At 36.6% G+C, this 144179-nt stretch overlaps 6 protein-coding genes and 2 long non-coding RNA genes across 21 annotated transcripts; 4 read left to right on the forward strand and 4 right to left on the reverse strand.

The window, feature by feature from the left end:
• Window positions 1–15259: 15259 nt before the first annotated feature.
• On the reverse strand, window positions 15260–15729 carry LOC126713828 (uncharacterized). The gene is made up of 2 exons (XR_007651445.1): window positions 15685–15729; window positions 15260–15584 (listed from the first exon to the last, which is right to left on the reverse strand). It is a non-coding gene; the product is annotated as an uncharacterized LOC126713828 (long non-coding RNA).
• Window positions 15730–15732: 3 nt separating this feature from the next.
• LOC126713829 (uncharacterized) lies at window positions 15733–17525 on the reverse strand. Its single transcript, XR_007651446.1, has 3 exons — window positions 17339–17525; window positions 17138–17238; window positions 15733–15791 (listed from the first exon to the last, which is right to left on the reverse strand). It is a non-coding gene; the product is annotated as an uncharacterized LOC126713829 (long non-coding RNA).
• Window positions 17526–18955: 1430 nt separating this feature from the next.
• Window positions 18956–28852, forward strand: LOC126713830 (elongation factor Ts, mitochondrial). 3 transcript variants are annotated; one of them, XM_050413706.1, is made up of 8 exons: window positions 18956–19529; window positions 19621–19722; window positions 20979–21153; window positions 21498–21682; window positions 24014–24139; window positions 25576–25664; window positions 26767–26818; window positions 28374–28852. In XM_050413706.1, the coding sequence occupies exons 1-7, from the start codon at window positions 19122–19124 to the stop codon at window positions 26810–26812; spliced, it is 1131 nt and encodes a 376-aa protein (XP_050269663.1). In that variant the 5' UTR covers window positions 18956–19121; the 3' UTR covers window positions 26813–26818; window positions 28374–28852. The 3 variants fall into 3 exon arrangements, with proteins under 3 accessions (XP_050269663.1, XP_050269664.1, XP_050269662.1); XM_050413707.1 differs by having other exon boundaries at window positions 28383–28852; XM_050413705.1 differs by lacking the exon at window positions 28374–28852 and having other exon boundaries at window positions 26767–27189.
• Window positions 28853–30231: 1379 nt separating this feature from the next.
• On the forward strand, window positions 30232–31400 carry LOC126713831 (uncharacterized). Its single transcript, XM_050413708.1, has one exon. The coding sequence runs from the start codon at window positions 30514–30516 to the stop codon at window positions 31072–31074; it is 561 nt and encodes a 186-aa protein (XP_050269665.1). The 5' UTR covers window positions 30232–30513; the 3' UTR covers window positions 31075–31400.
• Window positions 31401–46466: 15066 nt separating this feature from the next.
• LOC126713832 (DNA ligase 6) lies at window positions 46467–82850 on the forward strand. 10 transcript variants are annotated; one of them, XM_050413709.1, is made up of 19 exons: window positions 46476–49041; window positions 49157–49274; window positions 49408–49489; window positions 52569–52671; window positions 52776–52872; window positions 55030–55132; window positions 57491–57619; window positions 68825–68872; window positions 70628–70725; window positions 70840–70905; window positions 71539–71698; window positions 72850–72957; window positions 78500–78549; window positions 79591–79625; window positions 79743–79804; window positions 80167–80328; window positions 80425–80513; window positions 81224–81323; window positions 82360–82850. In XM_050413709.1, exons 1-19 carry the CDS (start codon window positions 46662–46664, stop codon window positions 82666–82668), a joined length of 4299 nt encoding a protein of 1432 aa, XP_050269666.1. In that variant the 5' UTR covers window positions 46476–46661; the 3' UTR covers window positions 82669–82850. The 10 variants fall into 10 exon arrangements, 4 of the variants coding, with proteins under 4 accessions (XP_050269669.1, XP_050269668.1, XP_050269667.1 ...); XR_007651448.1 differs by lacking the exons at window positions 80425–80513; window positions 81224–81323; window positions 82360–82850 and adding exons at window positions 78737–78804; window positions 78977–79007 and having other exon boundaries at window positions 46468–49041; window positions 80167–80306; XM_050413710.1 differs by lacking the exon at window positions 72850–72957 and having other exon boundaries at window positions 46475–49041.
• A 15088-nt stretch (window positions 82851–97938) lies between these two features.
• Window positions 97939–111453, reverse strand: LOC126713834 (uncharacterized). 2 transcript variants are annotated; one of them, XM_050413714.1, is made up of 7 exons: window positions 111270–111453; window positions 110208–110475; window positions 109789–109839; window positions 99963–100210; window positions 98614–98739; window positions 98458–98514; window positions 97939–98376 (listed from the first exon to the last, which is right to left on the reverse strand). In XM_050413714.1, exons 2-7 carry the CDS (start codon window positions 110338–110340, stop codon window positions 98287–98289), a joined length of 705 nt encoding a protein of 234 aa, XP_050269671.1. In that variant the 5' UTR covers window positions 110341–110475; window positions 111270–111453; the 3' UTR covers window positions 97939–98286. The 2 variants fall into 2 exon arrangements, with proteins under 2 accessions (XP_050269671.1, XP_050269670.1); XM_050413713.1 differs by having other exon boundaries at window positions 97939–98370; window positions 110287–110475; window positions 111270–111449.
• Window positions 111454–132877: 21424 nt separating this feature from the next.
• On the reverse strand, window positions 132878–137459 carry LOC126713835 (protein DETOXIFICATION 7). 2 transcript variants are annotated; one of them, XM_050413715.1, is made up of 7 exons: window positions 137136–137436; window positions 135197–135741; window positions 135033–135119; window positions 134889–134945; window positions 134566–134804; window positions 134022–134227; window positions 132878–133638 (listed from the first exon to the last, which is right to left on the reverse strand). In XM_050413715.1, the coding sequence occupies exons 1-7, from the start codon at window positions 137355–137357 to the stop codon at window positions 133555–133557; spliced, it is 1440 nt and encodes a 479-aa protein (XP_050269672.1). In that variant the 5' UTR covers window positions 137358–137436; the 3' UTR covers window positions 132878–133554. The 2 variants fall into 2 exon arrangements, with proteins under 2 accessions (XP_050269672.1, XP_050269673.1); XM_050413716.1 differs by lacking the exon at window positions 132878–133638 and having other exon boundaries at window positions 134134–134282; window positions 137136–137459.
• Window positions 137460–143078: 5619 nt separating this feature from the next.
• Window positions 143079–143930, forward strand: LOC126699796 (uncharacterized). Its single transcript, XM_050397769.1, has one exon. It carries the CDS (start codon window positions 143079–143081, stop codon window positions 143928–143930), a length of 852 nt encoding a protein of 283 aa, XP_050253726.1.
• The last annotated feature ends 249 nt before the right edge of the window (window positions 143931–144179 follow it).

Here is a 144179-nt window from a genome sequence, read left to right on the forward strand (position 1 = left end):
CTATCCTTAGTGAAACACATAGACCAGGGGGTTCTTAAAGCTAGCTTTGCAGCTTCATGGGCTGCTGAGTTGCATGCTCTTCTAACCCAAACAAAAGAAACGGAAGAAAAGACCCTACTACTAAGTTGTAAGTAATAATGTTATTTTCATAGGAGTTATGGGCTACATATAGTACATTATTGACAACTATTCCAAAGGCAATATAGAAAAGATAAAATATACATATAAGAAAAATTGTAAGTGTCTACAAATAAAGGGTAGTAAAATTTTTTTTTTGACCAATGCAAACTTGGGTTACCCAAGTTTAAAGAGTCACTTGACTGTGTAAAATTATTTATAGATAAAAGCCAATATCTTCTCTAACATGACCAGAGTTTGCTGGAAGTTCTCTTGTGAGCAATTGTTCTAAAAAAAGAGAGGAAATATTTTGCATTTTTCACAACAAATAAATAATTGAATCATTGAACTAACATTTTTTTTTTCAATTTAAATTTAAAAACAAAAATACTTATCTGAACTTGTAATATCTTTTAATGCCTTCCTTTTATGCTTCTCCATGTTGCTTTTTATTCTTGCATTTGCGACTCCTTTTGGTCGCACACATGGGGGATTTAATATAGGCAAATTATTAAGTGAGCAATTTGTCTTCTCAACATCACCAAAGATGGTATTATCAACAAAACTATTTTCTCTTTCACCATCATTTCTTGCCACACTTAACACCTCCGTATCTTTCTTAACTAATTCTATCATCTCTCTAATTTTTCTTTTGCACATTTTAGTATGTCAGGTTGTTGCTGCACTTCTTGTGAAAATTTCATAAATTGAGCACATTAATTCATTACGACATGATGTCATTGACAACTCATCATTTGCATCGGTTGATTTTGCATGATCACATACAACACTATATTTCTTTGCATCTTTTGTCCATCGTTTCAAAATATACTGAACAGGAAGCTCTGTTACATTTTTTACAATAAGTATTCGCAAAGCATGTCAATATAGTAACCCCAATGTTTCAAACATTTTATGGCTACATGTTATAACATTATTTGAGGGGTTAAAGTGGACAACATGAACCCTCCGACCACCTCTTCAATGACTTCATAGGTGGAAGACACTTCATCAAAATTAACATCTTGATGTGTGACCCCCAAGGTAGAAGTAATTTTCAACTCAAATCTTTTAAACATTGTACTAGTATAAATAGATGATACATATTGCAAAAGTCCACAATTTTGGAATATTTGAAAAGATGTACCTTGTTTGCAACGAAAATCTTCTTCTAACTCTTCCATGCGCATATTTTTTGAAACTTTCTCATACTTATGTACAAATTCTGTTAGCCTCATTGTTTTGCATGCCATATGTTGAAAAACATTATTTGTACTCTCCTGGATGAAGCTTTCATTCGGCAAGAGAAAATGTTATGACTAAAAACTGAACACCACCTTTCACAATTTTCATATAAGGTGCTAAGCCACTTATTGCCCACAAAATTGTAATCTCTAAGCAAGGCATCCCAACAAGACTCAAACTCTATTTCTGTCTCACAATTATAAAGAATCTTATTAAATCTACTCTTAAATTCAGGATTCCCATAATGCCTTGGTAAATTTTCTGCAACATTTTTTGAGATATGCAATAAGCATAGGCGATGGCAAGTATCAAGAAGCACAACTCTTATGACATTCTTCATTGCTTGACATTGGTCAGTAAAAATTGTCTTTGGTTTTTGATTTCCCATTGATTCCAAGAATGTTTCAAACAACCAAGTAAACGAAGCAGTTGTTTCATCTAATAGAAATGCACAACCAAAAAGTACATTCTTCCAATGATGGTTGACACCTACAAATGAGGCACATATCATATTATACTTGTTAGTTCGATATGTAGTGTCAAAGCATATTACATCTCCAAAAAAGTTATAATCAATCTTGATCTACCATCTCTCCAAAAGAAATTTGTCATTCAATTTTCTTGATCAACTTGAATTGCATAAAAAAAAAGGATAATTACACATAACCCACCTGTGGTTAGGGCGAAAATCACTTTGCCTACCCGTGGTTTGAAAAGTATCACTTAACCCACCTGTGGTATGTTTCCGTCAATCTCCGTAACCCACCTCAAGCCCAGCCGTTACAAAAACACCTCTTAACACCAAAACACAACATAACGCGAATCAAAACACCCAAAACTCAGAAACTTTTCAAGAGAGAGACTTGTGGTGAGATCAACGTGTTCTTTGTGGTTTTTATATCTCTTTTTCAGCATCACTCACCCGCAAATCCCTACTCTCTTTCAGTTTCATGGGGTTTTCTCACAGACCCATTTCGCATTCCACTCGAATTCCCACAAACCCAGTTCAAATTAGTGGGTTTCGTACTTGTTCTTCGTGCCACTCTTACTCTCACCCGTTGAGTTCTAGCCATGGAGCCGAGTTTAAGAATTTGGGCCGTTTTGAAATACGATTTGGGCAACTGGGTTTTGATCATTTTCTAGTTTCTACAGTTTCGAATGGTGGGTCGGGTGGCTATGGGCAACTGGGTTTTTTTTTTTTTTTTAAATTCGAGGAGTTAGCCAAAGGGTTGAGGGAGGCAATGGGGAAAACTTCTATCTTTCTTTTCTCTCTATTGTGAACCCATAACCACTGGCCACCGTGATTTCTGCAAAAAAATAAAAAATAATAAAGCACACCCAAATGCAAAAACCAACAAAACCCACAAATGGTGACACAAAACCACCAAATGGAGAGCCACAACTCATTAATGGCGAGAAAATTTGTAACCACTTATGGAGAGCCAGAACCACCGTGATGAGATGAAACCACCGGGCCAGGACAGGCTGAAAAAGAGATATAAAAACCACGAAGAACACGTTGATCTCACCATAAGTCTCTCTCTTGAAAAGTTTCTGAGTTTTGGGTGTTTTGATTCGCGTTATGTTGTGTTTTGGTGTTAAGAGGTGTTTTTGTAACGGCTGGGCTTGAGGTGGGTTACGGAGATTGACGGAAACATACCACAGGTGGGTTAAGTGATACTTTTCAAACCACGGGTAGGCAAAGTGATTTTCGCCCTACCCACAGGTGGGTTATGTGTAATTATCCCTAAAAAAAACATAGAATCTTCTGCTTGCTTCTGTTTAAAATGGTTTACTAAACTTTGAGCATCTCCAGCCTCAACATTGATTAACTTCTGCTTGTTCACCACATTATAGCAATCTCATTTTATACACCCAACATTTTCAAATCCCCCAGCTTTCTCCACTAAATAGGAATATGTATTTACTGTTCTTATGCCCACTTCTTTGAAAGTTCTTATTACACCTAACTGAGCATCGGTTATTTTTCGATTTAACCTTAAAAAGGTTTTTCTTCAAGCTTTGCAAGCTCATGATTATGATTAAAATTGAAATGAGTAACCTTCTACTCACCATTTGTCACTGTAAACCGGATACTAGCTTCACAACCAATCATAGTTTGTAAACTTTTGAATTTCTTATCATCCAAATGGTCACCATCTCATGGAAATCCTTCTTACGAACACACATACTCTCGTTGTTTTACACCATTTTTTGCATATCTAAGTTTTTCTTTTCGAACACTAAACCCAATTCGTATAGCATAATCATTAGACAATTTATATGCTTCCTCCTTACTGTGCACCACCATTCCAAGCAAACTTTCAACATCTTGTAGTTCTTCATCGACTCTAATATCTATAATTAAAAACATCATGAAACACATTTCTAAGGAAACTCAAATCAAAAGGATAATAAAAAAAAATGATTAGAATGGTGTGTGCGTATAAACTATTAACTATAAGAAAAAAAATTTGAACTATTTTTACATTTTGGACTTAAGGTTTGTTTAGAACTTGTGCTCTGTTTCAAGACCAAAGAAATAGAGAGGCATTTAATAAACCCAAAAACAAAAAGTAGGCAAGGGTATTGAATGGGTTCTAACAATTCACACTACAAACTCATAAAAATTTAATTTTTAATATCCATAAACTAGATAAAAAGAAAACAACACATAAAAATTTCATTATTTTAATTCTTTCTCATCTTGTGTTTTTATCAAACACGTAGAAGACACCATATTTATAAACTACATAAAAACAAAACAAAGCTAAGAGAATGATACATTGAAGAGTGAAATGAGTCTTTGTAACATACATACCTTGATCAATCTTGGTTAGTTGTAATGGTGGTGTGTGGATTCTAGCAACCACTTCAGCCATAGTTTATAGTCAATAGTACTCACTATTCATCCAAAGGAGAAGAAAGAAAGCCCAGCATAAGATTGTTTGAAAGACTCGTCCAATGATGCTGGAAGGGAGAGGGAAAAGGATTGAGCGGGTAAAATAAAATTTTGGGTTTCAAAAATTGGATGAGAAGTGGCTAACATAGTTGGGGTTAGAAGTGTACAAATGATTTTGGGTTAACACGGTGAGAAGGTTTGGGTTGCTGAGTTTGTTTTAGTTTTAACCTTGGTTTTAGTTGCTAACAATAGTTAAGTGAATGGGTTAAATCTGGTTGGGTCTATTAGTTTTAACCTTGCTGATGTGGAGCTGAGTCAAGAAAAATGGATAGGTGTCATTTTGCTATTGGGTGGCAGGAGTTGGGAGGACCACATCAGTGGTCCTCCAGGAGGTTCCAATAATTTCTCCTATATAAGTGTTGAGTCGGTTCAAAATTTTAAGGAGCAAAGTCCACTACCCACTCAAACACAAAATAGATGTGGTGTATTGTGAAGATCCACTCAAATATACGAACTCACAAAAAGGAAGACATCCACACACAAGACACCTTTAAAATCTACTACTTATAATCAAAAGATTGGACTTTTAAGTTAGAAGTATAAATGTGATGAGGTAGCTAAAATCTGATTAATGCATGGCTTTGGGACGAGGGGTATTTTTTTTTTTTTGGGAGAAATTGGGACTAGGTTTTATAATAGGTTTAGGGGCATGTTTAATATTCAAGTTTTAATAAGAATCAAAGTTTTTGGTTGTTGGATTTTTAGAAGAATGACTACCTAATGTGGCAAAGGTGATGTATCGAAACATTACAAACCAACGGACTAATATTCAAGTTGAAATGAAATCAATTTCAAATCTCGTGCTTGCCACTCATCATTTGTCTATGATATTATTTGTTGAGGTACAAATTTTCAGGCCCTAATCTCACTTAACCCATTCACTAAAAAATAATACCCACATAAGCCCATTAACTATTTTGAGCCCACATAAATAACCACCACAAATACTTCCCACATATTACCTAAATATTCTCCACATTATTACCCAACTTGGGCTCCCACAAATACTCTCTATACAAACCCCATAAATTATTTTGGGCCCACATAAATACTTATGATACCATTACCATATTGGGCCACAAAATTATACCATCTCTGTAAAAAGCCCAAACTCATTTACCTTGTGGGCAAAACCCAAAAAGCCCAACAAAACCCTCTACAAAGCCCGTTGCTACACGGCACCCTAAATTTCGTTGCTATACGGCAACTCTAAAGCCCGTTGCTACACGACACCCTTACAAAGCCCGTTGCTACACGGCACCTCTAAAGCCCGTTGTTACACAACATCCTAAAGCCCGTTGCTACACAGCACCTCTAAAAGCCTGTTGCTACACGGCATCTCTAAAGCCCGTTGCTACACGGCAATAATTTTTGCAAAATCTTACAAAGCCTAAATATTATTTTGACACCTATTTTACAAAGCCCGTATATTATTTTGGTACCTATTTTACAAAGCCCAAATATTATTTTGGCACCTATTTTACAAAGCCCAAATATTGTTTTGGTACTTATCTTACAAAGCTCAATACTATTTTGGCATCTATTTTACATAAACTAAAGCCCCTAACTCATGGGAAATATAATTACTCACCCTTCAAAAAATATTTCTCTTACAAAATTTATAAAAGCCATGTATATCACCCATGGCAAAAACTATTCATTTTGAAGGGATGACCAAGCCCAAAGAAGCTCAACTACAAAGCTCAGCTGAGCTAGCCAACTCACATACAAATCCCAGCAATTAAAGCTCACGTAAGTTGGCCAGTCAAGTCTCAGCACAACCTGATAGCTGGAGCCTATTGCCATCAGTTCTAGCTTGTCCAATCAGATTAGAAGATGACACGTGTCTAGTAGGGGTTAAACCCTTCCTTGCCAAGCTAATTTCCATCATTTCTCATTTGACACAAAGTTGAGATGACATGACATAAAGCTGAAAAGTTTCAGCTAGCTGTCTCTCCTTTCTTCTCCAACCTATTTGGTCAAGGACCAAGGGTATCCATGACCAGGCCATGAAAGCTTCTGGAACAACTTGAAATCAGTTCATTATCATGCCAAAAATGTGTACTCTCTGGTTCATGGACCAAGCACATGAACCCCAAATGGGGAAACTTAAGGAAATGTGGTTTGGAGGGCACCAAAGGGATCTCCAGCAGAGTTCCCAGCAAAGGGCTTCGAGATTGACACCTGGCTTAAGGGTGATATAATCTGCCCTAGGAAGTTCTAATTCTAGCAGTAGCAAAACTAAGATCATTAGCCTAATACCAGCTCTAATCCCATTAGCTGAGGACAATCAACATTTAATACCAAGTTAAAACTCAAGCTGTTATTACCCAAAACAACAAGAACATTCTAAAAGCTGAGCTTACCACTCTTAGCCAAAATCCTAGGAATGATTCTCTAAGGATTTTTGAAGATTGGTGCTGATTTAGCAAATATTATTTGCTAATCACCCCCTAAAACTCAATTATAAATAGAAGATCTCTATCAACACTCCAACACAGACCAATAGAGAAGAACTCTCTCAAAAGCTTTTCTATTCTCCTCAATCTAATTTTCTAAAAGCTCTTAGTGAGGCTCTAAGTCTTTGAGTCCTTAGTTTCAAGCTTAGAAACTAAGCTCTTCAGCCCATAGCTCCCAAATACCTCTCATACCTCTACTTGTAAGCTTTTATCTATCTCCAGCAAAAAGCTCCAGCAGCTTTACTAAACACTCTCACACACTACTCATACTACTCAAAATGACCCTCTCTACTCACCACATATATTATATCCATGAGCATGCCCTGGCATCATAATGATCTTATTGCGCTAACTGGAATTTCTCTCTCTCCCTTCATCTCACACTAAGTTTCCTCATTACTTACTATAATGGAACCTATGATATTTGTTTCTTCATTTACTATTGAAGGTTATGATGTAACTGTTACCATAGAGTTTTTTTCCTCATATTGTCATATTAGAAGACTCTTCTCCAGAGCCAATGGATGATGAGTTTGAAGATGTAGATGCTTTCCTTAATTTGTGAAATAGTTAACAGCTAGAGGTTTATGCTGTTTTGTCTCATTTTACCCCTGGAATATTTTACCGCTGGAATATTTTACTTCTGGGTTATTTCTTTATCACAGTATGCTTTTTATTATGCTAATGTGTCTGCTGTAGGAAATGTTTTTGGGCCATTTCATAACCCTTGTCAGTCCTATCCTAGGCCCAGGGTATAAAAAGAAGGCGAACTCTTCGAAAAACTTCATCGATAGCCTTTAGGCCATGCTTCAAGCCCATCGTCGAGTTTCAGTTTAGGCCCTGAACCCAATATAAATCTCATTTGTCGGAAGGAAAACTTTTTCGCCCCTAACACTATCTGATGATGTGTGAAATCAGTAAGCTAAATGATTCGAACTTCAATGATGATTGGATGACCTGGAAAGAAAGAAAGAGATTATCGAAGGTGACTGGGGTGAACTGGCCAAGGACCTTCTAACGGTTAAGTCAGATTTCTCTCTAGAACTCAAGTATAGTGAGTGGATGAATAGTAGAACATACATTAGGCTAGTGAGATTGGGTCCCATTTATAGAGAGTTTGGAGTGGGTCTACTTGTTAGACTCCACTAACATCATGGGAGATGTGTGGGCTTAGTGGGAAGAGTGGAGCAAATTTCAGGGAATTCACCCCATGTCTCAAAATAGTGGATCGTGGTTCGATCATTTTGTGTTTGTAGAAAATACTCTGAAATTCAATAAGGTTGTGTTTGGATGGCAACATTTGGATTTGGACTTGAAATCCATTGATTTAAAATATCTTGATTTGAAATCTTTTAATTTTAAAATTCCTTGTTTGGGTCTTTTTAAACAAAGAAGGATTTGAAATTCATCATTTCAAATTCCATTGTTTGGATACCTAAATTTGGATTTGGATTTAAGATCAATAAAATATATTTTTTAATTATTATTTTTCTTAGTCCTTCTACATTTTAATTTTAGTAACATTTTTAATAAATACATGAGGTAATATTAATAATTCAATTGACAAGATAATAACTAAATATCTTTAGTCATAAACAACTAAAAAAATATCTTACCAATTATTGACAGCTAAAATTTTTATATCAACTAGAGAGAAAACCCATATGCATGGATTTTTTCATAAAATTCAAAATCTCAAACTAAAAAATTATTCTAAAGTTCATAACAAATAAACAATTATATATCAAGAGAGACAGATTAAATACCCAAAATATGTGTATTTTCTTCCCATTTCTATTATGCTTTTCAAATAATGCAAAATTCAAAATAAGAAAATTACAATATATAAATATAAATATAAAGTCTCAAATTAATAACACGACGATGCCGAGATTGATATTCCTCAAACATTTCTTTTGCCAAAGCATCTCGAAAGGCTGTCCACTCATCAGTAACTCTAACAAATGTGATGTTTTCTTCTGATATCTCATTTTCATTTAGTGAAACATCTTCTAATTAAAGATCCACAACTCTCAACAACTTATCCTCATTCATTTCATCCCGTATAAAGTTATGAAGAATGCAACATACATTAATAATCCTAATTTGAGTCTTCATTTCATAAAAATTAGCTATGCGTAATATTGCCCACCTTTTCTTCAATAACCCAAAAGCTTGTTCAATTGTACCTCTTGCAAATGAGTGTCGAAGATTAAATAGCTCCATACAATCTGTTAGTGTATTTCCTCTCCACAAATTTAGATGATATCGAGTTCCTCTATAAGAACTAAAAACCTAGGACAATTTGTGTACCCAGAATCCACAAAATAATACGTATTTGATGGTATTTCTATGCAATAGCATTGACTCAAAGCATCACGCAACACTCGAGAATCCGATGTAGATCCCTCCCAACCAGGTAATACATATATGAACTTCAAATTAGCATCACAAGCTCCTAAAACATTTGTACTGAGTCCACCTTTCCTATTTTGATATCTACCTTGATCTTCTATGGGAACAGTTAATGGGACATGAGTACCATCAAGAGCTCCAAGTGCTCCCTTGAACCACTTCCATCTATCATCTCCTTCGTGAAGAACTACATGATCTTTTTTGATATACTTCTTGCCTATCTTAAGAATAGCTTTGAACACAGAACGAAATTGTCTACTTATAGTTTCCCTAGAACGATAAAAACATTTTAAATTGTTCTATTCTTGAGGTCATGAGCAAGAATATGTAAAAACAATGCTACAACTTCCCTTACCGTAACATTTCTTGTGACAACTAATCCACCCTCACCACACAAAATGTTACATAACTTGTTAAACCCATGTGTGTTTATACGTAATTCTTATATGCATTTAGATTCCTGAGCTAGAGATCCCATCCAAAGTCTCCTCTGATAAATCCCCGTTTCAATGTCACTTCTTAATGGTTCTCTCACAAAGTACTTCCTACGCGAGCATATTCCAACAAGCATAACAAAAAACTCCACTAGCAAAGGCAAAAATCTCATTGCCTCTTCCTCATATGCTTCCATCTCCTCTCTTTTACATTTTCGTTGAATGGATATATCTCTTCCATCATTGGTCATTTTTGTCTTTGTCCATTTTTTAAAATACAAACAATAAGAATCTATGACTAAAAAAAAAGGTTATCAAAGAAAATCCATGAAATCACACCAAACAAATCAATGCAATTGCAACTACAAATATGAATAATAAATAATTAACACAACTAAAGGTAAGCAGCCTAGTGATGATGTTGCCAGTGATAAATAATCACACCATACAGTAAAATAAAAAGAAAATGTTAGTGGGAAATTTGGAAATGCATTTGTATTGATTTCTTTAGTGATGCACTTCTAATGACATGAATAGCACCCAGTAAGTCTCTTTCACATTCACAATGCATACACTGGCATTCACAAACACCTGTCTCTCTTTTCTATCTGCAGGATTGAGTCACAATATAGACCCACGGTGAAAAACTTACAGAAGATGTTGGTTGGTTCTATATAAATGAACATTACTCATATCATAAAATGTAGTTTATGTAGGCAATGCAATTTTTTAAGCCTCACGAAGGATAGCGGGAGCAAATTACAGCTTTCATAATCCCCACATGAATTTGTAATTGATAATGAAAATATTGTTGCTTCTCTTTTTAACATACTGTTCCATCTCATAATCTAATCTATCAAATATAGCTTATTTGAATTATGCATCCACAAGGCTTGCCCTGAATGACAAATTGCAATATAGATATTGCTTATGACAAGCAAAATGGTGATAAAGATGAAAAATGGGATATTTCTTGCCAACATAGAAAATTCTGAATTTCATTCCAACAACTATTTAAAATTATAGAGTTCAATTTTGCTGGTTCCTGTCTCTACTCTCTACTTATAGTTAGATGTTGTTTTAAGAGATTCAGAAACCCTATCGGCCAATCTCATTCCACATCTAATAAACCATGTTATAATTGTTTGATGTCAACGAAACAGAAGATTTTAAATAAATTAAAAAAAAAAAAAACCTTTCTATATCAATTATTTGATATTGATTAGCCCCATTGCCTTTATAATTGTTGATGCTGGTAAGAATATTGATCAATTTGACCCAAACCTCAATAATGACCTTCAAATTCTTCCAATCTAAATTATTCTTCACATCCATAATATTGTCATTCCTTAAAAAGTGGTTTTGGTTTTAATTTTTAAGGGAAGAGAAAGTAATGGATATGATTCTTGATCCTACATCAATGTTATAGAAGACTCCAATAATCTTTACAGTTCACAATATAAATTTTATGTCTCATATGCACGCATATAACCCATTTTTAGTCCTTCATTTAAACCATAACTCAGCTTACACAATGAATATATCATTGAAACTTAATGTTGAGGTTTATGCCTTAAAATCCAATTTATTGGCATGTTATAAATAATTAAATTGTTTAATTATATGAGATTATTTATAAATGAACTAATAGGACATTATCATAGTCCTTGAGATGCATTGTATGTGATTTATGTGATTTAGTCATAGAAGATATAAATCACAAGTTTCTTGTAAACTCAAAACGTAGTTCATAGTCGGTGATGAAATTGGGCGTTTCATTTGCGATGACTATAACACATCAACTAAGATGGTTTGTCTTGATCATGGAAGAGGAGACTTCTAGTTGATGTGTTGGGTAACCACACGTAGTGTTAAGGGAACACATATTCTCAAGATGGAATCCATAATCTCTTTTTATAGAGACATGAAATATCCCCTTGAGATAAGTTTAATGAGAACTGGTTATCAGGGCACCCACTTTAGTAAAGAGTTTCTAAAGTTTATATTTATTGAAATCGATTTCAATAAATGTGAATAACTAAAAGATTAAATCGGGTACTCAAGGATAAAATAGTTGTTTACAAAGTGACAATTCCTTATGACTTTTTTCACTATGGATATTTTATGGAGGGGTCAAATGATATCTTTGGAGTCTTGGGATATAATTTATTAATAAGGCCTAGATTGCAACTATATTTATATAGTGGTATTAAGTATAATTAATAGTAACTTTAGAATTGTCAAGAGTTGACAGATAAGCCCAAGACCCATTAGAGCTAGAGTTTTATTTGTTCATTTTGGTTTCATCTCAAGCCACAAACTAAAACCCAATTGGGCAAATCCAAAAGGATAACCCAATTAGATAATCAGTTTTTATTTAATAAGAGTTATTAAATAAAGGAACTACCAAGGTAGTTAGAATGTGCATATGATGAAAAGAAAAGAAAACAATTTTTTTTCTATAATGAGAAGAAGAAGAACTTTCTTTAGAATCAATTTACATAAAGATTGATTGAGCGACCACTCTTCTCGGGCATCATGTGGAATTGGGATGTTGATTAGAGATATTCTCAAGTCTTTTTTTTTTTTGAATTTCACTGCATTAAGGTACGCTTTCTATTATTTATTCTAGAATTCAAGGTTACATGTTATCTCTCATGAATGAAGTAGATTCGTGTTTGTTGCTTTTGCTGTGTGTTTTGCATGAGATGCAAAACCAAATTTTCCAACAATTAACAACTATGTAGAATATAGCTTATTTGTAATTGAGAAATAGTTTTGGCCAAAAAGAAAATGTTAGTGGGAAATTTGGAAATGCATTTGTTTTGACTTCTTTAGTGATGCACTTCTACCCCCAACAAGCTTAGCTCATATTGGATTTATAAGGACAAGTATTAGTGCGACAATTAACAAGCTTACAAATCCTTCACTGGCTGCAAAAATTCCTACACTGCCATTTCAATTTCCTTTTCTTCTCTAATGAAAGGTCAAGTATATGATTATGGGATTGGTGTCATCTAATCTAATGTACCTTGCCTCCTCACCTACCACTGCATGATGCTTTTACCAAAGCAACATCTCAGTTGTACAGCATCACTGAAAAAATTCAACAAATAGCTACAAGAACTGTTTACACACACAATGAGTCTTGAAAAAAATGGACCAAAAGCTTATAACAATTCACATGCTCTATTTATGTATATCAATTCATAGAAGTATTTCATCAAACATATAATTTGCATTACAAACCCACAAACGAAAATAGAAATAGAAAATAAAGACAAACTCAAAACAAATCATTGAGAATACTATGAAACAAAACCCACAAACAAATCAAACGAATCCCAAACAAAACCCACACACAAATCAAAGGAAACCCAAACAAACCCACCCAAAAAAAAAAAAAATGAAACCCACAGAAAACCCCAGAGCCTTTATGATTCAGATTTAGTAGAAAGAGAGAAATAGAGAGGATAAAGAGGAAGAAAAGAGTTGAGAGAGACAAACCTTGCTGCAAGAAAGAGAGAAAGAAGTATTGAGAATAGAGGAAGAGAGAGTGTGATAGTTCTGGAGCCGATGAAGCACTGAGAACAGAGGGCAAGTGTGAGGTGAGGGATTTCTAAATTCTTGGGTTTGTGAGGGGATTTCAAATCCATGGATTTGGACCCTTGAAATACAAGATGGATTTGGGCCAAATCCAAATCCAACTCTTTTAACTTATCCAAACAATGGATTTGGATTTGGGCCCACACAAATCCAAATCCAAATTCATGTCCGTCATCCAAACAAACCATAAGTGTTAATTGGTTGTCTATACCTTCCTGTGGTATGGAGACCGATATCTCTTTGGACGAACAGCATCTCCTTGGACGACCTATTTTCATGCTTATGGTGCATCTTGCTATTTTCTCCCTTCTCAAGATTATTTCGGGTGTTGTTGGGCTTGGACGACCCTTATGGATGAATGAGACTTGTTATAAATCACCATCACTATTGATATAAAATTTCCAAAGACTTCCAATTTATAGGTACCAAAATCCATGGTTGCCTACAGTCCAGCTATACAAGCTTCATATTCTATCATATAATTGGTGCAGTCAAAATGGAGCTTGATTGCTAATGTGGCACCGAAGACGCACTTGTTAGTATTTAACCTTGGCTAGAACTTCCTAAGACATTGCAACAACTTACATAGGTTTATCAAATGATTTTCCAAATTATGAGATTTAGCAATTATGCTGTCAATGTAAACTTTCATCTCCTAGTACAACATTTCATGGAATAGAGTGACCACGGCTTTGTCATTTTTCAAACGGAAAGTCACAGCTTCGTACATGAAAGTATTCTAGTGTGTGATAAACGTAAGGGTCATCAAATAGCCCATGACCCACAGCCCAACCCAAAAACCCGACTGCCCACCGAGCTAATGGGCGGCCCGACCCGTTATTATTGAGGCTCAAGGGTAGCCCACTAGCCCAGTGGGTCAGGCCATGGGCTAGTTTTTATGCCCATGGGTACCCGGTGGGCTAGCCCAATAGCCCAACCCGTTGCCCAGCCTTGGCCTAACCCGTTGGCCCAACCCAATAACTCATAATTTATAACAAAAATATATAGGAAGTGCATGAAGGATTGATCCTGAGATATTATAGAGGAATTTCCTAAAAAAACTCCCTCAACCACTAAGATACTCAAAATAATTGTGCTAAACTTAGTTTACTAAATATATATTTTTCTAGTAGTCTAGCAAATTTGAATTAACCATTTAACATTTTTTTTTATTAAAGATAAAATAAAAAACTATTTAAAGCCTTAAAAAAAAAATTAAATAGGTTTCCACTAACAAAACAAAAAATTAAATAGATTTGACTATAAAAAAATTTGTAATTAAGTATTAAATTCTTTAATTCTTTCCTTTAAAAAAATAGATTGATTATTCCCTTATAAAAAAATTGATTCTTTCCTTATAAAAATAATAAAATAATATGCTAACACAAGCCCATGGGTAGCCTATTAGACCCAACCCAATAGCCCACCTCGCTAAAGACCAAATGGGCATTGCCCATGGGTAGGGATGGCAACGGGTCGGGTTCGGGCTGGGTTTTTGCATACCCGGGCCCGACCCGCGGGCCAAGACCCTAAACCCAGGCCCGGCCCGAATAATAATCGGGTTTTTTTTCCGGGGCCCAGACCCGCCCCGCCGGGCCCCGCGGGCCTCGTTTAACCTGTTGGGCCCAAATCTGGCCCAACTAATTTTTTTTTTTTAAAGCCCATTGAGCTGTTTTTTGCCAAATTGAAGCCCATTCATTGGGCAGCCAATTTAAGCCCATTCAAGTCATTATTAGGTAGCCAATTCAAGCCCATTCAAGGCATTATTAGGCAGCCCATTCAAGCCCATTCATTGGGCAGCCAATTTAAGCCCATTCAAGGCATTATTAGGCAGCCAATCCAATTCAAGCCCATTCAAGGCATTATTAGGCAGCCAATTCAAGCCCATTCATTGGGCAGCCAATAAATCATAACTATAAATCAATAAATTACCAAACATCAATACATCTATAAATCAATAAATCATAACTAAAATCACCAACTAAACATAAAAATGAAATAAATCCAATAAGTCCAAGAACTAAGTATCAAAAGTCCAACAAGTTCAAGAAATTCAAAAATAAAAAGTTACAAAACAAATCCTACAAGTGTAAGAAATTACAAAATGTCTTATCCTCCACAAACCAACAAATTAAAAAGGCTAAAAAATTACAAAATGCTAAAAAGACTTAAAATAATTACAAACCAACAAATTAATCCAACAAGTTTAAGAAATTAAAATGGCTACTAAATTATTACAAAATGTCTAATCATCCATAATTGTGACACAACTCCCATCCTCTTCATTAGGCTCCCCATCATCAAGAATTGTTTGAACGGTACAATCTCCGGACATAGTTGAAGAACCTACAATAACAATGAATTAAAGAATGAAATATCAAATTGTAACTAGCAAATATAAAACTACAATTTTAATTTTATAAATAGAAATTAGACAATTACTAACCGTTGATTTCACTCCATAACCAATTCTGAGCACACATCATTGCGAGGAAGAACCACTTGGCGAGGAAGAACCAGATTTGTTTGTGTCTTCCATCTCCATTTTAGGATCTGCATTCCCAACAAACACAAAAAACAAACAATTTCTTCCATTAAACAATCGAGATCATAGTAATAAGCAACAATTGCAACACATTTGAGAAGCAAATCGAAACTTAATACCAGCAAAGCAAAAGGTAGTAACCTCAGTTTCCTTGGAAAATAAATTTGGGATCCAACAACCATTAAAAGTTAAAATGGTCTCTTCTACTATTTTGATAAAAACCAGATTGCCCATCAATCATTTAATGCTAATCAATATAACCAATATAAATCCGACAAGATTCAATCTTTTGTGTTTCGTAAATCCGGTTCATACTAAGTAGAAATTTGCATCCAGGTAAAGACAGAACCAATATAACCAATGCAAGCAAAGAAGCAAAAAGTGAAATAAACAGAACCAACATATACACAGACAACATGTGAGGCAAAATGATGGTCAAACTTAGAAGCAAGTTCTAGCTATTAATTACAGGGAAAAAGTTAGGTACCGTCTTAGGTATTGGCGAATGAATCATATGGTTGAAGTAAACTATTGTTGGGAAAATATAACAGTGTTTAATTTCACTTCATTGGTCAATTAATACAGCCACGTAGTTAAAAAATTCAATTGAGGAACTTGAGTTGAGTTACAACACTTGTAGAATAGGTTTTGGCCTGAATCGTATTGTATGCTACAAGCATGAAAGGATAGGCCAAAACCTATCATCTAACTCATGAAGTTAATAGAAAATCAGCCACTCTTGTTCAGAATCTCTTTCAGTTTACAGTTAAGTCACCCCAGGCAATCTGATTCTATATTAGCAGAAACTTTTCATAAATTGCCGGAATGCACCACATTTGAATTCTCAATTGCCTCCAAAGTCCTTTGATCCACCAGTGAGTTGAAAAAATCATGGTTGTTCTCATTTTGTCTTTTGATTCTAACAAACTAACCATATTTTCTCCATCATTTCTGTTTTTTCTTTCCTCCTTCCACATTTTAATAGTTCATCCACATAGCATCTAAGAAAATAACTATATTGATATAACATGCATTTTCTATCACTTTCTGTGATCATTTTATTCTATCAGAAAATAACATTCATTTCTTTACATTATTATCATTGAAGCAAATGAAACTTACAATCCAGTTGCCTCATGTACTAATCATCAGCAAGCGAGTAGCATAAGCAAGGCAGATCTTCAATAATTTACTTCTATAAAACTAATTTAGACCCTGAAATATAAATTCTTATTTCATGATGATGGGCAAAAGTAAGAGCATCATACCATCAACCCTCGGTTTCGTGAGTGAGGAAGATCTTGAATATATTTTTCAAAAGAATGTAAATCCAGATGTGAAGAAAATTAATTACCTTTATTATATTAGTGAGGTGGTCCGTTAAGTGGATTCGTTGAGATTGACAAGGGTATCAGCTTCCAAGAATCGACTCAGATGCTTATCATCCAAATGTTCCTGAGAACAGAACAATAATCAATCGTTTAAGAACAGAACAATACCCTTTCAGGTCTCTTAAAAAAAAAAAAAAAAAAAGAGTCCAGGAGGTGACACAAACCTGGAGATGAGCTGCGGAGTGAGGGAGTGAGGGAGAGCTGCGTGCTGCATGCTGCGTGAGGGAGTGAGGGAGAGCTGTGCGTGACTGGAGATGGGTGACTGGAGATGGGCGACGGAGTGAGGGAGAGCTGCCAGTCGGAGTGAGGGAGTGAGGGAGAGCTGCGTGAGGGAGTGAAGGAGAGCTGCGTGAGGGAGTGAGGGAGTGAGGGAGAGCTGCGTGAGGGAGGGCTGCGTGAGGGAGGGTTGGAGGCTAAGTGAGTGATTTCAGATTTGGGGATTTAGGTTAGAATTATAGGTTTATATATATAAAGGGCATTTTAGTAATTTAGGGTACCGGGTTTTAAACGGGGCGGGTTTCGGGTCGGGTTTCGGGTTTTTTCAATAAAACCCGGACCCGACCCGGACCCGCTTCGGGTTTTTTTTTTTTAAATCCATACCCGACCCTATCCTTAATCGGACCGGGTAAAACCCGGCCCATTAGGGTCGGGCCGGACCGGGTACCCGCGGGTCGGGCCGAAATTGTCATCCCTACCCATGGGCAGGGTCATGGGCTGAAGTTTTCTCTTTTGGCCCAGCCCGACCTGACCCGTTAACTAGTTAATAGCCCATTATGCCCAACCCATTGTGCCCATGGACCAAGTAAAAATGGGCCGGGCCAGCTCGACCCGGCCCATTGACAACCCTTAATAAACGTCCTTTTTGTCTTGTCTTTTTTTTTTTTTTTTTTTTTTTTTTTGATATAAGATAGAATTTTACTCTAACTTAATCTAAGTGTATATGTGTGTGAAACTCCCTCTTGGAGACTTAAACCCCGGCCCTTGCTCCCTACACCCCATAAGCACTTATACTTGTGGACTGACCATCGCACCAAGGGTGTGCGGTGGTTGTCTTGTCTTTCTTAACTATTTTGATTTGGTTATATCTCGCAATATCCTCCATAAATAGAACATTGTATTAATAGCTATATTATCAACTAATGTATTAATGTGAGGAAGAGAGTAATTATTTTTAGGACTGACCGATTAAAATCTTGTTAGTTTGATCACATCTTAACCTAAATCCCATTCTTTGCAGAGAACTTACCTCCCAAGGACTTCCCATCTCTTTAGAAGTGTGTAAGTGTTCATAAAAAAAAGAAAGTATAAATGTTTATTCTACTCTATTGTTTTTTTTTTTCTTTTTTTTTTTTACTATTTCTATCTAGTCTTTTTTATTTTCATAACAACCCCCCAAAAAAGAGTTTCCGCCTTTTCTTCCAATGAATAAAAGAAAGGTTAGAATACAATTATACATTTTAAATTTGGTTGAAATTTATTTAAGATTTTAACTTTAATTTCATTCCATTAAGTTTTTAAAATTTTAAATTTATTAAATTTAAGCCTTATGCTAATTCCACTTAAAAATTTCCATTAAGTATACTATTAATTAGTAAAAAAAAATTCTAACATGAGAAAAAAAAAAAACTTAAAAAACTCGTTTTTTTTTTTTTTTTTTTTTTTTTTTTTTTTTTTTGATGCGAAAAAAACTCGTTAAGAGTACTAAAATAATTTTAGTCAAATTTAATTGGGGAAATTTGCATTTTAAATATATTTTTAAAGCGTTTATTTGTCAAAGGAAAAAGAAATTAAAAAAGAAAAAAGGACGTTTCTTTCTCAGTCACAACAAAGAACAAACTGGGCAAAATCAGTGGTCCTTCAAGCAGCGACGCCGCACTCAGTAGTCAGAAGTCGGTACACTCTCAGCCACAGCGTCAGCGTCAGCGCACTTTCAATTTCTGACAAGTCATGGCTTTCTCCGCCGTAACAAAACGCTCTCGCTCTATCGGAGCCATCCTCTTCAACGCTAGGCTCTTCCCAAATTCCACTTGTAGAAGTAGAAGTAGAAGATTCACCACCGAAACTTCTTCAGCTTCGAATCAAACGAATCTGATAAAGCAATTGAGGGAACGAACGAGCGCGCCCATAAAGGACGTGAAGGCCGCACTGTTGGAATCCAATTGGGACATCGAGGCTGCCCAGACTGAGCTCAGGAAGAGAGGCAAAGTACTGGCGTCCAAGAAGTCCGCTCGTACGGCCACCGAGGGTTTTCTCGCTCTCGCTCTCTCTCACACTCCCACTCATAATAGGGCTGCTCTTATCGAACTCAACTGCGAGACCGATTTCGTCGCCAGGAACGATATTTTTCAGCACTTGGTTTGTGTTTTTTTTTTTCACATTTTCCGATTTTGCTTTTTACATACATTTATTTCTTCATTGCTCATGCTTCTTATTTTTATTTTTTTAGGCTTTGTCTTTGGCGAAGCAGGCTTTGCTGGTGGAAAGTGGTACTCAGGCTCAGCTGGGTTTTGGTGCTGGCGGGTTTCATGTTGGACCTGAGACTCTCGAGGTATGGATAATCTGTTGTTAGCTTTGTAATTAATAATTATTATGTTGTTAGGACTGTGATTAAGTTAGTTACACATACCAAAAATTCTTTGTTCGTGTTAATTTTTAGTTTAGTTTTGTCGACACTTTGTTTGGGAGTTCAAAAATGAGAGCTTTTTATTATTTATTTAGCTATTTTTAGCTTAAATTTTTTCAAGTAAAGCATGTCCATAAAATGGCTCTTGGATCAGTTTCAAGTAAAGCATGTCCATTTTATAAACAAGAGCCATTTTATTTATAATTGTTTCAAGTAAAGCATATGGGATATCCATAAACAATTTTGCATATATTCTAGTATTCTGCTAATTACTCGTGGATCAATTGATTAATATTCTGCTTCTTTGTTAAGATGGTACCATTTTTTTTTTTAATGTAGATTTCAAAATAACCCTAAGGAATAGTATAATTGACTGGAGACAACACTGCATGAAATGGGGGTCATTAGTTCGAACCTCCCTCCCCTTGGGGCTAAAACTTACTTATAAATTTTGGACCTATACAGCTCAGGGCTTATGTGGATTTTGGACCTTGAGAGCTCTTGTCTATTTTTCTAAATTTCTAAGTTAAATCATGTGATGAAGGAAATAAAGGCTGAGATATTTCTCTGTTGATGACCTCTACTTTGGCTAAATTGAGTCTAAAAAGGGGGGGAAGTGGGGGTGGGAGGGTTGGGGAGCCTTAGTTTCATATTGTCCATTTTGCCAACTTCGTAAATTTTAGACCTTCGTGCGACGGCTAGTGCCTTCTGCCCAAGCAATGTATTGTGGGTATGAGTTTGTGAACTGGGTATTGCTAAGTTACTCGTATTTCTTTTGATTCTTTTTATCGGTGAGTTATACATGCATCCAATGAGTTTTCAACGTATCACATTTTGCCCTGATTTTAGAAATGGAGGAAGGGCTGTATGAACTAGAGCTCATTGGCCTAATTGTGATCTGTGTTAGTAAGATATAATCATGCTTTGAGAATTTCACCTGGTAATATTGTATGGCGGTCAAGGACTTTGACAATTTTAACCAGGGCATAAAGCTGACATGAAATCTATGTACTGGTGACAATGATATTTAGTCTATGCATGGTGAAAATTTAGTTTTTTTAAGGAAATAGTGAAAACAGGTAAAAATTTTGAATTTGTTTCTGGGAAATTCTGATTTTTTTTTTTTTGGTTGAAGTTGTTAGTCTATGGTCAGTGAGTTAATTTATCTTCAATCGTATCAGGAGTTGAAGTTAAATCTTGAACATCCAAAGATTAGTGGAGAAACAACTGTTCATAATGCAATTACTGAAGTGGCTGCAATGATGGGAGAAAATGTCAAACTTAGAAGGGGATTCGTGATGTCTACATCTTCAAATAGTGTTCTCTCTACCTACCTCCATGCCAGTCCTCAACCAGGTACTGTAATGTCAAACTGCTTCTTTTTTTCTTTTTTCTTTTTTCTTTTTTTTGGGTTAGCACCCACTAGGTTTTGAGCCCACAACTTCACCCTCTACACCATTTTTCAGAGGGAGGAGAATAGAGCTCATTGGCTAGTGATTTCAAACTGTTTCCCTTCCCTTTATTGGAAGAAATTAGACTCTCTCACTCTCTCTCCCTCTCACACACACACACAGGTCCTAAAATGGAACTCCTATGTTCTGTGATACTGTTTAGATGATAAGTTGGTAACCTTAGCCGGACTAAGAGGATTGTCTCATTTGGCATGAACCATGAAGTATTAAATGTTTGACCTGGAACAGGTTTGGGTCGTATAGCTGGAGTTTTAACTCTTGAAGTAGAGGATGGAAATTCTCAACTGGATGATCTTCAGCGTGTTGGATCAGAATTGGCAATGCATATAGTAGCAGCCAAGCCATTGTTCTTGACAAAGGAACTTGTTTCTTCTGATGCATTAGAAAGTGAAAGGGAAATTCTTAAGTCTCAGGTACTCAGTGACATCGTTAAGCACTAATAATTGGCTCTATGCTAAACATGAAATGAACAGTGAAAGCTATTTGTTGATATGGTCAATAGAGTGCCTTTTAAAGCACTGAATTGTAGCATGGAATCTGTTCGTTGACTTATTCAATAAATGTCATCATTGTTGTTCTATGAGGTGCCAACTGAAATTTTTATATGAATGTGGCTTTTTTCCGCCCTCTTTGGGTGTATTAAGCTATGTTGATGGAATTGTAACTAGTGTGAGAACACATGGAAGCATCACAAGTAAGTTTCGTATTACCATAGGTTTTCATCAAAGATCATCATTAAATCTATATCTCTTTCAACTAGTGATGGATGAGCTAGCTAAAATGATTCAAGATGAAGTCTCTTAGTATATTTTTTTGAAATGATAGAGTTTTAGCGGATGAACTAGATGTGAAGTTAGAAATTTGAAGAGATGTTTTAGAATCTAAAGGCTTTCGGCTAAGTACGAATAACATAGAGTACATCAAATGGAAGTTTAGTAAAAGTAGAAACAAAGATGAAGGAGTTGTAAGACTTTATGGTTAAAAGATACCAAAGAGGGAGAGCTTTCAATATATTGGATAATTCATAAAGATAAAGAGATTGAAGAGGATGTGAATCATAGGATAAGAGTAGGATGGATGAAGTGTAGGTATCAAGAGCACTTGTAGATATGTATTTAGATAAATGAAAACTTTTATTAGATTAGTTATGCTATATGGTACCGAATGTTGGGTTGTTAAGACGCAACATGTTTGAGTGTAGCATTGTAGCTGAAATGATAATGTTAAGATAGAAATACAAGGAAAGATATTATTAAAAAAAAATTCTATTAAAGATAGGGTAAGCCCTATTGATGAAAAGATATGGGAGAGTCGCTTGGGATGGTTTGGTCATGTGCATAGGAGAATGATTAATGCACCAATGAGAAAAAGTGAGTTAATCAAGTATAGGGAATGAAAAGGTAAAGGAAGACCTAAAATAGCATTATTAGAAGTAATATAAAAGGACATATCGTTTAAGGAGATATCAGAGAGTATGACTTCGAATAGCATAAAGAATACATGTGGGCAACCCTAACTAGTCTATTGAGGATCCAAATGTCAATCCCAAAATTTTGGGACTTAGGCTTGGTTGTTATTTTTGTGTATTCATAGGTGCCAATGGGCTAAACAATGGATGGTGGCCACGTTAGTTATCCTCAATTTTTAATCATACATGCTTTTAATTTAACTTCAGGGTCTCTTGTTTTCAATCCCTTAATTTCATTGCTAAGCAATTTTTTGTGTACTTCAATGGGTGTTCTGTTACATCCAGAGGGATAATTATATGCTTTAGTTAGTGTGCTATCAATAAATACCTTCAAAATTGGAGAAATGACTAGGAGTAAGTTCTCTATTGTATTCTATGCTAGACAATTAAGGAGACATTACCTATTGAACGGACTGTGCTGAAATGAGAACATTATATGGATTACAGCAAGCTGTGATGTTTTTTGGATTATTCTTGTAGAAAATGGTGGTGATATTTTCATGATGGTGGTGTGTGCATTGAAGATTAATGGTCCCGTGAACAAAGTTGAGCCTTTGGAGAAAAATTTCTTCAGCGGAAGACATTGACTCAAAGGAGGGTCATTGATAGTAAAGGATTGATGTAACCAACTTCAAGTAGCCATGTAGTGTTGCTGTGCAAAGGCTGTTTCTAGGCTCTAGTAAATGCATGCCACTGGAAACTTGTTGTAATGAATCTCCTCTCTACTATAATATGTATGTGTGGTTGAGTAGACATACATGTGCTTGATCTCCATCACTGTTTCTAGCAACTGCATGCCACTGGAAACTTCTTGTAGTGAATTCCCCATCTCTTTACCATAATAACCTGATTTGTTTGGTATGATTTTATTAGACTGTGGTTGCTTCAAATGATCTCTGCCCAGCAATTATAGGAACTTAAAAAGTATGAACTATCAGATATCACAGGGGCCTTTTTTTTAATACAGTTTGGCCCCAAAGGGAAATTTGAACTAGGGACCTTTGCTTCATGAGTTGTGGTCTTCAGTCAATTGTGCTCCCCCTATCCCCTCCCCTCCCTCTCTTTTTTTCTTTTGTTTTCCGATAGCTTTCCTTTTTCTTTTTTTGATAAGTATTTTCAGATAGCTTTTCAATGATGATTATGATAATCTATTCTATCTCCTCAAACTATTCTGTAGTTTTCTGCTAATTTGCAACATCCTTCTAGCTACTTGTCATTGTAATGTTCATTCTGGTAGTTTTAGATTTTAAACTATTTATTTGGTTTTTCTTTACAGGCGGAAACCAGTGGGAAGCCTCAGATGGCCATAGAAAAAATGGTAGAAGGTCGACTTCGTAAATACTTTGAGGATGTTGTTCTAATGGAGCAAAAATTTGTTATGAATGATACCATAAATGTAAAGGTATGTGAGGCCAGCTTGTATTATTTGAAATTATGAAATTTGATTACTAGAAAATGGACCATAAGATGAATCTAATTTATTCTTCAGATAACATGACCAGAAAGATAACAACAGATTAATCAGTTTTGTTTGGAGAATGAGGTATCTAGCCAAAAACTAAAAATAAGAGAAGCTGGCAGAACTTTGTGTGTCAAACACTGGCCATTTTGAAGTTAAAGTGTATAACAAATGTTTTTTTTCCTTGTGGGAGGATAATATCTTTCTGTGGAGATATGTTCATTTTGGATTTCTCATTATAATGATAGATTTTATAATTTAACTCCCTTATCACTATATAAGAGTATATATAATTTAGCTCTTAAATAGTTAATTGTCAAATTACAGTGAGGTCTCTCCATTTGAGTTCATATGGAATTTTTATCACACCTGTAATTTTATAGCTGTGCATATTATCCACCGGTTTCTTTTCTTTAATTCTACGGGCAGTAATGCATGTTGCGTATCTCCATATTCAATAAAAAGGTTTTATCCGGTGCATAAGGTATCACCATATTCAATGTCTTGAAAGAATTTGGATTTGGGATGAAATAGTAATTGACACTTGACAATGACAAATGAAATAGGATGTCTAGATCTAGGTTAGTATTTGAGAAGGAGAATTTAAAGAGGCAGAGAGATTGGAAGGTAACTTCTGATGAACCTTATCATCTCTATGTAACATCCTGCATGTCCTTAAATCCTCCTACATCTTCATTGGTTTGTAGTTCTCAGAAGTGAAACTGTGAAAGTAAAAGTGGAGATATATATTATGAAAAAAATGCAACATAACAATTAACATGTCACCTGTTAACTTGCTCACTGAGGATGACGGGTTTCAATTTTAGCTGTTGTATTATGGAAAGGTCCATTTTAGTTGAAGTCCATGCCAATATATTAGCTCATCCTTGTGTATTGATGGTGGTCTGGACAGTAGATTTTGTTGTTTCAAGCTAGTTTGTGGTGTGGTGTACTTATTATGTCATCATATGTTGACTGTTATATGGATTTCTAGTATTGCTAATGAATTTCTGTTCAATCACACAAAAAGAAAAGAGAGAAGCATGAAAAGATGCTGACACCATAAGCCATATGTTACACTCGTGGGATCTATGTGTAGCATTACGACTCCATACAGTGATGAGTATAGAAGAGTCTAGACCAACTATAGCTGGCTCTGGTTGGTGTCTTCTTATAATAATCACTAGAAGACATTAAGTTTAGCTTAATATTGATTTATAGTTTCTCTTCACTTGTTTGGAGTATTAACCACTTTATCTGCCAGTATCTATAACATGCAGACATGCACAACTGCTGGCAAGTTTCATATGTGAGCATATTTGTGCCCTGTATTATTTGCTATTTTGTAGTTGACTCATGTTTTATACATTACTCTACAGACGCTGTTAAATAATCTATCCAAGGAAGTAGGCTCACCTGTGAAGATAGGGAATTTTTTCAGGATGGAAGTTGGAGAAGGAATTCAAAGGTAGAAACCATACACTTTGCTCAATGTATGTTCTTTGGTCCGAGCAATACCATTGAGCCTGTCAGTGTAACTTTTTTACTACTATTAATATTAAATGTAATGTGTGGCTTCTGAAATGGTGTTCATATGAGTTTTGCTTTGTCATCACTTGTGTAGCTTCCTTAATCTTAGATAATGTAAAATGTAATGTGTGTTTTCCATCAGTTCTTTGGCTATAGCCATGGACCTGCTCAAGATCATAGTTATCATTATGTCTGAACGTATTGAATGTTGCTCATAAGTTTACCCATATTGATGCTCATCCTACTAGGTAGAACTGGCACCATAAACGCTTCCATTTGGAGCAGAAAGAGTTCAAGCATGTTATTGCGTATCAAATGTATCCTACAGGATACGACAATGATACAGCCCATACTAGTCAATTCTCATTGTTGACTTGACATTTAAGAAAATGCTCTGACCACCATTAGTTCCTTATTCATAGCATATGCATGATCACCTCCCTCCTTTCTTATGCTATTGCATTCGTCTTCATGGCAAAGCACTTCCTTGATTTCACTGTCTTGTCCAGTGTATCTCCTTTCAGAAGCCTAGGGAAATAAAATTCTGGGATGGGGTTCATTTTTTCCATGTAATATTTGCATAGGTTTTAGCCAGTAATGACAAAATTGAGAATTACTGGAGTAGATTTAGAGACAAATGCGATGTAACATATAAAATGATATGACCCAGTTTGTGAAATGTAAGTATTGGTTTATTCATCACTGAACTTCATTTTGTTTAGTAAGTTTCTGTTGATTTTTGGGAGGCTACCTTGAATAATTTGTAGTCATTGTCATTGCTATTTACGGTTGCGTGACTACCAAAGCTTCTTATCATTTGGACATGCTTAACTAGGTCTTCAGGGCCTAATCTGCATATGTTGTCTATGATTGTCATAGTCTTTGTTGTATGCTCATTTTTCAGTTCATTTTGCTTGGTGCCTGAGGTGAGATTATGCACCTTATACCCTGCAGCAAAAATATTTTTTGCTTTACCCAGCTCATGGCCTTATTGTGTCATCCTATATTTTTTCACTAAAATTGCTACTTGTTCTACATAGGCTGGAAGAATCGACTGCATCTGAACCTGTGGCTCAGGCTGTTTAATGTAAGGTAATGCCACTCTCATCCAGCCATCCAGGGGACCCATTAAGGTAGAGGTTAATTTTGAAGATGTCACTCCAGGTCCAGGGTTGGGGATTTTGTTTTCATTTTTAGTTTTGATGGTCTTTCGCATCTTTTCTTGCACTCCCCATCTTAGTTAGTTACCATTAAAAATGAGGCTTCTTGAGGAACGGAATGGTTGAAGTGCTCCAAAGTTATTCTTTTGGGGTTATAAAATGCTACATCTTATTTTTGTTACAGAATTTTGAGACTTATCTTTCTTTTTTCACCCTACAAAGTGAAATTTAAGGATAGGTTTTTTTTTTATAAAGAATATACCAAATGCTTATTTAATGGAAGTATTTGGGTTTGCATGGTTATTCATTTGCGTTCGTATGCACTTTATGTCGAATTCAATTAGGGAGCATTAGCTACAACACCTAAGTTTTGTCCTATGAACAAATTTCAATAAATTTCTAAGACCTCTATTTTTTATATAAATCGTTACTACTTATATTTTATATATATATAAACCATTACTACTGATTAATTAAATGATAATTTTGCAACCTAATGGATATTTTTCTTTTTTGGGTTTTTATTCTTCCAGATGAAGAAAAACACGATTGTTTAGCATATTACATGGTTTTATTCAAGATCGCCTCTTGTATGATTATCCAATATTGATTCCTTCTTTTCTTTTCCTTTTACCCTTTTTGGTCCCCAGATCATAGAAGAAGCTTTATCCTCCCAAATCCCAACCTCCTCGAACCCAAAATATAATCACAGTTGCACACGCCTTAGCTTGCTTAGCAAAGGATTTGGCTGGTCCAAAACTGTGGCTGTGCAATATTTTCATCCTCAATCAATAAAATTACTATCTTTTTCTCTAAAAGAAATAAAAATATAATTGCAATGTTGAATTTACACTTAGTTTGTTTTGAAGTAAAATATTTTACATGTAAAAACATTTTCTATAAAATATTTTCAAGTGTTTTGATATGTCAAGTAAAATATTTCAAGCAAACCACCAAAACCAGTGTCTCAACCACTAGAGTCATTGGTGTTGAAGGTTGGGTGACCGAAAATGGTGGCTCTGGCGACTAGACTGCTGGTGAGTGGTTACAGCTGTTGGAGTAGCACCTCTGGTGACTAAACCGCCAGCATTGGTGACTAGAATGGCATCTCCAATGACTGAACCATTGACACCAATCGTCGGAATGGTGGCTTAAGTGATTGGACCCTGGGCATCGGTTGCTGGAGCAGCGACTCCAGCCAATGGACTATAGGCATTAGCTGTCCAACCCACTAGACTGGTGACCTAGCCACTAGATGGGGTGAGGGCAAACCACCATGTGTTTTTGTAAAATATTTGACCAAAATTCTAAAGATAAAAGCGTTTTATAACTTTTTATAAAGGATTTTACAATTAACGAAAAATAATTTACAAGTTTGACCACATTTTACATGCAAATAAACACTTGAAAATGGGAAAACATCTTTCAGAAAAATATTTTATTTCAAAACAAACAAAATAAGTCATGAATTATATATGTGTGTGTAGTTTTGGCAGGTGATAAATATTGGCGCGATGGTGAAGAATGACAAAGTATGCTTAGTGGCAGTTAGTAGAAACTACAAAGCTCTAACATTCTGCATGTAAATGACCGACTTTATCGAGACAGGAGATCCTCTTTAGGTTGAATGAACCCCATGATACTCTCGTAATTCCTATGGCAAGTGTATTAGATGGAAATATTCTTAACGCAATCAACCACCTTCAGCTCCTCACCCATGGTCCCCATTGTTCAATTGTAGCAAAACTTTAAGATACCAAGTTCTACATGAAGGGTAGAGGTTTTGTTTAGTACTCCTGTGTACTTAACGAGGCTAACATGTGATTATTTTTGAACACATATCATCTTAGACTGTTTGTCTTGCAATCCAAACCCTTCTATATATGAATTTCATTTTTTAATTTTTTAACAAGTTTTTTGTTTGTACTTTAGGCCTTCTAATGTTTTAGTGAATTCCTTTGTGTTCCTTTTTTTTTTTTTTTTTGCTGAAACTTTGTGTTCGTTTTAGAGGCTGATGAAAGAGATGACAGATTTTTTTTTCGTTAATCTAATATTATTACTTAAAAAAAAAAAAAAAACATGGTAGTACGGAAGCATAATAGTTGTCGAATACCGTGTTTTTTTTTTTTTTTTTTTTTGATGGGATGTTGAATACCGTGTTGTACCATCCCTCAAAAGCGGAGCTAATATTGTATCTTGGTGGCATAAGATAATGGTAATGGGGGCACCTAATGTAGTAGTACGGAAGCCTAACTTTATTGGAACAGATTTAAAATATTCCATGCCAGTGCAGTGCACTGATGAGATGTTGTGTTGTATGAGATGGAAAAATTAAAATTAAAATTGTTTGAGATGGAAAAGTAGTACTAGATTATCATATATTAATCCTAATTAATTAATGAATATATATATATATATATATGATTGGGAAAGATACTAGGAAATGTGGCACCAACGCTCCCGTGACGCAGTTAGCTTATAGTATATTATGAGCTGAACTTTTAGAAGAGCACAGACTAGCATAACCGACACCGCCACCACTTCCTTAAATTCTCTCAAAAAGACAAATTAGCAAAAAGTTCACGCAAACCTTACTGTTCAATTATTTATATATATATATATATATTCGTAGTTCACATGCTTTCCTGTTCTTTTTTTTTAAAAAAAAATTATTTTTTTATTTTTGGTTTCTCACCGCCAGCTTATGGAGTTTTTTTAAAGTGTTAGTGTCCGGACTTGAAGTGAGGAGCTTCTAATCAAACTCGAGATAGTCATTTTGAGACCGAGTCAACCACTTTGCCAACCCAGTGGATTGTTCTTTTTTAATTATAACTATATTGATTATTGATCATTCTTCCAAAAAAAATCCATTTTCGGTGCTGAAAGACATATATCTTAGCAAGTGATGATCCAACCATTAGTCTTTTTTTTAATTTATACATATATGAAAGTCATAAAAGTTTGTATTACTTCTATACGAAACACAACCAAGACCAATAAACACCCAAAGAAAAAGAAAGAAAGAAAAAAGGAAAACTCCCTTTACAAAGGGAAAAGGAGTGGGTCTCACACGTTAAGATAGGACAATTGTTGGAAATGATAAACCATACATGGTAAAATCAACTACCAACTGGAAATGTACCTTTCAATATGTTTCTTCAATATATAATAAATATTGTTTTGATACTTTCTCTAAATTTCCCTACGCGGACTCTCAAGAATGTCAACCCCAACTTCTTTACACAACTGGCTCATTCCTTATTAGAATCTTCTATATTCATATGTATATTTCTTGTTTAGACTTTTTCTAGCTAGCTACTGCCTTATAAAATTGACTCATTATTATTCCCCAACTACCTAGCTCTTCGTTATACCCCCGGCCAGTACTCCCAAAATTGACTCATTAATCCCAAGACAAAGTCCTCTCCAAAACCATCTCTTCTCCTTCAAACCTCTCCAACCCCAACACAAATCCACTTCGATCTCTTTCTCTTACTTGTTCATCAAACTCAAAGCCCACATACTCATATATATCTAGCTAGCTACTACGAGTTTTCTTTAAGTACCGTTTTGCTTATTTACATTTCTCTTCTTGACATATATACATTCACAAAAAAGGCATATCATATGGGAAACTACGTTTCTTGTGCTCTATCCAGCCCAGGAGGCAAGCAATCTAGAGCCACAAAAGTGATCTTCCCAAGCGGCCAAATTCAAGAATTCCATGCACCCATTAAAGCAGCTGAACTCATGCTTGAGACACCAAACTTCTTCGTTGTAAACTCAATATCTCTCCAAATTGGACGAAGGTTTTCTGCACTCAACGCCGACGAAGACCTAGAGATGGCTAACGTTTATGTCATGTTCCCCATGAAGAGACTCAACTCTATTGTCACAGCAGCTGACATGGGTGCCTTGTTCCTCACCGCCAATTCTGCAGCCAAGCGTGGTTCTGGCGAAGCCAACATAAGGACATTTCCGGAGACTAGAGATGTTCCCCAGTTGGTGGAGGGAAAAACAGCTGATGATTGGCAGGAAAATGAGACGGCGGTGGCGGTACCAAAGTTGAATTTGGATGATATTGAGGAATTTTCGTCGCCAGAGTTTATGCTTAGGTTGTCTATGTGCAGGTCAAGGAAACCATTGTTAGAGACCATAGCAGAAGAGCCAGTTATTTGTTCACGTTAAACTAGGGTGTGTTTTTTTTTTTTTTTTTTTCCGTAGTTGGGTCAAATAGTATATAGTTAGTATTACGTGCCCTTCCTGCAAGGGAAGTTTTTTAATACATTTTAAGTGGAGATTCAAATCCTAAAGGGTTTTTGTTTGAAACACTAAATGTCATTATTGGTTTTATGCAAGGAAGTTAGGAAGGTTAAAGAAAAGTGAGTAAAATTCTTTGGACATGACATGTATATGGATAGTTGGAATAAATATTTTGATGGTTAGGTCATGTTTTAAGTGAAGTCACATGTGAACAAAATATCAATTAATGGAGAAAATTTTATGTATGATTGAGATTATTGTATGTTTGGTATTTCAGATATATAGTAGGGAAATTTTAGTTGTTTTAATTATATATGATATGAATTAGTAAAATACGGTACGAGTTTAATACGACAAGAATACGGACGGGTATAGTTTGACATTTTTCAAAAAGTAAATTTTAAAAATTCAATATAAAAATACAGAAACAGAGAAGAAAAGGTATATGTATGTTATGGGTATATTATTATTATTTTTTTTTTAAATCATAACAAAAATATGTAAACATTTACCATATATATTTTTAGATAAATACAATCATCTCTGTATCATAACCTTTTAACTTCTGCCAAGTGTGACACTACTTTTGTCATATTTGGTAGTTCCCTTAGTTTTTTTTTTCTGTTTTTTTTCCTCTCAAATTTGATAGTTTTATCATCACATTAGACAGTGCCAACATTATATCTAACCATACTTTTGTCAAATTCGGTGATTCACTTTTTTTTTTCTCACATTTGATCCATCTTCACATTGGAAAGTACCAACATTACATATAATTGAACTTTTGTCATATATGGTGGTTCCTTTATTCTTTTTTTCTTACATTTGTTCTATCATCATATATATTAAGTAGTGTCGACATCACATCTGACCATACTTTTGTCATATTCGGTGGTTCACTTTTTTTTTCTCACATTTGTCAGTTCCATTGTCATATTAAATAGTTCCAACATCACATATGACAATACTTTTATCACATAGGTCAAAAAAGGCAAAAACTCTAGTCCTTTACATCCATTAAAATTGGAACCATTCAAAGAGACTAATAGATCATAAGCTCTTAGTACTGCAAACCCAAAATTACCTGGCATTGAAAGTTGCATAAGCATATTACATTGAACTATCACCAAGGTGTTTGCGTTCTCATTTCTAGAAATTTAACAAAAGCAAAAATGGTAAATCACTTTCTCCCATTTTAATTTGTTTCCACTATTTTTTGCATCTATAGCTTTCCTCCACATTCAACATTAGCTTATGCAATAATTCTTCCATTTAAATTATTTATAAAAAAAAAAAAAAAAGTTATATTATGAACTTCATAATCAAGAACTACATTTTAGAGTTATCACAATATAGAATAGGCGTAAATGCACTTTTAGTCCCTATGTTTTGGCTTTTTTTCATTTTGGTCCCTACATTTTATTTTTTCCACTTTTAGTCCCTAAACCAATTAACGCGTGTTTATTTTCGTCCTTTCCGTCAGTCAACCAACGGAAATAGCTGAGGTGGCAGCCGGAGGAATTAAAATATTATAAAAATGCCACATCACCCATGACACATCATCATATAAATTTAAAAAATTAATTTATTAATTTTAACAAAATTAAAAAACATAAAAACAAAATTTAAAACATAAAAATACATCAGATTTGAATCAAACACACAAAAAACCCAAAATTTTTCTTCAGAAACAAACACACAAAAACTCAAAATCTCTACCTCACCTCCATAAAAACCCCAAGACCCTACTACCTCCTCATCTTCTTCGACGCCACCCAGCTCCACGACAAGTCAGAGCTCCAGCTCAAAATCCTCCACATCTGCCTCGTCACTCCACAGTAGTTCTCGAAGCAATCGGAGTAGATGGACCAGGGCGTTTTTCGCGACTCGCCGAGTTGATGGCCGATTTCGTCCAGGCCAAGACCAAGCTCAACGTCCGTCTGATTCACCGGCCTCCGTTCCTCTCCACCAAGCAATTGGGCTTCATCATGGTCGCGACCCTGGTTTGGATCCCCTTCGCGATTAAGAAGATCGTGAAAGGCGAGACCTTGCTTCATGATCCCAACCTCTGGCTCGCCGGCTCGGTTTTTGTTTACTTCTTCAGCTTTCTCTTTGGATCTGGGTTTTGAGAAAGAGATGGTGGGTGCTAGGTTTGCTGGGATCTGGGATTTCTCTTTGGCTTTGATCGGTGATTGTTGGTGGGTTTGACTGGGTTTGATCGGATCTGGGTTTAGAGAAAGAGATGTTGGTGGGTGCGGGTTCGACTGGGTTCGTTGGTTGGGATTGCAGGGTTTGTTGGTTTGATCGATGATCGTTTCTAAACATTTGGGGTTTGGGGTTTGGGGTTTGCTGGAGATTTGGTTTTGGCGTTTGCTGGGAATTTCACATTTCGAAATTTCTTTTTGTTTTCTGAGTTATTAACTTGTTGTGGTATTTGAAATTTCTTTGATTATGGTTTGGTTTGGGAGTGGATGAGTTGTTGGGTTGATGTTCATGTTCTTCGAAATTTCTTTGCTCTTTGATTTGGTGATGTTCACATTTTTTTTTCCTGTAGGTTCGATGTTCATGTTCTTTTATTCTGGGTTTGCTCTTTGATTCTGGGTTTGATGTTGTTGCTGGGTTTATTTCTTGATTTAAGAAGAACATTGAAGAATAAGTTCTTATGTTCTTAGATCTCAATTATAACATTGTATTTTATGTTTTAAATTTTTTTTTTTATGTTTTTTAATTTTGTTAAAATTAATAAATTAATTTTTAAATTTATATGATGATGTGTCATGGGTGATGTGGCATTTTTATAATATTTTAATTCCTCCGGCTGCTACCTCAGCTATTTCCATTAGTTGACTGACGGAAAGGACGAAAATAAACACGCGTTAATTGGTTTAGGGACTAAAAGTGGAAAAAATAAAATGTAGGGACCAAAATGGAAAAAAGCCAAAACAGAGGGACTAAAAGTGCATTTACGCCTATAGAATATTGTACACCATCTTCTAAAAAAATTTCTCATGGGAAGAAACTACGTATGGAATAGTTCCAAACCACCGTTTTAATTGTGGCAATTTAGAGGGGAGGAAAAAAAAAATCAATGTCCAAACTTGTATATTCCGCGACAATTTTTGGAGAGTCACAAATAGATTGCACCGTGGAACAAACTGCAGGAATATGAGCCAATTCTTCATCCTACCCCTGCAAAATGATTTAGCTTCATATTAAATGTAAGTTTTGAGCAGCTAGAAAAAAAGGGAAAGAAAAAGATGCTATGCCACTTCAGCAAGACACCATCCTAATAACATTATCAATCTACTATCTATTACTTTCTCAAAAAAAAAAAAAAAAAAAAATCTACTATCTATTATTTGCATCAAGATTTGATTGAAATTTTTTCAATCTTTTACTCCATGATTAAGTAAGTTAGTTAATTGACATTGCATAAGATAGGCACACTAGCTCCACTAGGCTACTACAAAGCTTATAGAACAAAACATCAAACACATGGTGTGTATTTTTAGAACAAATCATCAAATGTTGTTCAAAACTCCCAAATGCAACAACCAAAAACAAATCACCCACAAGCCATCATATATCCACCAAATAAAGGAAGAAGAAAAAGAACTAACCTCAGGTTGCTACAGTTTATCAAACAAATAATAGGTTGCTGCAGTTTATCAAAAAAACCTCAAGTTGCATAGTTTATAAAAAAAAGCCTCAAGTTGTTGCAATTTATCAAAAAAAAAAACTCAGGTTGCTGCATTCAATGAGTAGAAGAGACTCAAGCATCTCCAAACCATGAAATATGAACCTATAACTCAATCAAATTCAAAAACTAAGCAGTAATCATATTTGTTATATTTAAAAGCCAAAACGAACAACAATACAAGACCCAGATGAAATATTCTTGACTTGGAAAACAAAAACAACCTATAGATTGTTGGAAATAAAGGAGAGATATTACCTGACTCTTCCTTGGAAATTACATAATATGATTTTATCAAAAGAGGTGGCAGAGATGAGGTGTGGATCAAATCACTATCTTAAGACAAATCATGCCGTTTAAGGTCTATTTGATGTAGTTAGACAAATAATTTCTGCACATTGTTCCTAGGATACAATAGACCAGCCACCTTTGCTGATTATCTTTGCGAGTCTACACTGCTCGTAGGATATAAGCTCTCTACAGCACTTTCTTTTCCCATAGAGTAAAAGATAAAGTATTTTGTTATGAGTAAGAAGCTATAGATGGGTTTAGAACAATAACAAAATTGATTTTTGAAAGTATATAGCTTGGTAATCCAAATAAGGTGATATCTGAAACTTTTTATCTCTTTCTATATATATAATATAATAGCCGGACATGAACTTGTCTTTTGCCAAAATCTATACGTTGAAAACAATTAAATGGAGTCATAATGCTATTGAAATTAATAGTCCATAAAGTGGCTGAAATTTGAATACCAAGCAGTTCAAAAAATTTCAGAATTTAAAATATTGCCAAAAGGTTTGACTTTCCATTTAATCAAATAGTAAATGCTAGTATATATGGTAACATATTATGACATACAGGGACGGAGTCAGGATTTTGAATTAAGGGGGGCGACTCTGACCTCTAGCTTGGCGGCTTCTTAGCTACTAAGTTTTTTTTTTTTTTTTTTTTTTTTTTTTTTTTGAGTTTTTGATGTGTGCGCTTGCTAGGTAAAGGCAAAATTATTCTATTTAAAACTTTTTAAGGGGCCAGTTGTTTGAGTAAAATTGGTTAATTGGACTTAATTTTTTTTAGCTTTGCTATTGGTGATTATTTGTTGTTGCACAAATGTTTTTGGGCTAGTATATGTTGTTTTAAATTTTAGATCTATAAATTTTTTTAATGGGCTTTAAAATGATGAAAGTACTAGAGGTATATTGTTGATATAGTGAATGATTATTGGTAAGTAAAAAAGTTATGTAAGTGATAGGCTCAAATGCGAACCAATAAGAATTTGTACCTCAACAGTTTATAAAAATGTTGTAAGTAAGTTTGTAACTGTAACGTTACTCTAAAAAGAATCAGAGATATTGTTAAAGGGGCAAAATATAATTTTAGAGAATAAAATTGCTAAATTTAATGCATATATATATACTAATATATTTAAAAAAAAAATTTAGGGGGGGCCTTTGCCCCCCCGGTCAATTAATGCCTCCATCCCTGATGACATATAATAATTCAGAAATATCTGTATAGAAATAAGTTTTTGATACTTTCCATCTATAACATTACAACATTAATATATTGAAAGAAAACGTTTTAAAGCAAAAGTTTATAAAGGAAATTAAGTATATATAATGTAATAAAACAAAATATGCTTGCAATGATGGTATTAAACATCACAGTAATGTCCAGAAAATTTCTTAACTAAAACCATTGACAACTGCTATTCAATTTCTAATTTATATTTGAATTTCAAATTTAGCAAATAAATCGATTTGTCATGAAGGGAATTATTTTCTCAGATCACTTAAATGAGCATTAAAATAGAATATGATATTTTTGTAAAAATATCCAATAATCCCCCACTTATTTTTATAAAAATAAATATGTAAATATATATAAGAAAATTTTTCTAGGTTAAGTAGAACATTATGCATAATGAGAGTGCTAATGGCTTGAACCTTCATTTAGTGTTTCAGCAATATTGTTCCAAAGTTAATAGTGAGCTAAGTTTTGAACTATAACTTTTTGTGTGGAAACAAAACATTACATCACACACATAATATTCTAGTACTCTACTATGCGCTTCTAAACTAGCACATTACGACCTTGTGCTTAACCTCAGCATTCATGAGCTATTTAGAGAACTAGCCCTATTCTCAAAGGAAGCAGCCTCACTTCCTTGCTCACTTTGGTGTGTCTATCAAGGATGTTCTTGTAACTCTAACATCCCACTCATAAGAGATATAATCCATTAAGAGTTTTTAATAAATAAAAAACCCGTCCTATATAACATTACAAGATACATGCACGCACACCATAGGAGGGACATGAGTACTACTGTACTAGTACTCATTCATATATTTAGTGCATGTTAATCAAACTACTCTATGATTCGTTTTTCCCTTTGAACCTAGTTCTTGAGATCTCCAGTCCCTAGGTAGGGTATCCTTATAGGTAGTTTATTCTTCTTTGGGCTTATGTCCTATCCCCCTCGATGCTATCCAGATCTTTTCTCTAGCTAGAGTAGTTAATGGATCCGCAATATTATCATTTGTATTAATATAATCAACATTTATGGTACCATTGCTTATGTATGATCTCACAATACTGTATTTTCTTATAATAGATATGGATTTACCATTATAGTATTTATTGTGCACTCTACCAATAGTGGTGGTACTATCACAATGAATTAAGACGGGTGGAATAGGTTTCTCCTACATGGGAATTTCAGATAATAAATCACGTAACCAACCCGCTTCTTCACTAGCTGAAGATAAGGTAATTAATTTTGCCTCCATGGTGGATTTAGCAATAATTTGTTGTTTTTTTGATTTCCAACATATTGCTCCACCACCTAATGTAAATACATAGCCAGTGGTAGACAAAGAATCACCTGATAAGGTGTTCCAACTAGCATCACTAGATCCTTCAAGAACGGATATCTTTGATATAGCAAACCATAGTACGTAGTTCTTTTTAAATATCTCATTAATTGAGTCATGGCATTCCAATGCTCAAAATTAGGTTTGCTAGTAAATCTTGCTAGAACTCCTACGGCATAAGCAATATTACATTTAGTACAATTAGTAGCATATCTAAGACTACCAATAATACTAGCATATTCTTTTTGATTGTAAATATCATTTACATCTTTAGTAGGAAATAGATGTACTTTCGAATCAAAAGGAATACTTGCAGATTTACAATCAAAGTAATTATATTTTTTCAATTTTTTTTTTTTATATAATGAGATTGATCTACAAATATGTCATTTGAAGTTCTAGAAATTTTCATACCAAGGTTCACATTAGCTTCTCCTAAATCTTTCATATGTTATTTTTAAGAAGCATTTTGGCAGCATTTATAAAGGACCAAAAATTAGTAGATCATCAACATATAAACAGATTATAACGTGAGCATCATCAAAAGTTTTGTAATATATACATTTGTCACTTTCATTTATTTTAAAACCATTAGAAAGCAAACATTGATCAAATTTCTCATGCCACTATCTAGGTGCTTGTTTTAAACTATATAAAGATTTTAACAGTTTACATACCTTATGTTCATTACCTGGCATTGTAAAACCTTCTGGTTGGTCCATATAGATTTTTTCTTCTAATTCTCCATTTAAAAATGCCGTCTTTACATCCATTCGATGTATCATTAAATTATGAATAGCTGCTATAGCAATCAGTAATCTAATGGAAGTAACTTTAGTAACAGGAGAAAAAATATCAAAAAAATCAATATCTTCTTTTTGTTTAAAACCTTTAGTTACAAGCCTTGCTTTAAATTTTTCAATAAATCCATTAGGTTTTAATTTTCTTCTAAGTACCTATTTACATCCAATTGTTTTACAACTTGGAGATAAATCTACAAGTTTCCAAGTATTTTTAGAGATAACAAAATTCATCTCATCATTGATGGCTTCTTTCCAAAAACCTGAATAAGGAGAAGATAAAGCTTCTTCTAAAGAAGTAGGGTCACCTTGTAAATTATACACATAATATTCAGGACTAAAAACCTTTTCAATTCTAGGTCTTTTATTCCTCCTAGGTTCAATCTCATATTCATTAACATCTTTTGACTTAGATGTTGAAGATTCAAATTTCTCTTATTGTTCAAAACGCCCACTTTTTTTATATTTAAATGGAAATATATTTTCATGAAAAATTGCATCTTTAGATTCAATTATTTTATTATTATCAATATAAAAAAAAAATCTATAAGTTGTGCCATATAAAGAATAACCCAAAAATACACATGTAGAAGCCTTTACCCCCAATTTAGGTCTTTTAGGGTCGGGTAGCCTCACATATGCTAAGCAACCCCAAACTTTGAAAAAAATTCAAATTTGGTTTATATTTTTTCCATAATTCAAATGGAGTTAAAAAAAAGTCTTTTTATGAGGTACTTTATTCAATACAAAATTTGTAGTGAAATCCAAATTAGTGTGAAAACACTAATGCTTGTTTAGACCCCTAAATTTAAAATTACAACTTAATTGCTTTTACTCAAACTCTAACTTATCTAAGTGTGGAACAAGAGTAAATGAAGCACAATAAACCGGTAACACTACTTTAAGCCATATTCAATCACAATGAAGAATAAAAGAAAATCTTAAAGAATAGGTAAGAGAGATGCAAACATAAGATAACACCAAGATGTGTTATCGAAGAGGAAACTAAAGAACTCGGAGAAAACCTCTCCACGACCCTCCAAGTCAAAATCGATCCACTAGTGAATAAGTTGGAGTACACAAATAACAAAAGACCCTTCAAGCCTAGTTTACCCAATGTATTTGAGCCCTCTAAGCTCCTATTACCAATGGACTTCTCGGAATCTTGTCTTCACTAGCTTTCTGGATCCCGTAATATCGCCTGATTGCATCCGCCAAGCCACACCAGCTTCTTTTGGCAAATCCCCAAAGCTTCTCAAGTTCCAGAACACTCTTTATACTCTAAATAAGTGTGAGTTGTGTTTGGGTATAAATCTCCTCTCAAGGTATAACAATGGGAGAGGGAATGAGAAGAGACTACAATGATTTCTCACCAAAGGATGAGTAGCTCTCTCTCTAAAAGATGGGTGTGTTGTGTCGTAGAAACCTATCTAGGATTTTTTCTCTAAATAGCCTCTTTTTTACTTTTGTGGGTAATAATGGTATATATAGTATGGGTGAAGGGTACGAAAGTTACACTTAAAATCCTCTAGGCAGAGAGTTTTACTGGTACCTCACAAGATGGCCTGTCTCGTGAAGTACTCGCAAAATGCAGCCTGACACTTGATTCTTCAACTTCCAACATGTGCTTCTCATATGGCCTTTTCACGAGAACCTTTACTTGCGAACTTCTTGTGAGCTAGTCATGAAATTGCACTGATCTTCATTGCAAGCTTGATTCTTCACCAACTTAATACTAAATCTAGTACAATAAAATCCCACAAAATACAAGAAAATAAATTAATGCAATTGCAAGAGTTTTTGTCATGGAAGAAAGCCAATATAAAACATAGTTGTAAATCACAACTTTACAATCTCTCCCTTTGACTATTCCGTAACAAAACATCCTATAACAGATTCTAGACTTAAACGTGAGTTTGGGAACAATGGCAAAACTCACTCACACCTAAATCTAAAACTTGTGATGAACTTGGAACACAATACCTGTATCTTGAAACACTTGCACAAAACACTTTATACCCTCAAGGTAAAGCAAGTAATAAAAGAACAAGTATAATTAGTGGCGGCGCCACGTTGGACTCAGGGTGTTCCCAGGAACACCCTGACTTGAAAAAAAAATTTATATATAATAATTAAATTTTTTTTTATTTGTTTACCTTTAAAAAAAAAAGAAAAAAAAGAAAAAAAAGAGGAACACCCTCAAGCAAAATTAGGAACACTCTCAAATTATTAAAAAAAAAAAAAAAAAAAAAATTATTTGTTATAATTTCAAACAAAATTTGTTTTTAAAAAAAGCCCAAAAAATTTTGAACTAAAATCTGAAAAATAAAATTTTGTAATAGAGCAAGCCCACAAAAAAGCCCAACGTCAATCCTAAACGTAAAGCAAACCCAATCTAAACAAAAAAACAACCCAATAGATGGTAAATAGGTAAAGCAAACCCACAAATTCTCAAAAAAAACCAAAACCCAATATATGCTGCAAATCACTAAATCAGAAACCTCAAATCACTAAATCAGATATCACTAAAGCAAACCTAAAGACAAAAACATCAATAGAGCAACACAGCCAACACTGCAACACAAGCCAACAGACAGATTGGGCATTGCCGCATCGGAGATCGATCAGCCAACACAACTCGAGATCCAGTCTAGTGCACATCGCATCAGGATTCGGGCATCGAAGATCGCTAATCAGTCACGTCGCTCGCTTCGTCACTCATCGCTCGGCTTGGTCATGTCGCTCACTTCGTCGCTTGTCGCTCGGTTCGCTCCATTGCTTGTCGCTCGGCTTGCTCCGGTGCTCCCTCAACCTCAACCTCAAGGTATTTCATAACTTCTCTCTCTTTTTCTCTCTGACTCTCTTAGTCTCTCTCTCTCTTTATCTGAAAAATGAAAATGAAAGTGAAATCTGAAATTAGATTGAAATGAAATGAATGAGTCTCTCTCTCTCTCTCTCTTTATTCTTTTAAGACTTTAACAGTTTAACTTTAATAATTTATTTGATTCTTTTGAACAACTGTGATTGGCTCAGCTTAGCTTTAACTTTATTAATATTTTGGCCCTGTTTTTGACTTTTTCTTTTTGGCTTTATCTGTTAGTGTTGGTGTGTGTTGGTGAGACTTGGTGAGATACAATTAATTGTCTTATTGTGATTTGTGATTGTGAAATTTTTTGATTGGTAGCTGGCTCTTGTGATTAGGGGGCTTGTCTCATTGTCTGTTGAGTGTTGAGTGGGGTGGGGGGTGGATGGACACATGGCACATGGGGTCGGGTGAGGAATTTGAATTAGGGGAAGTAAATGCACATGGAATGTGTGTTAGTGCAACTAATAAATAATAATTTAATTAACTATTAATTAATTAAGGGAAGTAACTAATAAACAATAATTAATAAGTTAATTAACCAATATATTATAAAAGATAAACAAATTAAATTATGTTAGACTAAAGAACAATTAATAATTTTACAATTAATGAAACAACAATATAACAAATTATAGTTTATAAAAGACAAACAAATTAATAAAACAACTAAATAACAATAATTAATAATTTTATTAATATTTTAAATGAACTTATAGTTTATTGTTTATTCTTTTGCTAGAATTATGGACAAATATTTGATAAAAAAAATCACGTACCCAAGATTCATCTCTTGTGCAAGATTCATCTTCATCTTCTTGATGATGGCTTTGAATCTTTCAACTAAAAAAAAAAATTAGGAACACCTTGGAAAAAATTCCTGGAGCCGCCACTGTATAATGTAACAAGTAAAAATGCAATCAAGTAAACATGATGTGAAACATAAGAGCAACTTGATCAAACACAAAATAGTCATTTGGAAATAACCACAATGATCGCATAGTAAAGCAAATGATTATCCGAACATGCAATCAAAAAAGCACAATAGCATAAGGATGTATGCATGTTCAACACATAAACACGATGTGATGAGAACAACAAAGTATAGATACTAAACTTAACTCAAAGCACCATATAGCAACAAGAAAACAAGCATAAAGTAAAGTAGACAAAACAAGGTTTTCTCATAAAAGATGTCTTCTCCTCATTGGTATATGCATCTCCCCTAAGACTTTCTTCCCTAAGAATGTGTACATGAAATAGAATTTCTCCCCCTGAGAAGCACAAGAGTCATATAAAAATGACAATACACTTTGGTATACTCTCTAGTATACTCTTCCCCTTTTTGTTACGAATAGACAAATGAATCAAGAGGAAGGAGAGAAAGAAAAGAAGATATGAACAAGGGTAATAATGCATGAGGAGTGCAAGATGAATGCCTTCCATATCTTTTTGGTTGATTTGTAAGCTTGATCATAATAATCATACAAATCATCAGAAAGACAATTAAGTAGATAATTTCTACAGTAAAGTTGATCCTTCTCCCATTTCTTAACATTTTATGTTGAGAAATTTCTTCATAAGTCAACTGTTCAGATTTCTTTTTCTTTTGTTTTTTCTCAGTTAACACATAAGCCACATTCAGAAGACGAAGATAAAATAAAGTCTTTTGTCTCCACCTCTTAAAGTTAACACTACGGAAGATGAATGACTTATTAAGATCACCCGCTCCAGAGAAATTAGACATAACATTACCATTTTCCAAGGATGATTTTGTGTCCTCCATACAATTTGTCTCAAATTGGTTGAAATAAATGAGAGATATTACTTGACTTTTTCTTGAAAATTGCACAATATGATTTTACCAAAGGAGCTGGCAGAAATGAGGTGTGGACCAAGTCATTATCTTGAGACAAATCGTGCCGTCTATGGTTTATCCAATGTAGCTAGACAAATAATTTCTACATGTTGTCCCCAAGATACAACAGATTAGCCACCTTTATTGATTATCCTTGCGAGCCTACACTGTTCATAGGATATAAGCTCTCTATAGCACTTTCTTTTCCTAGAAAAAAGAGTAAATGATAAAGTATTTTGTTAAGAGTAAGAAGCATTAGATGGTGAGTGTTTAGAACAATAACAAGATTGATTTTTGAAAGTATATAGCTTGGTAATCCAAATAAGGTAATATTTGAAACTTTTTATTTCTTTCTATATATATAATATAATAGCCAGACATGAACTTGTCTTTTGCCAAAATCTATACATTAAAAACAATTAAATGGAGTCATAATGCTATTGAAATTAATAACCCATAAAGTACCATCGCGCACCCTTGGTGCGGTGGTCACTCCACAAGTATAAGTGCTTATGGGGTGTGGGGGTAAGGGTTGAGGTTCAAGTCTCCAGAAGGGAGCTTCACACACATATACACTTAGATTATGCTAGAATAGAAATTCTATCTTGTATCAAAAAAAGAAAAAAAGAAGCCCATAAAGTGGCTGAAATTTGAATACCAAGCAGTTTAGAAAATTTTAGAATTTAAAATATTGCCAAAAGATTTGACTTTCCATTTAACCAAATAGTAAATGCTAGTATATATGGTAACATATTATGACATATAATAATTCAGAAATAGTTGTATAGAAATAAGTTTATGATACTTTCCATCACTTTCCATCTATAACGTTATAGCGTTAATATATTGAAAGAAAACATTTTAAAGCAAAAGTTTATAAAGGAAATTAAAAATATATATAATGTAATAAAACAAAATATGTTGGCAACGATGGTATTAAACATCACAATAATGTCTAGAAAATTTCTTAACTAAAACCATTGACAACAACTATTCAAATTCTAATATATATTTGAATTTCAAATTTAGCAAATAAATCGATTTGTCATAAAGGGAATTATTTTCTCAAATCACTTAAATGAGCATTAAAATAGAATATAATATTTTTGTAAAAATATCCAACACAGATTAGAGAGGAACCTGTTTAAAATGAAAACAAAGATGGGGTTCACTATCTCTTTCAAGGTCTATATTACTTGAATGAAAGTTAAAATGTTCTATACCTCACAACGACCACAGAGTTTTTAAGCTTTAACAAAAAAGAAATAGAGTATGCTAATTGCAAGTATACATGTTTAGTCATTCCCTCAAACACCTAGCGGGCTAGCATGCATGCCCACTAAAACATTGCAACTTAAATAACACAAAGTTATAAACTTTATAGTGTGTACGAATAAATAACATAGTAATACATACAAGTTGGACTAAAAAGAAACACAAATTCAATGGAGGATATTTGACTCCATAAAATAAAGAAGCCTACTAAATTTAAGATTTTATTCTCATAGTTTACAAACTCACTAGGGGTTTGCAAAAATAAGAAAGAACAACAACCAAAGTGATACTGACCTCTTTGTGCACCAAAACCAAATCAGTAAAAAACTACTTCTGCTCATTAGGAATTGCATTAACCAAATCTATGCATAGAAATTAACATTATAAAACAATAGTAGAAATTACTTATGAAACCACAAATGAAATTTGATATTTACAAATCTTAGTAATAAAAGTAACATGTTATAGGGTGACTTCAACTAATATAGAGGAAAAGGGTTAAAAATCAAAATCCTGATTTGAATACCAAACATAGAATACATTGGAGCCATGAAAGTTTAAGAGAAGCTGCTAGACAGAAGAACCCGTTAATTAGTGATCTCTCTCAAACTCTTTGACAAAAGAAGAACCTATATGTTTTGTTTTCTAGGTTATATACAAAAGCTAAATGATTGATAGCGGGTCTCTTATTAAAATTAAATAAACATGCTGGATTAAAACAAGCAAAATCTATGGCTAAAATTTAATGGGTAATGTACCCCCAAAAAAATGGGGTACCGTAGAATGAACCCTTAATATTATGTCACATAAGTTTTAGAGACGTTGTAATATTACACATTTTTATTTTAATATATTTTTTAAAGTTGATTTTAAATTTTATTCTATATTTAAACATTGGATGAGAATATTGTCATAATATTTTTTCTTTAATGGATAGAACAGTTTCATATAATTAAGGGTCAAAATCTCAGATTTTTTCTATAAAAAAAAAAAAAATCTTTGATTTATAAGCGGATAGGTATCAGATTTTTTTTTTAAAAATAATACCTATTTTTAAACAATTTCATTAGTTAGCACGTTTTCAAAACTATTTAGGAAACTAATATTTCGAGTGCTATAGACTTGATTTTGGTGTGTTAAATTAAGTACAATGAACTTGATTTCAATATTGTACAGCAGTTGATGCGGAAATTTTGTTCACGTAGGCATAAAACTCGAGTCTTGGACTCGAGTTTTGCCCCTAAATAAAACCTAGAGAAATGCTCTCATCTTCTCTGAAAATGCTCTCATCTTCTTTGAAAGGCAGAGCAACACCTAAAGAAAGAGGTAGAGAGATTGAATTTGAAATGGAGTTGAGATAATTATCCTCAAAAGAAGAAAAAAGCAAAGAGAGCTTGAAGAATGACGAAGAAGAAACCAAGATTTCCATAACCAAAAACCCTTGGCTCCAACTTTCCTAACCCAAATCCCCACGAACCTAGTCTCTCTAACCCAAACCCTTTGGCTCGGACTAAACCCAACGGTGGCGGCAACGAAGGTTAAGGCTCTAGAGGTTGCGTTTGCCTTTGTTTCTCTCTAGGTTGCGTGTTTCTCTCTAGATGGGCTGTGTTTGCTTATGGGTTTGGGTGGGTTGTGTTTGCTTCTGGGTGCGTGTGGTGATTTCATCTAAGGAACTCGAGTCTTATACACTCGAGTTTCACATCAAATGCTACGCTTTATTAAAGTCGAATACTCGATTTAGCATACCAAAATCGAATTTAAAAGACTTAATTTGTTATAAATAGTTTAGAAACCTTACCAACTAACGAAATTGTTTGAAAATGAGTGTTATTTTGAAAAAAAATCCGATAGGTATCTCCCAAAAAAAAATTCTCATGTTTAAAGGAAAAAGAAAAAGAAAACCATATTTGATTAATAAGTGCGTATAAATATTGCATTTGTACGAAGTACGTACGATTAAGAAACCGTCGGATTTCGGAGGTCGGAGCAACAAATTATGCTTCAATAATTCGTATAAAACATACTTTTGGCGCCTTTGAAAAGCAAGAACTCCCCAACCCCACCAACTTCTGTAAAGCCAAGCCAACACCATCAACTACTGACTCCCCATTCTCATTTCTCACCGATCATCTTCCAAATCCAAATGGCCTCTTCCTCGAAAACCCTAACCCTAGACTCCTCCCAACTCTTCCTGGCCGCTCTCCAATCCCAATCATTACCACCACCATCACCCTTCTCTCTTTCTACTCCCATTCCCTCCTCCTCCTCCTCCTATCCCCCTTCCAAACTCATCCCCAACACCCGTTTCCTCGTAGACGCCTTCCGCGGCGATTCCAGTTTCTCCGTCTCCTACTTCCTCTCCCACTTCCACTCTGATCACTACGCCGGCCTCTCCCCCACCTGGTCCAAAGGCATCATCTTCTCTTCCCCCACCACCGCCCTTCTCCTCACCCGCGTTCTCAAACTCCCCTCCCCCTTTGTCGTCCCTTTACCGCTCCGCCAAACTTTTGTCATTGACGGCTGTCAGGTCACCCTCATTGACGCCAATCACTGCCCTGGTGCCGTCCAGTTCTTCTTCAACATTCCTGGCCCCAACGGTGGCAGGTATGTTCACACCGGCGATTTTCGGTTTTCTCATTCCATGAGATTTGACTCTTTTCTAACTCAATTTATTGGTTCTGATGCTGTTTTCTTGGATACCACTTATTGTAATCCCAAATTTGTGTTTCCTTCGCAAGATGAGTCTATTGATTATGTTGTTAGTGTGATCGATAGAGTAAGAGTAGGAGTAGGAGTAGGAGGTGAGGGTGATTCATTGAGGGATGTTTTGTTTCTTGTCGCTACTTATGTTGTTGGGAAAGAGAGGATTTTGCTCGAGATTGCCCGGAGGTGTAATCGGAAGATACACGTCGACGCTAGGAAGATGGAGGTTTTGCGTGTTTTGGGGTATGGCGAGAGCGGGTTGTTTACAGAGGACGTGTGTGAAAGTGATGTTCATGTTGTTGGGTGGAATGTTTTGGGTGAGACGTGGCCGTATTTTAGGCCTAATTTCGTGAGAATGAAGGAGATCATGGATGAAAGAGGCTACTCTAAGGTTGTGGGTTTTGTTCCGACAGGGTGGACTTATGAAGTGAAGCGCAATAAGTTTGCTGTCAGAACTAAGGATTCCTTTGAGATTCATCTTGTTCCGTATAGTGAACATTCAAACTATGACGAACTTAGGGAATATGTGAAGTTATTAAAACCAAAGCGTGTCATTCCTACCGTGGGTTTGGATGTTGAAAACCTTGATAGCAAGCATGCTGATAAAATGCAAAAGCATTTTGCAGGGTTAGTTGATGAAATGGCCAATAAGCAAGAGTTCTTAAGGGGTTTTTATCGAGGGTCCTGTGAAGTGGTTGACAAGGTTGAAAGAGATGCCAGCACTAATGAGGAGCTGGACAAGGAGAATGAGATCAAGGAAACTAAGGCAAAGGGCAGTGATATTAAAGAACCTGGTACACAAGATCCAGTTGTCTTGAATGATGAGGATATATCTTCTCTTCAACAATCCAGTTCACAGGATCCAGTTATGCTGAATGATGAGGACACGGAGAAACTCGTTCAGGAACTTCGTGATTGTTTGCCCACATGGGTCACTCACAACCAGATATTAGATCTGATTAGCAGCTCAGGAAGGAATATTGTTGAAGCGGTGTCTAATTTTTATGAACGTGAAACTGAATTTCATGAGCAAGTCCTTGCTAGTACAGCTACAACATCTGTGTCCACTTCTCAAAGTAGCTCACTTAATGTCTCCGCTTCACTTTCACAAGCAGGTTTTGTTATGAGTAGTCCTATTGGAAGCATTGACAATGCTTTAAGTAAAGTCTATAAGTCAGCCAACCTGAAGCATTCTCGTAAGAGTAATATTTCCCTTGGCAAAGGTAAGGGGACTATTGACAATAAGCCAAACAAGAAAGTTAAAGTCAATTCAATTAAGAGTGGCACTTCTCCTGGAAAAAGGAAGATGAATGTTGAGAATAAGACAAACAAGAAGGTTAATTCAAAGTTGGAATCTGGTGGTTCAAAACAATCTACAATAACAAGTTTCTTCAGTAAAGTTTTGCCTGATGTTTCTGAAGGTGGTAAGGTAGGAACTTTGTTTGAGCAGAGCCCTATAGATGAAAATCTGTTGCCTGATGATTCTGCCAAATTTTACAGGGATGAAATAGACCAGTTTATTCAAATAATAAATGGCAATGAATCATCCAGAAGCTGTGCCGCCACCATTCTAGAGAAGACAAAAGGAGATATTAATAAGGCGCTGGATATTTACTTCTGTAATCATGAGGGTGACCTTGGTGACTCCAACAAATCAGTTCTGGTGCAGAGTAGTGTCAACAACTGCTCTCCTGGCCAAAAGAAGAATGTGCTAGAGAAAGAACATGTTCCTGATATCTCTTTGCAGTCAACGTTAACAAAGGATGTGGATGCAACTCCTGTATCACTACCTCCAGAAAAATACAATCCTATAGAGCATGGTTGGTTATTTTACATTTTGAAATTGTTCAAAGTATTGAGTTTTCTTGTTAATATATTTAAATTTTAAACATTTTCTTGATGGCAATCCTTCACATTGCTGAGATACATGTGCAGCATGCTGGAGGAGTGGACAACCTGCTCCATATATACATCTTGCAAGAACTTTTGATCAACTAGAGGATGAAAAAGGGAAGATAAAAGCTACTTCTATGTTGTGTAATATGTTCAGAAGGTCTGTTGCTACAGATGGCATCTTTGATATCATTTTTGTATTTTCTTCTTCCTTTTATGGTATCACAGGTTGCTTTTTTATTAGTTTTTGCTGATTGGGACATATTCTTTTCTTGCACTGGCTTTTATGACAGTTTACTGGCCTTGTCTCCTGAGGATGTGCTGCCCACTGTGTATTTGTGCACAAATAAGATTGCTGCAGACCATGAAAATATAGTGAGTCTTATCCACCCATGGTCTTTGTACTCTTTTTCCAATCAATGCTTGACTGGTGATACTGTATTCAAGTTTTATTTCCTATCCTTTGAAGCCTCAATTTTCTTTTAGTTATGAGAGATGTTTTTATTTTTATTTTTATTATTATTGTTTAATTATTTTTAAATCCAAGTTAGTATTTTGTATCACTTGGCTGCACTTGATATGACAAGACTTAATTTTGACCAATAGAATTGTGATCTTGATTTCCTCCTTTTCCCCTCCACATTCTTCATCAAATTCATGGTTTTGTTCTGACTCTAGAGTTGGAGCTGACGTTACCTTTCTTGGTCAATCATGGCAACAGAGATATATTCTATGGAACTAGTAATTGATTTTTTTTTTTTTTTAATTTTTAATTTTTTATTTATATTCTTTTCTGATTGGTAGAACTAGTAAATTTCATGAAAAAATCTATCTCCAAATTTAAGTGTAATTTAATTTACCTAGCATTATCAGTTTAAGAAGTGGAGGATTTGTCTCTAATCCTTGGTATTTCTTCCCTCCCTATGAATTATTTGGGGTTACCACTTGGTGCTTGATTTAAGTCGAAAGAGAGGCGGAGTCCTGTTGTGGAAAGAATGGAGAAAAGCCTTGTGGGGTGGAACTTTGGAAGAGAATTTATTTATCCAAGTGGGGTAGACTCACTCTTATTAAGAGTACTCTCTCGAGTCTACCGACAGATTTTCTCTCTTTTCCCTCTCCCAGATAGCATTGCTAGGCCTATTGAAACGATGCGAAGGGATTTTCTTTTGGGAGCGATGGGAGATGAGCTTAAGTTTCACCTTGTGAATTGGATGATGTGTGTACATCAATTAGATAAGGAGGGTTAGGAGTGAGATAGATGGTGCCATTCAAAAAAAATTTATTAGGTAAGTGGTTATGATGATTTGCCATTGTTTTGCTCTTTGGAGGAAAGTAGTGGAGTGTAAGTATGGGTGTGGTTTGGGAGGATGGTGCTTGAAGGTGGTTAAAGGAGGGCATGGAGTTGGTTTATGGAAGTTTATTAGATTGGGTTGGGTTCCTTTTTCCAGGTTTCTTTCATTCTTGGCTGGGAAAGGAACCTGTGTGTGTTTTTGGGTTGATTGGTGGTGCGGTGATGGGCCTTTGAAGGATGTTTTTCCAGTTTTGTACAAAATTGCTTAGGATAAGAGGCTCCTGTGGCGGATTATTTGGTTTGGATAGATAGCTCTGTGCTTTGGGATGTTACTTTAATGCGTTTATTACATGATTGGGAAGTGGAGGCTATGATTATGTTTTGGGAGGAGTTAATTCTTTTCCTTGGAAGGATATTTGGAAGGTAAAGCTCTGCTTAAGGTTGCCTTTTTTACATGGACTGCTGCTTTGGGTAACATTCTCACAATAATCTGCATCACCATAAGGTTTGTGTGATCGAGCGGTGTTACATGTGCATGAAGGTGGGGGAAACAGTTTACCATTTGTTCTGTTGCAAGTATGCCCTTGATTGTGGTCAATGATCTTCTGTTTATTTGGGGTTCTGTGGGTTCTGTCTCAATCAATTCTTGCAATGTTGGCATGTTGGAAGGGGAGATTTCCTAGACGGGTGGGGGGAAGGGATTGGTGTTGTGTGGGGTGCAGTCTTTGTGCCTTTTGTGGATGGTTTGGAAGGAGTGCAACCGTAGAGCTTTCGAAGGATTTGAGAGGTCTTCAGCAGATTTGAAACTATTCCTCCTGCATATTTTGCATAAAATGGATGGCTGGTTCCAACCAATTACCCTTTACTTTGCTAGATTTCATTGATAGTTGTTCTCTCTCATGACTTTGTAGTTCTCTTAGAATATTGCTTGTGTACTGAGGGGCTCCTTTTTACTTTAATAAATAATTATTCCTAAAAAAAAAGTTCCACTAGATTTTGAAATAAATATGTATTGCTGTGTGCTAGAATCCTTGGTGACCAAGTTAGAGCAGAATTGTAAGACTATGTAGCTGACCACAAAATTTGTTATCATGTTTTGTGCTCTGTAAAGTTCTTCTGTCTACTTTATATAAACAACTTAGTAGGTTGATTCTGCTGCAGCATAAGAGATCATTTGCATTTTTTTTGATTGTTGGTATGGTCTATGATTTGTGTGATTATAACTCAGGTTCCTTTACTGTCCCCCTCTCCTTGGAAAAAGAAGAATAATTGAAAATTGAAGGAAAATGAAGGGCGCAATGTCTTTATAAGGCATACTGGCATACCAATGCAATTTGGTTGTCTTGCTGTTTTCCTTGAAAATTTTTTTACTCTTGCTTTTCTAGTTGTTATTTTTTAAAATTTCCTGATTTATTATGTTGAAAATTCTTATAAGTTTTTGGTGTTTCTTGTATACTACTCCATCCCTGTCTTATTCTTGTTATTTTTCTCAATTAAGTACCCAAAGTTTTTTTTTTTAACTTTCAAAAAAAAAAAAAAAAAGTACCCTAAGTTTTTATTATTGCTATGCATACTCTCATGGATATATTCAGAAAATGGAAATCAGTATTCATTGATACAACAACAGCAACAACAACAACAACAAGCCTTAATCCCAAATTTTGTGGTTGGCTATGGATCCTCAATTGATTAGTTAAGTTCCACGACATGTATTCATTTTCCCCATTATATTCTATTGGAAGTCATACTCTTTGTTACTTCCTTAATTGACAAGTCCGTTTTTATTACTTCTACTATAGTAATTAAATTACTTTGAGTTTTGACTAGATGTACTTTTATCAGATATTATTACACAACATGATTTTATCCATCTCATAATCTTGGTGCTTTGAATTTTCTTTCTGCTCTGTAATGTTTTTAATGATCTATCTCTTGAATGTAATGCTATCCATGTACACTTCCGGTGTACCTGGGTATTTTGATTAATGAACTTTTGTTATTTATAAAAAAAAAAAAAAAAATGATCTATTTCTCTTAACAGAAATCTGGAAATATGATTTTGTTTTTCACATGCCAATGTCAGGTGTGAGAGATTTTAGGCATTAAGCATCTTCTCTTTTGTGCAAGAAATTAAAATGTCCTCATGTCTTAACTATGGTGCAGGAACTAAACATTGGTGGAAGTTTGGTCTCCTCAGCACTGGAAGAGGCATGTGGTACAAACCGGACCAAATTAAAGGAGATGTATAACAAGATTGGTGATCTTGGTAGCGACAAATGTTTTTTTCTCATATATTATATCTGGTCTGCTGAACTATTTCTTTCTGTGAGGTTTTTGTACAACCTAAGAAATAGTCTATTTTGGTTAAAGGTGATGTTGCTCAAGAATTCCGACAAACACAAACATTACTTGCCCCTCCTTCGCCGCTTCTAATTAGAGATGTATTTTCTGCACTCCGAAAGATAAGGTTTGACTTATCCATCTTGGTTTTTGTTCTTTAGAGCTTAATGGACATATTGTTGACTATCTCTTGGTGGTTTTTTGAAATGATAGGGAATAATTGTATAATGATAGTAGTATAGTACCACTTAGATAATAGTATTAGTAATATATGTAATGCCTAGGAGTTGGTATCATAGATTTTGGGAAAGTGGTATGCTCTTCCCCCATAAAACAATGGGTGGAGGGGAAGGTCAAATGCTCAATCTGATATGATGCATGAGTTTACTTGCCTATGAAAGAAGAAGATCATCATCACCTGAGATTGGTTTTATCTTTTTCTTCTTATTGTGGTGCAAAGCAGTTTATGTTAAAAAATATTTCCCGTCAAACTATTTTTGTCAATTAGGTTTTTCTTTTTCATTTTTCCCTTATATATATATATATATATATATATATATTTGGTCCTTAGCTGGAAACTTTGAAAAAAAAAAAAAATACTAATGCTATCATCAAAATATTAAAACATCAATATCCCACTGTTTTCAGTGTTCACAGTAGGAAATGGAGCCATAACGAAAAGTTTCTTAAGGTTAGCATGAATCAAGTGTAGGAATGTTAAGTTTGTAAAAATATATCTAGTTAAAGTGTTATTTTTCCCACTATTTTATCCAGATGGTAGGTCACGGCATTTAGGGCAAGTTTAGGAGGCTTGAGTTTTCAAAAGCTGCAGTTGTTTTATTTTTATAATTAAAAAAAGGAGAAATTACACTTTTAACACCCTAAACTATACTCATGATTACACTTTTCACCCTAAATTTTTCAAATGCGTTTTGCATCCAAAATTATGACCCTTGTTACACTTTGCACCCGACGTCAAGTTTACCGTTAACTTGGACGGAAAAGAATGACATCTCTTGAAAAGAACCAATTACCCATCTTCCCAATCCCTTAAAAACAAAGTAGAAATTATACTTTGCCAGCCTAAACTATACTCTTGATAACACTTTGTACCCTAAATTTTGTGTTTCCATCCAAGTCAACAATAAACTTGACGACGGGGTGCAAAGTGTAACAAGGGTCATAGTTTAGGGTGCAAAACATGCATTTGAAAGTTTAAGATGCAAAGTGTAATCTGGGGTATTTTTCCCACTATTTTATCCAGATGGTACGTCATGGCATTTAGGGCAAGTTTAGGAGGCATGAGTTTTCAAAAGCTGCAGCTGTTTTATTTTTATAATTAAAAAAAGGGGAAATTTCACTTTAACACCCTAAACCATATTCCTAAACTATATCCCTGATTATACTTTGCACCCTAAACTTTTCAAATGCGTTTTGCACCCTAAACTATGACCCTTGTTACACTTTGCACCCAACGTCAAGTTTACCGTTAACTTGGATAGAAAAGAATGACATCTCTTGAAAAGAACCAATTGCCCATCTTCTCAATCCCTTAAAAACAAAGTATAAATTATACTTTACCAGCTTAAATTATACTTCTGATAACACTTTGTACCCTAAATTTTGTGTTTCCATCCAAGTTAACAATAAACTTGACGTCAGGGTGCAAAGTGTAACAAGGGTCATAGTTTAAAGTGTAAAACGTTCATTTGAAAAGTTTATGATGCAAAGTGTAATCTAGGGTATAGTTTAGGGTGATAAAGTGTAATTTTCCCTAAATTAAAGGATTAGTTGTTTCAAAAGCCTCCTAAAAGGCCCAAGCTGCCTTTCAAAGTCCTCAAAAGCAGAAGAATCTTTGGGTTGCCAAACAGCTTCTAACTTTTACTTTTTATAGGCTTAGGCAACCTATGGGGTGTGATTCTGAGTCTTTAAAAGAAGTAATATTAACAGAATCAACCTTATTAGGCACACGGTGATGGGCATAGGAATTTGTCCTCAAAGTTTGTATATTATGAGATGGCTATGGAATCATTTACAGAGTGAACCATTAGAACACCATATGGGATTTGATTATACTTGTAGGCCTTTTAGTTTATTAGCTCATGTAGAATTTGTAGCAAATTTGTTCTAATTTTCTTTCATATTATGTGGTAATTTTCATGATTCAAAATGTGTATTATATAATTTATTTTATTGATTTGAATATTTTTAAATTCCGATACCAATTGCAAGCACTCTGTTACATGAAATTATTTTAATTCTCGTTCTTATATGGTATCATCAGTGTACAGACAGGCAGTGGAAGTACCGTTCGAAAGAAAAATGTTATTGTGAATCTCATGTGTTCTTGTAGAGAGAAGGAGATGAAGTTTCTTGTTAGAACTTTGGTAAGACTCTTAATCTAGTTTGCTTTGAACATGTCTACATTTATCTAAATGGTGATCTTTGCACTACATTTATCTAGGACCATTCCTTGCTTATAAATACTTGTCTGTTTTGTTAAATTATATCTCATTTATTCCTCTCAACTTGTCTGTTTTGTTAAATTAATAAAATATGATATTTTTCCGTTTTCTATTTTTTGGTTAAATATGAAATTTGATAATTATGGTAGTTAATAATAAGCTTTTATTATGATTGAGGTTGTATATGGAAATATCTATTCTACCATTTAACAAAAATATGATTGGGCAAGATTCTAATAAGGGTTTAAATATAGAATAAATAGAATTTAAATTCAATTATAAAATATATATTTAAAATAATGATATGTAGTTACTTATCAAAAAAAAAATTGATATGTAGTTCCTCAAAAAAAAAAAAAAAAATTGTGTAAAATTGTGAGGCATCAAAAGCTTATGTGGCAACACTAGAGGAAGTTAACAAAAAGTCAAAGGTTTCTATATATTATAGATTATAGATGTGTGATGGTATATTTATGTGTTTTGTTGAATAACGGCATTAAATAATATTATGCCATTTTTTAAAGTAATTATCTTCATCTTGCACTTGTTGACTTGAAGAATTGTGTGCATCGGCGTATCAATCTTAATACAATTCTCTTCTTTAATCCTTCTCTTTTTAGTTACTGTTTTTGTTATTACCTGCCCTGCATGCTTATAGAGCATAAAATGGGGCACATGTGGTTAAGTCGTTGTTTGCTGTTGAGAATTTAATTTTGAAACATAATAGTTTATCAGTTTAGACTTTCAGCAATTTTGCTTTGCTTGGATGGGAGAGGGAGGAGAGTAGAGTAAATGGGAGGGGTATGGTTTAACGAACCCTCCTAAGCCTGCATTTCTAATTCAGTGGAGTGGAGGGGATTAAAAAAAAATTGAAATGTCAATTTGCCCTTAAGATGTCAATTTATATTTATTTTTTTAAAATTAATAAATAAGGTTATAATTGTCATTTTATATGAAATTCTCATCCCCTATATTCTCCCTACTTAATTTTTAAAACATCCAAACAAGGTGAAGAGGTAGCCATTCCCCTCTACTCTTATTTACTATCTTCTCCTTACACTCCTTACCCTTTATTGCCCTCTCCCTCCGAACTTCCAAACATAGTGTTTGTGTTGGGAGGATCATATGAATCTTTTGTTGTTTACACTTTTGAAAAGCCTAAATTTTTTTTCGACCATTTTGTTGTAATTATCCATTCATCATAAAAGTGTTTGACTTTCAATTTATAGTTGCACAAAACATCAGAAAAAAAATATTTTACACCGAAGCAAATAGATGCTTATTAAATAGTAAATGTTATTGTAAGAATAATGGTTAAATTATTTAATTTTCTGTTTTTTTACAGCTTAGCAGGATATTGATAAATAGGAAGAGCACAACAGAGATTTTTATCCTTAAAACCGAGATGATTTTAGTTGCCTCCCCCCCCCCCCCCCCCCCCCAAAAAAAAAAAAAAAAAAAAAAATCACTGCTCTGCATCTTGTGTTTTTCAAGCTTTGATTAATCACTCTTGTATTGAGTTTTGCTCCTCATTTTGTTCTTTATGCTCTTGGATGTTCAGGTCCCTAAAAGTATTGACGTTTTGCATGCAGCAATGGCTTGAGGTTTAAGTTTCTTGAGAGTATGTTTGTGAAAACGATCATGGTTGATCTGCTTTTGCACTATTTGCCGAGGAAGTACTGTGTTTTTGGTCTAGCAGTTGAGCTTCAAATTTCTCATTCCAGATTGTTGCACCACCATGTCACCAAGCCTTTCTATTTATTTCTCCTTATGTGCTCTAGTGTTTACTTATCATGCATACTTCTAGTTCACCAACATCTTAATCTTTTATCATTAGGGGGCTGTATTATCCATTTAAATTGAAAAATCGGGTGTTGTTTAAGATCTGAAAACATGTTTTCTTAAGACGCAACAAGATTCTTGTTGTACAATAGATAGAGATAGCTGTTGCAGTTAGGGTGGAGATGATGTTGCTTTACCTGTCATTTGCTATTGATTTCCAGAGCAAAGTGTGTTTTTCCCTTCATTTTGTTTCATTCCTTCCCTTTCTCATGGTCTTCTATTTTGTTATTTTTAGGATTTTTTTTAAAGAATTAATAGACGAGGTCTTCACCTGTGCTGCACTGAAAATGTGCATCATTTGAATATGGCTGCGATATCTGATTGCCAAAAAAGTTTATATTTTTGAATGAGTATGATGAATGTGGAACTTAAATACGTGGTTTAACTTATGGTATTGAGCTATTTTTTGTGACCATTTTTAACATCATTTCTATGCAGGTCAGAAATTTACGGATTGGAGCAATGATGAGAACTGTTTTACCCGCTCTAGCTCAAGCCGTTGTTTTTAATTCCTCCCCTAACTTTTACCATGAAGGAAAAGTAGACAATTTGAAGGAGAATCTTCAGGTTAACACTATTTTTGACAAACTGTCATTTATTCATTCTGTCATCTTTTTACTGTTTCATAAAAGTTGGTTCTCACCCTTTGCTATCACGATTCAATGAATGAGGTTTTGGCAAAGTATTTGAACATTTTATAGAGTGTCTTAATAATTTTTTTTTTTTTTTGAAAAATTTAATGTGAACTTATTTAATATATTATTGTGGGCATACTTATTTTGTGAGTCATTTGGGTGAAAATTATTTTTTAATAAAAATATATTAAAATACTGTCTGAAACTTACCTATAAAAAAAAGTGTCTGAAACTTATCTGAAAACTATGGTGGTTTTAAAATCATGAGTTCAAGTCACAATTTTAAGGCCTGTAATCATGACTTCAGCTCACAATTTCAGCTGACTTGGCAAGCTAAGTTGGCTTTCTTGGTTTGTTGGTAACACATGAAACCGTGGCATTAATTCAAGACTTCTTGAGAGACTTCTTCAGATACATAATTTGATGCAAAAAAATGTAGGAAAATAGGAAATAAAGAGTGACAACAGGAACAACAGAACCATTCCTAGGCTTCACCACCTAGGATCTGCTTGCAAACCTTAGGCTTCACTACCTAATGGCGTTTGGCATCACCACCAAACAAAGAAAACAAAAGAGTAGACATATTCTCAACTCACCATAAAATTCTTATTCAAAATCAACTGCCTTTCACAATTACAAGAACACTAGTTTAATAGGGTTTAGGGATTACACTAATATGGAAAATGCCTAATCAAATCCCTTAAATCCTCAACATTAAAAACTAAATTCAAAATTCAAAATAAAAAATAATTTCAAATTTAGACACAAAATCTTAAATGAATGCTGAGAAAACTCGACCTCGAGTTTTTAAGTGGAGAAGGATTAGAACTCTAGCACGTGGTGCTTGCCTCAATTTAGGAATCACCTCTAGGAGCACAGAGACTAGCAAAATCTTGCATTCCCTGACCTCAGTAAACTCATTTGGAATGACAAAGTCATTGTGTGGAATCACAATCTTATCTTGAACCATACGAAGTACCATGGTATCCACTTTGGCAAACTGTTTGTCTCCATGCACCATGCAAGGCTGATGATAAGCAGATTCATCAACTTCCATTATAACATCATGTGCACCCCCATAATTTTCACTATGCTGTTGAACTTCTGCCTCATCAAGTAATGGCTCACCTACAGGTTCAATTGACTCTACTACACATGGTTGAGGGTGCATTGACGGGACATTTGTTGGCACTTGTATCTCCTTTTCATAACAAAATTTTGGTACCACAACATTACTATCTCATGTGTGAAGCTTTTACCCTCAAGTTAGCTGGGTAGTTTTTTTAGTGAGTGCCATTATTTTGTTTGGTTAGTTTTTTAATGAGTGCCATTATTTTGTCTAGCCAGGCATTAATCCTAGTGATTATTTGCTTCCCCAATTTCCTAGTGATTATTGCTCCCTTGATTTCCATGAAGTAGGTGATACATTCTAGTTTTCCTTTCTTACACTAGCTAAAAGCGAATTGAGAAGATCCAAGGAAATTTCTTCACTTTCATCTATGACTAGAGTTATATTTGTTTCCATGGTTGAAAATACAACATGTGGATGGTTGGACCTAATTATTTTTAAGAAATTTTGAAACATCTCAACAACCAATGCATCACAATCAAGTTCCAGCATCACCAAGCTAATTTTCTGTGATGCTGATCTAGATCAGATTTTGATTCTTCGTATGGTCCTTATTTGGTTTGAGGCGGTTTTTGGTCTAAAGATAAATTTGGGCAAGTCAGAATTGGTTCCTGTTGGAGTGGTGCATAATATTGACTTATTGTTGAATGTCCTTGGCTGCAAGCAAGGTACTCTTCCAATGAAATATTTGGGTCTTCCTTTGGGTGCTAAATTCAAGAATAAGACAATATGGAACCCGATTTTGGAGAAGATGGAAAGGAGATTAGTGGGATGGAAACTTTTGTACTTATCCAAGGGAGATAGAGTCACTTTAATCAAAATCACTATCTAATTTACCCACTTATTTTTTATCTTTATTTCTTATACTTGCTATTGTGGCTAACAGAATTGAGAAACTTTAGTGGAATTTCTTATGGGTGGCATTGGTGATGAACCCAAATTTCATTTGATTAAATGGGCTACTGTTTGTTCTCCCATTTCTTTGGGTGGCTTGAGGATAAGGAAGGTAAGACTTTTTAATGAAGCTTTGCTTGGGAAGTGGCTATGGAGATTTGGGATTGGGAAGGATGCCCTTTGGAGGCAAGTGATAGAGTTAAAATATGGATGCGTATGGGGTGGCTGGTGTATCAGATCTGTATATGGTCCATATGGTGTTGGTTTGTGGAAAAATATTAGTTGGGGATGGCCTTCTTTTACATGCTATATTCTGTATGATATTGGTGATGAGTTTAGGGTGAAGTTTTGGCAAGACTGTTGGTGTGGGGAGACATCTCTTGAAGTCAGCTATCCTGAATTGTTTAGATTTTGCCAAGATAAGGAGGCTAGTTAGTGTGGCTGAGCTTATGAAGTCCACTAATGGAGTCCTCTTTTGTGATGTAAGTTTCTTTAAGGTTGTGCATGCTCAGAAATTATAGGCTATGTCAGGTTTTATGGATACCATATATGGTTCTTCAGTAACGAGGTTTGGTGAGGATAAGATGTGTTGGAAACCTGATAGAGATAAGGGGTTAATGGTTAATGATTATTATAGTATTTTAGTGGGCTCTAATGACTACCATTTTCCTTGGAAAAGTATTTGGAAATAGAAGATTCCTTCTTGAGTAGCTTTCTTTGTTTGCATTGCTGCTTTAGGGAAATACTTGACGATTGACAATTTACAAAAAAGGAAGGTTTGGATATTGGATTGGTGCTACATGTGCAAATGTAATGGTGAATTGGTTGACCATCTCTTTCCTCATTGTTTGGTTGCTATGGATTTGTGGTCTATGGTTTTGGGTTTATTTGGATTAAGTTGGGTAATGCCGCAATCCGTTGTGGGGCTACTAGCTTGTTGGCAAGGTAGGTTTGGTCGTCATTGAAATGGTCATATATGGTTAATTGTTCCCCATTTCTTAATGTGGCATCTTTGGAGGGAGAGAAATAGTAGGTGTTTTGAAGATAATGAGAGATCCATACTACACCTTAAGTTATTTTTCGTTAGAACTTTATTGGATTGGTTGGTTGCTATGCGAAATCAATCATTCTCTTCTTTTCTTGATTTCCTTGATTCTTGTAATTTTTGTACTTGAATTGTTGATTCCTTGTACACTCCCTGAGTATTAGGGTGTTCCTTCTTTGATATCAATAAAACTTATTACTTATCAAAAAATAGTTCCAGCATCACCAAGCATGACCTGACCTTTGCAACAGTATCAAGAATTGAAACCTTGTATAACAGTGACTGGACACATGAGACAAGTTTTCAAATGCTGCTACAGTCAGCTGAAATATTTCCTTTATCTGCTCATAATCACATGGGGCATCTAGTGCTGTTATCTTTGTAATCTCAGTAATGCAAAATGCAACTGAAACCTTCACATCCATTTCATCATGTCTCATCTTCATTGAGGGAAAAAATGCATCTTGCATTGATTTGGATGGTGCTTGCTCCACATTTGCTAACAAATTTTCAACTTTCTCAAGAAGAGTGAGCAAGTCATCATTGGAGGAAGGAGGGTTAATGAGGTTATTCCCAGCCTCCATAAGCTGCTCCTCAAGGTCTCTATCAATTGAAGTCATTTTCAACTCAAATTTAGAGCCACAAAACACAAAGACTGAAACTTAGCTACTAAAAATAAGCTTTCCATTTTTTACGCTGGGTTGGTGTGGCTGCGTGATGTCATGCAAGATAGGGGCCTAAAGGTGGGGTGGCAGTGGAGCAGCACATGGGAAAGGGAGAGCGATGGCGGCGGCGAGTTGTTATTTGGAGTCTTGGGGTGGCTATCAGCAAAGCGTCTCGGAGCCAAAGGTTGACGATGGTGGCTTGCTTCAAAAGATTGGCTGTGGGATGTGTTTTCTGGTGGTGAGGTTGACGGAGATGTGCGGTCTGACCTTTTGGTGGATTAGGACTTTGTGGATCTGGGTGTGGATGGGTTTTGTATAGAGTTGTAATTCTTGGCCATGGGTTCTTTTGTTTTGTTTCTGTGTGTTTCTTTCTTTCTTTCTTCAGGTGGCAGATGTGGTTTAAAGTGTTTGGGCTGTAATTTACAGCCTGTAAATGAAGTGGCTTGCAACGAGTGGGTTCTCAATGGTGGTTGTATGATGTCGGCGGCTGGTTTTTTTTTGAATGATTTGGATTGGGTGGAGGGATTAGATGCGTTAATACCAAGTTGATGCAGAACAATGTAGGAAAATAGGAAATAAAGAGTGACAACAGGAACAACAGAACAAATCCTAGACTTCTCCACCTAAGGGCGTTTGGCATCACTACCAAGCAAAGAAAACAAAAGAGGAGACATATTCTCAACTTATCATAAAATTCTTATTCAAAATTATCTGAGTATCATAATGGGGCTCGACGTGGTTGTTTGCGTGTTCCAGAAGGTTTTCATAAGGGCGGCTGGGCTTTTCTAGAAAGGAAGTTATGTGATTTTTTCCTTGGAAAACATGTTTCTAGGCTGGGGAAGGAGGTGGTTGCTGGTGGCGGTAGGCTTGCAAAACCCACCGGTAATCCAAGGAACCAAGTTTGGAAAGACATTAATGGTCACGTGAAATTAGGAAGTGCTTCAGATTTGGAGAATCAGTTTCCTAAGCTAGCTGGCATGTTAAACCAGAAGGAGGGATTTGGGGGATTTGATTTTATTCCAAAATCAAATATCTCAACTCATCTTGTCTCTGGTAGGCCTATGCGTGTGTCTACTTTGAAGTGGACCAAAGCCCATTTTTCTTTAAACATTTCAGTTGATCTTGCAAGAAGGGGCCAACGTGTGGTGAAGTGGGCCAATTTTGTTCAGCCCAAGTCTGTTAAAGAAGATATAACACCTTCTGAATTCAGGCCTGTTAAGCTAGCAGATGGTGGGCCTGTTAAACAGGCCCAAGAGGATCTTACTGGTGACTTAACCCACCTGAAATTACAAGACTTGTCACGATCTTGTGAGTGTGGTGAGGGATCGGGATTACAAGTTAGTGTAGAGAAGTCACTGATGGGTACCGGCGAGATGGGAGGGGAGCTTCCAACTTCCGATGGAAGTTCCGACACGGCGGTCCAGTTGGGTTTAGCTCAGATGGGTGGTACCGGCGAGATGGGAGGGGTTATTTTTAATTCCGGCGAAGAACCCGGCAGGGAGGTGCAGGAGGATTTTGCTCCGATGGGCTGTACAGGTAGCGGCGCCGTGGTGGGGGCTCCTTCCACTATCTTAGTTGCCAGCAGTCCAGCTACGGGGTGTCCGATAAGTGGGGCTATGGAGTCTCTGCATGGGTCGAGCTCCGGTACTATGGCGGAGTGCTCAACGACACCAGAAAAGCGAGCCGAGGAGTCTTGCCATCAGCCTCTACTAGAACAAAACAGGTTTTCTCCTATTTCTGAGATGGTTTCGGATTCTCTCGAAGAAGAGACGCTATTGTTGAATTGGGTCAATCACACAGAGTCGGATAGGGAAGAGGAGGAGCGGCAGTTGATGGAATATGTTCCTTTGGCTCAATGGGATCCTAATGGGGGTTTGGTGTTGATGACTGAGGAAGTTGACCCAGTTGACATCTCTGTGGAGGATGATTTGGAACCTTCGGCTTGGGTAAGTAAGAAGGTTAAGGGCTTTGGTAAGTGGGTGGGCTTCCCCATAGATTCCTGTGAGAGGCAGTGTGTTGATTTTTTTCAACGACTTGAGAAAGTGTGGGAGAAACAAGCTGCGGCAGGTAGCCTTCGTCGTACTGCTTCTTTCTCTACAAAAGGTATGAGGGAATTACGGAATTTAATTTCTAATGTTAATTATGATGGTCAAGCTGGTAAACGAACTAGGGAGATTGTGAAATTCAGTGGGTTGGGCTCTGATGGTTGTCCATGAATTTGAGACTTCTATCTTGGAATGTGAGAGGATTTAACAATCCTCATAAGAGGGATACTGTGAAGAACTTACTTAAGGAATGGAAGTGTGAGGTTGTGTGTTTTCAGGAAACCAAACTGGACCGTACCAATTCTGCTGCTGTGAAAAGTCTTTGGGGCAGCTCTTTTGTGGATTGGGTGGCTTTAGATGCCATTCACACAGCAGGAGGTATTCTTGTGGTCTGGGACACAAGGGTGTATGAGAAAATTGATTGTGTGGTGGGTAGCTTTTCTATTTCGGTCTTGTTGAAAGGGGTGGCAGATGGTTTTGTTTGGATATGCACAGGAGTTTATGGCCCAAATGATGCCGGTTTGAGGGATGCTTTATGGGCAGAGCTTGATAGTGTGAGAGTGAGATGGAGTTCAGCTTGGTGTGTTTTGGGTGATTTCAACATTATTAGATACCCAGCAGAGCGTCTTGGTTGTAATTCGTTTAGTCCAGCAATGTTCAATTTTTCGGACTTTATTGAGAGGAATTTTTTGGTTGATCTTCCTTTGGTTGGAGGTGAGTATACGTGGTTTAGAGATTCAGCGAATCCTGCTATGTCTCGTATTGATAGAGTTTTGGTTTCAGCTGATTGGGAGGAACACTTCTTGGATGTAGTTCAAAGGCCTCTCCCTCGGGTGGTTTCTGATCATTGTCCTATTCTGGTGGAGGCAGGAGGCATGACGAGGGGGATAAGTCCCTTTAAATTTGAAAACATGTGGCTAAAAGTGGAGGGTTTTGTGGATCGAGTTAGGGGCTGGTGGAGCAGTTATCATTTTGTGGGATCCTCTAGTTATGTTCTCGCATGTAAATTCAAGGCTTTTAAAAAAGACTTGAAGCTTTGGAATAAACATGTTTTTGGGGATGTGCATTTTAGAAAAAAATGTTTGTTGTCTGAGTTGTTGGATCTGGATATGAGAGAAGGGCTGCAAGTGCTGACTATGGCAGAAAAAGCAAGAAAAACTGAGATTAAGGCGGAGATTGAATCTTTAGCTTCTTTGGAGGAGATCTCTTGGAGGCAAAAGTCAAGGGCTTTGTTCTTAAAGGAGGGGGACAATAACACTAGGTTTTTCCACAGGCTTGCTAATTCACATAGACGAGCTAATACCATGAGGGGTGTGGAGGTTGATGGCACTATGTATGAAGCTGAATCAGATATTCAGGATCAGGTGGTGGGGTTTTATAAGAGTCTTTATCAGGAAACTGAGGATTGGAGGCCCACTGTTGATGGGTTAGATTTTGCTAGTTTGGATGAGTCTGATAGGCTTTCTCTTGAAAGGGAGTTTGATAGAGAGGAGATCATTGCTGCTCTTCGGGAGGCTGAGGGTGATAAGGCTCCTGGTCCTGATGGCTTTACCATAGCTTTCTTCCAAAAGTGTTGGGGTGTGATAGAAGAGGATGTTATGGCTTTTTTTGCAGACTTTCATAGCCAATGCATCTTTGAGAAATCTCTGAATGCTACTTTTCTATGTTTGATACCTAAGAAGATTAAAGCTATTAATATTAAAGATTTTCGGCCCATTAGCCTTGTGGGAAGTTTGTACAAACTTCTGTCAAAAGTGTTGGCTTCTAGGCTTCGAAGTGTTTTGGACAAACTTATATCCAACTCTCAGAATGCCTTTGTAGGTGGTAGACAGATTCTTGATTCTGTTCTTATAGCAAATGAATGTTTGGATAGTAGATTGAAGAGTGGTGTTTCGGGTGTGATCATTAAGTTGGATATAGAGAAGGCTTATGATCATGTAAATTGGAATGCTTTGTTTTACTTAATGGAGAGGATGGGGTTTGGGGAGAAGTGGGGGAGGTGGATGAAGGCTTGTATCACTACTGTTCGTTTCTCAGTGCTTATTAATGGGTCTCCGGTTGGCTTCTTTGGTAGCTCACGTGGTCTTCGTCAAGGAGATCCTTTATCTCCTCTTTTGTTCTTGTTGGTGATGGAGGTGTTGAGCAGGTTATTGAGAAGGACAGAAGATGGTGACTTTCTTAGAGGGTTCCAGGCAAGCCCCAATGCTAGAGGAGGTTTGCATATTTCTCATCTTCTGTTTGCTGATGATACTATTCTTTTCTGTGATGCCTCTAGGGAACAATTATTATATATAAGGATGGTGTTGATATTTTTTGAAGCTATTACAGGCTTAAAAGTAAATGTTGGCAAGAGTGAAATTGTGCCAGTTGGTGAGGTTAGGAATTTGGGTGCTTTGGCTCGCATTCTATGTTGTCAGGTTGGGCGTTTGCCCATGTCTTATTTGGGAATGCCTCTTGGGGCTCATTTTAAGGATGCTTCGATCTGGAATCCGATTTTAGAGAGGGTGGAGAAGAAGCTTGCTGGTTGGAAGCGGTTGTATTTGTCAAATGGAGGTAGGCTTACTTTATTGAAGAGTACTTTGTCGAGTCTCCCAACTTATTATCTCTCGCTGTTTACTATTCCACAACACATAGCTGATAGACTTGAGAGGATTCAGAGGAATTTCCTGTGGGGGAGTTCTAATGATGTTTTCAAATATCCGCTTATTGCTTGGGAAAAGGTTGTTTGGCCGGTGGAGATAGGGGGTTTGGGGATTCGGAAGATTGGGCTTTTTAACCAAGCTCTACTTGGGAAGTGGCTTTGGCGATTTGGGAAGGAAGCTACTCATTTATGGCGTCAGGTTATAGCCACCAAATATGGAGAAGAGAGTGGAGGTTGGTGCACTAGAGTTGTGAGAGGGACTCATGGTTGTGGATTATGGAAGAATATTAGGAAAGGTGCAAACAACTTTTTCAGTCATGTGGTGTTTGCAGCAGGAGAGGGCAATCGTATTCGGTTTTGGCATGACCCTTGGAGTGGTCCTACTCCTTTGAAGGAATTATACCCGGAATTGTTTGCATGTGCTGTGGATCAGGAAGCTTTGATTTCTGACATGATTATTTTAGCACCAGACGGGGGAGGTAGTAGTTGGAATTTCCATTTCCGACGTAATTTTAATGAATGGGAGTTGAGGAGATTTTATTCTTTCTATGAGCTTGTCTCTGCCAGGATTCCTAGTGGGGAGGGTGAGGATATTTTGTTGTGGCAGTTGAATCGTTGTGGTGTCTTTGATGTGCGATCCTTTTATACTGCATTATTGAAAGCCCCTTCTGTTTCTTTCCCTTGGCAGAGCATTTGGTGTGTAAAGGTACCTAAAAGGGTATCTTTCTTTCTATGGACTGCTGCTAGGGGTGGGATTCTCACAATAGATAACCTTGTGAAGAAGAAATTGCCCCTTGTTAATTGGTGTTGTTTATGTAGGTGTGATGAGGAGACTGTGGACCACCTTTTGATACATTGTAGGTTTGCATCTGCTTTGTGGAATGAGGTCCTTACTATGTTTGGGGTTCAGTGGGTGATACCGGACACTATTGTTTCTCTTCTTTTTGCATGGAGGAATTGGTTGGGAACTTACTCTTCAAAGGTTTGGAATTTGGTACCAGGATGCCTTATGTGGTTAGTATGGAAGGAACGCAATGCCCGAACTTTTGAGGACGTTGAGAGGCCTATAGATATGTTGAAGACCTTGCTTGCTAGGACTTTGTTTGAGTGGTCTAGTATTTGGGGGCTTACGCATTGTAGTTCCTTGTCTGATTTCCTTATCTCTATTAGTCTTTCCTTATGATTTGTTTGTATTTGTTTCAAGGGCAGTGAGTTTACAATCGTAAACACATTGTTCTTTTCCATCAATAAAATTCTTATTATCTATCAAAAAAATAATTTCAAATTTAGAAACAAAATTTTGAATGAATTTGGTGCTCCCTGCATCATAATTGCTAGCCCTCTTCCTCAACCTTTTTACTGGGTCACTTGAGATAGGATGGCTGCTTGGGGTGTTTTTAAGGGTTACCTTGACTGGCATCTAGGTGGCAGCATGGCTTATGTTTGGGGGGTTGATGGTGGCAATTTTGGGGGCCTTTGGTTATGGGTGGGTCAAGATTGGTTATGGGGTTTGAGTTTTGAGTGTCTCCAATAAGTAGGTTTTGTGTGGGATGATGGCGACAATTATTTGATAACTGTGATGGAGAGAACGGTCGTGTTAGAGTCCAATCCCAGTCTTAAGTAAGCACCACCCATTTTTAAGACTAATTTGTCAGTTGGAATGTGGTATTGGATTAGTTGTTGAGGGTAGTTTATGAAGGGAACTGTTTGGCATTGCAAATTCTTGCAATTAAAGTAATTAGGTTTTTGACAAGAACTTTTCATGTAAGAGAGACGAGGATAATTTTTTTGGTTGCGGCTTTTCTGTTGGATGTCTTAGATGTTTGAGTTGAAAGCACGATTTCAACTTTTCAATTATTTATTTATTTATCTTTTGATAAGTAAAGAAAATTTTATTCAAAGACATAAAAATGAGTCACCCAAGTATATGAGAAGTATACATAAATTACAAGCATCCATCAAATCATAGACCTAAAAATAGAATGATTTCTTATGATAGACATCCAATCTGATAGAGTTTTAAAGAAGAAAAGTTTTAAATCGGTTATAGTCCTTTTAAAATCTTCAAGACACCGGTTGTTTCTCTCCAGCCAAATGCACCACATCAAACAATTAGGGACAGCCATCCAAATAACACCATTACGATGGTGAACAAAAAGCTCAACCACAGTCTTTGGCATCACCTAGTAGATACCAAACAAGGTGAATACCATAGACCACAACTCAGAAACAATAGGACAATGTAGTAAAAGATGGTCTACTTATTCTACATTACTTTTGCATGTATAACACCAATCTAGAACCAACACCTTCTTCTTACGTAAATTATCAACAGTCAAGATAGTTCCTAAAGTTGCAGTCCAAACAAAAAACGCGACTCTGGAAGGAACCTTTTCCTTCCAAATACTTCTCCAAGGGAAGGATTGAGTACATACACCCAACAAAGCTTGATAATAACTACTTACCTCAAAGCGCAAGTGTCCAACACATCTTATCCTCACTAATACCCCTCAACTATTTATTTATACCTCAATTATTTATTTATTTATATATTTTTATGAGTGCCACAATTTTCTGATAAGTTTCAGGAACATGGTATTTTTCAATATTTTATTATTATTAAAATACATCTTTTAGCTAAATGACTTCCTATTTTGTAGAATGGGTTATTTGATATAGAAATTCAGTTGATTATTTGATCTTTTGGTTTCTTTTCAGTTCCTTTCTGCAGCCGTAGTTGAAGCCTATAATATACTCCCCAATTTGGTTAGTATTAATGTTTTTGGCATTACAATTCTTAGCTATTTTAATTTTTCTTCTTTAGCAACTATTTATGTTGAATTTTTTTTAGCTATATGCTCCATGTCTTTAGTTTATTGTGTTATTAAAAGAAGATATTTATTTGCATATGTCGTTAAATAATGTGTTTTATTTGAGAATATGTCCTGGTTAAAATTTGAGAAAATAACAACTAAGCCTCTGTCCCAAACTTTGGGGTCAGTTATGGCTTTTCAATAGATTAATAAGGTCATCCATATGTATTCTTTTTTCTCATTCCTATTATACTTTGTCACTTCCTTAATTGACATGCCCTTTTAACTATTTCCACGAATGTTATTTTAGGTTTCCCTTTACCTTTTTTCATTTCCTTGACTTGAATCAACTTACTCTTTCTCGTTGGTGCATTAATTGCTTTCCTCTACACATGACCAAACCACCTCAAATGACTATTCCTCATCTTTTCATCAATAGAGGTCATCTCTATGTTTCATCATTGAGATGCCTACCAAAACTCCCTTTCCAACAAGCTAGCAAATCCATAACTCAATTATTTTTAACCCAATGGAATCCAAACAAATAATACACCAAAGACCATAGATTATAAGCAAAATCAGAATGCAGCAGGTGATCAATGGACTCCTCATTTCTCGTACACTTTACTACTCTACAATATAATTATTTCTCTTTTGAAAATTATCCATCTTGTGAATCTTCCCTCTAGCAGTTGTCGACATGAAGAAAGTTACTCTTGTAGGAGTCTTTACCCCTCCAAATACTTTTCCATGCTATCTTTTATAAAGAACCTTATAACAGAATTTTACCTAAAGAACACTGCTCTTAGTAGGAATCCATCACAGCTGGTCTTCCCTATCTCTGTTAACCTTTGAGGAATAAACAGGGCCCACGAAACTCCTAATCCTGTACAGGTCTAGTAGACGTGACATCCCAACACATAGTGCCATTATTCTATCTCACATAGTCCGGCATAGAAGCTTCTTTGTCATGACAACTAGCCTGTAAGCCGCACTGTGTGTGGGTACATTCTTTTTATCATATATTTTTTTCCCAATGGTTGAGAAGTAAATAAATATTTTTATTTATTTATATTTTTTGTAATCTTTTTGTGGTTTGGTTTTTCTTGAGTTAAAACTCATCCAACAACCTTTATAAGGGAGTTGTGGTAGCACTTGGACCTCTTTTTCAAAGAAAAATTGTTGAGAAGTAAATTTTTATAAGAAGTCTTTTATTTATTGGCTGATTAAAAAGTAAATTTATCCTAGTATTCAGCTTATTCCCTTCTACCTATCTAGTGTGTTGCTATTTCAATTGATGCCATCATTTGTCCATAAGAGCCATGATTATGTTGCTGCTGAAATGAGCCATAAAGGTATAAATATGCTGTTTGACACAAGATTTTGTCCATGCAGTTTGTATAATAATATTATATATTTGATTCAAAGTCATCAGAATTAAGAGACTATATTTTATAAATCATGGCTAGATACTTTTGGTAGATAAGATTAAAAGAACAATTTAAAGATAATATCTATTTTAAATAAAAGTAATTAAAGTAGAATTAAATTTGCTCTTTGTGTAATAATTATTCTTAAATGAATTGTTAATACCTCTGACAACTCAGCATATCTCAGATAGTAGAGTTTAAGATAATCTGGGGCTTTATGCTGCAATCACTGTCTCAGAATGTAACACTTGTCTGCTGTGCAATTAAATAATAAGCAGGATCTGGTTGTTCCTTCTCTCATGAACAAAGGTGTCAAGTTTTCTTCTTCGACTTTGTCAATGGTTCCAGGAATACCCATCAAGCCTATGCTTGCAAAGTATATATTCTTGGATATGCTTATGCCTTTGTTTCTTCTTTAAGTCTTTTTAATTTATACAGGATGCATACTGAAGGACTTTTTATTTGTATTGGTTTTTTTGCTTTGTGGTAGAATCACCAATGGTGTTCCTCAAGCACTGAAGCTCTTCCAGAATAAAGCTTTTTCATGTGAATATAAGTATGCTTTTTTTTTTTTTTCCTCTCAAATGTACAGTCTCCTTTCTTTTGCTCTTTTGATTTCCCATGTGTAGTTCTTTATAGAGTTTTGATGATTCTAATTACAAATTAGGCTTAATATGTATGAACAGGTCAGAGTGGTGATGTTGAAATTCTTGGTTGGAGACAATAATAAGTATTGCATTTGCAATCTCATTTTACATTTTTGGCAGATAAATAATATGCAGTAGTGATGGCAGTGTAGTAGATAAGCCCTCGACTTCAAATGGTTGTACATCTTATGTTCCTGTAGCTTTGTTTATTATCATGATAATTCAGATTTGTAAAGTCTCTTGGTTTGTACTAGAGACTTGCTGTTTAAGAGAAGAGAGGCTGAGGGCTCTTCCCACCCCCAATATGCTTTTATATAATTTTTCTCCGCACATTAACTTACAAGAAGAAAAACGATCAATTAGTTTGCTCTTCACTTGTGTGCAGTTAGTATATTACAGTTTCTTCATTGAAAGAATTAGTTTAGTGTTAGTCACTGATTTGTCAATATATCTTAGTTTTTTCTATTCATTTCACTTTGCTTTTACTTTTGGTAAGTTGGCTGCATTACCTTCTGAACTGGGTTTTGTGGTTGCAATTTTAGATATGATGGTCAGCGTGCCCAAGTTCACAAATTAGTTGATGGAACTATTCGCATATTTTCACGAAATGGAGATGAATCGACCTCAAGATTTCCGGATGTGATTAATATAATAAAGGAATCATGCAGGCCTGCTGCAATGACTTTCATTCTGGATGCGGAGGTAGGAACATCTTTTTTTTTTTTTGATAAGTAATTGTTAGATTAAATGATTAAATTCACAATTTCCTTATAGTTTAAGCTTTTGGGTCAGTTGGTAATTAATCTTGGTATCAGAGTTAGAGGTCATGGGTTGAAACCCAGTCTCCACTTTAGCATTTAAAGAAGTCCCATGTGTTGGGCCCCCCTAATAAGGGCAGTTTAGGCCCACATGTGAAGGGGAGTATTAACTTAAATGATTAAATTTATAATTTCCTAACAATTTAAGCTTTTAGGACAATCGGTAATTTATTAATAATATATATATAAATTAATATGCTAAAGAAATGTACTGGGAAACTAATGGAGTATACAGATTGTATACCCATGTTTCCTTACAAACAAGTATAAATACAATGCGACAATAAAATCATGCAATAATGAAGGTCTGCTTGCATCCAAAGACAGCCAGTAGAATAATTCCCACGGGAACTGAGATTTGAATCTCTCTATAAATAGTTTATGTTCCTCAAAAGTCCTCTTATTGCTCCCTCTCAAAAGTTGCCACATTAAACAAGAGGGAGCAACATTCCAAACTCTATTATGGAAAGTAATGGGACTTCAGCACCAATATTTAAACAAATCATTCACTGCCTTTGGCATCATCCACTTCACCCAAAAGATATGAACAAAAATTTCCATATCTATTGGACAATTGGAAACCGCAGTCCACATGAAATGGCAGCCTTTGAGGCTGCTTTTACCCTCCAAACAGCCTTCCAAGGGAAATCAGAGTAGGCATCACCTCTCAACTCCTCATATTAAGATCAAACGCAAACCTCCCATTCCTATTTATGTTCAAGGTGGTACATGATTAACCTCAAGGGGTTAGTCTAGTGGTTCCCAGACCTCATGTGATCCATGGGTTTCCTAACCAACACCTTGGGACCACTCCCAAGGAATTCTTTCCTGTAATTACCTAGTGTGTGTGAGGCGGGGGAACTATACTCACTTTGGTATTACCCAGGTACTTTGAGAGCCCTAGACAGCCACATCAGCAGAAAAAAAAAAAAAAGAAAAAAGAAAAAAGAAAAAAGAAAAAAAGAAGGTAGTACATGATTGATCACAGGTAAAGCAATGTTATCTGAATCATTCCAAATGTGGTTCTGGTTTTAGGTTGTTGCAGTTGATAGGAAGAATGGCTTCAAACTTATGTCTTTCCAAGAATTATCTTCTCGAGGGAGAGGAAGCAAAGATAACTTGATTACTGTGGATAGCATAAAGGTTTGATACATTATTACATTACCTATTTTCCATCATGATGTGGTTCATGTTTCAATGCCTAAATAAAACTAAAGACAATTTTACTATTCCTTGGTTTCAATTTATTGAACATTATTTCTTGCTATGCGATTTTGTTATGTTGGGGGTTATAATAATTGTTTGCAATCTTTCCTGAAGAAAATCCTAGTAGTTTCCTTATTTTTACATAATGTAGACTTGTAGTTTGTTGGTGTTGTCGTAAGCTTGGATTCGAAAGTTAGAAGATGTTTGCAAGTACTTTTTCTTCCTTCCACGATGCTCAAGTAATTGGTAATTTGGTAGATAGAATACTGTTATGACTGTAACATTGGCATTTTTAGAACTGGTTCAATTGAATTCAAAGTTGTCAATTCCATTCTGATGGCTGTTTTGGTTTGTTTATTGGATTGGAGTATTTTGATACTGGTTTATACTAGTATACTGTTTAGGAGTTATTACTTTATATATTTAACACAAATAAATATATGACTGTTCATCACATGTAGTTCTATAACATTTCAATTCAAATTCAAGTAATAAAATCCTAACTGTATTCTTCTATTCCAATACTACCACTTTTTTATAATTTCTAGTATTTGATATTGATTCTTGTGTGTCCTCCCTACTCCCTAGCTTGCATCATCACTCATTAGTTCCTCCACAAATTGACAAACAGTACATCAGTCATCAGTCATCACCCATTAGTTCTCCACCACTGATTGACAAACAGCAAATTACCCAAATGCCCAAAAATAAAAAAGATAAGACAAATTAGCAAATTTGACTTTTGTGAAAGCTAAAAGTAAAGAGAGAGAGAGAGAGAGAGAGTAGAAGAAATAACTTAATCTTAAAGCTAATCTTGAAAACAGAAAGTTGGAAACGTTGAGACTTTTTCTTTGTCGGAGATCTACACAGGGAGGTGCTTCAACTTTTTGCTTCATCAGCTTCATCCACATCTCTGCAGTGTCACCAGTGTGGCACCTTCATTTCTCCACTGTCCAATCAATCTCAACCTCCAAAGCAACGACAAGGTCTTAAATCCCCAATCATCTATCTTGGCTTTTGACTTGCAATCTGAAATGGAGAGAGAGAGAGAGAGAGAGAAGGGAGCTTAGAAATGTGTATGAGAGATTGAGAGATGTTAATAAACGGGAAAAAAATTGTGACTAATGGAAAGAAAAAAAGGAAAGTCAAGTTTGTATTGGGTATTGGCTGAAATAAAGAATGTTACTAACAGAAAGAACAAAAAAGAAAGTTAAGAGCCTGTATGGTAACCCTTTTTTTTCCTATTCTCCAAAAGCAGTTTTTTTTTTTTTTTTTTTGGTGTCTTCAAAGCTAGTTTTCAATCCACAATATAGGCATATTTTGTGTTTGGCTCCTATTTTGAAAACAAGTTTTCAAGATTTAAAAAAAAAGAAAAGAAAGATGTTTAGATGATATTTTCAGTTTTGAGAAAAAGATTATCTTTTGACACATCTAACAGTAATAAACAATCACCACGAAACACCCTTACCCTTGGATTCTACAACATTTTCACATGTCTCTCCCTCCCCTTCATGCTCTCTCTAGGTCATATCGCTTCCTCCACTTCCAAAAAGGATAATATAGCCCACCAAACAATCCACCATGGTGAAAGACACAGCGTAGATCCACTAGCGGCTGCGAGCCACCACAAACACCCTTCAAACCCCAAGCCACTGTGACTCTGATTCCCAAGCTATCGCCAAAACCCTCCTTCAAATCCCAAGCTACTGCAACTCCACCTCCTAAGCCACCACAAAACCCCCCTCAAATCCCAAGCCACCATAACCCTTGCTTCAAAAACCATTCAAAATACCGAGATCTTAAGCTACGCTGTTACTGAGAGAGAGAGAGAGAGAGAGAGAGAGAGAGAGAGAGAAGGTTAAAGATCAGCGTCCCTTGTTGGAGATTTCATGGTTGTTTGTTGCCAATCAGACAAGCTGTCACTTGATATGTGTCTATGTTGTTGTTGATGATAGGAACGATTCTCTTCCACATCGAATTCTCTTTCTCGCTCCTTAGCAATGCTACCCATTTGTGGGATTGTTGCGCCTTTTGGAAAATCTGAGGCTTGGGAATTGTCTATCCTACTTTTGAAAAACCAAAGGGGCTTTGCTTTGCTTGAGAGTTTGTGAGGAGTGAGAAAGATGAGAATTTGAGAGGAACGGTTATAATGGAAAATGAGAGGAAGGATTTTTTTTTTGGAATGGGAAGTAATTGAATGCTCCGGGTTTCCTCTCTTCAATCTTCAATGTGCTTTGAGGTACATGGTTTATCATTCCCTATCCTTGTCTAATGCCATGTCGTTTCCTTGGAAATTGGTGTGGCGTTTGAAGGTTCCCTCTAGGGTTGCTGTCTTTTCTTGGACTGCCGCTCTAGGGAAGAAGTTATCTATTGACAATCTTCAGAAGAGACGTGTTATTGTTTTGGATTGGTGTTGTGTGTGCAAAAAATGTGGGCAGTGTGTGGGTCATTTTCTTCTTCATTTCCCTATAGCTTATGAGCTGTGGACAATGGCGTTCTATTTGTTTGGACCAAGGAGGAATAGAGGGGTGATTCATACCAGTATGAAAATTTCTGGCTGAAATGGTGGGAATGGAACATAATAAAAACCTTGATTCATTGAACCTTATTTTGTGTTTGTTCTATGTGCTCTTTTGTCTCTATGTTCATAAAAATTAGTTTATTTTATGTTCTTATCAATCATGATCAAGAGACTGCTGCCTATAAAATTGGGCTCAACATGCTTGTGGAGAAAATTTTGGGTTGGAGCCAAATATTCATTCGAACATGTTACGCACTCACTTTCCCACTGCAAATGTTCAAACCACTTCTGATGGTTGGTTTTAGAAAAATGATTGGAGGTTTGACCAGCATAAAATCTTAGTTATCATCTATCAAGTAGTCCATGTTCTGCCTATCCGAAAAAAAAAAAAAAAAAAAAAGTAGTCCATGTTCTGTGAATGTGTTTTCTGATAGTTTGTTGGAAAATCAGAAAGCTTAAAACTAAGACTGAATAATAATTAAAATAATCCAAATTGCCCTTATTCTAGTAATAACTAAAGTAACTTTCTACTAACTGTAATCCAAATCAGTAACAGTGAATGTGACAACCATTTGTAAACAGAAAAATGAATATTGTGGGTAAAACAAAAGGAAGAAGAAATGAATGGATAACCATAAAATGGAATGATCCAAGACCAACAACAAACAAGTTAGTGTCCCTGAATTTGGTCTGAACCTTCACCCATCTGTTTGAACATCCACCCATAAATGGTCCTCTACAATACCCATTTCGTGAACACTCAAGAAATTTTGCATTCAAGAAGCCAAGTTTTTCAGGCATCTCATCAAACACCTCAAGAGAATATAAAAGATACAGTTTCATGTACATGTCAATGTGAGCTGTGGCTGTTTAAACAAACCTCAACATGAAAGATAAAGAAACCAAAGAAATACATAGGAGGAAAAAAAAAAAATTCCTGTGATTGTCAGTAACTATTATATATTACCTTAAACAACGTTGCTAAGCTACAGCTAGCAATTAGGATATATATTCCTTGATGCTCAAATTTTTGACTGCATCAAGGACTAGTTAGCAAGAATTAAAATTGAATTCAATTCAGACTTAGAGTCTGGCCATTGGAGCTTCTGGGAACCTTTTTCATGAGAATTTGGTACAAATTTATTCAACATATCACAGAGGGAAAACAAGATTATGGTTGGACTCGTAGTTCCTATGCACTGATAGTGAAGTTGTAGTTTTAGTTTGCTATGCTTGTGATGCAACTTAAAGAAAAATTAAGACAATGTAGCTTAGACTTCAATTTTTAAACAAATCATTTTCCCCCCCAAAAAGCATACAGTTATGTTCAGATTTTTTTAATTGGTAAGTTACACATGCATTTGGTAGGACTTAAAATCCATACGAGGTGCCACTTGAGTAGAGCTTGTTGGTGGTTATGTTTATATGTTAAAATGGCCAAAGAAGCAATCAAGGATCATTAAAGTGACAGAGGATGGAGCTTGGAAATAATTATCAGAAGAAGAAAAAAAAAAGCCTTGAATCAGATGAAAAGAAATTATCAATACAAAAGGAAAATTCATATAAAATGTACTCCTAGCCATTTAACTGGGAAAGCTATTAGAGATTAGTGTTACTATTAATGGATTGGAAAATGTACAAACCAATCCCAAATATGATGTCATAGATTCAGTTCTGATTTGAGGCCAGCATATTTATTTACTACTGATTCAAAAGTTTCTTTCTTCTTTTCTTTCAAACAATGAAATTTGATTTTCTTTCCTAATATCTAGACATCCTTGGTATATTTAGTTTTATTTAGTTTGAGACGTGATTTTTTATGCGCTATATCTATTTGGTTGGGAGCTGACACAAGGGTAAAAGAAAATCACTTGAATGATTCTCTCGACATGTCTGCCCAGTCGAAATCCAAACTAAGTTGGTTGATTTTTACTACTTCTAAGCCCTACATAATCGGGATCAAGATAAATGAATTCAATAAGGGTAGATTGGTCTGATTCATGTGGATGATGCCGAAGACAGTCGCTTCTCTACTATTTGCATGGAGGAATTGGTTGGGGAAATAGTTTTCAAATATTTGGAATATGGTACCAACTCGTCTAATGTGGTTGATTTGGTGGGAACACAATACCCTTCCTTTTGAAGATATTGAGAGACCTTTAGATCTTTTAAAGTCTTTGCTAGTTGGGACTTTGTTTGAGTGGTCTCAAATTTGGGGTTTTACGCGATGTATTTCCATTTATGATTACCTACAATCTGTTAGTACTTATTGATTTGTTTGTAATTGTTTCAAATACAGTGTGTTCATCATTATGATCGTGACATACTTTTATATTCAATAAAACTTCTATTACCTATCAAAAAAAAAAAAAAAAAAAGGATTGGTCTGATTCATAGGGTGAGTGGGGGGCCAAGCAGCACTATGATAGATGTGTAGCTTAAACAGAACCTTTAAAATAATATTTGAATGAATCAGATAAAGGAATTTGATTTGTGGAGATAAATTTAGTAGGGGAAGATAATTTGTATCATGATGTGTGGTTCATGGGTTAAACTTTGTAAAAAGGAATGAGGTAGAATGTTAGCTTATGATGGTGAAAGATGAATAATTAATTCCTTTTCGTGCAATTCTGCACTTCAAAACTACTTCAAATTAGTCAAATATGAACTATTTAATTCCTTCTTTATCTTGATTGGTGGGTGGAGCATTAAACATGGGAAATTTGCAAATTTATTATTTGTCAACCTGACCAAGAAATGCACAATGGTTCTATAGCCTGTCTCTGTTAAGGTCCCAAACTGTGGTGATGGATCTTATTGCTGTATTTTTTGGATTTTTATAATATGATGTATATTGTTTATTTTCTGTGAAATTTAAAATTTGCCTTTTATTTTATTTTAGTTTCATTAACTTGTTTAAATTTCTCGATATACTTCTGATGTTTTCTTTACATGCAGGTTGACATTTGCGTGTTTGTCTTCGATATCATGTTTGCTAATGGACAGCAGTAATTATCTAGAACTTTCTCTTGGAATTGTTTTGGATGTTCTTGCCACATATATGTTCATGAAAAATTTAAGACAAATATGTGGAATTGAGATTCAAAATTGCCACATGGATGTTTTGGATTCCCATATAATCTCAAAAAGGTAGAATTGAGATTCAAAATTGTAGATGTATTTTTCTCTTTTCAGCGGTTGGACAAGATTCATGCCTCAACCCACCCATGGATACCTGAGCCAGGCCCTGAGGAGCAAATACTGTAACCAATCCCATACTACCTCCATTTTACTCTCATTTATTTAATAGATCCAGTCCGCATGAAGTTTACTGTAACTTTGGGAAGAATCATAGTATTTTTAGCAGTTTATATCCGTCAAAATTAACCCTTTTACTGACCAATATAATTAATTTACTTTTAATTTATCTCTCAGGTGTGTATGAAACCAAGAACTGCAATTGAGGGTAGAAGTTAAATTTTACAATATCAGAAAAGTTTTTAAGTATACATTTCTTGATCAACTGGAGTCCATTCGATGTATTCTCAGAAAGCGTTGGTCTGGGTTTGACCGCTTCCCATTTGGTGAGCCACCCCAAGGGATTATCCAAACAGATGCTTGGTACATGTGGACGGGTCTACATGTGCTGGTGAATTGGTGCATTGCACTAAGTGTCCCAGATGCCTTGGCCAAAGAATAAAAGTAGGTTATAGAACATAGGGGTAGCCTTTTTCTCCCAAATCCCTCCTTGAACCCAAGATCTTCTCACCATTAGAGGGATAGAGGCTAGGAAGCACGGACGCTTCATTTAGGGGGCTGTACCTATGTCGTATCGGTGCCGTACTTCTGTCATACTGGACTCTTTGTGTTATAGTTTTTCAAAAATTGCTTGTGTTGTGTGTTGTATCCATACCCATACCCAAGTCCGTGCTTCCTAGGGTAAAGGTATCACGTGGCAACAAGGGCCTGTGGTTTTATAATTATTGTCCAATTTGTTGCTTTTCTTTAGAATAAAGTACAAGTTTAGCTTATCAATTACTCTATTACAGGCTGTTGGGTTTCTCTCTCCGCAAAAGACGAAAATGTATGCATCTCTGCATTCTATGACAGTGTTATTCTATTTTTCTGGATTTAAGAAACCTCTTTTCCTGAAAGTACAGTCTAATCTAAACCTTTATCCCCTTTTGCCAAAAACTCTCAGATTTGAAGGATTTGTTTCATGATGAGAAGTTGGGATATTTCGAATATGCAAAGGAAATGACAGTAAGTTCTTGAATTTTATGTTATTTTTAAATTTCTAATAATCATTTTATTATCAATCTAAGGGGTTGGCTTAGTGGTTCCTAAGACCTTATGATGTCCATGAGTTCTTGGGTTTGAAACCTCTAGTCAGAATCTTGGGGCCACTTTCAAGAGACTCCTCCCTATAATAACTTCGCGTGTGTGGGATTGGAGGACTACACACACCTGAGAAAATAGTCAAGTGTTTGAAGTAGTCTAGACACCCTTGTTCTCTCCCCGGGCCCCCGCCCCCCCCCCCCCCCCCCCCCCCCCCAAAAAAAAAAAAAAAAAAAAATCATTTTGTATTGAATAAATAATAGTTTATTCAATTTATCTGTTTGTAGGTTGAAGCAGATGATGCTTGTTTGACCAATGAAGTCACATTAAATAAGATAAGCTCTTTTCTTGAAGATGCATTCCGCTCCTCATGTGAAGGGCTTGTGGTTAAATTATTAGATTTTGATGCTGAATATTCTCCATCTAAGCGGACTGACACATGGTTAAAGGTTTGTCAAATGAGACTGTATTGTTACTTCAGTATCTAATCGACAATGAGGAAGTAGAGTATTGACCTGTGATTGAAACTGTTGGTTTCTTTGAAGGTCAAGCGAGACTATGTTGAAGGATTGTGTGATTCTCTTGATTTAGTCCCAATTGGTGCCTGGCATGGAAATGGGAGAAAAGCTGGATGGTGAGACCTCTCTTTTATATACTCTTTATGCTGCCTGTGGTTAGCTGCTTTAACACTGATTTGGAATTTGCATGAAATCAAAAATAGTTCCATCTTGCAAAATAATACAAACAAAGATAAGTGTCATTTATTTACCAAAGTAAAGGTGTTGTCAGTAACAAGAATTCTAAATTCTAATTATTTATTGTTCAAGGGAGAGAATTCTAAATTCTATTTGCCAAGAACCTTGTAGCTCAATTGGTTGGCACCTCCTAATGTTTTCAGACATCCAAGGTTCAAATCTCCCCTCCCCCAACTATCAAATTATCAAATAAAAAGAATTCTACATTCTATTTTGATATCATAAAAATAATTAACAATGGGTGGTAGTTTGCTTGTTGGTGTCCTCCTGGACTTATCAGGTTCAAAAAGTTGAATGGTGAAGGTATGGTTGTAGTGTGTTTCACTTTGTATTGTTGAAAGGTTTGAAAAGTTAACCAATGAAGATTTAGGATGTATAGTGTGTTTCTTTGTAGTGTGGAAATAAATATATAAATAAACAATAGAGACATGTAAGTGTATAAACACATGCAGAAGTGGTGGAAGAGTATGTATTAATTACTAGAATAATTTTTAGTGATTTAATTCCATGCACAGCAATGATTCCTATCTGAATTGGCTATGAGCTCTAGCTTATAACAAGATTTTGGTTTGACTTTTTTATGTTTCAGGTACAGTCCATTTCTTATGGCATGTTACAACCCTGACACGGAAGAATTCCAAAGTGTATGCCGCGTCATGTCCGGGTTCTCTGATTCTTTTTACATAGAGGTAAAGTTGGACGTTGCTTATTTGCATTGTATGTGCATGCTAGTAAAAATATGTTGCTGTTTAAAATAATTTATATTCTTTGACGATATACTTTAATGTTAAATATAGGGACGCTAGTTTTTAATTCAATAGTGAGGGGTGAGGCATTTGAACCCTGAATGTCTCCATTAGAAATACCAAGAGGTGCTAGTTGAGTTACAAGACTCTTGGCAGGGACACTATTTTTTAATATTCTAATGTTAAATAAAGTCAATTGGTGCTCACTTTGATGAAGCTAAAATTTCCAACTTCTAGGTTTTTTTTTTTTTTTTTTTTTTTTGTGGGGTGGTGGGGGATGTTAATAGATAGGATGGGGGATGTTAATAGATAGGATGGTGGCACCCCTAGCTGTAGCCCTAGAAAGACAACCCTAAGAATGGTACACACTCACTGATGTGATAGGGCTAGGTATGTGCTCCACCACAACATGATAATTGCAGGATTTTAACCAACCATTGAATAAAGAGTATGAGCACATTTACCAATCATCCATCTGCTGCAAAGTTCAATTTCCAGTTGAAACCAAGTGCCCGGTTTGGAGTTCCATAACCTGCAATGTGATAATATTTAAAGGGTCAGAACCTGCAATGTGTGTTCTGATGCAGATGTGATGTATTTATTTTTAGGTCATGAAAAAAATAAATCTAGGATGGGTTTTTTTTATCATATTTCTTCTCTTAAGCATGTAAGGCACTTTCCAATTCTTTGGAGGCAATCTTAAATTCCTCTTCCATCAGCACCATATTCAGTGCAAATAATGCTGACATTATCATACAGATGACCAAGTCTTGTTTGACTAGGCTACACCCTCCTTTACTAGAACTGTTTTGGGATCTTATGCCCACAACTAATCGGTGTCTTGGCCAAGGATTCTGATTTCTGACTATTACACATAATTTCTAGCCTTTTGTGGGCTTTTATTTCCTGGTTTTAGTTCATAAATGATGCTGGGACATCCCTTCAACATAATAACTGGGATCTCTACATTGAAATGCAGATGAAAGATTTCTTTTCTGGGGACAAGATTCTGTCCAAAAAGCCTCCTTATTATCGAACAGCTGAGGTGCCTGATAAGTGGTTTTCGCCAGAACTTGTTTGGCAAATAAGAGGTGCAGACTTCACACTTTCACCAGTTCATCAGGCTGCCATTGGTTTAGTTCATCCATCTCGTGGTATTTCAATACGATTCCCCAGATTCATCAATCCTGTGTCTGATAGAAATCCAGAAGAATCCAGCACAGCTGCAGATATAGCCGAAATGTTTCAATCTCAGACTCGAAAGATGGATGTGACATCTGAAGCTTGATTATTTTGGTTTTCAGGTACATTAGCTGCTTTTCTAGTTCAAACAATTGAATGTACAGTGTACAGAGGATGATGCAGTTCCAAATTTTGTATGTACAGTCTGAGAAAATTTGGTAGTAATGTTGTAGCCTTGTAAACTTGTAGATTAAGGGTTTCATCTCGTTTCAAATAACTTTGTTCCAACTTCCCATCCCCCAACACACATTCACAAACAAAACAAAACAAAACAAAAAACTTCTTCCCTGTTTTATGTTACTCTGTGAAATTGCATATTATTCTTTAACCGGCTAACACTTTAGAGAGTCTACAAGCCAAAATAACATTTACAATTCCCATTCTACCACGCGAGAGACACTCCAAGTCCGTCATGTTAATCATGTTGACCTACCTCAGGGGAATGGGGATTGCAATATGCTAACTTGGGAAGAAATAGTGGAGGGAAGTTTTTCTCACTGTTAAACCATTACACTGTTTATTTGGGAAAAAGATGAAGAATAGGAGTCAACTCAATTGCAGTCTCAAGTTAAGTTACTCATACCGCTCGTTGAGCAAACTCTAAAATATTATAAACCATCGTCGGACCAAGAGACAAAACAATCCCCTGGAAGCCTTTAATCAGCGGTAAAAGTACGTTGCCCAACAACTAGGAGTAGTGTAGTACATCGTTCTCAATCAGTTTTAGAAACTCAAGCTAATATTTCCATTTCCATACTCACGGCTTCTCGTTCATTGATAACGATCTCCTCCACCAGTAACATCAACACATTGAAGCTTTGCTCGTTACTCTAGATCTTGTTGTTTTGGTTGATAAGTATATATCTTGTTATTTGATGAGTATTTAAAAAAAAATAAAATTAAGTGAATAAAAGTACTACTCTTTTTTCGGTACTCCATTACTTCTTAAAATAAATTAAACAATAACTAGATGAACATGAGTTTTAAATTGCAATGGTTTCATGAATTTAGTTTTTTAATTGATAAAATTAAAAATATAAAATTTAATGTGAAATGGGGGCAAAATTTGCCAAACACTATAATTTCAGAAATTTTTTAGCTGGGTAGCACACGTTCAAACTTATATTGTAAGTTAGACTCTTTTTTGGAAGTCGATTTTAAGAAACTCGACTTCCAGGCAAATTCCAGCAAGTAAATAAGTTTGAAGTGGAAGTCGAGTTTACTGAACTCGACTTCCATTGAAAGTCACCAATACTGAGCTCCGAATTTGCCTGGAAGTCGAGTTTATTAAAATTGACTTCCAAAAAGAGTCTAACTTACCAAATAAGTTTGAACGCGTGCTACCCAACTAAAAAATTTCTGAAATTGTACTGTTTGGCAAATTTTGCCTGAAATGGGGTATAAACTCGGAGAGTTTTTTTTTTGGGTCAATTTTTCTCAATATTTATAAGATAAGAATCACCTAAAAATATATTTTAGAAGATGGTATATACTTTGTGAGGGGTTTGATTGGGCCTAGTGTCTTGTGCATAGTCATATGTTCATGAATTACCAAGTAGAGTGTGTTTGGAAAGTGATGAAACTCAAACTCATTAGAGTTTTTAGCTTTATTTTGCTACTATTTATGGGTCTCATTTCACTTTTTACTATTATTCACGGGTCCTGTTGTGCTATTTAGCTAGCTTTTAGCTTTTTTGTTACAGTACTTTCAGCAAAAAGTTTTCAATTTCAACTAAATAAGCTATTCTCAAACGGATAGTAGACCTAATCTCTCCCTGGTGTTTAAAAAAAAAAAATTAAAAACCTTTAAATATTTTTCTTTGTATTATCTTTTCAAGAGAAAGGGCAAAAAAAAAAAAAAAAAAAAAAAAAAGATCTGGCTCTTGGCACATACATGACACGTGTTCTCCATGTATATTGGACCTTGAATTTTTTCCACTTTCAAATCAAGCTCTACTAGATAAATAGATACTACTAGGGTTTGTTTGGGAGGAGGGAATGAAATGGAATGGCAAGGAATGAAAAGAATCATCTTAGAATATTCTCTTGTTTGAGAGTTTTAATGGAGGGAATGGAAAACTCATTCCCTTGTTTGAGAGTTTAAGTAGGAGGGAATGAAATGGGTAGGAGGGAATACTCATTCCTCTCTATTCCTTTAAAACCTCAAATTTTCATTCTTCCTGAAATTGGGAGGAATGGGAGGGAATGAAATTAGATTTAATGATTTTTTTACTAAAACTCCCAAAATACCCCTATATATTCAACTATTTATTTTAAAATAGGGGTCTAATAGTAATATTGTCATAAAATGATTCAATTTCATTCCTTCCATGTTGCTCCCAAATAAGATTACTTACATTCCATTCATTTTCATTCATTTCCATTTCTTTATTTTAAAACATCCAATCAAGGTTACTTAATTCCATTCCATTCCATTCTTTTCCATTCTTTTCCCTTAAATACATTCCATTCCTTTCCTTTCCCTAATGATCATTCCATTCCATTCCATTCTCTTCCCTTATAATCATTCTATTCCATTCCATTCTCTTCCCTTATGAACTCCCAAACGGAGCCCTAGTCTAGTCTAGTCTGCAAGCAAATAAACAAAAGGCCGACAAAGAGAAAAGTCTTCTTTCTTAGTGTTCACACTCCCGCCAAATCTCGCAACCGGCTATCTCCAGTACAATCCTAATCCAAATACTATAAACATTTTGAAAGTTTAAACCTACTATAGTACTATTTAGGAATACAATAACTTCTCCCTCCTTTTATTCACTAATCACCCAAAACAATAAAAAAATTTGTTGAGGGCCATTTGTGAGAAAGAAAGCCCAATAACAAGGGCAATGAAGAATTGACAAAGTAGGCAGCAAAACCATTAGGTCTAAGCGGCAGGAATAATGGATCATAAGTCCAAGAAATAAACAAGTGGGTCTTGAAGAGGCAAGTGGGCTCAAAGAAGCCTGGAAAGAAAGAAATAGCATCCCATGGGCAGTGTATGAAGTAGAAAAGCGAGAAAGGGCCACCGCAGGTCCAATGTAATGTAAACTAAAAAAGTAAGGGGTTTATGGCAGACCCATAAACCCCAAGGATGAGAATAAGGTTATTGGGCCAGGGAAGCCCAATGAAGTTAGTAAAAAGCCCATAGGAGTGTGGAATTAGCAAATGGGCCGAGGAAGCCTAAAGAAAGCAAATGGGCTGTGGATGCTCAAAGGAGCCTAAAGGGACATAGGAGTCCATAAGTAAAAGTAAAACAGTGGCCATGTCAAGCTACTGAGATAAGGAATAAACGACTGGCCCAAAAGAGACCCAGTAGGATTAAGTTATTACGGCAAGAATAACAGTACAACATTGCAAGAAATAAAGAAAACCAAGGAGTGGGCCAAAGAAATGTAAGGCCCATCATCAAACAAAGTCCAGCTCTTGAATGGAGTGGGAAAACAAAGAAAAGCCCACATAAGAGGTCAAAAAATACGGACGGCGAGCCTCTAGATCACGACAAACGCATGAGCAGCGAGCAGATTTTTGGACATATTTGAAAGGAAAGCACGTGCAAGGCCCAGGACCACCAGTACCCAGCCAATATGGGATGTGGTGGGGTCATGGGCCAGAGGTAAGAGGTAAATGGGGTATGGTTTGGTGGTGAGGAGAGGGGAAAAGACCTATTTTGTGGCTCCTGCCCAAGCCCTTTTGGGAGGTACGTCCTGCTGGGATGACAGACCACTCAAAAGAGGCAAGGTTGAGGGGGGAACCGTTAGGTGCATGCCTTGAGGGAAAGAGAGAGAAAGCATTTACGCCGTGGCAGGTAAGAGTGCTACGGTGGACTGACGAATGAAACAAACCTGCCTTTGTCTGGCAAGGGTGAATGGCACACAGACGAACCCTTTGGTGGTCGGCAAGTACGCCTAGACCAGACAAAGGCGGTTAAGGGGCAAAGTGGTAAAATCTGGTCACGGCAGGCACTATAAAAGGACCCTTGCTGTGCCCTGAAAGAGAGAGGAAAAAACAGAGGGTATTCACGGAGTAAAAGAAAACAAGAGAAAGAAAAGAAAAAGATAAGAGAGAAAACAGAGGAAAAAAGAAAGATAATACCATGGGCATGCACCAGTAGGTCGATTTCCCTCTCTCCTCCTTCAAATCCTGCTATCTTCCAAAAACATAACAGGGATTCCTTTTGGGCATTAACCATTCAGGTCCGACTCCCTCAAAGCCATTAATCCCCACGGCAGGATCTTTTTCTGGGATATTATTTGCATTGAGAGGAGGCGTTCTCCCCTCTTTGGTTTTGTTTCTGCGGACCAAACTTAAACTTGACTTTATGCCCATTCTTGATTAGTTCATATTACTTTCTTTCTCCTTTACTTTCTTTGTAAATGACATTGTTACGACTGTAATTATGTTTTATAAGTAGGGATTACTTGGCCATTTTTCATTAAATAGTCAGAGTACTCTGTTTTGTTATTATTATTATATCTGCCTGCCGTAACTCATTTGAAATAGTTCTGCTTGCCGTAAGCATACTCCTGGCAGACGAGGCATAGTTTGTGCACAAACCGGCCCAAGTTGAGTTACAGTTGGACCGGTCTCAACTCCCTTACTCAGAAACATTCGGGCCCATTACCGCAGGAGGCAGCCCAGCCCAACGCAATACACAAAAAAGGCCCCTACAAAATTAAACCACTTTTTTTAACTTTTCACTTTGAGGTGTTTAGGTTTTGTGTTAGGTTGTGTGGGTTGAGTGAGTTTGGATGAAGGTTCTGGAAGATTCTTATAGGGTTTCCATCAAATCGCAACTGCAACTAAAACTGGAACAAGAGTAATGAGTGTTGTGAATCTCACCAACATTACCGTACTTGAAAATCTGGTGTCGTTTTAGGCCCCCTTTTAGTTTGAGATTTCTTACGAGTGCTTAACCCCTCCCTAAGACGGTACTCTCTCTCTCTCTCTCTCTCTCTCTCTCTCTCTCTCTCTCTCTCTCTCTCTCTCTCTCTCTCTCTCAATTATTATTATTATTATTATTGTTTCTTTAGGGTTTGTGTTGTGCGTGATTGGTTTGTGAGAAAATAAGTGAAACTATAATGGAATTTCTTTTTGAATTAACTTAACTGTATTTTATATGAGAAAAATGAGAGCTTTGTTTGATTCTAGCTATTTGGGTGATTGTGTGGTTTAATGTGATTTATCAGGACCAAACAAGAGGTTAGGGTTTGCAATTTCATTTACCATTTACGTTTCTTTCTGTATTTATTTAAAAAATTGTCACCATTTGCATTATGGTTGGGATTTTTAACTAGGGTTTGTAATGTTGTATTTGATATTTGGGTGAAAGTGAATCCCAACTCATGGTTCTTGATGAGATGTTCAAATTTGTTGTGGCAATAAGCATCGTTAAAAGACTGCAAGAATGCATGGTGATGTGAATTCCAAATGTGAATTCCAAACTTAGCCAAGCAACTTAGGACATACTCCATATTTACATAATGTGAATTGTATATTCATATGGCTAAGTTGATTATACATCCAAGAGAAACCAGAAAAGAAGGAAGGAGTTTTGTGTATCTTGGGGGAACTTGAGTCTTTTTTCGGGCCCTAAGTAAACCACTTTATGAGATTCTTAAGGTAGAGAACATTTATTTTGAAACTCTTTTTTTTTTGTTGTTGTTAAATTACACATGCACCAGATGGGTGTTGAACCCACACCCTTACCCCCCACCCAGCTCTATTGTAAGAGGGAGAGATGTGATATGAGTTTGAACTCATTGGCGTGTTGAAAGTTGAAACCCAAAGTTACTTTAAGATTGATGCAATGAATGTTGCTACTAGAAGCAGGGTTTCTTTTCTATCCTTAGGATGCATTTAAATTGGTAATTTAACATAAGTTGGGTTCAATACCAAGGCAAAGAATTCTTTAGTTGAGATATATATATATATATATATATATATAATTTTTTTTTTTTTGGGGGGTAGGGCTCACATATCTATTTATTCGAATACTATTATATAAATACACTAACCATTGGTTGCATAAGAATATGGTATTTATCACTGATTGCTCCCTAAGACGCCAATTTGTATTGGGATCCATTCATCCACGTTCTATTCTTTGGTTGCATAAGACAATGGTATTTTTCACATCTTCTTGTTTATAATGTTTACCATCATCACTCTTGGTTCGCTTGATGTCACATCACATTAATCTAACATTACTTTGTTTGGTTCACTAGTTACATTCCCATGATATTCCAAAAATGCATTAAAAATTTTAGAATGAATTTCCACAAATGTCCTTTTGAAATAACCCAGAAAAATTATAATTTTAATAAAAAATTCACAAAATAACTAAACAATCTTGCACTTTCTCACCAACCAAACCGATCTAACAAAATTTCCAATCCAATTTCAAATTTTGTACATCACAAGCAACCATGTATCTTTCGGGCATTTTTTCAAAAATAACTATATAAGGCAAACTATTTTGTTAGATGGCCAAGGTTTGAAACTATTTTGGAATCTAACAAATCGAGTGTGTTACCGTCGATTTTGGGTTATAAATCGAGTACATCATACTTGATTTCCCAGTTGTGCCAGCAATTGAGCTGGAGGATCCATCCACGTAGGCTTGGAAATCGAGTTTACTGGACTTGGTTTTCGTTCATGGAAATCGAGCCCTATGGACTCGATTTAGTAACGCAGAGACAGAGAGATGCCAGAGATCAAAACGCAGAGATGAACAACAAAGAAGAAAGAAGCAAGGATGCAAAACCCAGCAACCCAGGCGCCGATTCTGACCAAACCCAGGCGGCGAAAGCTTCAGGCGATGGAAATCGGATCGGACGTGTGGTTTCTCGTCGCCGTTCCAGTGGAAGAAAGAAGCAACGATGCAAAAACCCAGCAACCCAGGCACCGATTCTGACCAAACCCAGGCGGCGAAAGCTTCAGGCGATGGAAATCGGATCGGACGTGTGGTTTCTCGTCGCCACTCCAATGGAGGAGAAGAACACGTTGGAGAGTGGGTTTGATTTGTTTTGGATTTGATTTGTTCATTGGTTTTTGGGGCTTGGAAGTGGAGAGTGGGATAGCATTTGGAGAAAAAAGGAAAGGAAGAACAAGAAAAAAATCCATGTAAGTTTGAGTGATGTTTTAAGTGCTCTGGGCTAAATTGAAATCGAGTTTAGAGGGCTCAGTTTCCATTTAAACTAAACCGCGTCCTTTGGGCTTGATTTCGAGGCCTATGTGGACAGTTTGTCTAGCTCAGCTGTTGGTGCAATGGGAAATCGAGTGCAATATACTCGATTTATACACCAAAATCGAGTCCTTTAGACTCGATTTGTTAGATACCAAAATAGCTTTAAACCTTGGCTAATTAATAAAATAGTTTGGATTTTATAGTTATTTAAAAAAAAAAAAATCTATCTTTTGAATTGAAAGATAAAAAGTTGGAGAACTGAATATTCAAATAAGAAGGAATTTCTATTTTCCTAGGAAACAAACAGACTCATGAGAAAGATAAAAAGTGAGCCAAAGACCCATACAACCCCAAACTCTACACAAACCAAATCAATTCCAAAACCTACAAATAAAGAACACAAAAATGAAGTCTCGAGTTCCATAACTTCCAATATTGTGGCCAAGCTTGAGCCCAACCTTGCCCAGCTTTTCTGCCACCAATACCTTTGAACCGGACAACGTCACGCAAAACTACCACGACTAGTGGCTTCGAGGCTCGCCGGTGAAAACCCTAGGGTTTGAGAATGTCATTAGAGTAGAGATTTGAGTTCTCTGCTGCTGGTACCATTTGTTTTGTGTCTAAAGAACTAGGTGAGATGGCCACAAGAAGAAGACAATGAAAACCATAGGGTTTGAGGATACCATTGGAGCCTTGAGATTTGAGCTAGGCTAGAGTTTGATTTAGGGGAGAGAGACAGAGAAGAGAAAGAGACGGCTAGGTTTAATTTCAGTTTGTGAAAATAATATATATGGGAAAATTTTGTAATTAAAATTTATTAGCATGGGTAATTTTGTAAATTTGATACATTAAAACACTCCAACAAAGGCCAAAATTGCCGGATAACATAATTTTCAAACAATTTTGTTAGTTAGCATGTTTTCAAAACTATTTAGAAAACTAACAACTCGAGTGTAACCCACGAAGATAGAAACCCACAAAGATAATAAACCCAAATCACGAAGAAATCGAAGACAAAAACCCAGCGGTGATGGCAAAAGGCTCCAAGAGGCAGTGGCGAAGGCTCCAAGTGAAGGTTTTCCTCCAGGCAGCGGGTTTGTTTCTTCATTTTCTTCTCTAGGTCTTTGGGTTTGTTGATGTTTCGATTGAGAGACGTAGAGTGAGTGAAGAGGCTCTGTGATGGAGCATTGAGTGAGAGAAAGAGAGTTGGGAATTTGAATTTCAATATTACGGAAAACGAGTTTGTTGGACTTGAGTTTGATGCGTTGAAATCGAGCTCTTTGTACTCGATTTAGCATACCAAAATTGAGTTAATTACATTTGAGATGTTAGTTTCCTAAATAGTTTTAAAAATGTGCTAACTAACGAAATTGTTTGAAAACTAGTGTTATTTTGAAAAAAAAAAAAACCCCTCCAACAAATAAGTAATCTATATCTATATATATCTAAAAGTTGAAACGTAGTATTTATTATTGCTAAGCTCCTGTCGAACCACATCAACGGCTACATCATCCACTTATTTTCTATATCTTATTTTCTCTTTCTAAACTTTTATTCTCCCTATTCTAAAAAAAAAAAAAAAAAAAAAATAATAATAATAATAATAATAAAAACTATTCTTTTCCTTATTTGTCTACATTTACTGTTACACTCCCTTTAACATTTCCCCTCTTCCTTTATATCTTTATTTCCCCACTACTCTTTACTTTACTATTACACTTCCTCCATATTTTCCCCACAAAAAACTATGAGTACTCTCTCTCTCTCTCTCTCTCTCTCTCTCTCTTGTGGATTTTTGTTCTTTCTTATAATTTTGATTAAGGTTGATGATTTTTTTTTTTTTTTTTTTTTTAAATATGTGCTTTGGTAATGTGTTTTCTCTCTTCCTTTTATAGCTTTGGTAGAATTTTGATATGAGTTAATACTTGTTTTTTTGGAAATATGAATTTGAATTTATATCAAAACACAATCTACATGGCTATGAATTTGAATATGCCTACCAATTTTTTGAGTAATAAATTATCATAAAGTCTATATTTTATTCCTTTTGTTTTATTTTAATTTTGGTTAAAATAACATTGTAATTTTGTGATGAGTTTTTATTATTATGATAATCTCATTATTCCTTAAGAGATGAGAAATTTGAACAATAAACTTGAAACTTATAAAATTTAGTTGTATATCAAATATAACACACTACAACAGAAGTGAGAAAAATATAGTTCACCTTAAAAAAAATTATTAATCAAACATACAAAATATATTTGTACTTTGTATAGATGAAAAGATAAAAAAATACTTGTAGAAATCTTAAAAAAAAAAAAAAACAAAAAACTTAAAGTAATTGTTACTTTTTATATATTACACCCCATTACAAAATATTTATATATTCCCACGCATTGCGTGGGTTTGCGGCTAGTGTAAGATCACACCCATTTAAAAAGGTGATGTGATATATTTTGTAATCTTAGATTACGATAATATTAGAAAAAATCAAATGAACCAAATACCTTAATGTCACGTTAAGGTAATGTGTATCACATCAAGAGCATATCAAGAGCACATTACGGCAAACTAAACACCCCCTTCCCTTCTAGTAAATTGTGAAACTAAAAAGCTTTGCATTAAATACTTTGAAACCAAGCTAGCGTGTGAAAAAGGAAGATTTTGTATCTTGGTGGATCAGCATTTGTTATTAATTGTAAATAGATGGTGTTCGGTAATAACACTTCAGCGATGAATCTATTATCTATATTGTTTTGGACTGCATATTTTGATGTCAAGAGGAATTTTCGGTGTACTTGATGGTTGCTTAAGGGTTTAGCATATGCTGATAAAAATCTAGCAAGTAGGATAGAGGAAGTAAAAGTATAGGATGGGGGCAATTAGATTGGAAATCACTAATAGAGACGGGCTATAAAGCGAACCAAGCTGCTCATGACAGCTGGAATTTGGTTCGATAAAATGTTCATCAAGCTTTCTTATTAATTAAACAACGCAAACTCGAAGATGGTGAGTTTTTATGACATGGAAAATTGGAAGATGGAGGATTTAGTAACCTCATAGTTGTGTAGGATGGTTGAAACTCTATTCCTACAACTGTAATTTTTGGACTGAGTGCCAATAATGGATGATAACTATAAGATGTTACTAAGGATTCTATGTGTTATAGGATTTCTGTTTTACTTTTGCATAATATCACACTTTGATATTAACAAAGTGGGCACTAGATTGTGCTTTTTGGGAAGTTTGATCTGTTCAATTTTCTTTCCCATTATATGAGTTATTTTATTATTCTTTGTTGATTGACTTATATGCTGCCTTATCCGTGGGTAACAACCATCATTTTGTTATTTTGGTACAGATTTGGAATGGAAACTAATCTATGTGGGATCTGCTAAGGATGAGACTTATGACCAACTACTAGAGAGTGTGCTTGTTGGGCCAATCAATGTGGGGAACTATCGTTTCATTTTACTGGCAATCTTCAGTGGCTCCTCGTACCATCTGTTTCTTTTGGATTTGTGTATGGAATCAAGCTTGACCTATTCTTTTGTTGGACCTGCAGGCAGACTCTCTAGACCTATCAAAAATTCGTGAAGAAGATATTATTAGTGTGACAGTGCCTCTGTTGACATGCTCTTATCTGGGTCAAGAATTTGTCCGAGTGGGCTACTATGTGAACAACGATTATGAAGATGGGCAGCTGAGAGAAGAACCTCCATCAAATTTCTTAATAGATAGGGTTCAGAGGAACATATTATCTGACAAACCAAGGGTCATAAAGTTCCCCATCAATTTCCATCTAGAGGACAGTGAAAAGGGTGAAGAACCACCTCCACCTGATCACCCTTCTGAGGTTGATGGAAATGGAGAAGAACATCCTGCTTAATCTAATCATCATCCTTCAGATGAGAAGGGACCTTAGATTTGCAATCGTAAACTACTTCCAATCCTTGACCTTTTGAATTTCTACTTCTAGGTATGTACCATGAAATCATTTTGGTGGTCAAAATTTTGAGTGAATTTATATTTTATGAAAATGTGAAGGAGATCGTTGAGTAAGTGGTGGTTGAATTTCTGGGATTAGTTTGGCTTTGAGTTGTAAAAATCCTATTTCATATAGTTGATTACTGTCTTCCAAATTGATTTTTTGGATGTGTTGGTACCAAAGAGGCAAATCTTATTTTCATTAGCTTTCATCAATTTGGGTGTTACTAGTTTCGGTGTTTAGCTGCCAATTTTTGCTGGATGATATATTGGTGACTAATGCCTGCTTACTATTGTTTAAAGGACAATTTGTGAAAGGAGATTATTTATCAAAGGGGTTTTGTCAAGGGTGCAGCTGAGATAAAATTGATTTCCCTAGTTAGCTGATACTCAAGTTTTGAATTACTCTGCATTGATTAACAATAACTATTTGGGGGCCAAACCAGTTTTGTAATGTGTTTGATAGTAATGTTGCTATTATGAAAAATTTTTATTGCTTTGACAGAAGTTATAATACATCCAAATGAGAGAGCTTGGTCTTTTTTACTGGTTAAAAAATTCAGTTAGATGAACATCTAAGATCAATAATTGAACAATAAATCTAATGATACAAAATTTTTCAGAGTTGTTCATGTGGTTTATTTTAACTAATGCATTATAGTGGTGGAGTTATGTGAAAGTAATATTCCAACCACAATGGTTACCTTAACAAGGTGAAATGATAGTGATAATTTTGCATCTCTAGTAGTGCTCATAATTTGAATGATTGTTTGCAACTAAGAGAATGATCAGTGTAAGTTGAACCCAATTTATTCGGGAGCAAGTTGGAATCCACATTTTCTCTACTAATTATGATTAGATGCTTCGGAATACATACATTTTTCAAAGCATTTCCTTCTCTTTCTCCAACGATTAGGCAATCTTGACTCTGTTGTCAATGTTGTGTAAATCGACCTTGGGGCCTTTAGAGTATTTGCATTTGCTTGTATAAAAATTTCTGTCAATTTTAACATAAGAACTTACTTTTTCTATTTTGCTTAACCACTTTTCAAAATACCCTACATCAGATTATCTATTATACATTTTATTTTATTTAAACAATAATTTTTCATTAGTTTCTTATAATTATTTGTCTCTTTTTTTTTTTTTTTTTTTTTCTTCATGATCCTTCCTTTGTTTTCTAAGCAAACAAACATCAACTCAACCTAAATCCACATCCTTTGTTCTTTAAGCAAACAAACACCCAAATCCTTTTTTCCCCATTGCAAAACCCAATCCCCTCTCTTCTTCAGCCTGATTCCCACTATTCAACACATGTACTTATTCAAGAATCCACACATAAGCATAATATGCCTCCAATGCAGTAATCTCAACAATCACCTCCATTACCGTATCAAAATTATAACTCAGCACCTTAACTTGCTCCTATCTCTAGTCATCACAAGATTTGCAGCATATAAAAAATTATCACCCACAGCAAGATGAGCGTGAGAACGACGATTGGTAAATCAAACAAGATTGGATTTGCAGAGCGAGCATGACTATGCAAGAAGAACAATGGACATCACCTTTTGATTTGCAGAGCAAGGCTTGATCTTGAACCAAGGCTGGGGTTGATTATTATGAGTTTGATGAATTTGGGATCTAAGTTTAAGATTTGAGTTTTGCTGATGATCGGATCTCAAATGGCAGCATTGCTGGGATTCAAGAGGGGGGGAGAGGGGGGGGGGGGGGAATGAATTAAAAATATATATATATATACACACACACACTGTTAACTTGTAAATTTACACAATTATACACTACTTGATGTTGGTCATTTTTTGGTAAAATTGTGTAAACTTTACATCCTTTTCTATTATGCACCCACTAATGCGAGTGCTCTTAGGGAGACTTAAATAGTAAAGCCTAGTTGCTAATTTTGGCAACAGCAGGGTGCATACTATATCGGGTATCAGCAAGGATCTTCTACCAACAATTTACCCTTCCAATCCAATATCTTGCTATTCTTGAGTCTAGACTCATTGGATATGCTATCATCTTATTTACACCTTCCATCATTTTGCTATCCCTAATTTGTTGCAATTCACCTTTTTTACAATTTAACTCAATGGTAATTTGTTGCAATTAATTCACCTTTTTTACAATTTAACTCAATGGTAATTTGTTGCAATTCACCTTATTTACAAATCAACTTAATGGTAAGCTTATTGGTATTGTTCCTTGGACTCGAGTCGTAGATATATTATCTATTCCAAAAAAATATTTTGAATGCCTAAGCAAGCTTTAATGATCCCAACAAGCACTGTTAGAGTTCAAATAGGTTAAAGAAGCAAATTCTGGTTGCGTCATGAATTTTGATATTTGTTAAATGCGTGACTAGAATGTCAGCAGTAGTGGCACATCATGGCAAAGATTAGAAGTAAAAAGTATTCTACATGATATGCAACAAATTTGGATGACTATATTCTAGCGTTCCTTCGGGATGCCTCTTCTTGTTGAAGAGTGATTTTAGATGATCATCCTTGCCCACAACCAGCTGCCTTTAACCCTAGGGTAGGAAGATCATGATTAGGATATCAGACCTAAAGCTATGGAAATTGGGTGTGGGTCTTCTGTTAGAATGCATGGTCTTAAAATTTGATTTAGACAGTCTATGATAGGCTTGAATAGGGATTCATTCGGGTTTTGATGAGAACATTGAAAAACCCTAATTTAGCTCCACCTAAGATAGCCAAATTTGGTTGACAATCAACATTATACATTCTCACATATGGTCTTAATAAGAGGAGACAGGGTGTTTCCCTGACTATATATGGCTTTTTCAATGAAAGAAATTTTTTGCTCATTATACAAGAAGCAAAAGATAGGGGATTTAGTGATGTAATGTTAAGAGGTCATGGTTCCTTAGTCATCAAGTTTGAAAAAGCTCTGAAACTAGAAAGGATAGAATGTTGTTACTACCCCCATTCTTCTAAAATAAAAATAATAAATAACTACCCTCATTGAATTATTTGGTCCCACTTTCTATCAATTGGATCAAGGATGGAAAGGAATCTATAACTTCTTCACGAAGACCTAGAGTAGCTAAGTGAGGAAGTAAAATTAATCCTTGTTCATACATGAACTTTTCTAGTATGAAATGAGCCACTTCAAATAGGTTCATTGCTCCGTCCTAGAATACAATTATTCTGGCATAAGACTTAATATTTGTTGCAATGATAAGTGTCAAATTGTCTCAAATATTTACCAAGAGCCTTATAGTTTAGTTGGCACCTTCTTATACACAAAGTGCTTGGGGGTCTAGTAGGGGAAAATGTATGACTTGTGGGTTAGCAGCATATTGTAACTATCTTAGAAATAAATAAATAAATAAATAAAGTCTCAAATGCCTAATTTGAGACTTGGAAGTGGCCATTTCATGGGAAAACAACATAAAGACGAAGACCTTTCACCCTTGCAAGAGTACTAATGACCTTTGACATTACCAATATTGTCGTATTTAGTCTCAATATGATGCTGTAACATTAGTTCGGACCCAGCTTATGAACTTTTTTCATTTTAGCTCTATTTTTGAAAAATTCAATTAATGGAGCATAGAACTTTGCCAGGTAGGATAAAAGTGTAAGTCCTCATGCCTATGTATTAGTATATGTAGGCTTGAATTACTAAGAGATCATCATGAATAGAAGCGTGGTGCACATTGTTAGATCTAGCATCCAGGAATAAATCTGAACCGTGAAATGAGTCCCTTTCATTTCATTCCAAATAGAGAGGATCCTATGCCTTGGTGGGCATGGTAATGGTAAAGACTTGAAAGGTCCGTACTCCATTTTCAATGTTATATTTGACATGCTTGAGGACATCTTACTAATTTTTTGTAAGAAACGCTATAAAGAACCTTATCAATGCCAAGCTTCTTGTAATTACAAGGGGTGCCTGAAGCAACCTTTCTTGGGCAGATTAGAAAATATGCAATATACATATCAATTGCTTAAGAAAAAAATAGAGTACAAACAGTATAATAACACAGATTTCCCAAACAGTATCAAATTTATACGCATGATGAACATATATGTCAAGTGAATATGGTGAGTGCTAAAAGCAAATGCTCAGATGCACAGCATCCTATGATCTTGATTTTCAGGAATAACAGAATTTTGGAATTTATCAAACCAACCAATGTCTTACACACGGTGCTAAAAACCAAAAATCCAATGCATTGCCTTCTACAAAGTAGAGAGCAGCATACAGTTCCAGATGAAACACACCCCAACCTGGAAGGAGAGTGAATGGAAAGGAAAAAAGAAAAGAAAAGGAAGCAACTAGTGTTAAGTGATCATTTTGGAATTTATCAAACCAAGCAATGCCTTACACAGGATGCCAAATGTTAGTAGCTCTGCAGAAATGGTCAAATCCTTTGATTCAATTCTTGCTGCCGTATATTCACTAGCAGTAAAGTAAAGGAAAAAAAAAACGTAACATTCTTCAGTTCTCATTTTTACGCCTTTTCTTGGCTGGGCTTTTTGCCGATCGCTTTGCTCTGCTGATTTTCTCTTCATCTCCGGTTTTCTGTAACTTACAGAAAGCAATTTGATAAGCCATTTATAAGCTCAAATCTAAGATTACATGCAATCATCAAGGTACAATGTTTATTACCTTTGTTTTTTTCTTTTTCTCACCATGCCTTCTTCTGTTTTTCCTTTTTTTACTACCCTGAGACAGATTAGCATGGATGTATTAGTTACTTGTTTGAACATCTAATCTTTGATCTGTTAATCATTGTTCCGGAACTCTGAAATTAAAATAACAAACCAATGGAATAGCTAAAATTCGAGCATTCATCTCTGCAGCAGTCTCTTGGTTCTCAATCTCCCCATCACTGTTGAGCATGGCCTTCAGCCTACCTTCATTTAATAATTTCTCAGATCGAGCATGTCTCTAAAAAATCAAAAACGTTATAATTAGGTCAACAATAAGAAGGCTTATAACCCAATGCAAATGGTGACAAGTCTCCCAATGTGAATTAACTTGAGGGCTTATGGCACAACATACAGACAACCAGTGTGATATTCTTACACATATAGGTTGTCCACAATCTGTGCTAAAAACTGCCTTTCCAGTTTTATCAGAAAAAAATCAACCGATATTACTTTTGTGTTGAATTGGAAAAAATCAGTATTGAGGAAGCTCAAAAAATAGGCAAGCATACAACTCATTTGGGTTTGGCCATCTGATAAAAGTTTAATTTCTTGTTTGGAGGTCCTATTTGGGCCAACCTGGATATAACCATGCCAGTTTGGTCCAATGCTCAGTTTCGAGGAAGAACAAAAATAGGCAGGCCTACAACTCATTTGGGTTTGGCCATCTAATAAAGGTTTAATTGCTTGTTTGGAGGTCCTATTGGGCCAACCTGGATATAACCAGGTCAGATTGCTACAACACCCAGTACTGGAGATGACAAGTCCATGTGGTATTATCATTGTGATCCAAAGCAGATCCATGTGAAGCCAAATCCAGCATGGTGATGGCTGAGGTGAGCTCATGCTAAAACATAAATTTTTTTCTAGCTTCATCACACCAATTTGAATTCTCCATTTACTAAACCAAAGGCTACACAATTGATCAAATGCACTTATTCTTAGAAATAAAAGGTGTAAAGGAAGAGTGTAAATGCCTAAGCTCATCATTAAGCATTCGAATCGTCATGTTGCCAGATCACGATGAGAAAGATCAATTATTGCCCTCAATATAATAGAGGGGAATAAAGACAAACTCTTGGAATAAAAAAGGTTATTCTATTGCACTTTCTCCTATAAAGAAAAGGTTTAAGGAAGGAGTGTTAGTGTCTGAACTCATCATTAAGCATTTAAATCAACAGACACCCTTGCCAAAGCAGATGAGAATGATCTACTATACCCTCATTAAATTGATAGGAAACATTCAGCAGTTATAACTAAAATCTATAGATTAATATATGGTTTGTAGGGATGATGTAGCTGCATATAAAAACAACTATATTTTTAAAGATCTGAGGGAAGGAAAAGAAGGATATTCACAATTGAAGATTTAATTTTCACATATGTCTAGGAGTAAAGTTGTTAATGCCATTGTTGGGTTAAGAATTGCAAATGCTGATTCAATTAAAGGGAAAGACATCTTACCTTGGACTCGAGATGAGCCCTCAGTGTCTCCTCGTTCAAACAGATAATTCTAGGACATATCCTGCACTTAAAAACCGATTTGCATTTTAATATACAGTCTGGAATATCTTCCGGTATTGATTCCTTTTGAGCCATGATATTAGACTGTATCTTCAGTTCTTCATAATCACGTTTACCAGACAACTGACTGTCAGTATGGATTTGTTTTTCATTTCCAGTTTCAGCATTATCATCACTTATTGGTAGACCTACCACGCAAAAATATGCATCCATGATAAATACATTCTTCCAGAATGAAGAGAAGCCCACATTTTGAAGAAGAATGTTATGATATACAATGTACTCTAGCACATCAAAAAGAATAAATTTTGATTCTATTAAAAAATCGCGAAAGGGGGACAACCTTCTGATGCAGGACAAAACCAAAACAATGCATCACAGAAATTAAAGAACATAAAATAAAATAAAAGGACACGGCTAGTGCGTGTGGTCTTACTAGTTGTCACTATCTTTTAGAATTCCCAAATTCACTTAAATTTTGCACATAATTTTTTAATTATTTTAGGTTAGATTGTGCTCATCAACGTGAGCATGAAGTAATCTATTCTCTTAATAAAATATCCTTATTAATCAGAGAAAAATAAAGGATCGGTCTTTAGGCCAAAATTATAAGTTCCAAACTTATTATCCTAGTAGGAATAGAAAACAACTTTACTTTTCTTGTGGGATCGGATTATTTCAAATTTTTCATTTTTTTATTTATTGAGATGGATTGGATTCATGTTTTTTAGATAGAGATAAGATTTCAAATTATTGTTAGTTGAGGATTTTATGGGATGTAATGTTTTGTAATCCTAGAAACTTTATAAAAAAAAGGCTCTAGGTACTGTGTTTTTAATCAAACTATTATTCAATAAAAGCTTTCTTCTTGGGAGAAAATTCTCTATGCTTGATGGTGATAAACCCTCACATGGTGAAGCCTAAGGTTTTCTTGCAGCTACAGGTTATGAACCCTATACTATCATGCATCTCCACCCCGGGCTCTTGCAGCAGTAGCATGCATCACACAAGAATGGAAAAAAAAATACCACCCTCTCTAACTCAACCCTGATGACTAATTAAATATGAAACAACAATGCATATCTGCTTCCAAACAATTGATATATACTACTCATGAATGTAGCAAGTAAAACAGGAAAATTAACTTTCAAAGGACAATCCTGAATCCACCCCACACCACAAATCATGCCAAAATTCCATCCCCTATCTTAAATGTCTAAAACCTCTTATGGGCATTATAACGTTCTGACAAAATTACAGATTAGTGTCATTACAGATTGGTGTGTGTTGTGTAAATCTGACGGAGGACATTGATCATTAATTTCTGCATTCAGTGCATTTTTGGTGTTGTGAGTGAGCTATGGGCTTTCATTTTGTCTCTTTCGGGTCTCAATTGGGAGAGGCCGAAGAGGGTATCAGATCTGCTCAATAATTGGTCTGGTCTGTGTGGTATGAAGACATATTCAACTATCTGGGGGCTGTTCCTGCATGTTTACTATGGACTATTTGGAGGGAAAAGAATCTTTGAGCTTTTGAAGGGACAGAATGCTAACCTATTCAACTTAAATCTCAGATTTTTGGGTCTCTGTTTGAGTGGCAGCAGGTGTATTGCTCTGCTGTCACTTCAGGTTCAGACTTTCTGGCCTTTTTGGACAGTTTGTCTTTTGCTTGACTCATTGTGCTGACTGATTTTGATTTTTTTTTTTTTAATCTTGAGTATCTATGGTATCTTGAGTGCCTTGGCCTATCTTTTTCTTCTTTACTTCAATAATGTTCTTTTCTTACTAATTAAAAAAAAAAAAAAAAAAACCATCAGACAAAATTCCATATACAAACCCCATACGGACCTCAAACCATAGTTTTAAAAACTGGAACAGGCCAACTGGTCTGATTGGTTCAATTGTAACTAATAATACTTATACCAAGGTCATGACAAAGCCTTATGGAAGCCTTCTAAGAAACGTGTGTTTGAGGTGTCTTCATGCTATAATGCCCTTAGGGGTTCTCTATCTAGGTCTTTTCCTTGGAAGAGCATCTGGTTTGCCAAGGTCCCACAAAAGTGGAATTCTTTGTGTGGACTGCTGCTCTTGGGAAAATCCTGACATAACCTTCTCAGGCAGGGCACATTTTGATGGTTGATTGATGTTTCACGCGCAAAAGTAGTGGAAGTTATGTTACACACATGGATATTTTTTTATTAAAATTTTTCTGAGATATTTGATATGTATCATGAGTTTACCAAAATGATTGAAGGTTCTCAAAATCCATCAAAATCTACCGATTTGAAAATATCCTATATTACAAACAACATGACTTCCTAGTGTTTGCAAATTATATAGAATCATTTCTTATACATCTTATTGAAGAACTTCACAGAAAAATGGTTGAGTAAAATGTAAACTTCGAATTAGCCACAAATCCTGTTTTAGTTTTATTTCCTAGGGATAGTATGGGGGGATTTCGTAGTTTCTTTATTGAATCTAAGCTGTTCCAGTTGGTGATTGAGGAAGGTGGGAATTTTTTCTCCCTTAAGATCCTTGAACGGGGTAAATACTACATGCAATCGGTGTTTATGGGCAAGAGTGCAGCTCTTTGGACAATGCGGAATCTGGAACACATCGTGAGTGGGGTTAGTCCTAAACAATTCTTTACGTTCAGGGAAGGGGATATTGCTTACACGATGCAGCGGGGGTCCAACTCGTATGGGCAGTACTTATCGGTGACAGAGCTTAAGGTAGGTGGGCTGCGGCGAACTATTATTATTCCTGCCGGAAAATTACAACAAGGATGGAGAACCTTTGGGATTGAATTAAGAAGGCTACTGGAACCTTCTCAATATGCGTTGGGTGGATCGACATTTGTACCGTTCAGGTTTAAGCAAATCCCAAAATATCAACCTGCCCGGTCTTATGTGGAGGCTGTCAAAGTTCCAGTACAGGCAAGGTTGAAGCAGGTTCAGCAGCCCCTCCGCAAAGAAAAAGTTCAGGCTGGTACTGTGATGAATTCTGTGGAGTTTCCAAGTGATTATTCTTGCACACAGGTAGCAGTTTCTGGAACTCAGGCTGGTAGTTGTTCCCAGTCAGCCGTGGGTGGTGGTGAGGGATGGAAAGATGGTATTAACGGTAAGAATAATTTTGAGGAGAAAATCCCGGAAGGTAATAAATGCAATATTTCCTTGAAGCCCAATTTGAATTCAAATATGTTTGAGTTTGGAAAGTTACGTGATAAGAGGAAGGGACGTTGGCTAGGGAGAGGTTTGACTGTGAATGTGAATGAATTTGGAAAGAGGCAGGTATCTTGGGATGGTGTTAAAGGTGTTAAACAGGCTGGAAAATGGGTGAGTAAGACTCCCCATAATATTAGTGCTTACTCCCCATAATATTAGTGTGGGCCTGGGCTCAGCCAAACAGAATGCCCAAGCCTTGTTGGGCAAAAAAGAACCCACTTTGGGCCTGGGTCTGTCAAGCCCACTATCTTTTGAGGCTGGCGAGAGTTCAACTTCTGGACTTAAGGCTCTGGAGGCTTCATATCAGACTGGATTAAGTATGCCGAGCTCAGGTAGGAGTGCCACGAAGGAAGTTGAGAGCTCAAGGACCACACCCACTGTATCGGAGCAACATGCGACGCCGTTGTGGGTATCGGTGGCCATGAATCCATCCTTAGCAGTGATGGAAGTGGCGGGCAAGGGAGAAGAGGACATCACGATCCCTCTAGCTCAACCACCCACTGCGTCGACTGGACCAGCAGTGGTGGCTCAAGCCTCCCACGTTCTGACGTCGCCGATCAAAGAGCTGGGTGGGTTGAAACTGGTGCCAGTTGGGCCATCGGGCATGATATCGGAACCGGCAACGAATCCGATAGTACCGGCGAAAGCTTCTTTGGATATTCCAGAGGCATCGGTGGTTGGGGAGGAGGATTTTGTGGGTTTGGAAGGTCCGGGTATTTCTGTTTTTGAGGGAGCTCAATTACCTGGCCCAACTATAAAGGATTTGGTGGGAGACTTAGATAAGTCTTGGGATAATTCCAGAGATTGGATTTTACAATTACGTGATGGCAGGCAACTAGTGCTCCCATTGTCTCTGTATCGTTCTCCAGATAGTATGTCAGTCAGCTCTAGTTTGGAGGGAGATTGTGTACCAGGTAATGACTCTTGTACTTATGAAGGGCAGAGGGTTAGTTGGGCAGATGACTATGCGGGGCTAGTAGAGTATTTTCCTGGGTCAGAGAGTGAGTTGTGGGAAATTGGTGAAACGTTGAAGTTGTGTGAGGATGGTGATGAGCCATTAGTTGTGTTACCTTTGGCCACGGAAGGTCCGACGGAGTTGGAGTCTAGTCATGTGCAGGAGATTGGGTGTAAGGAGAGTGTGGATAGTTGCCAACTATCACAGTGGGTAACCAATAGGATAAAGACTTTCAAAAAATCTGTGGGCACTTCATTGGAAGGTTTTGAAGAGCAGATTACTGGTTTGTTATTAGCCATTGAGGCCAAAAAGAAAGATCAAAAGAAACGTGAGGAGGGTGATCAAACGAAGTTGGTCAAGTCAGGCCAGAAAGGGCAACGGGAGTTGAAGAATCTGTTGACATCTTTGAAGGTTGAGTATGATCCAAATAAAGCAAGGAGTGTAAGTTCTGAGCGGGCTCTAGTGTCTTATCAATGAATGTGAAGATTATTTCTTGGAATGTAAGAGGGTTGAATGAGCAGGATAAAAGGCTCAGGGTTAGAAATTTGATTAGAAAGTGGGGACCAGATGTGGTTTGTCTTCAAGAAACCAAAATGAGGTTGATTAATAGAGCGGTGCTTCGTAGCTTGTGGGGTGGACAACATGTTGATTGGTCTTACTTAGGTTCTTGTGGAGCTTCTGGTGGGGTGTTAGTGATGTGAGACACTCGGGTTGTGAATAAAATGGAGGAAGCAGTGGGGAGATTTTCGGTTTCTTGTAAGTTTACAAATGTGTCAGATCAGTTTGTTTGGGCGTTTTCTGGTGTTTATGGTCCTAATTTACACAGAGACAGGAGGTTTTTATGGGAGGAACTTTGTGGCTTGAATAGCTGGTGGAGTGTCCCATGGTGTGTGGGTGGGGACTTCAATGTGGTTAGGTTCCCTTCCGAACGATTGGGGTCTAATTCTTTCACTACTGCTATGCGGGAGTTCTCCAATTTTATTTCGGAACAGGGTCTCATTGACTTGCCATTGCAAGGGGGTTCTTTTACTTGGTCAAATTCTAGAGAAGTTGTCTCGAAGGCTAGGCTGGATAGATTCTTGTTTTCTGCAGATTGGGAGGATAGGTTTCCAACAGTTTCTCAAAGACGGATGTCTAGGTTGTGCTCGGATCATTTTCCAATTGTCCTTGAGGGTGGATCCTTCCAGAGAGGGAGTATGCCGTTTAGATTTGAGAATATGTGGCTCAAGGATGAAGGTTTTGTAGATAGAGTTCGGTCTTGGTGGGATTCCTATCAGGTTCATGGTGCACCGAGTTTCATTTTGGCCAATAAATTGAAGCTCTTAAAAAATGATTTGAAAAGATGGAATGTGGAGGTGTTTGGTCATGTTAAAGTTCGGATTAAAAAATTGTGGAAGGACCTAAGTGTTTTTGAGAATATGGAGGAGAGTCGGGGTTTATCAGCAGAGGAAAGGGTAGAAATGGGTAGAATCCGTGATGAGTTATAACAAGCTACTTTGTTGGAAGAAATAAGTTGGAGGCAAAAATCTAGAGTTCTTTGTGATAAGGAAGGTGACAGGAACACTAAATTTTTTCATCGCATAGCTAACTCTCATAGGAGGGTTAATTCTATTGAGAGACTTATGGTGGATGGGGTATTGTCTTCGGACCCGGCTGCTATAGCAGACTGTATCTCTCAGTTTTATAAGCAGCTTTATTTGGAGAATGTGGCTAATAGACCTGTATTAGATGATGTGGAGTTTGCTAGTATCTCGGTGGAAGATGCAAGTTGGCTAGATAGGCCTTTTGAGGAAGAAGAGGTGGTTGAGGTGATTAATGGTTTCAATGGTGACAAGGCACCTGGTCCAGATGGTTTTTCAATGGCATTCTTCCAGTCTTGTTGGGGCGTTTTGAAAACAGAAATTATGGCTATGTTCCACAACTTCCATACTCAGGCGGTGTTTGATAAGAGTCTTAATGCCTCATCCCTTGCCCTTATTCCTAAGAAAGTGGATGCTGTGGAGGTCAAGGACTTTCGGCCTATTAGCTTAGTTGGCGGGATTTATAAGATTATCTCTAAGGTGTTGGCTAATCGCCTTCGTAGGGTGGCGCATGGGCTTATTTCGGATTCATAAAATGCTTTTGTGAAGGGTAGACAGATTTTGGATTTCATCCTGATTGCTTCTGAATGTATTGATAGTAGATTGAAGTCAGGAGTTCCAGGTGTGTTATGTAAATTGGATGTGGAAAAGGCATATGATCATGTGTGCTGGGATTTTTTAATGTATATGCTGCAGCGTTGTGGTTTCTCTGAGAAATGGATATGGTATTGCATTTCAACTGTAAAGTTTTCTATTCTGATCAATGGTAGCCCATCTGATTTCTTTGGTAGCTCTAGGGGGCTTCGGCAAGGGGATCCTTTATCTCCGTTGTTGTTTGATATTGTGATGGAGGCACTAAGCCGTATGTTGGATGTGGCTGCCTCCGCTGGGCAATTCTCAGGTTTTTCTGTGGGTAGTATAGCTGGTTCATCAGTGATGGTGTCTCACCTTTTATTTGCAGATGACACTCTGATTTTTTGTGATGCTGAACCTTCTCAGATTGCTAATTTGAGGGCGATACTTGCTAGATTTGAGGAGGTCTCAAGGCTTCATATTAATTTGGGGAAGTCTGAGCTGGTTCCTGTTGGTGGGGTACACAATTTGGAGGATTTGGTGGGTCTGTTGGGGTGTGGGCAGTCTTCTTTGCCCTTGAAATATTTGGATCTTCCTTTAGGTGCCAAATTTAAGGATTTATCTATTTGGAATCCTATCCTAGAGAGAATGGAGAGGAGATCAGCAGGTTAGAAGAGAATGTATTTATCTAAAGGGGGTAAGGTGACTCTCATTAAAAGCTCACTCTCATCTTTACCTACATACTTTCTTTCCCTTCTTCCTTTACCAAGGAAGGTGGCAAAGCGTATGGAGAAATTACAGAGAGACTTTCTGTGGAATGCGATTGGTGGTGAACCTAAAATACATTTAGTTAATTGGGCCAAGGTTTGTAGGCCTTTGCAGGTGGGGGGGTTGGGTATACGACGGTTGGGGAACTTTAATTCTGCCTTGCTAGGTAAATGGTTGTGGAGGTATGGCATGGAGACTGATGCTTTATGGAGGAGGGTTGTAGAGGCAAAATATGGGAATATTTGGGGTGGTTGGTGTACGAAAAAGGTGACAAGTCCTTATGGAGTCAGCCTGTGGAGATACATTAGAAGTGGCTGGTTAAACTTCTCTAAATTCCTTGTTTATGATGTGGGGGATGGTACTAGAGTGAAATTTTGGAAGCATGTGTGGTGTGGGGATGGTACTCTCCAAGAGGCATTTCCAGAGCTTTATCGTCTTAGTAGGTCAAAGGATTCCTCGGTGGCTGAAGTTATGGGTTGGTCTGCTGGGAGGTTTCACTGGAATGTGCAATTTCGTCGTCCACCACAAGATTGGGAAGAAGCAGCCTTTGACCGGTTTATAGAATTGGTCTATTCTTCGACAGTGCGGGGGTTTGGTCCTGATAAGGTTTGTTGGAAACCTGCAAGAAATAGAGGTTTTGAGGTTAGAGGTTATTATAATTCATTCTACCCTCCTACTTTTGTTTCTTTTCCATGGAGAATGATATGGCAATCAAAGGTTCCCCCAAGGGTGGCGTTCTTTTCTTGGTCTGCTTCCTTGGGTAAGATCTTAACAACAGATAACCTTCGTAAAAGACGAGTGATGGTGCTTGACTGGTGCTATATGTGTAAGAGGAGTGGGGAGTCGGTGGATCATCTTTTACTTCATTGCTCCATAGCTTGGGAGTTGTGGTCCATGGTTTTCTGCTTGTTTGGTATTCAATGGGTTATGCCTCATACTGTTCTTGAGTTGTTTGAGGCTTGGCAAGGAAAGTTTGTGCGACATCGCCATATTGATGTTTGGAGAATGGTGCCTCATTGCTTGATTTGGTGCATTTGGCGTGAAAGGAATGATAGAAGTTTTGAGGGTTGTGAACGCTCTTTACTGGAGCTTAAGTCTTTTTTCCTACACACTCTCTTTGAATGGAGTGTGGTTTTTTCTCATTTTTCTTGTTCTTCCTTTTCTTTGTTTCTTGATCGTTGTTCTTTTGTTTCCTGACTTGTGCCCCCATAGTACATCCCCAATGTACTCGGTTTGGCAATCTTTTTATTATTAATAATATTCTTACGTTATTTATCAAAAAAAAAAGTAGTGGGAAGTCTATTGATCACCTGCTACTTCATTGTCACTTGGCTTTAGATATTTGGTCCTTTATTTTCTCCTTGTTGGGACTGAGTTGGATGATTCCCAATTCTGTGGTTGGGTTGTTAGAGTGTTTGCAGGGACAGTTTCAGTGTCACAAAGCATTGAAGGTATGGAGAGCTTTGCCTTTATGTGTCATGCGGATTTTGTGGTTAGAAAGAAAGAAACAAGCAAGACTTTAATGGACTAGAACAGCCCCCCTTTTATCACAGATCATATCTTGCGAACTCTGTCACTGGACGCACACTCTAAGCAGCCTCCACTTGATATCTTTGGTTGAATTTATTGACTCTCTTTTTTGTGATTGTATTCTTTAAAAGGGACAGTACACATCTTAATATGTGTCTCTCTCTTTTCCTTTTCTAATAAAATATTTACTTACACAAAAAGAATTAACACCTATACCAATCCAGTTCACAACCATACTTGCAAATATTAAAAAACCAAGTAAACCAGCAGTCCAACTGTCCAACCGCCAAAACTAGGAATCACTTTAACCCGTTTTGACCGGTTTAATGCTTCTAAATAATACCAAATAGTGCTAGCCCATGTTTAAATCCTGTTGAAGTGGCTAAATCCAATCCACTCATTTCACAATGAATGGACATGATTTTAAAAGCTCTATGGTAGAATTACCATGAGAACTTCAGAGGATCCCAATCCTACATTTTTTTTTTTTCTTTTTGCATTCTTTTTTAAAGGTTCTGGGCAATCACTAGATAGAACAAATAGTCTCCAATCAAAGCACAAACACTAATTTCCATAAAAGGCCAAAATATTCACCCATCATGTTACTTCTCATCCATATACTACACAGTGCATAAGAATCCTACATATCATTGCGTTTACAATCACACCAACATCATTGGGACTAATATTTGGTGGAAAAAAGAAGTCCATGTAAGCCTTATAAATTTTTTTAACTAAAATTTTAGAGCCTGGTTCATGAGATGTGAAACTGCCTAACTTCAAGTTGTACTTTCAAATACTTTGAGAAAGTCGAAACAAAATCAAATATTGACAATGAGAAAGTCCTTAAATAGGTATAACATATTTGCGTTTTTGTCAGCTGAGTTTCCAAAGTTCTAATTACCATTATGCATCATTAAAACAACTTGTAAAATCCAATATAATACAAAAAATGTCAAAGACGACAGTCCAATACTTTGAGGGGGTGATATCAAACATAGCTTCTGTTGCTTGGCCAGGCAAGAGGCATAGTGGCAATATTATCATAGTGGTTATATCATAAATGCATGTCATTTTATCTCAACAACATGGTCACATAGTTCAATTATTGCAGACAATATGAAGAAATCCTACCTGATGATTCAAGATCAACCTCATTTGCCGAGCTATCCTCACTCTCATAACCTGAACCAGGAAAAAATAGAAGCATAAATGTAAATTGGAAACAATGAGGTTGTTGTTGGTAAAAGATTCTTTCAGTAACATTTTGCTACTAGTAGTTGAAGCAACAAGATGTTCACAAAAAACATCACAGGAAGTTTACACAGAAGGTTCCCCCACCCCGCACCAACCCCCCCCCCCCCCCCCCTCTGATAAGCATAAGAAAAAATCAAACCATATGAAATAACAAAAGCAGCAGCATCAGTAGGTATTGCTGCTAACCTACCACAAATTTTCCATCATCACAAATATTCATGTATGATATAATCAACTAAAGAAGAAGTATGTGCATAAATTTTACTGTGAATGCAATCCTGTTCTTGTAAGCTTACTTGTGAGCACTCTAGCAGATACCAAGAACCAGTTGATGTCAAGAGAGAGAGAGAGAGAATGAAATAAGAATGAACAAACCAGATGAGGTAGAGCAACATTCATTATTCTCTTGCACTTCTGGAACTGCATCATCTTCTGATTCTTCTATTTCTTCTGCTTCTACTTCGGAGTCAGAAGACGAAGATGAATCTGAGGCATCATCTTTATTGGCATGTTCTATATGGTAGAACTGCCTCTTTATCATTTTTTTTTTCTCTTGGAATTCAACTGCAAGAACCAACACAAGAATACATTCAGAACATTAAAGTGAATAAGTCTGCAATTTTAGGGATTACATAACATAAACCATGTGAAGAACAAAAGACTCCAGAATTTTTGAATAGGGATTACATATTATACATTGTGTGCAAGAATGAAGACTCCAGCAGCAGCAGCAGCCTTAGCACTGAATTAGAGGGATTATTTTTACAATATCTTACAGTGCCAAATGATAGAGTGAGAAAGTCAAAATACTACACCCTTCTGGCACTGTGCTTTGATTTAACTAAAACATCATATTCCAGGCCAATGAGCTCTAGCTCAAACCGCACTGCCTCACCCCATAAGAAACGTGAGGCATAATCGTGAGTTCAAACTTGTGTAAACTGAATATACAAATCAACAAAAACCTCAACTTTATTTGTGAAATAATTGAGACCCCATGTAATGTAATTTAACTTTAGAAACTTACATAAACTCAAAATTAAATGAATCCCAGTATCAAATGAACAAGTGTAAAACGCTATAATATGACCAGGTTTTCCAAATGATAGTAAAAAAATTACTGTCATTTCATTCACCGACTAGTGTTGCTACTTTACCTTTCACAGGTACAAAATTTACTTCTCAATATTCATCTTTTTCCTTTGAAATTTTGCAAGTTGGTTGTCCCAACATCGACATTTTAGCTATCATACATACATACATACATACATGATAAAAATATGCATGTACATACAATACATGCAGAATATATATATATATATAGAGAGAGAGAGAGAGAGAGAGAGAGAGGCACTTACACTGAACTGAACGAAGATGGTGATGGCAGCGCACGGAGAGAGTGAGAGAGAGAGAGAGAGAGACAGCTACAGAACAGAGACAGGTTGTGGGTTCGGCTGCGCACAGAGAGACAGAGAGAGAGTGATAGAGAGAGCCGAAGAGGGGGAGGGGGCAATTTTGGGAATGAGGGCCGGTCCAGTAAGGGAACAAGACCCGCCCATTTTGAAGCCCATATTTTTTTTTTTTTTTTTTAGAAAAAGATATGACATATTAATTTATTTTCTTATTATTATTTTACTTTTTCAGAAATAGTTTCAACCTTTATGACCTTAGTTCTATGGTCCAACTATTTTTAAGCCCATATTTAGAAGATACCTTTTTTCTTTTTCTTTTGGGATAATTACACTTTGCCCACCTGTGGTTTGCCTCTAATTCTATGTACCCACCCGTGGTTTAAATTTTGACACTTTGCCCACCTGTGATTCTGACCGTGAGTGCTCCGTAACCCACCTCAATGTTTTCTGTTACTCTAACACCAAATAAGTAAAAAACACATCCCAAAACGGATCAAAACTCACTCTCACTCCTAAAACTCACTCACTCCCACTCGCTCGAGACAACTGTGGCAGATCCGAGCCGAGGAAGAAAGACACCGTTGCTCCTCTGTTCAGCTGTGGCAAATCCTACAATGGGCTTTGATTCGTGCATGCTCCTAGGTTTTGATCGTGGGTATTGAACCTGGGTTTTGATCGTGCATGCTATCGGGATTTATGAGCACACAGAAATAGAAGATATAAACGGACTAGGAGAAAAAAAAAGTGATTGAAATGGGAAATAAATAGATGATAATAGGGTCGCTAGTTTGGTTGAGGAAAGTGAAAAGGATAGACACATACTAGGAGTCTTTTGAAATAGCTAGACTTGCTTTCGTGTGTTCAAGTTTCAACCACTAAGCTTTATTTTCTAAAAAAAAAATACATAAATAAACTACTACTCTCAACTTCTAAGCACCACCATTTTGACCCGAATATACAATGAAATTTCTTAGAAGCTTCAACAACCAAAAAATAATTCTTCAAGCTTTTCAAGTGCCATAGATTGCCGCTTTTCACGTGGCAATATCTTAGAAGTTCTGTGTTAAGTCAAAAACAGTTCTTTGAACTTTGCGCAAAATGAAATGCATCTATGTATACAATTTTACTGTACAGATCAGAGAGAGAAGGTGGGTAGTCACACAAGGAAAAACTTGAAAAGTCGTTGTTCTTAGCTGAAGCTGAGAGTAGTTGAGACTTGAGATCTGTGATTTATTTGTGCTTGTTGAGATTGTTTGTCCTGGGTTTGTGTTTGTTGATTTTTGTGTCTTGGGTGTTCAGATATGAGTTTTTAAAATTTTTTAACACTAAAATAAAATTAAAATCTGATGTGTTGATTTTAAAGAGTTGTGACGTGCTAATCTTAAACCCTAATCTTAAAGCTTAATGATTTTTTGTAGATGTTTCATTAAGTCAGTGATAGGTTGATCTGGGTTTTTTTTTGGGTATGTTCATCATGTTCAAGATTTGTGTGAAGGGAAAGAGAGACAAATACCACTTTTTGATCTTCTTTCTCTTGCATTTTTGTGCTATTTTTTGTTTTGGGAGGAGAGAGACATAAAACTTGTACAAAAATACCTATTTATCCTTAATTTTAATAGAGGTGGTTTACAGCACACTCACGGTGATAATCATAGGTGGGTAAAGTGTCAAAATTGAAACCACGGGTCGGTACATAGAATTAGAGGCAAACCATAGGTGGGCAAAGTGTAATTATCCCTTTTCTTTTTTAAAGATATGATTCAAATTTGCAACGTTGGTCCCATTATAAACACCTCATTTTGCACCGTTAGAGTATTCGCATTATGCTAGTCAAACTAGCCTAATACTAAACATATAGCGAAAAGCACACAAAACCTGCACACATCAGCTTCCTCAAACACAAGCTAACAATTTAACGAGGAGCAGGCCCACGCTACAAGTAGCATGTGACTAATCTCGCCAATATTAAAAAATTAATTTTTGAGTAGCAGGACCACGCTACACCATATTGCATCAAAAAATGTAGAGGAAGAGGGGTTTTGGCGGAGTGATTTGTTGTGTTTTATGGAGATTTTGTTCAATGGTGTGAATGGGTTTGCGGTGAAAGAGAATGGGAAATCACAGTGGCAAATGGAGAGAGAGAAGGGTTTCAGCGGCAGTGTGAGTGGGTTTGTGGTGTGGTGTTGCTGCAATGACAATAGTGGTGGTGTGTTGTTGCTGTTGGTGTGATGGTGGTGTGGCCTTCTACTCTTCTCTTCTCTTCTCTATGATATAGTTTTGAGTTATAAAAAAATAAAAGAATAATATTTTAATATTAGAGTATTGAGTTTGATGTAGAGACATTTTGGTGGTTTAAAAACCTTTATATTGAAGGACTTGGTGGTTTAAAAACCTTGCAGAACCCTAGTCGTGTATATGCGAGTAGGAGTTGAAAAATTATGTAAGGAAAGTTTTTGACAGAAATGTGTGTAAAGCTAATCCCACATCATCTGGGAAGAACCCTGCACCCTTATCTTGATACTATAAAAGTCCTCATAGACACTTTTCCCAAAACACACCAAAATCACTAGAAAAATAGTGATTCAAGATAGATTTTTTCTTTTAAAATACCTTCAACTCATGGTTTTCTTGGCTATGATCATTTCTGGTCTAAGCTATCTAGTAAAAGCTTACTAATCTCCTAACTTTAGTCTTATAGATTAATCGACAAGAGCGGTCAAAATCAAGCTCTAAGAGCTTCTTTATTTGAGATATTGTTCTTCTTTTTTCCTTTTCTTTTCCTTTGTTTTTATTTTGTTTTACTACTTTAATATATTACCTTTTAGTTTAGGTTTATTGTTTTAGAGCATCAGCATTGGTGGTGCCAAAAATTTTAACTTTAGGCAACACAAAAAAACTATTTTATTTATTTTACCATTTCACTTTTTTTTTTTTTTTTTTTTTTGAGAATCTTTTACCATCTCACTTTGTTTGGTAAAGGTAAATAATTTGCATTCATTATAATTTGAGATTACTACATTTCTAATAAATAAAAAATCCTAGGGGTGTAATGAGTATTATGCGTTTGCAGGAAAAATAATTTTTCATCAGTATTGAGTTAAAATCCATATATATTTTTTTATTATATATTATTAGTACTGAATTTAGTCCCATATTTGTGGGCATATCTAAACTTTTTTTTGGTTTTAGTGAAGTATAGAAAAAGAATACTTCATTTTTAAATGATTCATTTATCCAAACTCTTATTTACACATCTTTCCTCAATTGTTTCTTATATTTTTTTAACAAAAAATTCTGATTTATTAATGGGAGTTATCTACTTATCTTCAATTCTCAAAATTAGCCACTTACTACACATCCATTACAATAGTCAAAAAGAGCTTAAATTCAAGATTTAACAATTACCTTTAAAACTAAGACATTCTACGTAACATTTTTGATGGAATAACATTTTTTATGGAAGTAAAAATGGATGTGGGTTTTTTTTTAAAAGAAAAATGGACATGGCTGTGTTATGTGTTTATGATAGTCCTAAAATGTAGCCACTTAGTACAGATCCATAACAAAACAAAGTACAAAATTTTAATAGTTTTTATTTATTTTTGTTGCGGTAAAAGGCTCACATTTTTTTGTGTTAGGTTTTTTTATTTATTTATTTTTGTTAAAGGAAAGGCTCCAACATCCATGTTTCTTTATTTTTTGGTGTTTTTTTTTAATTTTATTTATGGCAGTTATAAATTTTTGTTTAATCCTAAAATGTAGTTTTTTAATAATTAAATGTAATCGGTTTTAAAAGGAAAAAAAAAATTAAAAGCATTTTTTTAGGAGTAAAACATGAAAAGTGAAATTTAAATATAATTGGTTCTAAAAGGAAAAAAGAAAAAAAGAAAAAAAAGAGAGAATTTGGTAATTGAAAAAGTGGAAAAGGTTATTGGCATATTAGAAGCACTTTTTTAGGAGTAAAACATAGAAAGTGTAATTCAACTGGCAGTCTCCTTCTTTTTTAATTTTTTTTTAAACATATTTATCTTGTTAGTTGAAAAACTTGTAACAGGAGAGATTGAGGGTATTTTGGGCATTAAAATTGAGGGTCCCAAATAGGGGAAACCCCTTAAACAGTAGTATAGATAAACAACACAATAAAATAATAATAAAAAGCACCACAAAAAAAAAAAAAAAAAACAAAACAAAACAAAACCACAACCACAATCCATCACCACTAGCCATGACAATCTACCATCACAACCACAACCCATTGCCATAACCAAAATCCACAAAACCTACTGTCACTACCAGACATGACAACCCACAATCACAACCACAAACCACGAAACTCATAGCCAAAATCCACAAAACCCATTGTCAAAGCCAAAATCATACACCACCACCACAACCAAAATCTAAGAAATCCACTAGCAAAATCATCCACCACCACTACCATAGCCAAAATCAACCACCACCACCACCACCAAACCTATATGAACAAAAATAAATAAATAAATAAATAACAAAAAACAAAACAAATCACAAACAACACAACCAATTTTTGAACTAAAATCCCGATCTTCGTAGCAAAGAGAGAAGAAAGATGGACTCAAGGGCAACGACAAGAAGCAAAAGGTGTGATGAGAATAGTGTTAGCGGCAACTTAGGGCTTGGGTCGATGGTAGCTTCGGGCTTGGGTCAGCAGTGACTGGGCAAGGGGAGATGAGTCGGCAAAGAGCTGAAGGAAGAAAGAAAAAAAAAATGAAAGGGAGAAAGAAGAGAAGAGCTGAAATGAACATACAGATAGAAAAGGTGAAGAGGATATAGGAAAAGATATTTGGGGTTAAATAAAAATATTATTTAATTATATGATGAAATAAAATAATAATAATATTTGGTTATAGCTTTGAGCTATAGTGCACTGCCATTGATGGCAGTTCACTGTAACTCAAGTGGTATATTTTTTAGCAATAGTTCCATTATTGCAATCTTATTTTTGTTAAATTTATGTTATATTGGTTGCTAAAAGTAGCAATTTGGTACCACCAATGCTAATGCTTTTAGTAGTTCAGTAGCATGCTAGGGGTTAGTTTAGATGTAGTTAGGTTGCATATTCTATGCCTAGGTTTTGGATTGGGTTGTGCACGCAAGCTTATCCTCGAATTCCAAATTTGGTTGTTTTCTTGCTTTCATGCCTTAAATTAGTTTAAATGCATCTCTTAGCTTCTATTTAAGTTAGTTTACGTGTGTTTAGGCTAGTAGTCAACAGATAACATGTTTCACATGCTTAGTTTATCAGATCAATGAAATAAGGTTTAAGTGTGCTTGAATGAACATATGAATATGCATACGAACATGATCATGCATTTGTGTATGGGTGTTGTGATGGTCCAACAATGGTAAGTGCATACATTCTAACATGGACTTGCATATTTGATGAGATAAACATGATGAATATGATATAAATATGATGCAATGTTGAGCATGTAAATACCATGTGACATGAATGCCTCCATTTGATTATGAACATGTTGCTATCATATGTTGATGATGTGACATGCTTATTGCCTTGGTATGAATGAGATGATACGATATGGATTCATGTGGGTATGTATGCTTAGAAGTATATTAGGATGTGTATGATGTAGAGAGAGAGAGAGAGAGAGAGAGAGAGAGAGAGAGAGAGAGAGAGAGAGAGAGAGAGAGAGAGAGAGTGTGTGTGTGTGTGTGTGTGACACTAGGGTAGCCTATTAGAATAAGTGCATCAGTCAAGCTAAAATACAAAATGTGATAAAATTTACTTAATATGGAATAAAAAGCACTCACATCAAACTTTGTATACTTGTGTAAATATAGAAGGTTGCTACAATAACCGTGTATATTTACATAGTTACTGTAACTTTATCTTATTATTTTATTATTATCCTATATTTTTATATTAACCCACATGGAAGCCTTTTGCTTGGTTTTTTTTTTTTCCTAAGCCTAAACCTAAACTCTCATTCTCTTCTCCTTCTTTGTTCCGCCTCAACTCTCCCTTCTCAACCATTATTCATTCTCAGTTGCTAATTCTTTTCGCCGCGAAGAAAGAATGTGATCGGTTTGGAGGTTTTACAACCCATGAGGAGGGTGGATTAGTATTGAAGTTATCTCTATTGGCAGATTTTAGGTAAATCTCTCCAAAAAGGTATGAGTTTTTCTAATGGAGGTTTTAGGGTTTTGTTTTATTTGGTTTAAAGCAAAAATATGATAATTTTCTCTCAATTCATTTTTTTGGGTTTACTGGTTTATTGATATCATGAAGAATTTCTTGAGAAATCTATCTCACGGGTTGAGATAGAGAGAGAGATTTCATTAGTTTATATAAAAACTATTATATGATGAGTTTTTCCCATTTAAATGGGTATGTGCAAATTTCTTTTAAAAAAGAGTATGTGCAAAGTGAAACGTGAAAGAGATCTATTAAAAAAACATGAAAGAGAGAAACAATAGGAGAAAATTATATATAGGAAAGAATCATGAAAGTATGGCGGAAAAAAATGAATAGGACAAGGCATACAATAGTAAGATAATTAAGATGGTTATGGTAGTTTGGGCAATTCCATATCAAAATCCATCCAAGTGCTTTTCTCACCAAGTAAAGGTTTGAATCAAATACAATCAACTGGAAATGGATGAGTGTTTTCTATTAATGATATAAACAAAAAAATTTGTCCTACAAGATTCATATGCATATGCTTCACTAGTGACTACTTTTTGGGTATCTGTAATTTTTGATTGTACTGTTTTTGTTTAGGTGATGGATTCACAAAATCCCTTCTTCCTTGAGGTTTCATAAGAGGAGGAACAATACAATACGTTTTTTGATTTCCACTCCATATTCAGATGTGAATGTCCATCAATCTCCACCTCAAGTTGAAATGGGACAATCTACACCCCCCATTGAATTAAAATCAACTACTAAGAAAGGTCAACGGGAAAACAACTTCTTCATAGAAGAAGACATTAAGCTAGTGTTGGCATGGCTTAATGTTAGCTTAGATGTTGTGACCTCGATTGACCAAAAATACACAACATTCTATAATAGAATTTGGTCTACCTTCCACAATGACAAGAAACTTAACCGCTTCAAGACTCTTTAAGTAGTTAGTGGTCAACGACTCAATGAGAGACTAACAAGTTTTGTGGATTCTTGACCCAAATTGAGAACCAGAATGAAATAGTAAAACTGAGCACAAGAATGTATATCTACTCAACATCTAATATGTATTATACATCAATGCACTTAAAGTTTTATGATACTCATTATTTTCAATTTGTTACTTTCGTAGATTGATGATGCAAAAACAATAAATAAAAGAAAGAGAAAAAACTCATTTCAATTGGAACATTATTGGAATATTTTGAGAAATGAAGCTAAATGGTTGAATCTAAGAGCTAATGTGAAGGTATGTGCAAGACAGCCAACCGCACCGTCTTGTCCTACATTTTTAGGTTCAATAAATCTAGATGAAGATAATGATAAGATGAATTCCGGGTGAAACCTTGGAGAGACCCATACGCAAGAAGGTTGAAAATGAGAAATTAAAGAAAAGAAAGACTAGTGATGATGTGGTCCCAAGACTTTTCTCCCAATTGGGTGAAATCAAGGAACAAAAGAGGAGAATGCATGATGAGAAAAAGGAAAGTATGCGCATTGTATTAGAAGAATGAAAAGGGTTAATGCACATTTCATTAGAAAAACAAAGAGAGTTGATTTGTATCAAAGAAGAAAAGGATAAAGTAGATAAGGTGAAAGTGGAAGATGAAATTATGATGAAAGATGATGATGTTGTGAAAATCACCAGTGAGCCACACGATCCTCGCACGCTTGAAATAGCGACCTGCAAGAAGAAAGAAGCGACCCAACAGAGAGCACCGGTGTGGTGCCAGCCAAATACCCTTCGAAGGTCAAGTTAGAATTATCCTCAACTCTAGAATGCTAGAGAAGGATTAATTATACGTACCTCGATTTGTGAGAGCATTGAGGCTTTTATAGTAGTAGAAGGCTGGTACCTCTTCCTTGGTGTAGAAGTCTTTTCCTTATAGGACTCTACTTGAATAGTTCCAAACGTGATGAACAAGACCTTTCCTTGTAGAGAAGATCTTCCTTCTGTGCGCGTATCTTTCGGAATTCCTTTTATGCTAGGATTCCTATTTTCTTTGGGATTCTATGATGATTCAGGTGTGGGTAGTAAGTATTTTTCATCTAGGGTTTTTGCTGTAACTATCCATGATGGGCCTTTGCACAAGTTGGGCTTGCTCTCCGTCGGCCCACGGACCTGGATCCGTCAGGCTCATTTAATAAGGCCCGTCAGGCTATATTTTTATCCCCTTCAATTGCCCCCTTCACCCTATGGGTCCGTCAAAGTTGAATGGACGGATCAATGGGGTGACAGTTCAATATTATAGGCTAGACGGACTAGTAAAGAGGACGACGAGTACTGCGCCCATCCCTGACAGGTTGTTAAGTATTTATGATGTATGACACGTGTCATTCTCTGATTGGACTTTTCCCCTAATCGAAGCGTCGCTTCGTCTTCCGTGCACCTCCTATATATATATCACACTTCCTCCTTTCTCATTTCTCTATTTTCAACTGGAATATATTGTCAGAGCGCAACCGTAAACCTTGTCAGAGAGCGATCCGTTCAACACCTGTAGCCGTCATCAACGCATCCGTCGTTTTTCACTTATTCACAGATTTTGGTGAGTATTTTCTTTTCACAAGTTATGCAATTGTACTTTTATTTTCCTAAACTTTTATACGCACCCGTCAGCACTTCTAGATCCGTTAATCTTAGGTTTTGTCGTCACGTGTAGGCAATATCTAGTGTGCTAAGTAATCAGTCAGTCGTTCGTGACGGGGCAGATTACGAGGAAGTATACCCGTCCGGTCACAAAGATCAAGAGAGTCCAGGCGAAGAGAGGAGTCCGTCTGCCTCTTCCTTGTCCTCAACAAATGAGGATATGGAGATGGCTGAACCAGAGGATGTTTCTGATGACGGCGAGGAACAGCCAATAAGATCCGTCGTAGGTGCTAATGGACTTAGGGAGTTCATCATGCTACCAGAGTGGACAGTGCATAAGTTCACATCCACCATCAAGGAGAAACACTTCAACACTTATGGCTAATTTTCAAATTCCAGATAATATTTCAATCCTTCTACCCTATGTATCAGAGAAATGTTATTACAAAGGGGTAGAGGGTGTCGGGGTGTATGAACAAATGCTGAAGGCGGGACTTAGGTTTCCACTAAGTACCCTTCATTGAGAGCTTCTCAAGTATCTGGGTCTGTCCGTCACCCAAATATCTCCGAACGCTTGGAAGGTCTTTATAGCAATGGAGATTTTGTATGGCGCTATGACAGACGGTGCTAGGAGACTGACGGTGCGGGAATTCCTCCATTGCTACCGTTCAGATGAGATAGACATATCAAGGGGGATGTACAGTTTTGCTAGTAGGAGTCCGTTTTTGAAGGTTATATTTGAGACCCCCGACTCAAATAGAGACTGGAAGAGTCGTTATTTTTTCCTAGAGGGTGACGAGTGGATGGGTCGTCTAGGGGAGACGGAGCACATGCCCGTCGACGCTACTTGGGGAGTATTAACTCCATCCAGTATGCACCCGTCCTAGTTTGTAGATTTTATTTATATCCGTTCAGTTATACTTTGCCCCATCATTTTTAATCGTCCTTTACTTTTGCAGTGAGATGGCGTCCACAGGTTAGTACCAAGGAGTTTGGTTTTCTCGAGAAGATTTTCCCCAAGACCAAGCTGGAGGAAAGGACTTGGGAAAAGTTAGTGAACCCCGATACAATACACTGGTATTGTGACGGTCCTGAACCAACGCTAAAAGCCGTAAGATACAACGCAAAAATTCGCAGACGTAAGTCTGTCGACCTTATTTTGCTTAAATGGCTTTTAACTTCAGTTAATTATTTCATCCATTCGTCTTTACAGAGATGGAAGACGCTGAGAGGAGGGCGCTAATAAAAAGCCAGGTTGCCAGAAGAAAGGAGTCCGGCGAGGTGGTTCCTAAGGGGACGGCTCCATCGATAAAAAGGAAGCAATCGTTCAAAGGGGACCGTCCTCTTAAGCAACAAAAGGTCCCTCTGGAACCCGTCGTAGGGCTGATGGTTGAGGGTGTGAAGACGGTCATCCCAGCGAAGCGTGGGTCAAGCAAGGGCTTAATGAAGGCCTCGTCAACTAGCCAAGAGAAACCACCTCCCCTCCTCCGTGATGACTCCAAATATGCCCTGGAGAAACTTTCGTCTATCATCATGTCGGAGGATTACGAGGATTTAGGCAATCACTCAACGGAGGCAATGGGGGAGACGGGGCTCTTCGCTATCGCATAGGTAATCCTTTCCGTCGACTTACGTCCGTCCATTCCATCTTGTTTTTGTCTAACCCTTCTAACTTTTTGTTTCAATCCCTGATTATGATGAAAGGCCTGATGGATCGGTGCATTAATCGTGAGATGGCTCTGGAACATGTGCGAGCAAAGGCAAAGCAGACAGAGGATGAGCTGGGTTAACTTAACAAGTGGAAGTCCACTATGGAGAAAACGTTTGACCTTTCAGAGCAGGTGAGGAAGGAGCTTGAGCAAAAGACGGATAAGGCGAGGAAGGCCTTGGAGGTCAAAGATAAGGAGATCCAAGACCTGAAGGAAAAGCTCCGTCAAGCTAAGGAGGTAGCGGTCCGAGAATATCGTGACTTCGACACCTTTTTGTCCGAGCTGGGAGAATCATTCCTACAAGGTTTTGATGACACACTTCGTCAATTTAAGGAAGCCTACCCTGCCCTGGATGTGTCCATGATAAAAGTTGACGACCAAGCCCAGACGTCCGCTATGCCCGTCGCCTCAAAGAATACAGATGACCTTTTTGCTGAGGAAGCAGCCCAAGGCGATGGAGAGTCAGCCCAAGCTTAGAATGTCCAAGATGCCGGCCCTAAAGAGTAGAGAGATTTTTCCTCTTTTTTTTTTTTTTTTTTTTTTTTTTGTATATTTGAAAACAATCCGTCATTTAATTTTGTATATTGAACAATTGTCCCTCGAGGGTTTTATCTGTCAATGTAACTTGTTTTGTTTCACAATTTTATGCCTGTCTTATTTATGTTTATTATTTGGACGAGATGTATAAATATTTGTCCTCTTCAGTTGTCCAATTCCTGGGTTAAGATTTTAATCCTTAGCGGATGACCAATCCATTTTATGGAGAACCGTCCATCTTTATGGATTTGTACATAATTTTAAATCATGTATGGACGAACCGTCCCCCTTAAATACTAGGTAGTTTATCCCGTCCTTTCTTGTGGGCTTGGAATTTTCACCTTATGGGATGATCCGTGCAGTTGGTGGGCTTGTATCTGTCCATTTATGTGGACTTAAGAACTTGTTGTTATCCATCCATTTTATGGACTTAAGAAGTTTCATTCATCTAGGATGATCCGTCCAACTTGTAGATTTTTTTTTTTTAGCATTTTTATCCGTTCGGGATTACCCGTCCAGCTTGGGGACTTTGTACTAACCGTCTACTTTTATGGACTTCAGAAGCTTTCACCTGTTTTGGATGATTGGTGCATCTAGTGGAATTTATTTGTTATCCATCCACTTTTATGGACTTCGAATATCATTCGTCTAGGATGATCCATCCAGTGTGTGGACTTTGCGTAACCGTCCATATTTATGGATTTTTAGGAACTTCATCCTTTTGGGATGATCCGTCCGGCTTGTGGACTTTAATGATAGTTTCCACCCTATAGGTGGTCCGTCCACTTTTTGGGCTTGATAATAAATTTCACATTATGCGTGATCCGTCCACTTTGTGGACTTTATAATAGATTCACCTTATGGGTGATCCGTTCATTTTGTGGACTTTATATCCCTATGGGTGATCCGTCTACTTTGTGGTCTTTATAATAGATTCACCCTATGGGTGATCCGTCCACTTTGTGGACTTGATAATAGTTTCCACCCTATGGGTGATCCGTCCACTTTGTGGATTTTATAATAGATTCACCCTATGGGTGATCCGTCCACTTTGTGGACTTGATAATAGTTTCCACCCTATGGGTGGTCCGTCCACTTTTTGGATGTTGTAAGAATTCAAGTAGGAAAACACGGTTGTGTCTGAATATTCTTCTTAAAAAAATGCGTTTGTAGGAAAAAGTACCTGCCCCCTTGGGCTTAAAAAGGCATAGAGTATTGTAGAAAAAATTGTCAAAGAAAAACTTAGCTATTGTAGCTAAGAATAAATAAACTGGGAATTAGGGATCGTTGCTGTTCTTCATATTATCTCTACTGGTAGTATTTTCGTAGGTGCTCTGTGTTCCATGGGTGTTGCAGCTTTTGTCCGTCCAGCGTTTCGAGGTGGTAGGTGCCCTTCCTCTGCCATGATGCGATCCTGTAAGGTCCTTCCCAGTTGGGGCCGAGCTTCCCTTACGAATGATCCCTAATGGCGCCCATTACCTTTCGTAGTACAAGATCACCGACTAGAAAGTCTCTATGCCTGACGTTGGAATTGTAGTGCTTCGCCATGAGATTCTGATAACACGCCATCCTTTGCTCTGCTGCCGCTTTGACTTCGTCCACTAGGTCGAGCTGAAGGCGTATGGCCTCTTCGTTCTTATCCTTGTCGTAGTTCTCCACTCAATAGCTTGTGAGCCCTACTTCTATAGGAATGACAGCCTCACTTACGTATGCTAGTCGGAATGGAGTTTCTCCAGTGGGTGTTCTTACTGTTGTCCGGTATGCCTACAGAACGCTTGGTGGCTCGTTCGGCCAGATACCCTTTGGCCCCTCGAGCCGGGTCTTGATTATCTTGAGCAAGGATCGGTTCGTGACTTTAACTTGCCCATTAGCTTGCGGGTGTGCGGGTGACGAGTAGTGGTTCTCGATTCCTAGCTCCGAGCAGAAGTCTCTAAATACGCTGTTGTCGAATTGCTACTCGTTGTCAGAGATAAGCACTCTGGTATCCCGTACCTGCAGATGATATTTCTCCAAACGAAACTTCGAATGTTCTTCTCTGTGATGATGGGTAGGGCCTCTGCTTCTACCCACTTAGTGAAGTAGTCGATGCCAACTACTAGAAACTTTAGCTGCCTGACCGCCGTCGGGAATGGGCCCATGATATCTAGTCCCCATTGTGCGAACGGCCAATGTGCCGTCATGGGGGTCAGCTCTTTGGACGGTTGCCTGATGAAATTACTGAACCTCTGACACTTGTCGCAGGACTTGACATAAGCTTGCGCGTCCTTCAGCATTGTAGGCCAATAGTATCCTGCTCGGATCAACTTGTGTACTAATGACCTTGCCCCTGAGTGGTTTCCGTAGATACCCTTGTGGATTTCTCTCATTATGTAACTTGCTTCCTCGTGGCCTAAACACCTCAAGTATGGTCGAGAGAAACCCATTTTGTATAAGACATCTTTTATCAGTACAAATCGTGATGCCTGGACCTTCAACTTTCTTGCGACGTCCTTCCCGTCTGGTAACGCACCGGTTTTCAGATAGGATATCAATGACGTAGTCCAATTGCATTCAGAACCTACTTCCTGCATATTCATTCCGTCGTTAATAAGTGAGGAGGCTTGAACGAATGATAATACCTGTTAGGGGACAAGCATAAATTCGGCTGAGGCAGCTTTTGCTAGGTGGTTAGCACATTCGTTTTCTTCCCTTGGTATTTGAACGAATTTGACATCGAGGTCGCCGATTCGGTACTTCACTTCTTCTAGATACCTTTTCATCCTTTCATTCTTACACTCGTAGCCGCCATTAATCTGACTCGTTACTACCTGTGAATCGCAATGTACGACCATGTTTTCCTCACCTGTAGCCTTTGCGAGGTCTAGCCCTGCCACCAAGGCTTCATATTCTGCCTCGTTGTTGGTTGTGGGGAAATCTAGTTGGATCATACACTGGATCTTATCTCCCTCCGGGGTTTGGAGCACCACGCCGACTCCTCTGGCTCGTCTATTTGAAGATCCCTCTATATAAATATTCCAATGTCTTTTCTTCTCTGCCCCCTGGCTGTCTCCAAGTGTGAATTCGGCGATAAAGTTAGCCATTACCTGCCCTTTTACAGCCGTTCGCGGAAGGTACTGGATGTCAAACTCGCTAAGCTCTACTGCCCACAGAGCCGTTCTTCCTGATGCCTCTGGACTACTCATAGCTTTTCTCAAGGGCTTGTTCGTCAGGACAACGATGGTATATGCTTGGAAGTATGGTTTGAGTCTTCGCGCTGTGATTATCAACGCGAAAGCCAACTTCTCCATCTGAGGGTACCTCTCTTCTACCCCTTGGAGCGCTCGGCTCGTAAAGTAGACTGGTCTCTGCGATCCGTCTTCCTTTCTTACCAAAGCTGCACTTACAGCGGTGTGTGAAACGGCTAAATACAGGTAAAGCTCTTCTCCTAGCTTGGATGGACTGAGCAACGGTGGAGAGGAAAGATATGCCTTTAAGTTGTCAAATGCCGTCTGACATTTGTCTGTCCACTCGAATGTTTTTCTGAGAGTGCAGAAAAAGGGTAGACATCTGTCTGTCGCTCTCGAGACAAACCTGTTCAGGGCTGCGATTTTTCCATTCAAACTCTGGACCTCCTTAACCATCCTTGGTGGTTCCAATTCCATTATGGCCCGTATCTTCTCTGGGTTGACCTTTATACCTTTTTGGGACATCATGAAGCCCAGGAATTTCCCCGCCATCACTCCGAATGCGCATTTGTTTGGATTGAGCTTCATATTGTATGACCTGAGTGTGTCAAAGGTCTCCCTGAGGTTGTCTAGGTGATTGTCTTCGCGCAGACTTTTTACTAACATGTCGTCAACATAAACTTGTACGTTCCTCCTAATCTGGTGTGCAAACATTTTGTTCATTAACCTCTGGTATGTTGCCCCAGCATTTTTGAGTCCGAATGACATCACCTTGTAGCAGAATAGTCCCCGGTTTGTAACAAAGGAGGTCTTCTCTTGATCAGATTCTTCCATTTTGATCTAGTTGTAGCCCGAGAAAGCGTCCATGAAACTTAAGAGCTGGTGTCTTGCAGTTGAATCTACCAAGGTATTATCTGCGGGAGTGGGTAGCTGTCTTTAGGGTAAGCTTTGTTGAGGTCCGTGAAATCTACACACATCCTCCATTTTCCGTTGGCCTTTTTAACCATGACGATGTTTGCCAACCAGTCGGGGTATTATACTTCTCGAATGAAATCTGCCTCTAGTAATTTTTGAACTTCCTCTGCTATAGCCTTGTCCCACTCCTGGGCGAACACTCGTTTCTTTTGTCGGATTGGAGGGAATGAGGGCAACACATTTAACTTGTGAACTATGACTGAGGGGTCAATTCCTGGCATGTCTTCGTGATTCCAGGCGAACACGTCTTAGTTATCTCTGAGGAAAGTCGTGAGCGTTAGGCGTACCGGCCAACTAACTAGTGTGCCAATTCTAGTCATCCGTTCTGGCCATGTGTTATCAAGGCTCACCTCTTCTAGTTCCTCAACTGGCTCTGCTAGTGCTCGTTGTTCTCCGATGCACATCGTTTGTTGTTAATCCTCCATCTCTAACATGGCAATATAGCATTCCCGTGCTGATACTTGATTTCCTCGTAGTCCTACCCCGTACTCCGTCGGGAATTTAATCATCAAGTGGTATGTTGAAGTTACCACCTTCCAGAAATTGAGAGTGGGCTATCCGAGAATGGCATTGTAGGCGGACGAGCAGTCGACTACGAGAAACGTTACCTCCCTAGTCATCTGTTGAGGATAGTCACCTTCCGTCACAGATAGTGTGATTGCGCCCAAGGGGAACACCTTCATTCCTCCAAATCCCACGAAAGGGGCATTCGTTGGGGTTAACCGTTTCCTGTCAATTCTCATTTGCTGGAATGCCGGGTAGTATAGTATGTCCGTTGAGCTATCGTTGTCGACAAGGACCTGATGCATGTTATAATCTCCTATTTGCAAGCTGACCACAAGTGCGTCATCATGCAGATGGTGAAGTCTCCGAGCATCATCTTCTGAAAATCCGATGATGGGGTTGTCTATTCGTGGCATTTTAGGTACAGATCCTGTAAGTTGGACGCTATGGACCATTTTGAGGTAGGTTTTGCGGGCTTTTTTGGAAGATTCGGCAATGGTTGTGCCCCTTACGATCATTCTTATGTCCCTTATAGCTGGTCTAAGGTGCTCATTCTCCCGTCGTGGGGCCTGCTTCTGGGGCGGATCGGTTCTTTCTTTGTTGACGAACCTTTGTAGCTTCCCTTGTCTGATAAGATCCTCAATTTGCTATTTCAGATTGTAGCAGTTGGCTGTGTCGTGCTCGTGGTCACGGTGGAAGCGATAATACTTGTCACTTGGCCTCTTGTTGGGATCTCCCTTTAGCTTACCAGGGAACGTCAGGGCTCCTTTGTCTTTGATTTGCGTTAAGACTTGATCTATCGGGGCGGTTAATGGGGTGAAGCTCGTGAACTTGCCAGTGGGGGGTCTAAAGCGCCTTTCATCTCATCGATCTCCGGTTCTAGCCATCTTTCGCCCCCTATCCTGTCGTGTGTTCTCCTGCCTTTCCCTCTTTCTGGGCTTCTCCTTGCGGGCCAGCAATGCATCTTCCGCGTTCTTGTATTTGGTGGCTCTGTAAAGCACGTCCGACATGGTTTTTGGGTCATTCTTGTATAAAGAAAACAAAAACTTACCCTTCCGTAACCCATTAGTGAATGCTGCTACGCTTCGTCAATTGAAAGGGCCTCCTTGTTGAAACGAGTTATGTAAGATCTCAGCGTCTCGTCTTCTCGCTACTTGATGCTCATCAAGCATGCAGTAGACCTCTTGTACATATGTCCCCCAATGAAGTGCGAGGTGAACTGGGCGCTTAACTCCTTGAAAGTGTTGATGGAGTTCGGCGTTAATCTACTGAACCAAATTCTCGCAGGACCCTTCAACGTTGTAGGGAAGGTCCTACACATGATCTCGTCTGGTACCCCTTGAAGGTGCATCAGGATCTTGAAAGTCTCTAGGTGATCGAGGGGATCCTTGACCCCATCGTAACTTTTAATCTGGGGCATGCGAAATTTCTGTGGCAGGAGGAAGGAGTTGACAGAGGTAGTGAACGGTGAGTCGGTTCTGTTTACTAGGTCATCAAGATCATTGGACATTCGTCCCTTGAAGGCATTCATCATGACCTCCATCTGTTCCTTCATCGCTTGCATCTCTGCGACAATAGGTGGAGGGGCCGTATCCATAAGAGATGGAAGACTCATGTTTTGCCGCTCTGGTCTACTTGGGGCGTTACTGCCCTCTGGCCTCTCTTGGTCCCTTCGTTTGGCATTGGTACCTTCTTGGTTTTCCTCTTGAACATTGTGTCCTGCGTCCCTTTGGCATAGCTATTCCTCCAGATCATGGTTCTGTTTTGTGAGACGTTCCACTGCTGCCATGAGAGTTTGGACCTGCCTCTCTAACGCAGTGGATCTCGGCGGCTCGTTTCCTTGAACGTTGTTAGTGGTAGCCATCGAGCGAGTGAGTACCATGCAACTCTTATGTCTGGGAAGCGATTAGTCTGGCTAAACGGTAATTCCCACAGACGATGCCAACTGATGATGCAGTGAAAATCACCAATGAGCCACACGATCCTCGCATGCTTAAAATAGCGATCTGCAAGAAGAAAGAAGCGACCCAACATAGAGCATCGGTGTGGTGTTGGCCAAATACCCTCCGAAGGTCAAGTTAGAACTATTCCTAACTCTAGAATGCTAGAGAAGGGTTAATTATGCGTACCTCGATTTGTGAGAGCATTGGAGCTTTTATAGTAATAGAAGGCTGGCACCTCTTCCTTGGTGTAGAAGTCTTTTCCTTATAGGACTCTACTTGAACAGTTCCAAACATGATGAACAAGACCTTTCCTTGTAGAGAAGATCTTCCTTCTGTGCGCGTATCTTTTAGAATTCCTTTTATGCTAGGATTCCTATTTTCTTTGGGATTCTATGATGATTTAGGCGTGGGTAGCAAGAATTTTTCATCTAGGGTTTTTGCTGTAACTATCCATGATGGGCCTTTGCCCAAGTTGGGCTTGCTCTCTGTCGGCCCACAGACTTGGATCCGTCAAGCTCATTTAATAAGGCCTGTCAGGCTATATTTTTATCCCCTTCAAAAGATATGGGCAATATGGATCCCGAGTAAAAAGAATACATTCATCTATGCTGTTTGGAAATCTTGGAAAGGCTAAAGTCTAAATTTTTATCATAATTTGAATATTGATATTGACAATATTAGTCATGTAATTTTTGTATCGTGCAAAGATACTAGTACATGGTTGTCATAGATAATTTAATGTTAGATATTTCTTTTATAGTATTAACTTGCGGATGATTGTTCAATATCTAATCATGTTAGATATATTTTTTGTAGTCTTTACTTGTGCAAGGATAATAACAATGTTATAATTTTTGTATTGTGCAAGGATAATAGCACTTGGTTATTCAAGATAATTTGATAGAATGGTTGTGATTTTGTTAGCTCTGTCAATTGGTTAAAAGGAATGTGGGAGTTATTTGATGAGAATGTGTTCTTGATTACTTTTAGTTTGGATGTAATTTGCTGAAAATATATGTTAATTTGATTATTGCAACTTTTGTATGGTTCTACCTTATTTCAACTTTTAATTGCAACTTTTTGCTGAAAAGCTACATTGGATAGTTTTTTTTTTTTTGAATAAAAAATGAGTAGGGGGGTGACCAACGTGGTAATCCTACTTGGGCGTGACCATAGTAGCACCCTACCCGCCAAGGTCCGGGCCCTGTTGAGGTGCAGGGGGACCGATGAGCCATAGCTTCCCCAGCCCTATGAGGGGCACTAGCGATCCTAGGCTACCAAGGAAGGCTACCCCAAGCAAGTCCATATTCGGACTCGAACATGAGACCTCACCCTTGGCACAACTCTTTGTGCATCACCTAACACCACTAGACCACAACTTTTATATTTATTATTTCTTTCATTGTTATTCCTCCAAAAAGTATTAATGTGAAGCTGCCTTTGTTGTTACCTACTGTGGGAAGTAGGGTTAATTGATGAATGGGTATAAAATGATTGTCCTTATCTATTAATCTTATATATATATATATATATATATATATATATAAATTTAAAAAAAAATCCCCAAACTTTATTGAAAAAGCATGTTGAAGGCTTGCCTATCCTTTCTTGTCCAACTTCTTATAATTCAAGTAGATTAGGGAAGATGTGATAATCCCACGATGTGGCCCTATAAATTGGAGTAATAATGATATAAATGTGCAAATGTTATTATCCAACATAAAAAATTGTTTAAAGGATATTACCCAAAAATGTTATATGACATATGGCTATTGAAAAGGAATGCAATTTGAAATTTTATTCTAAAATTAAACTTAGCAAATTTCAAATTACAATGAAGACTCACATTAAATAAAAGTAGTACAACTAAGAAATTCAGAATTCCAAGTTCCTACGACTAGCCTTATAGTTGCCATAGATGCTTGACAAGATCCGCTTGAAGTTGAGAATTAATTCCTCTATCTCTAATGGAATTATGATGTTCAATGAACTGCATAAGGTTACATGTGGGGGTATGTGACACAGGTTCGGGTTGACTATCATCAATTTGGTCATAATCGAAGTCATTTGCTCCAAGGTAAGTATGTCACTCATTTTCAACGATCATATTATGCAACTTATGCATGCCATCATAATGTCCTTAAGCGTTTCGGGGTAGAAAAAATGTGCAGGACTACGCATAATTGCAAACCATGCTTGAAACACTTTAAATGCATGCTCGACATCCTTCCTTGCCACCTTTTGTTTGGTAGGAAAATTTTGTCATTTACGTCCCTGTAGCGATAGAATTGTTTTGACAAATGTTGCATATGATAGATATATAACATTTTCAAGATAATTAATACCCCATCAAATAGTCATTACCATTTATTGAGTAATTAGTCGAAGGAGCACACCCTTCAGTAAGCTCAGAAAATAAATAAGAGCGCACTAGGCCATTGATGTATTGTGAGACCCCGGTAACCCAAAAAATGCATGCCATATCCAAAGGTCATATGATGCTAAGATCTCCAAAACTATTTTTGGATCATAGGTATAACCAGTATATTGACCTTACACTTACTTGGACAATTCTTCCATTTCTAATGCATTTGGCCTATGCTCCCTAGCTTTCTTGGAAATCCATAGTATTGGCTGACCACTAATAATCTTGCAATGTCATTGTCATTTGGTGATCTCAAGTACTCTTCAGAATAGATTGAAACATCCGTTTTAACAAATAATTTTAAGCTTTTTATTGCAATGCTTTCTCCAATCCTCAAGCATTCATCCATGAAATCAATCATCACTCCATAAGCAAGCATTCTAATTGCGGCAATTATCTTCTAAAGGGAAGACAACTCGAGCGTGTTAGCAGCATTTCTTTTTTGAACAAAGTATGGTTCATTAGCTTCAAATCTTGAATGGATATGTAGAAAAAGAGAATAACTCATTCAAAATCTCCTTCAAAATACATTAGGAGGATACACTTGTGTTTCAGTAAAATAATCATGAAAAAGCCTTTCATGGCCTTTCAAAGGATAACACTAGATAAACGTGCGGGGTTGAACAAAACGATGAGGTGATGTTAATGCTCCTTCAATTTTTAATTCTTCTATGGCAATAGCTAGAGTAAGTTCCAACTCATCATTAGTAGAAGATAAGTCGAATGGATGTTCATCATTTGAAAAAAGAAAATTAAGTTCATAATGGAAATCCATTAAGAGAAAAAAAAGACAAAATAGAAGAGATAATTTGGTAGAATTGGATAGAAATTAGAGAGAAAATGATTTTATTTATAGGTCAATGATGTGACTTGGGTTTGAATTTAAAACATATGACTTTTAGGTTTGAATTTACCGTTGCGTTTGAATTTCAAAATTATGACTGATAGGTATAAATTTAAAAAATGTGACTATTGGAATTGAATTTCAAAATTAGGACCGGTGGATAAAATTTAAAAAAAAAAAATTATGACCATTGGATTTAAATTTACTATATCAATAAGGTCACCTGAACCTCTACTCTAGCTACCAGTGCCAGGGATCTAGTCATCAAAGACTCCATTTCGACAGCAAATGTCAAAGGTCTAATAATCAAAGTTATCATTCTGGCCACTAGTATCAGAAGTACAGTGGTCGAAGACATCGCTCCGGCCATCAGAGTTGGTAGTACAGTGGTCGAAAACACCACTTTGGCCATTGGTGCTAGCAATATGGTGGTTAGCAACACCGATTGGGCGGCAGTTACCAGAGCCACTATTTTGGCGGTTCGACCACTGGAACTTCAACACAAAAGGCTCCACTGCCCAAGCCACCAATTTTGGTAGTTTGCTTGAAATATAAGTTTAAATTAAAAAATATGACCATTAGAGAAAATAATAAAAAATGAATGAAGAATGAATATTTATTGAAATATCTTCTAAAATAGATAATCGGAAGTGGGTGTTTTGAAAAAGTGGTTGTGTAAAATAGAAAAAGTTAATTCTTATGCTAAAATAGATGGAAAATTTTCTACGGACTAATGTGAATGCTCTTAGAGGAATCTTTAATAGAATTAGAATATGGAACATGATGAGTGGAGGCCGACTCAAGAGTTGGGCGGGGTTGAATGCTTAACACCTTTTCATCTCCATACCTTAACTCTAGACCTAAAATCTGGATATTCAAAGCCCTCTACAAGGAGTCTAAGTTTGGTTCCTAAACCTACACCAGGTTACAACTCCCACTAAGCGCTCCTCCTCTGATCCACTCGTCTGTGCTGTATTCCTTAGAGCACGCGACGTGCATAGCAAAGGGAGGAACCCACGGATGGGCACTTGCACCCACATCCATGATGATTACTCTTTTTTATCATATCAAAATACCAATTGGCTTTTAAAAAAATTTACCAATTAAGCTAACTACCAGTCTACCACTACTAAATATCAATGTGAAACAAGATGTCCTAATACCACATGACGTCCCCCTTTTTCGTTGGTGGGGGGGGGGGGGGGGTTGGGGTGTTCTCCATTCACAATGTGTGGAGTATTAACCATATTTGTACAAAAGACCCACAACTAAGTTCCACAACTTTGAGAGGAATACTCTTCAAATAGATTTACATTAGAGTTAAATTTGAAGATGAAAGGTGACTAATCATCTGCTTTAAGTTGCTTCTTTGTCAATTCTATCTGATTGACTGTTCACTGAAGATTTCCTCTCAAATATCCTCTCTCTTGCCTTGTCTGCCTGCAATGTTCCCATAAGAATTCAAATTTAAAACTTGTTAGGTCTAACAGCAATAAAGATGGTATACTATATATTCAATTTCCAAGAAAAATAATACTGATTTTTTTTTTTTTTTAAATGGATGATGTAATTGACACCTTATTTTATGTTTCTAGGGCAATTTAAGTATATGAAGCATCCCATAGATTTATGATAATTCTAGAACCAACATACAGTTCTCCAACAATATCATTTCCCATGAGAATGGGGTATTCTTCTTATAGATGGTAGTGATAAGGTTTCGACTGTATTAATGCCATCCAACTTCTTGGCAATCAAACATATTAACATTTCCTGTAAACAAAATAGGCATTTCTCAAGAAATATGTACTAGGGTTACAAACCTGTTTTTTCCAATTTGTGAAACCTGTTATAAGAGAAAGAAGAGTTGATTGCACAATAGACCCAGCAATGATCCCAATCCAAAGGCCTTTCCCTCTTAAATGTAGAACAAAACCAAGTACAGCTCCCACTGGGAGTCCAACCAGATAAAATGCCCCAAGGTTGACATAGGCACCAATGTGCTGCCATCCACTTCCTCGAGCAACGCCTGATGCAAGGAAATAGCTTCTAAGGATGTGCAATGTGCATAGGTAAAGAAGTTTCTGTAGAAAATTCAAGTGGTACAACTTATATATAGGTTCCATATATATGAACTGCAGTTACAGCCTCTGCAAAAAAATCACTAGTGAATGATTTATGTATCTACATAATCAAATTTTCAATAAATGATGTCATTTGTGAGCACTTAAATTTACTATTTTCTTGGTGCCAATCCTTCCATAGACTTAAAATATGGCATTTGCAATCTCATCCTTACGGGGTCTTATCTCTAATACAATCTTTATTCTATCAAACACTATAATACTTGAAAGAAAGGTAACTAACCAGAAAGAACTGCTTGTAAGCTGTCCATTAATATTGAGAGACAAATCAATGGGGCCATAACTGTGATATAATTCACAACCTGCTTCTCATTGCTGTATGCATATCCCAAAACATAGCGGCAAAAGAAGAGAGTCACGCTCACAATAATTCCCTCTGTGATGGAAAGGAACATTGTAGCCCAAACAGTCACTCTAGCTGCTTGTGGGTTTCCAGCTCCCAGTTCATTTGAAATCCGAGTACTACAAAATAGTTGATGCTTTATTTTTAGTTATAGACATACATAAATCTGTTCAAACTGTATGCATATGTGAAAGCACATGTACCTTGCAGCAGCCCCAAATCCATAGGCTACAGTGAAGTGCAATGTAGAAATTGTAAGGCTGATAAACCACAAATAATAAAAAATAAGCACATCTTATAAGTCCCAAACTTATCGAATACATAGATACAGATATAAAAAAAGGTACCAAATAGAGAGCACTGAAGTCTCCAGCTTTGCATTTGGCAGAAGGCCAGACAGCAAAGTAAGCAGCTCACATGACCACCATTTAAGACTGATAATTAGCATGAAACCAATTAACTTATGGAAGAAGAAATTGATTTATTGACAGAAAAAACCTGAGAGAATTACCAAACCATTACAGCAGAAGGGATAGCAAGGCGATAGAATTCTGAGATACCAAGCAAAACATCTTTTGAAAAAGGGACACGTGTTTTTTCACATGCCGAAGAATAAATCGTAAAAAGGCTTAGTAATATCACGTTCAGCCAAGTTGATGAACCGAAGGCTATTGCTGCACCATGACTTCCTAATTTCAACTTATACACAAGAATCCAACATGCAGGTATGTGAAAAGATAGAATAACAATGGAGCTAAAGAGCATTGGAAGAGTCAAACTTTGTGACTGCAGGTAACGAGTAAGTGGCTTAAGTACTGCACCGCCAAATAGTGCAGGAATGAGCCACATTGAGTATTTGCAAGCTTCAAGGGATATTGTAGGGTCTTGGCCTAAGAGAATTAATATTTTGTCCATGAAAATCCATAGAACACAAACTGGGGGACAAACCAGAATGAGAGAAATGATTGCAGTATAAGTATAGGTTCCAAGTTTTTGAAACTGCTCTGCTCCATAAGCTTGCCCACATAGAGTTTCCAACCCACCAGCCATTCCGGACTGCTTGAAACAAAAAAAAATCCAATTAGTAATTATATGGTTAATTCTATTACTAGTGTAATCTGTTCAATTTCCATTTTTGTAATCTGAAACTTGGAAGTCATGCACATTTGTATGAGTCTAAAGCTAAATTCAGTTCTACAAATTATCAGTTTCTCTATAAAAAATGTTTTTCTTTCTTTTATTTTTGATTTAATATTTTAGTATTCATGATCATGAGGTAAGCAACTTACCTAAACACCTACCATAAGGGGAATATTTTAGTTGAATTAGATGCTAAAGTAATTGTTGATATTGTTCACAATGTTAACTATGAGAATAATATTCTTTCTCCCATTTTGGACGATTGCAGGCAACTAATGTCCAGGTTTGATCAGTTCCAAATTAAACATGTTTATCGCCAAGCTAACTGCTGTGCAGATACTCTTACTAGGATGGGTGTTGAGCAGGATAGCAGTTTTTTATCCTTTACTTGCCCGCCTGTGGGCATTAGAAATAGATCAGATTTTGATGTATCTGGTTTGTACTCGGTCAGACTTGGCTCTGATCTGAACTCTGTTTTCTAGTTTAAATGAATTCGTCTTTAACCAAAAATCATAAGGGTCTTCTTGTCTAGTGTCAGCAATTGTTTAATCAGTTTATTTTTAGAATTACAAAAACTGTGGCAGTGTTTATTGACTACAAGCTCCATCTAAAAGTATCAACGTCTTTGGAACAATTGTAAATAATATCGTCAAGCTACATAAGGTGGGTGCAGAACTATTTTTTTTTTTTACTCTTTCTTTGAGGAAAAAAAAAAAAAAAAAGCTTGTGACTTCCACATTCTTCTGAAATTTCATTTTTAATTTATCTTTTCAAATATTTCATTTATTTTTTTTAAACAATTTGTAATAAATGAGTTTTTGTTACAAAAAATTATACTTGTATTCCATGACGTTTTATCCAAGATAAATGTGAACGCTAAAATTAATTATTGTTGCTTGATTTTATATACTAATCAAGCAACAAAATCTTTTAGTAAACAAAAAACAAGTTGATAGAAGGATAGTATTGCTAACACAAAAATAATTCATTATGAAAACAAGAAAAAGTTTACCACAAAACAATGATTATAATGTTTATACAGAAGCACAAAGCAATAAGTTGAAAACGTGAAAGTACTGGCGCTTGAAAATCCCAAAAGTAACACTTTAATCCATTATTTCAGTCCCTTAATTAAAACAGTCAAATACCAAAACTCAAATCTTTAAAAAGTGAAGCAAGTTGACTAGTACAGCCTAATATTGAACTCTATCTAATCAAAGTGATGCATGTGTTAATGCTAAGATTGATTTACCCCTCTCTCTATGGCTATCTCTATTCTCTAGAGACGTGAAGATGGGTGGAAGACTTACAAGAAGGCTAAAGCCGGTTACGTTGGTGAGAGAGGTGGCAATGGCAACGCCAGAGAGTGAAAGTTCACCAAGGTGTCCAACCATTATAATAGATACTACTTGCAAAAGATACTGCAGAATTGACACCACCACCATTGGTGCAGCTATAGAGGAAGCCTTCTTGAGCTCTTGCACAAATGCAAGCGGTATTATTACCCAGTTTTTCTCTTCACTCTCTAGCATTTCTTTTTCACCCTCCTAATGTTTGTCTCACAAGCTAGTCATTAACAAGTCTTAGCTTTTATAAAGAAAGAAGAAGGACGTACGAGACTCACCGGTGGTTGGTTATTTTATTATTATTATTTTGATGATTTACTTATTCTTTTGCTTGGCTCCAACCGGATTATTTTAATTGTTATTTTCTTTAAAAGCAATAATCATAATAAATGCTTAATATTAGAAGTCTAGAATATATGCCCCGTTTGGTAACGGTGTCTAAATAATGAAAACTGTTATTTAAACATCATAATAAATATTTGCATACATTTTTTTATCCACACGTATTTCCACAAAATTTAAATAGCGTTATTAGAAATCTTTTACCAAATGGGCACTATATTTTCATATATATACAAACACAATTATAATAAATGTTTATTAATGATCATTATAATTATCGAATCTCATATTTAGAAAAAACAAAAGTCATATTCTGTTAAATTTTTTGGTGCATTACACAAGGTACTAACTAATAATAATGAGAAATGTTAATAGATGCCCTTAGGGTAATAATTAATAATCCATTTAAATAAAATATTTATGGGAAAAGAAAAAAAAAATTTTGTCAGCTTTTTCCATTTCTAATAAAAGTGGTGTTAAAACTTTTCTAAAATGAATTGTTAACTATTACCCTAAGGGCACCCATTAGCATAACCTATAAGGGCATTTGTGTTGCCTTTTGAGCCTCAAAATTTTACTCGTCATTATTATATTATGCGCACACAATCCCCCCCCCCCCCCCTAATACACATATATTATATTGAATTTAAATTATATTCCATAAATAAATCCTTCATTAAAATTTTATCACATCATATTTTCTTTAAATAATAGATAGTTTCATACACATACACAATAATAATAAATATCAATTAAAAACTATTATATAGGTCAATTGGTTGCCACCTCTTGATCTATCTATATAACATTTAGGGTCCAAATCCACCTTTCCCATTATAACTATCGAATTAAAAAAAAAAATCATAATTATAAAATTTTATATTTAGAAGAATTATAAAAAAATAATCAGAATAAATGTCTATTATTAACTACTATAGTTATTAAGTCTCATTTCTAAAAGTCGTGGTTGTTCCAAGTGAATATATTACTTACGGACCTATACCTTCAATAATAGTTTTACTATTAAATTTTTGGGTAAATTACCGTTTTAATCCTCTACTATTTGTGCTATGTGTCAAAATGGTCTCTTACACTTCAAATTAATGTGTCATTTTAGTCCTTAAAAGTTTGGTATTGTGTCAAAATATATAATCCATGTAATTAGGTTGTAGATGGAAAATGTTAACACGGTAAGATTAAAAAATTATTTACATGCTGATTGGGTACAAACTCAGATGACACATGGCATTTACTTAAAAATAAATCAAATCCATAATCCGTTACACACACACATAGTAGTGGAAGAAAAATAGTCCTTAACCCTTGCTCTATGTGGCTAAATGGTCTCTTACGTATCAAATGCATCATTTTAGCCCTAACCTTTTGGTATTGTGTCAAAATAATCCATGTGGTTAAGTAGTGGAAGAAAAATGTTGATGTGGCAAATGGAGAGATTTCAAACTTATCTATATGTTGATTGGATGCAAACTATGATGACACATGACATTTACTTAGAAAAAAAAAATTATCAAATCATTAATTCTAAAAAGAGGTGAATGAAACACAAATTTTATTTTATATATATATATATATATATATTTTTTTTTTATCTCCTCTCTTTGTCAGTATTCACCTATCTTTGCTTGCCTTAGCCTCAACCTTGACACTTCATTTCTGTTGGTATCTGAGCAACCTCACTATCGACCTTTGCTCTCTCCAGTTTCAATCTCCCCTCACCCCCATCCTTCTTATTTTGTCGGGTATAATGGATTAGGGATTTGATAAGTTTTTTTTTTTTAATCTGTTAGTATTTGAGCCGCCTCACTATCGATATTTTCCCTTTCCAGCTTCAATCTCCTCCCACCCCTCTTTATTTTTTCTGGTATAATGGATTAGGGATTTTATATGTCGGCATCCGAGCAACCTCACGATCAATCTTTGCCCTCTCCAGCTTCAATCCTCCCCCCCCCCCCCCCCCCCCACTCCCCTCTTCCCCCCAAACCCCCACCCTTATTTATTTTGTCAGGTATAATGGATTAGGGATTTGATAAGTTTTTTTATTTTTTATTTTATTTTTTAAAAAGTAAATGGCATGTGTTATTTGAGTTGGCATCCAATCACCATATAAATACTTTTTTATTCACTATGTTTACCATGTCAGCTTTTTCCATCCAGACTTAAATGACAAGAACTATTTTGATACTATACTAAAAGGTTAGAGACTAAACTAACACATTTAAAACATTACTGACCATTTTGACATAATGGAAAAATGTTAAGGACTAAAATGGTAACAATCTTTTTTTGAGGGGAAAAATGATAACAACCTTAAAATAATTTTAACAGCTTTTAATACATAGCTAAATAATTTTTTTTGTCCTCCTATAATTTCTAAGTTAATTAAAAATCCTAATTTAGTTATAATTTAAATTCTTTCTCCTAATGGAATTCTTTTTACTATTAACTTATTAATTTTTTATTAGCAATTTATTAATAGAATTACCACAAGTCACAACGAGCTCTTATCTAAGATTTTTTTTTTTTAGGAATCTAAATATATAGAAGACAATTAACATTACCCTTAAATAAGAGAAATTAATTAATTAACATATGCGAACTCATCCTTCTTCTTTGTTTCTTTCTTCTTTTCTTTTTTTTTTTTTTTTTTTTTTTTTTTTTGAGAAGGATATGTGAACTCATCCTGGTTACACTTTGTCAAAAAAATAGATGAATTTATCATCTTACTATCAATTCATAAATACTTTTATATAAGAACTTACCATATATTTATATATAATATAAGACATCACAAAAAATATCATTATTGCTAGACTATCAATTAAACCGATAAAATTGTTTCTAGAAAAAGCAAAAAAGAAAAAAAAGTTTGAACCGATAAAAAAGCGGTCACAGTTAGTCTATGAAACATGCTGCTAGATGCTACTTGAGATAAAGACTTATCCTCACATCGAATATGTTCACAAAGATGTGTGAAACATGCTAGATGCCACTTGGGATAGAGACTTATCATCAGATCGAATATGTTCACAAATTTCAATACGGGCTATCCTACCTACTTTTTTTTTTTATGAACATCCTACCTACTAGGAGGTCATGTATTTCATGGCTTTTATTATGTATTGGGATCAAGTCTTTCAAGTTTCAGTTTCAAGTCTTGGTGCCATGTGTTTCCTGGCTTTTATTATGTATTGGTTGCCAATTTTACTTTTTGTCAACCGTTTTTCTTTTTAAACAATTTTTCAATACAAGTAGAACTGTGCTCACTCACAACCTGAATCTCAGTAAGACCAAGAAATGACAAACATTAAGGGTATATTTGGTAGATCAAAATAGATATTGTAATATAATAGTTATTCATATAGTTTATAGATTCTTTAGTTTTGTTTTGTTTTTATTACAGGAAATAATCATTCTTTATAAATAGCTATTATTCAAAATAAGAAATAAATATTTCTTTCTAAAAGAACTGAAATAACTATTCATTAGTAGGTATAATAATTTTTTTTAAAAAAATATAATTGTATGAGTAAGATATTTCCTGTAGGGGCAAAGGCTCAAAGGCCTAAAATCATACAATGGGCCTTGGGCCCCATACGGGATGGTCAACCATGTCCGAGGAGAGGACGTGGATACCAAAAGGGGTCCCAGCCCAGTTCTCGTGGGCCTAAAGTCACTTAAAGGGTAGTTCGAGGAGAAATGTCTCCTCGGACGTGACGAGTAGGGCTCAACATGCACTCTGCCTGCTAAAAGGACCCACCCCAACGAACATTAGTAGCAAGGACAAGTCCTACAAACCCGTGGCAAAGAAGGAAACGAAAGATACCCAAGGAGAGGCTGCAACTGCCACATTAAATGTATTGCAGCTACTTTTCTGGCTGCATTAATGTGGAGAAGACCTGTGAATAGTGCTGCCTTGGCTACCACAGCTCACAGAAAGGTGGAAGGGGTGTCCGATGGGACAAGCACTCAAGTGGGAGTCTAGATAATCAACAAGTGTAAGGCCACGATGGCTTCAAGGAGGCTATATAGGAAAGGGAGTTCTCATGAGGAAGTGGACCGGAAAAAAAGGAGAGAAACATAAAAAGAACTGGAAAACTTAAAGTAAGAATCAGCAAATATCTATCTCATCTCCTCGGACTGAGAATGTATGGACTTTAACAAGATCTTCTTGTGTCCAAGTGTTGCGTAGCCCAACCTTGGCCTCTATCTACTTCGCTAAGGCCCGATTCTGTAACCCACTCTCTACAAATTCATTGTTTCAGGGCCCCTTGGGCCAGGACCCCATACTTGTTGGGCTTGGGCCCCAAATTGAGACCCTACAATTGGCGCCGTCTGTGGGAAAAACTTGTGCCTCAGCAAGTACGACCATTAGAAATGGAAGGATCAGGTCTGCGACAAACAGGACCCGCAGACTCCCAACGGCAGGACAACTTTCTTAACCTCGAATGGGAAAGAGATCAAGACAAGCGACGAGAGGGTAGCGTAAATACCTCCCATACGAGCAGAAGCCGTTCGAAAGGGAAAGGTCATGCATCCCAAAAGCAGGGGGATAATAGGGCTCTCCAGCAAGAAATCAACGACCTGAAGAGGAAGTTACGCCGAGCACAGCGGAGGCGTCCTTCCCCCAGTCCAGACACCAGCGATGAAGAGGACAACGAATACAGGGGAAGGTCGAGAACCCCACCAAGTGAAACCTTCTCCTATGAGGAAGAACAACCTCACAAACATGGCCATAGAAGTCCGTCTTACAAGGGCCTAGCAAACGACGCCATGAGTAAGGCCTTGGACCGCATCTCCTAGGCACCCTTCGTGTGCAAGATAGAAGGGGCTGAACTTTCTTGGCGGTTCCACCAACCCACTTTCGCCATATATAATGGTCGAACGGATCCCGTAGAGCACGTAAGTCAGTTTAACTAGAGGATGGCCGTACATTCCAGAGACGAAGCTTTGATGTGCAAAGTGTTCTCGTCCAGTTTGGGACCCATGGCGATGAGGTGGTTTGACAGCCTCAAGCCAAACTCCATAAATTCCTTTAAGCAGCTAACCCAGGCTTTCGGTTCTCGCTTCATAATGAGTAGTAGGGTTCCTCGGCCCTTGGATTCCCTCCTGTCCTTGTCCATGCGAGAAGAAGAGACCCTGAAGGCTTACTCGGATAGGTATTGGGAGATGTATAACGAGATAGAGGGAAATTATGACGACGTCGCCATCAACACCTTCAAGAGAGGTCTGCCGACAGAGCACGGTTTAAGGAAATCCCTAACTGGGAAACCGGTCACCAGCGTGTGCTAGCTCATGAACCAAATCGACAAGTACAAGAAGGTTGAAGAGGACCAACAGACAGGAAAGGGTAAAGCGAAGGTTGTCCTTCAAGAGAGGAGGGATTTCAAGTCGGACCGATTTAGCAACAACAACCGGCCGAGAAGAGATTACTCGGAGCAGTCTGGATCCACTGGGGCGTAAGCAGTCCATGCTGTGTTCCGGGAACCATTACATCAGATCTTAGAGAAAGTCAAGAACGAGCCGTTCTTTAATTGGCCAAATAGGATGGCAGGCGACCCCGCGAAACGTAACCAGAACCTATATTGTCAATACCACCAGGAACCAGGGCATACCACCGATAACTGCAGAAATCTGAAGAACCACTTGGACCAGCTGGTCCGAGAGGGAAAGCTAAGACATCTCTTACATCATTTCGGTGGCCGACAGGAGCAGACAAGCATCGAGGCGAGGCAAAGCACCTTGAGACCACCTATTGGCACGATAAATGTCATCCTCGTCACCCCAGGAAGAACTGGCTCCCATCCTTTTAGAGTGATGTCGGTGGCCCGACTCCCCGCTGAAGCTGACAACCATGAGTCCAAGAGGGCTAAAGGAATGGCCTCGCCCATGCTCGGGTTCTCGGATGAGGATATTGGAACCATCCAGCCGCACGACGATGCTCTAGTCATCACACTTAGGGTTGGGGGGTATGACGTGAAGAGGATGCTAGTCGATCAGGGCAGTGCCGTGGAAGTAATGTACCCTGACCTATACAAGGGGCTGAAGCTGAGACCCAAAGACCTGATGGCATACAACTCCCCTTTAGTAAGTTTCGAAGGGAAAACCGTTACTCCGAAAGGCCAAATTAGACTACCTATACAAACAGGCTCAGACATAGTGGAGGTGGATTTCATAGTGGTGGACGTATATTTGCCATACATCGCCATTGTAGCTGGACCTTGGCTTCATGCCCTAGGGGCTGCCTCCTTGACCTTACACCAAAAGGTGAAGTACCCGTCGAAGGGTCAAGTCAAAGAAGTGATAGGGGACCAAGCCATGGCCCGACAATGCATGGTGTTTGCCATCTCGCGACAGTCGAGTGCTGAGCCTTCAACCTCTACCGAGAATTGCTTATAGTAATTAACAGCCCCGGCCCCGGGTAGGGGGGACCAGCCGAGGAGGCAAGTTGTGAGGATTTGGAAAAAGTTCTTGTGGGCTTCGATCTGGAAAGATTTTTTTAGGTTGGCTCGAAACTGCCACCCCAAGAGAAGGAAAAGCTGATTGATTTTCTCAAAGAAAATGTGGACGTGTGTGCGTGGGATGCCTACAAGGCTCCGGGGGTCGATCTGAATTTCATATGCCATCATCTTAATGTTAGTCTGGCCG

The sequence above is a fragment of the Quercus robur genome, chromosome 2, assembly GCF_932294415.1.
Source record: "Quercus robur chromosome 2, dhQueRobu3.1, whole genome shotgun sequence".
NCBI classification, from domain to species: domain Eukaryota; kingdom Viridiplantae; phylum Streptophyta; class Magnoliopsida; order Fagales; family Fagaceae; genus Quercus; species Quercus robur.

Bases quoted from the DNA above. Each gene is read 5' to 3' on its own strand.
- LOC126713830 (XM_050413706.1), top strand. From the start codon at position 19,122: ATGGCTTTCTCCGCCGTAACAAAACGCTCTCGCTCTATCGGAGCCATC. The intron at 24,140-25,575 runs GTATGTGAGGCC...ATTACTCTACAG, and splicing joins ATGATACCATAAATGTAAAG to ACGCTGTTAAATAATCTATC. The intron at 25,665-26,766 runs GTAGAAACCATA...TGTTCTACATAG, and splicing joins GTTGGAGAAGGAATTCAAAG to GCTGGAAGAATCGACTGCAT.
- LOC126713831 (XM_050413708.1), top strand. From the start codon at position 30,514: ATGGGAAACTACGTTTCTTGTGCTCTATCCAGCCCAGGAGGCAAGCAA.
- LOC126713832 (XM_050413709.1), top strand. From the start codon at position 46,662: ATGGCCTCTTCCTCGAAAACCCTAACCCTAGACTCCTCCCAACTCTTC. The intron at 68,873-70,627 runs GTTAGTATTAAT...AATAATAAGCAG, and splicing joins ATAATATACTCCCCAATTTG to GATCTGGTTGTTCCTTCTCT. The intron at 81,324-82,359 runs GTAAAGTTGGAC...ATTGAAATGCAG, and splicing joins CTGATTCTTTTTACATAGAG to ATGAAAGATTTCTTTTCTGG.
- LOC126713834 (XM_050413713.1), bottom strand. From the start codon at position 110,452: ATGATAAAGAGGCAGTTCTACCATATAGAACATGCCAATAAAGATGAT. The intron at 100,211-109,788 runs GTAGGATTTCTT...TTTGCGTGGTAG, and splicing joins GGTTGATCTTGAATCATCAG to GTCTACCAATAAGTGATGAT. The intron at 98,371-98,457 runs GTAATAAACATT...TGTAAGTTACAG, and splicing joins AGAAAAAGAAAAAAACAAAG to AAAACCGGAGATGAAGAGAA.
- LOC126713835 (XM_050413715.1), bottom strand. From the start codon at position 137,357: ATGCTAGAGAGTGAAGAGAAAAACTGGGTAATAATACCGCTTGCATTT. The intron at 135,742-137,135 runs GTAAGTCTTCCA...TGTTTCAAGCAG, and splicing joins TAACCGGCTTTAGCCTTCTT to TCCGGAATGGCTGGTGGGTT. The intron at 134,805-134,888 runs GTACATGTGCTT...ACTATTTTGTAG, and splicing joins GGATTTGGGGCTGCTGCAAG to TACTCGGATTTCAAATGAAC.
- LOC126699796 (XM_050397769.1), top strand. From the start codon at position 143,079: ATGGCAGGCGACCCCGCGAAACGTAACCAGAACCTATATTGTCAATAC.